Here is a 128,260-nt window from a genome sequence, read left to right as displayed (position 1 = left end):
TTATGAATTGTTTCTTACTTCCATTATTTCCATTGGTGGACAAGATAACCTCTGGATCTAGCCCCCTTTTCTCTAACTTAAACCCACACCTATTAAGGATCTGTTTTGTGCTCCCAAAACAAAAGGACAGCTATAACTATACCACAGTTTGTGCATGCGGAGAAATGAAAGAGAACACACAATCTGACATGTGATGAAAATGTTTATGTGCTTATAGAGTTCAGGTTGTACCCTGAAGATGCCCATTTGTCTCTTTCGTATTAACCCTATTAGCAGTCACACTGACAAAGCACCATGATAAGGGTTGCCAGGATATTGTTGTTATTATTGCTCTGACTCTATTTTCAGACTCAATAACTCTCTCACCCACACGCTGGAAGTAATGAAATCAGTGTTTAATGTGGGTGAAAAATAACAGCTGGGAATTAAAAGCAACAAAGTTTTTATGAATTTCAAAAATATATTCAGGTTTTTCTTTCACAATCTGTATTATTAGAAATAAATATTTGCCAAATTAAACTCTGAGGAAGCACAAACCCATTTAGTATACAGAAAGGCACATAGAAACACACTTGATAGACATTCACATTCGAGACTGACGTTATTTGGAAGATCGTCTGGAAAATAAATCCATCATCATCATCTGTATGGTGCCATACACACACAAACACACACTCCGGTATCAGCACATCAACGTCAGTCTAGCCAAACGATGCCCCGTGCTAGGCAACCATGCCATCCCGAGGCAGATGGCTGTGTATGATCATGTTTATTTTACTTTAATCTAATGCATTTAAGTCGCATTGCTTATCCATGCTCTCGTAATGACGTTACCGGGTTTATGCAAGGTGTGCATCTGTGTGTTTTAGAGAGAGAAAGCCTGTGGCTGTATCAGGAAAGACCTATTAATTTTGATTCTGTAATGGATTCAGCCTTAATGGTGAGTTTCTTCTTAAACTGTGTTCATTCTCAACTAAATAACAACTTAGATGCTAAATTAAAATAATGAAAGAAATAAATCAATCAAACAAGTATGATTCAGAGCTGGAAAGAGGCCCCTTAGCTTCCCCGTATCTTCTGACATCAGAACATCTTTCTCTGACACGCTTGTAGTTGGTGCTGAGGCTGAGTTATATCATGTACTTTTTCTTACAATTAACATTTAGATTTGACTGCAAAGGTATGACACTACTATAGTATGTAGCCTAAATGCATGTTTTGTTTCCGTACAGAACAAGACTTGTCAAACGTATGTGTTACTTTGAGTTCAACCAGGAGCAAACTGTAAATCCCTAATAAAGCTGAAAAACCACAGACTGAATACTATTTGTAAGTGTGTTGGTTATGCTCACATACTACTAATCAAATTCTCAAAATAATCAGAGAACACTTGGGAAGCTAAACTATCAATACTAAATCCGGTATTTAAATATTTCTCCTACATCAGAGACAGGCACAACGTAAGATACTTAAGTTTTACTATAAGGATAAACCAAGAAACAATTCTACTCCACTGTACCTGATCTACCTATAGACGAATCCGGCGAAACCCGGAAGTCGAGCGGGCCGCCATTACTGCGGTGGCGGCTCCGCTCCTCCGCTCCAGCCCATAGACATATATACGTATGGATCTATTACTCCGCTCCCTGCCAGGCTCTCTTAATGTATTTGTATCATCGGAACACTCCTGTCCCGTCACGTGCATTTGTTTTGATAGTGAATGAAGAAGGGATGGACTTTAAAAACTACTTTTCTGTTTCACCAAGTGAACAGACGGAACGCAAAAAAAGATGTTAAACTGCTGGAAAGGAACTGGAATTTACCTGGATACCTTAAAAAAGGAAGCCAGGGAGCGGTATATGGAGAAAATAATGATTATTAACGGTTTGGGTTCATGAAATCACTACTAAAGAATGGAGCTCCGATGAGGATTTACTGCCGCAGTTCTGCACAACCCACGTCTTACTACCTTGTTTAGTGTTGGCAGCTGCTTTGGTAAATGTTTGACTCGCCATGTGTTTCAATAAATTAGTATAATAGTACAACATACAGTACATCTTTTTTATTACTCTTACTTCTCTTTTCTTTTTTTTTATGCTGAAGAGGCGTGAGCAATATTTTTCTTTTCCTCGTGAGATTATTTTTTTCTTCTGCAGCTACAAATAGAGTTAATATTTTTTCCTCAACAAACTAGTTTTATCTGCAGATTGGGGTTATGTATGTATGTATTATGTATCATCCGGAGCTGAGATAGTTCTGCCCTTCAATTAGAGACCTGTAATTGCGTTTTTTTTCGTCATCGGACGCCAGGCGATCAATAAAATATTCTTGGATACCTAAAATTAAACAAAACATAAACAGGTAATATTTAATTGTGCAGACGTGCCTCGTAAGGAGAGGAGGTGGAGAGAGCTATATTACAGTGTTTAATCATACACTCCCTTATCTCCCTATTCCTCTATTCTTTCCTGCTTATCGCTCAAACAAATCATTATTTATAAATTAACATCAGCATTAATTTAAGATACCTTCATTATTTATGGAAGGCCACTGTCTAACATCATCAATCCAGCTATAATGATGCTGTAGCGCCAGGTTACAATAACAGCGCTGCGGTGGCAGATTGACACCTGCCACCGCAGCAATGGCGCCGCCGCAAGATGGCGGCGCACACAAACCGGTCGCCGGATTCGTGTATAGTTGTCACTACTTGCATTTGTACTGTATGTGCTTTTAAACTTGTCAAGCTACTCCAGTCATTCCTCATTCCAATGATCATATTCACTAAAATGAAAGTAGGTTTAGACAGTATTTATAAATCTTGTGCAACATAAAATATGCATGTCCATCATATTAAAAAAATAAGTCTCTCTAAAATGAGTAAACATCATTTTATTACTATTACAAGATTTACAATACTGCAGCAAATCTAATTTGTAGATTGCAATCAATCCCTGTAGCTTCTTTCTGTTTGCATCACTATTCTAAATATCATATCAGTCACCATTCCAGTAGGCAATGCTGAATACATTTATCAAATCATAAGCCTGAATCTGTTAATGAAATTGAATTTCCTTTTTTCTGTCTTGCCTAAAGAAAGGTCAATATTCTACTATTCATTCTCTAATTTCTACTATTAATTCTCTGAATGGACGGAAAAATGCTGAATGAGAGGGTGACATGTCTCCAGAGTCAACAATCAGTTATCCGATATTTAAATCAGGATATAGTTCATGCAGAATGAGTAAACAATGAGTTTACCGTGAATCTCACATAGTACTCAATGCCAGCTTGTGGTCCGTTTACACAGTGACAATTTTTCTGTGCTACACAAATTCCAGTCACAAATAATACAGAATGTCAGTACTTAAAATTGTACACATACACAGTCAAGTGAAAAAGAATGTACACCCTCTTTTGGTTCAAACGCGTTACAGATTAGGAATTAATGAAAGTCAAAAGGGCCTCACAGGTCTTATTACACAACTACAAGTACACATGATGTTACACTGGGTAATTATTTATTCATATAAATGTTTGACCCTAATTCACAGCAACTACGGTAGTTTAGCAAACCAAAGTGTTTCAAGTCTAGGTCCACACCTAAACACAACTAAAATATTGAGGGCATATAAACAAATCCCTACAAACTCAATGAATTGAAGGAACACTGTAAGTCTAGTAGAGTCTAACTTTTCTTTATTCTGCCACGGCACTGTAACTTCTTTTTTCTCCTCCTCACTCTTCATATATATATTATTTAAAGCACCATGTGGTGCCTTGTTGCTGAGAAGTGCTATACAAATAAACTTGCCTTGCCTTGTAAAAAAGAGTGGGACAACATTTCTTATAAATATTGCTGCTGAACAAGTTATTGAATCAAAGGACAAGTTATTTAATCAGTGATGTACATTCACTTCGTCTTTATATATTTTTTTAAATTATCATTATTTTAAATGAGCAGTGTAATATAGTTAAATCTAGTCGAAAAAAGGCCTTATTTTAAGCAAAAAATCTTTGAATTTGGGGTAAAAAAAATGTTCTTGACTGTAACTCTTAAAATAGCAATATACATATATATATACATATCTATATATATATACAGTATATATATATATATATATATATATATATATATATATATATATATATACACACAGTATATATATATATATATATATATATATATACACATACATACATACATATATATGTACACACACACGCACACACACACACACAAAGTGGGGCAAAAAAGTATGTAGTCAGACACCAGTTGTGCAAGTTCTCCCACTTAAAAAGATAAGAGAGGCCTGAAATTTTCATCACACCAAGCTGCTTACCTAGATCCAGTCTTCCCAGTCTGGTGCAGGTCTACAATTTTGTTTCTCACGTCCTTTGACAGCTCTTTGGTCTTGGCCACAGTGGAGTTTGGAGTGTGACTGTTTGAGGTTGTGGACAGGTGTCTTTTATACTGATAAAGAGTACCGAGTAAGGTAACAAGTGGAGGACAAATGAGCCTCTTAAAAAAGAAGTTACAGGTTTGTGAAAGCAAGAAATCTTGCTTGTTTGTAGGTGACCAAATACTTATTTTACCGAGGAATTTACCAATTCATTCAGTAAAAATCCTAGAATGTGATTTCCTGGATTCTTTCCCCCATTCTGTCTCTCATAGTTGAAGTTACCTATGATGAAAATTACAGGCCTCTCTCATCTTTTTAAGTGCAGAACTTGCACAATTGGTGGCTGACTAGATACTTTTTTGCCCCACTGTGTGTATATATGTATATATATATATATATATATATATATATATATATATATTTCTCTTCATTGTTGTTATTTTCTGGCTGGGGTTATGGGTTTTCTTGAGGCATTGATTCTTTAAGGACCATAAAACTTGAGTTTAATTGAATGAAGGTCAACTTACTTTTTATCAGGAAAATCACTTGTGTGGATGTTTACACACAAATAACTTTTAAAATCAAAAGTTACCAATCAGTAAACTTCACAAAATACCAAAAAGACAAAAATAAAATACAAATTTGCCTTTAGAACAACACTCACAAGTTTTCAAGGTACTTATAAGATAAACTGCTCTAAGAATTTAGGAGAACTCGCCATAGTTCTTTTTGTGGATTTTGACTGTTTCAGGTGTTTGTATTCCTGTATTTAACCCCATTCTGACATGAAAACATTTTCATAAAACCCCTGCAGAAGCCATACAATCTGGTAAGTTTGCTTGATGTTGGTCATGATAGCAATTGTTTTATATTTTTTATGGGTTGTTTTCATGATTTAGAATGAATTGGGAGCTTATGAGGTGATTGCCTTATTGTACTTTGTAATCGGCGGTATTTCAAACACCTACATTTCCTTTAAACCTTTGTCAAGTACTAACACATGAATGTACTACACAAAAACAAATGGCTAATTTGCCTTTTTTTATACATAATTTGAAAGCCTTGAATCCTTGGTTTGCCCCTGGTTTTGGTCAGTCAGCGTCTTCAAAGTTGAGCCTTTTACATCCCCGTCCCTTTTTAGCATATCTGCAAGTAAGCTATAGTCATACACCATGTTTTAATGATATGGTTTCCCAACTGTTGGTCTGTCTGCTGCGGCAAGCTGTAAGGCTTTAGACTCGTCATCCTCCTGCAGAGTCTTTATCCCAGCAGGCTTAGCGGCATAGACCCACACAGATGCCGCAAGGCTGGATGGGCAAGGGATAAATTGCTCTTTCTCAAAAGAATAATGAAGGCAAACACAAGCAAAAACATTCAGAGACAGATATTTACCACACCTGCAAATCCAACTGATCCTAACTGGTCTGGAAGGACAAACTTTTTTTCGAGGCATGGAATGCTTCAGGTTTGGTCGAAACCCATGCCTTGTTTGGGTTGTGCACTGAAAAAACTTGTCTTGTTGGTTGCTTACTTTTATAGAAGAGAATGAGAAACTTAAGTGAGTAAAAAGCCTGATGCCACTAATCTCAAAAGTAAAATTCCACATGTTTGTCTCCTCACTCTCCCTAATAAAAGGTTGTATCCACCAAGAGATAATAGGGCTGGACACACACAGTCCACATAGATTCACATCCATATCAAAGTGCAGTTATGTTGAGCTTGATAGTCACAGCATTGTGTGCTCAGCTGTTTCTATCACCTAAAAGGCAACTATTGACAAGTGGCTGTGGCGTTGCATGAGTGGCCCTGAGGCTGTGAACAGGACGAGACAGCCACAGAACATTATTGACACAGGTCATAAGACATAAGTGACGGCTGTTTGTTTCTGATTTGTCTTCTTTCACATTCAGCCCCTTCTTTAACAGGATCTTTTGCACATCTCTGGAGCATCTGCATTCTCTTAGTCCTTTACTTCACTCATGGATCACTTTTGAGCAACCTTTCCCTCGCCCGCACTGTCCCAGTTTGTTATGTAACCTCAGTGTCCGTGTCATTTGGGCCCTCATATTGACAGTTTAGTTCTTTACTGTCTTTCTCCAGCCAGGGCTGTTGGGCAACGCACACCAAGCAGCTGGGAAGCATGAAATAAACATACATACTTAAAAAGAACGATTCCATAGAGAGCAAGTATACCCACAATACTGTAGTGAAACTTTGTACTTGACATTTGATCTGACCAAATCATTAGCATGACTCTCATTTGGCAACTACCAGGTTTAAGTTATATAATGTGGTGTGTGTGGGTTCAAAACAGTCTTGTCAGCTGATGTTATGTGACCAGTGTTGACAACAAACCAGAAAAGACTAGAACTCTGAGATGTAATACATGCTTAGCCCTATTCTGACAAACAGCATACAATTCCTCACTGACCTGATTTTTCTTATCTTGTCACGATAAGATGGGATTATGATACCTGGTCGCCTGATGAGAACCAAAAAATCTCATATGACCTGTGATAAAAACATCCACTTCTGAACCGATACAGCTGTACTGGCAGGATTTTTCGTTCAGGCAATTTATTACCAACACATATATTAACTCCTAAAAACACAAAAAAAAACATATCTGTTGTATGTGGTACATTTTTGAATTGTTTTGGTAAGTACAGTACTTTCTGAAATACTAAAGGTTAGACTATTTATTTTGAGGAAAGTCTTTCCTTTCCTTCTTTTCCACTGTCTTTTGTTGAAAAGAGTAAGAAAAACAAAACACAAAACAAAAAATATAAATCCGCAACAAATTAAAGAAACTAAGCTAATGACAGGATGCTTTTTTTTTTGTAAAATGTATCAGAATAAAAATCAAATGGTGAAATATGTTCCATCTGTGGGCAGTTGGATGGAAAGGGACAGTAACATGTGCCCATGTAAAAACTGAAACAATACATTGAAAAGAACAAGAACGACCTTCCTCTTTGCAGTGCCAGTATTTACACGCTTAAATACTGCTTACATACAAGCTTGGATGCGGGTCCAAGTTTCCCTGTATTCAGTATATAAATATTTTAGATATCGCCACCCTGAACTTAAGTGAACTCTGTTTGGTCTATACTTAAACTGACCTCCTAAAAACACTTCACCCACAGTCCCATCTACTGGTGCATCAGTGAAGTGCACACTTAAAACCAAGACACATTCATCCTTATAAAACCTTTACTGGTGAAGTTTTTTGTTAAACAATAAATTACATCTGACAAAATAACGTTTTAAAGATACATCCACCTAAATTTGCACACAAAAATATTTACAAAAAGTCAAATACTGTGCTTTACATTGTTCTCCTAATATCTGTAGAAATAAGGACAGAAATGCTATGAAGCATTTCTCCTCAGTATAAAAATCTATCCCAAATTAGTCTTAACAACAGCAAAGACCTATGATTGAACATAACGGATAATCTCACTGAGGTCATACCCAGTCACAGCAAAGGCATAACCATCGCCATCACAGAACTTGGCGCCACAAATTTGTGTGTCCGTCACACATTCATTATGCAAATGGGCAATCTAAGAGAAAGTGAGAAAAACAGAGATTCTAGTTATTGGAAGATATTGTGTAGAAATATAACTTTACTTATAAAAAAAACCCCAACAAACTTTGTATTTGGAGTGGCTACAGTAGTTACCTCCACGCTATTCGTGTCTGGTGTCACAGTCAGGAGCCAAACCCTGACCAAAGAGTCCTCAGCAGCAGACAGGAGCTAAAGCAAACAATAAGATAGTATGTCATTAAGTGGTTTAAATGTTACAAACATTTAATTATATTTAAGAATGGTTTGAACAATTTAGTTTTAAGGTAATATGGAAATTATACCAATTGTCGATGATTACAAAATGTGTTGGTAATTTAATTTAATTTTTTTTTTTATAAATACAATTGCATTCATCAGATTTTTAAACATGTCCAAAAAATAACTTGAATTAATTGCTCCCTTCAAGTCTTTTAACAGAATTTGTGACAAAGTCCAAAAGTTCCGTCTTCTTTAAACGTTCATGCTTCAGAATAATTTGTCCCCTTGCAGTATGGCTCCCTTTTTCTTTAAATTCAGATCAGAGACAGAAGTCTTGGCATTTTCATTTGCTCATATAATCTAGAACTCATCAAAACCTGAGCAAACTATGACAATGCTGCAACAATGTTTCCAAAGCCACAAAGGCTCTTACAATAGGATGCTATATTTTCCTATAAAGACAAAATATTGCCATTTAAACCACAAACTTCTATTTTCTTGTATTCTGCCAATAAAACGTTTTTCAGTGTGATCTTTCCCAAATTGCAGGCAAGCAACAGTGTTGTTGTTATGTTTCAGCTTTCAGCTACAACTACAGTCACTCTATTGTACATTTTTCTACAACTACAGTCACTCTATTGTACTTTTGTTTTTGACATTCTTATATTTATATATATTTTTTTGTACATAACGAGACATGCCCCATTTATCTGTTTTATTTAATTCTATTTTACTTCTTATTCTATTTGATATTTTCAACGTCTTGCTGCTCAGTTGTCTTGCAATTGCCCCTCGGGGATAAATAAAGTTTTCTGAATCTGAATCTGAATCTGATTCTTCTAATAATGGACATGCATTCAAATTAGCTAAATTCAGAGAGGGGGCGTTAGTTCGTTAGAAGTGAGTCTGAACTCTTTTGTGACCATGACATGCCATCCTCTGAGTGGTCAGACACTACTGAGTGATGACAAAAGTAACTCCATCGTTTCTACATTGTGTGTTACTGTCGGTTGTTGGAGTACTGACTTTTTTGGATATGGTATTCCTGTTTCCCCATCTAATGAACATCAAAACCCCTCACTGAAAACACAGTATTTGAATGAGTTTCAAAAACATTTTCCACTAACATTAATTAAATTGACTTTAATCTTCATAAATCCCCAAAGTGAAATTGTGGAAACATATACTTATGAATTATTTTCCACTATAAATGCCAAAATAAAACATGATTTCTTTACTTCTGATGGTTAGGGTCTTTGTCTATTTATAAGGATTTATGTGAAAATCTTATGACGATCTGGAATATTTTTAAACTGAATTCTGAAAGGTCAAACTTTCAAATGGATCTTAATATTGTTAACTGTATACTGTTTGTGCCTTCACTTGCAAAATAGCAATATATAAAAATAGGAGCAAAGAAAATGACTTCTTTCCTTTCCATACATTTTGTTTATACAACTCACCAGTCCAGAAAAGGGAGCAATGTCCAACGAGTATATCCAGCGAGCGTGAGCATTGACTTCAGCATGCAGAATTCCTGTCACTGCTTCATAGAGACGGATCTGGCCCGTACCATAACCTGCCACCACTGTACCTTTCCACAACTTGACAGATGAGCAACTCATGCTGATAGCAAGTGGAAATATGAAAGAACAATGACATCCAGGAAGAACAGAGAAAAGACATTGGATATTAGATTATGGAAGCAAAGGAAATGAAGAATAATCAAAGCATAGCGGAAAAGACTATCAATTACAGATGGTAAGAGCCACAATGTACAAAGCCAGAGACAAAAGAGGAAAGAGAGTTAATAATAGGTTGCTTTGTAACTACTAATCCCCTCATATTAAATACCTTCAAGTTTAGTTTTACTATATACTCTGACCACAAAACTACAAGATATTAAACATCCTACTCAAAACCAGAGATCTTGTTGAGAAGCTGAAATTCCTCCCCAGACTTCCACACACACAGTCCGCCCCCATCATCTGCAGTGACCATGTTGGCTATACACTCCTGAAGGAACAGATACAGGAAGAGAGGGTATGGGAATATGTAAGTAATAGAATGCCTGTTCTTCCTTTGAGATATTATACACAGTAATAACATCAAAAATCCTCTATTGTTCAAGGCAGATGCCCTGTATTAACAAATGTCCACACACACACACACACCATACCTGGCTACCAGAACACTCTGATGCCATATCAGTGATGGACTCCTTGTGCTCCTCCAGGACCTCAGACAGTGTGATGTTACTTCCTTTACTGGGGACATCAAACACTAGAACTTGACCTGATGAAACACCTGGAGCAAAAGATGGGTAGACTGTAAAATGTTCCCGTATAGAAAAGAAAATATATTTAACTCAGTACTTACCCACACATATATAATTTTCAGACACTGCTGATATCCCACGAGCAAACACTGCCTGTCCTGGGGTAGAAATTACTTCTATGAGTAACATGAAACTCTGGATAAAACATTTTTATCACAGATACAAATGTGCAAATGTACAAACATGCAATTAAGAACAAATGCTAAAATCAATACAAAAGAAACTTCGTGAAAATTTGTCTTAGCAAAATTGTATTCAGTATGTTAAAATTGAATGTGTGTGTTCCCTCTTGTCATTTTGATTTTAATTGAAGAAAATGTGTGTTCTGTGGATGGATCAGCAGCTATTTGAATGTGAGTTTTAATGCTAATGACATATGTCTTCATATGAATGAGTGCATACTTTATTGTGTCTCAGTAAGGTTACCTATAGGGGCTTCAGGTGTATCCAGTGCATGCCAGTATACCATGATAGAGCCATCTGATTCATACATCTGCAAATTCATACAACAGTTTTACATAAAAGTAAACTTCTACAAAGGCATTTCAGTGAGTACTACAAACAATGCAGGAACTCTCTGTGACATCAGAGAACAGATAACTCACTTGGATACCCTTCTGTGAGGCCACAACCAGCAGATCACGAGAGGGCAGAACACAAAATGCAGCCTGTCAATGGGAAAACTGTATATTAGTACACAGTTTTGGGGGAAATGCACAGATGCAATGCTCGTTTATGCATATATTTGCATATTACACCGGTCATGAAATCACTACACTGGCTTCCAGTGAGTCAAAGGATAGAGTTTAAAATCTTACTGCTGGTCTACAAAGACCTGAATGGTCTTGGACCAAAATACATGCTTGATCTGTTAGTTCCTATGAAGCTCCCAGACCCCTTAGGTTCATCTGGATCTGGTTTGATGTTTGTCCCAAGAACAAGAACCAAGCAAGGTGAGGCAGTGTTCAGTTATTCTGCTCCTTATCGGTGGAACAAACTTCCTGTAGACCAGTGGTTCTCCAATGGGGGTACGTGTACCCCTGGGGGTACGTGAAGGCACTCCAGGGGGTACGTGAGATTTTAAAATATACATATATTTAAAAAGTAGCTTCCATGCAAAAATCCTTTAAAAATAAATATTTCATAAATAATTGAGGAAAATATAAGTCTAAATTCATAAAATTAATTTTATCTTCAGGAGTAGGCTATTCAACTTATTATCCTAAAACTGCAGAGTATCCCCCACACCAGGATGGTTCCACCTAACCTGTCAAATGCCACCTGGCTTCACCTGTCAATCACTTGGACCAACGATGGAGTCGTGGTTGAAGCGTAGCAGCAATATTTTTATGTTTAATAAATCAGTTACTGATGGCACAGTGCTCTGTTTTAGGTTTTTTTTTTTACAACCAAAAGTGCTTTGTGCTGGTTAGGAGGTACTTGGCTGAAAAAATATTTCACAGGGGGTACATCACTGAAAAAAAGTTGAGGACCACTGCTGTAGACCTGAGGTCTGCTCCAACTGTCAGCTCCTTTAAATCTGGGCTAAAAACATTACTGTTTACTCAAGCGTACTCCTAAATTAAATACTTACCTGCTGTACTCTACTGCCCTTATTTTTAACAACTTGTGCTTTTTATTATTTTACCTCTTTTCTTATCATTTTATTTCTTTTATTTGTTATTTAAGCGTACTCTTAAATCAGCAGCTTGTGCTTTTTATTATTTTACCTTCTTTTCTCATAATTTTATTTAAATTGTATTTGTTATTTACTGTCTAATTATGTCTTGCCACTTTTAATGTCGACGTAAAGCACTTTGAATTACCTTGTGTTGAATTGTGCTATATACAGGACTGTCTCAGAAAATTAGAATATTGTGATAAAGTTCTTTATTTTCTGTAATGCAATTAAAAAAACAAAAATGTCATACATTCTGGATTCATTACAAATCAACTGAAATATTGCAAGCCTTTTATTATTTTAATATTGCTGATTATGGCTTACAGTTTAAGATTAAGATTCCCAGAATATTCTAATTTTTTTAGATAGGATATTTGAGTTTTCTCAAGCTGTAAACCATGATCAGCAATATTAAAATAATAAAAGGATTGCAATATTTCAGTTGATCTGTAATGAATACAGAATGTATGACATGTTTGTTTTTGTAATTGCATTACAGAAAATCACAATATTCTAATTTTCTGAGACAGTCCTGTAAATAAACTTGCCTTGCCTGTACACAGTTTGGGGAAATGCACAGATGCAATGCTCGTTTATGCATACAGGACTGTCTCAGAAAATTAGAATATTGTGATAAAGTCCTTTATTTTCTGTAATGCAAAAATGTCATACATTCTGGATTCATTACAAATCAACTGAAATATTGCAAGCCTTTTATTATTTTAATATTGCTGATCATGGCTTACAGCTTAAGAAAACTCAAATATCCTATCTCAAAAAATTAGAGATAATATTCTGAGAATCTTAAACTGTAAACCATAATCAGCAATATTAAAATAATAAAAGGCTTGCAATATTTCAGTTGATTTGTAATGAATCCAGAATGTATGACATTTTTTTTTTTTTTTTTTAATTGCATTACAGAAAATAAAGAACTTTATCACAATATTCTAATTTTCTGAGACAGTCGAGTACATTTGAGGAGAATGAAGAAATGTGTATATTTCACCTGCCCTCACTATAAAAATACTACAAACTGGGTAAACGAAGACAATAAAAAACAATACACACAGAAAAACACGTGGTGGGGCCCAGGGCCGAAAATCCCGGGGGGGACAGGGGGGACAAGTCCCCCCCATTAGTAAAGCTGTCCCCCCTAGAATAATTTGAGACAGAATTAATAATTTTGGAACAATGCAGTAGTATTTAGTAGTGATGCACCAAAATGAAAATTTGTGGCCGAAACCGAAATCGAAAATAATAATAAACAGTAAAATCTCATTACACTTAAAACAAGACTCATCACTGGAAAAAAAACAACAATTTTCACCTGTTTCAAGTAAATTTTCACTTGAAATAAGTAGAAAAATCTGCCAGTGGAACAAGATTTATCTTCTCATTACAAGCAAAAAAATCTTGTTCCACTGGCAGATTTTTCTACTTATTTCAAGTGAAAATCTACTTGAAACAAGTGAAAATTGTTTTTTTTCCAGTGATGAGTCTTGTTTTAACTAAAAATGAGACATTTTAACTAGAAATAAGACAGATTTTGGGTTTTTGCAGTGTATTATGTCAGATGTGCTGTATTATTGCCACCTTCCACCTAATACCATTGTTTTGTATTGCTCTAAGAAAGGTCTTCTGCCTGTTTGCGAGATAGAGATGGAAATGTCAAAATGCTGTATTAAAGGAAGGCTAAAACTTTTATTCCTTGTCCCCCACTGGATTTATTCTCTAAAATGTTACTGTTTATTGTCCCCCCCAACTATGAAACAGGATTTTCGCCCCTGGTGGGGCCTGACCTGCATGATGAGAGACGTGCTGGTGGCCACGTTGGGCTCCTTGGACTGCAGCTGGCGGTGGGAGTAGTTGAGTCCGTCCCAGGCCGCGCTGATCATGCTGACCAGGTTGGCGTGCACCACGGTGAAGTAGCTGAGCCGCCGCGGCGCCACCCGCAGCACGCTCAGGTTGTTGCCCAGCGCAGACGCGCTGGTCTTCATCTGGATGCTCTTCTCTTTGTGATACATCCCGAAGCTGGCTCTGAAACGATGCAGCTTGTTGAAAACAGTATCGGTGTTAAACAAGACGATAAATGTCACCACAACTAAAAGCGCTAGTTTTATTAACAAACAAATTATAGCGAGCAGGAATTTGCACACATTCAGTATTTAGCAGGGAGCTAGATGGGTTACTAGCAGAAGGCAGCTGCAGTTGTTAGCAATGAAAGGTGAAATTTGGAGTGGACATACCTGTGATTTTGGGCAACACAATAGTTGTTTCAGCCGCCACTGGCCCAAATATGATGGATTAAAGTTTAAGTGAACGACCCACTATGAGGAGAGCAACAGGGATAAGCCTGAATTATGGGTCCGCGGTAAATCGACGCAGAGCCTACGGCGTATGATCTGCGTTGGTGTAACGCGGGACCATAAATCAGCCGTTAGCAATATGCGTCCTCCGCAGCCATAGAGACGACGTACCTCTACGTGTTACGTCATCGTTGCGTACTCGGTTGCTCAGCAACCGGAGACAAAAAAAAAAAAAAAAAAAAAAAAGGCAACTGGAGACGTTACGAGGGAGAGGAAACACACAAAATTTGACTTTAACTCCAAGGAACATGGCAGTGATTACTATCGGTAGTATATTATATTTTTATTTTTGAACATGTAAAAAACATGTAAAAAAAAAAAAACACAAACAAAACAACACTTCATGAGAAGTTTAAGAAAACAAAACAAAAAACAACAAAAAAACAACAAAGAATTTCATCCTTTAAAACTTGTTATCTTGATTTACATGTGTCAAAAAAGGAGTAGGAAGAAGTGTAAACTTATTTAGTCCTACCCCCATTCACTGATCATTTAACCTGTATTTATAAATATTCCCACACTGTAGCCTACTGTATTACGAGCTACGTTATTTTCTTTTCCAATCGTGGCATGAGTAGCACTTACAATTGTGAACAGTCTACGTTACATTGGTGTTACAACATTGAGTCAAACGGCTGATGGGTCGTTATGGAGAGAGCAACCTGTGTTATAGTAACAATAAATAATATATTACTTTTTCAGTTATTAGTAGTGGGCTTCAAATTTCCATAATCACATTCTCAATTTCTGGAAGATGCTGTTCAAACATAATTTTTCACCCCTTAGATAAACTCTTTGGAATAAGGGATAATGGGCATTATCCTGCAAGTCACTTACCAAAAAACATCAATATTAAATCAGTTATTCATGCTTTTCAGTTGTAATCATTAGTTTTATAACAAGCCACAGCTGAGCGGCTGAGCGGACTATTTAATCTTTCGTCTGCAGCCGTTGTAACCTGTAAGATTTTTTAACAAGCCATAACTCGGTTTCCTTGGTAACACCGACCTGAAACAATCACTACCGTCCCATAATGTCCTTATGCAATGGACACAGTGTTGACTTCTCCAAGACGGACCTTATATGACTTATTCTAGTTCACTCAGCTCCGCTCGCCTATGCTACAGTAACAAACACTAATAAATATAAAAAAATATTTGTTTCAAAGTCCATAGATATAGTTTCCTAAATCGTTTTATTAAGCTACATTTATGATCAACCATTCAAACAAATAAACGATGGATGAGTCATATGTTTTGATGTATCTCGTTGTACTATTGGGTTTTGTGATTATAATATTCATTCCACAGTTTCAAATGTCAACCGTTGTCTCTGATGTTTAATATAAGATAAACTTCAAACTTCAAACTTTATTTATTTATATAGCACCAAATCATGCAATATAAATGCAACACATGGTGCTTTACATACAAAATAAAATAACAATCAAAAATACAATTTAAAACATCCCATACGACCCCACCCCCCACCCCCCAGGCGTACACACACCCTCACTCACACTCATACACGTGTACATACACTCACACGCCCACACACACACACACAAACACAGTAAGTGGACTGGTGATAAGTCCAAAGCTGCATGAAACCTGGTAAATACACCATAATGTTCCTTGTTCGCTGCATTGGAATTGTTTAAACATTTAATACATAAAGCTTTTCATCACAAACATTGGTCTTAGAATGTCTATTTTTTTGTTTTTATTTTATCATATGTATTTCACATTTTACAGAAGCCTCTCGAGCCGAGATGTGGACTAATATGCTGATCCAGGAGGATGCGGATAAAACAGTGGCAGAGATAATGGATGAACTGCTAACTACAGTCATGGATAAATTGGACATTGAAAGACAGGTAAAACTGAAATGTTGTATAAGGTTTTTCTTTTAAATTTCAGCTAATTTTGTATATATTATTGACTGAAACTCATGAACAAACTTGTATAATAATAAAATATTTCTTAACGCATTTTATCCTTACATAATTTTGTACTAATACTGTTAGTTCCACTTTCCATTTTCTTTATTAAGATTATTCCCTTCACACCACTCCGGATCAAGAGCTACCTCACACACACAGTAGAGCAGCAGATGTTGTTTCTGGATGAAGGAGATGAAGAGGGAGAATTAGCTAAAACAGAAAACTCAGAGCCTATGTCAGCAACTCCAGATTCCTGGGCTCAAGGATGTGTGCCTCTTGTGCATGCATCGCATCAAGCTGAGCAAATTTCACTGCAAGTATTCTCCTCTGCAAATTTTATTTTCTTATTTCTATTCTAATCTTAATTGGTGAGGACTGCAGGAAGAGTGTGCCCACACTTTCAAATCACCCCGTATGATTCTCAAATAGGCAATGTAGAGACCTTCTGCTTCCTGGACTCCATCATCACCCAGGACTTGGGGTGACAGCTGGACATCGGCTCCCTCATAAAGAAGGAACAAAAGAGGGTGTAACCTACAACCTGGGGCAATTGAGGAAATTTAAACCGCCAAAGACAATGTTGATTCACTTCTACACTGCCACTGCTGAGTCCATCCTCACCACCAACATCCTTGTTTGGTAAGCTACTGTGCTGCAAATGCAGAGATAAGTGCAGACTGCAGAATATCATTATTTCTGCAGAGAGGGTGATTGCCTCAGTCCCTTTTTCCCCTCCAACACCTGTACTCCTCAAATACCTTGAGGAAGGCAAGACAGATTCCTGAAGTCCCTTTTACACGTATGACAAACTAAATAAATGCCAGATAACAATAGTAATGAAGATTAAATATTTGTTCACCAAAAAAAAAAAAAAGATTGTAATCTTCAAAAAGAGACTTAAACATTATCTATTTGGTTTGATGGTGATCAAATGGACATTTTGACAAATTTTCCCAGACAGGTGTTTGAGCATGTTCAGTGACCTTCAACACATTATTAAGATCAGGATCTTCATAAACGGGTGCACACCACTCTGATTGATTGATTGATTGAAGAATTTATTAGGAGAGTTGCATAGGATCAGGTACAGTTTCATGACAGTACAGATTTGCTGATACAAAGTCAACTAAAAGGCATTATTCCAAGAAAGCATTACACTTGTTTACATTGGAGACCTTTTTTAAACTCATATAACATTAAATGACATACAGGTAAGAAGCAGTACTTTGTAGGGAAGATTGTAAAAAAGAAAAGAAAAGGGGGGAATTTACTGTTATTTTGCCCCGAGAGAGACTAAAAAGGTGATGAGACAAATAGAATAAGCTAGGTAATACAAAACAAAAGCAGAAAACAAAACAAAAAAACAAAAACAAGAAACAATAATCAGAAGGAACAGCGGGATGTGCAGTAGAGGCTTTGATTATTCCCAGTTATGAGTAGCAGCCTCCTGTAGGTGGCTTTTTAGGGCAGACTTGAAGGAGATTAGGGATTTGCTCTCTTTTCTGGCTGTCGGTAAGGAATTCCACATGTTGGTAGAATAGGATGCAAACGAATTTGAACCTTTCTTGGAGTTAACCCTGGGCTGAAAGTGATGTGTGGAGCTGTGTCTGATGATTCTGAACTACGGATTAAACGTTCTATTATGTTCTCTGCTATGAAGAAAAACCCTGGGAAGATGGATTTTACACTAAATATATTTATTATTTTATTATTTATTTTTAATTTATACAAAACCCTGCCGGGTTATTTGCAGGCGTTGTAGTAACACAGACAGAACACAAGATGCCCCTATTTCTTAAGTAGGATCTGAAGATATTGTAGTCTATGCTTCCATGCTCTTAACAACATGGACATCAACCAAACCAACTCACCAAAGCATTTATCACATTGAAGATGGAACGTATGCTTGTGTGCATTGGTTTTTATTCCAGTTTATAACGCGAGAGAGCTCTAATCATTTATGATATTATACACCGACTGTATCTCCAATGCACAGACTGCTCATGCAACCTACCTTGCTCAAACAGGAAGCGCTGACAGAGAGGAGTAAACCAATCAGCATCCAGCTCTCCCGCTCCTGGACCAATGAGAGAGATATTTTTCTTGTCGTGGTAACATGCTTGGATTCCCCTTAGCACATGTGAGCCCGTAAGCAAGAGAAGAAGTGTAGTTATACTCATTCACTCATATAATTCTTTCAAAATTGTAGGTACCTTTGCTAACATTTTCAACATGAAAAAGAAGCGCACCGTTGCAGAGGAATCAGTGGAGGTAAGACTGTGGATTTTTCTAGCTATGTGACTTTTCTTGCAAATTGCCGTAAAGCAAACAGGAGAATTTCTGATTTTCTCTCAGAAGTACGTGGACGTACTTACATGCTTTATTTGACTGTTATTTCGCACTTGTAACATTGGTAAAACTTGCTAAAAGTGTATGGCTTATGAAAACGACATATTTAAGGATATAACTGGCATTTGTGTTGCATTCACAAGACAGGCAGTGGAATGGATCTATATACCTAATCCTTATTTATGATCATTTACGTTACCTTGTGTAGTAAGATCAAGGTTACCTCTATTATGCTGTCTTTATACAAGTAATTTATGTGGATACTTCCAAAAGTGATTTATTTCTGCTGTTGGTGTTTTGCAGATACCTCTCTTGGATTCATCCAATGATGATGATGATGATCAGGAGGAGAAAGATGAGGCTCCGGTAAAAGCCAAAAGAACCAAATCTGAGGGCAATGGAGAGCAGGAAGCGATCCATCCAGTGAAACTCTCACGAAATGATTTGTACAGACCTCCTTCTGCAGAGGAGCTGAACCAGCTGAAAGAGGCTGAGACCCTTTTTCATTGCAGCCTTCTCAAAATGCAGGTGAGACTGCTGGCATGTTCACAAGAAGAATGAGAAGGAATCTACTCATTGCTTTTGTGCCTTTCAATTCATGTAAAGAGTGACTGGAAAAACACCCCAAAGACTCTGAATAAAAACAATCTTTCACCCGTAACAGATGGAAGAACTCCTGAAAGAGGTTGCCCTGAGTGAGCGTAGGAAACAGCAAATTGATTCCTTCATTCAAACGGTCACCAAGTTGATTCAGACTGTGCCAGAGTCACCAGTAGTTGAGGTATGTAGTATTTTTACTAGTACCGTATTTTCGCGACCATTCGGCGCACCGTGTGGAAAGGCGCACCCTCATTTTTGTGTGTCATTTTTAGATTTAAAACATACATATGGCGCACCGACCCAAAAGGCGCAGTCTACAGAGCAGAGCTGCACACACGCGTGCCGCAAAACACGCCGGCCGGAAAACACACACACCCGCTGCAGAACGCACACACATGCAGAACGCACACACAAGCACACAAGCGCTTATTTAAAAAATAGAGCGGGAGCAAAACCTCTGTTTCTGCATTAAAGAGCTCCGCTAATTCAGCTGCGCCAGTCCGAATTTCCTCGGTGTCAGTCACTTTCTGCACAACAGTAAATAAACTTTTCATACCCCGTTGTGCGGATCCTCCACCGCGCAGAGCCCGTCTCTCCCCAGCGGGGTGGAGCAGCGCGCGTCACAGCGGCTTTAACCGGGAATGTGACCTGTTCGGACCGGCTGGGACCGAAGCCATCCACCTGTATGGGAGCAGGGGCTCCCGGGGAAAGACCAGCGGCATTTCGGCCGGATCTGCCCCGGGGATGGTGCGCCCTGGCCCGGCAAACCCGCGGCGGGAGCCTGGCGGCTCCTGAGCGCATCCTCTGCATCTTGGTTACCGGAGATCAAACCGACAGATTTGCCTGAAAATCTCGCAGGTTGAAGTTGATCCGACCTGGGACAGACCCCTGAAATCCCTGCTCCTAAAGCGGGTGGGAACCAGGAGAATTTGATCTGATCCAGCTTCGGGAACCTGGAAGTCGGGTTGCAGCAGCGCGCGTCACAGCGGCTTTAACCGGGAATGTGACCTGTTCGGACCGGCCGACACCGAAGCCATCCACCTGTATGGGAGCAGGGGCTCCCGGGGAAAGACCAGCGGCATTTCGGCCGGATCTGCCCCGGGGATGGTGCGCCCTGGCCCGGCAAACCCGCGGCGGGAGCCTGGCGGCTCCTGAGCGCATCCTCTGCATCTTGGTTACTGGAGATCAAACCGACAGATTTGCCTGAAAATCTCGCAGGTTGAAGTTGATCCGACCTGGGACAGACACCTGAAATCTCTGCTCGCAAAGCGGCCGGGAACCAGGTCATCGGACCCCGCTTGGGGAACCAGGAAGTCGGCTGCAGCAGCGCCGATCACCGCGCTGCTCCAGCCGCTGCTTTAACCGGGGAACGTGGACGGTTCCGACCAGCCGGGACCGGAGGAGCCCGCCTGCACTGTTGTAGGGGCTCCCGGGGAAAGAGCACTGGAATTTCAGCCGGATCTGCCCCGGGGAACCGGCGATCGGACCCGCAAACCCACGGCAGGTGCTTCCTCGGTTCCCGACATGCAAAACACACGCGCGCTGCAGAACAAGTGTGCTTATTTAAATAGAGCGGAAGCAAAACTTAGTTTGATTGTATTTTATTTCACTTTACACATCAAGCAAATCCTTAAACGTTTTCATCATCTGTTTCGCATTAATCAGCTCAGTGGAGTCTCATTCACGTCGCAACTCACCGGGGCTTCCCCCGCCCCCTTCTCTTTTTACCATTCACATGGTGGCCGGCCTTACATTACCGTAATTCAGGTAATAGACACGGCGCACCGTTTCTTAAGGCGCCCGGCACATTTAAAAAAAAAAAAAAAAAAAAAAAGTTGCGCCTTATGGTCGCGAAAATACGGTACATAATTAGTTTGGGGATTGATAAACTATTTTGGGATCTGAATCTGAATAAGCATTCATGTTTTGGCACAAATGCGTAACTCTGTTCAACCCCCTGCATGTCTGTAACCATGGCTGTTGTGTTTAGGTTAATGACCTGTCTTGGCTGTCTGGAGCTGTTAAGGTTCCTTTTCTCTTGGTGCCCAAAGCAACAAAGGGTAAATTCCACATGGCACCTCCAGCTTCTGTCAACCTGATAGGGAGCTACCCACTGGACACTTGCATCACACCACACATTGTGGTGGACTTGGCAGCCACAATCCCAGGTGTAAGTAATAATTTGAAGCCTTGAGAGTGGGGTGATGCTCTCATTCTGCATGGTGAAATAAAGACTAATTGCCTTACTATTACTAGGATGTCCTCCACCCAAAAGATGTTTTGAATCAGAGGTTTCCGAGGAAAAGGGCTCTGTACCTTGCAGGCCTTGCCCAGCATCTCAAATCCTCCTCTGACATTGGGACCATGCGTTATTCCTGTCTCCATGGAAATCGGCTCCGACCTGTACTGCTGTTGACCCCTCCAGGTATTTAAATGGCTATTAGCTGCATAACACACAAATGTATCAACTTTATTTGCACGCATTTTATCAGACATCTTGTTTTTATTTTTATATATATACAAAGTATATGTGTGTCTGTGTGTTCTGCAATTCTGAGAGGATGTCTGTTTTGCCATTCCCTTTTCTTAGGTAAAAGCTCCTCTAGTTTCACTGTCTGTGTTCATGTCTTGCCACCTCCTGGATTCTTCAAGCCCAGCCGTTTCCACCCCGAGAGGAATAACATCCGGACAGAGTGGTACACAGGACAGCAGACTTCCCTCACTGGTAAGAAATTTAAGTTGTATAACTAGTCCTTCCTTTACTCTCCATCCATTTTTGATCACCAGTTGTTTATATATAAAAAAAAAAGATTAAATACATAATTTTGTACATGTCTGTATGTGTGCCACATGTGTGTGTATTGGTATGCTTGTGTGGATCCTATGGCTCTCCTGCCTCCTTCCATCAGACACTCCTCAAGCCTCACTATGCCCTAGTGGCATTTACTTTTACTCTTGTTGCTATTACTGCATTATATGCAGTGTTTACCTATGTTCTTCAGGTGTGGTAGGTCTTGGGGACTGGTGTGTGGGCAGGTTTGTGTGTGAGAGCCTTATGTATTATGTATGTTGTATGTAACTGTTTTGTATTGTGTTGTATGTTTTTTGTTGGACCCCCTCGAAAATGAGATGATTCATCTCAAGGGGCTATCCATTCATAAATTTACATTATTATTTTAGCAAATTTAGATTTTCTTCAAACATATTTATTGTTAATTTTTTTTTCTACATTTTGAGTTAAAACAACAGTGAAGCATTTGACTCTTGCTGTGGCAAGTACAAATGTCTCACAATTACAGTGAAGATAAGATCTGGAAGACAACTTCCAAATAAATGATGTGTCTCCGCTGGCTAGAAATGCAAAGCCAATCCCCAGTTTAATAGCTCTTGAAGAATCTTGCTTCCAACAAATCCAAGCTGCAACTTGCAGTGAGTAAGTGATCACAGGCCACATCAAAAAATAATAAGTTCTTCCCTTTCCAATACTCCCACACCAAACTTAACAAGAAATTGTCTTGGTAGTTTTGTGTAATCATGCAGGCAAATAGCAAATCTCAGAATTGAAGATTACTGAACTGGACCAGCAGTTCAGCTGACACAGACGTGTTTGTAAACCCTTTCACTCGGCAATACTGATGTGCAAACAGATATTGATGATTTTTTTTTCCTTTTTTTTTTTTTTTTTTATAGACCATTTGAAGTTTTAGCACAGAGTGACCTTCAACCAGCTAATATATAAACGATGGAAAAAAAGACAATCTCCAAGAAATCCTCCTCAAAGCAGTCATGCATTGAAGATACACTCTAGATTATATAAACAGGCTGCTATTTCTGCCTCGACCCCTTCATGGAGACATTTGGGCAGTGCTACCACTGTTAGCCATAATGCTCTGAACTGAATTACTTTATTTAGTTTGAAGATTAAGATTCTTATATGTTCTGTTACTCCTTCACCCTGATGGTGGACCGGTCTTTAATATTCTCGGATTGAGTGAACTGTAAAACTATTGGTGTGTCTAGGAAAAAATATTCTGGGACATTTTGAAGATTTATTTGATTATTTTTTTTGGTGACTTCAATAAATATGTTTCCAAAGCCAATGAGTAATCATTTTAAATGATCGGGCAGCCTTAGTTCAAGTACACCTAAACTCTTGCTAAAGTGTTTGCTCCAACCCAGGGTTTATTAGCAATAATTAAATTCAGATGTACCTTTTCATTTAAATCTACTTGTTTCATTTCAGAGAGCAGCGAACCTCCGACGCCACACTACAACAGCTCTGTTCTGGGGGATTTACTCCCCCGAGCTCACCTCCAGTTTCTGTCTGCTGTCAGATCCCAGTGCTCAGCTTTTTCTGATGGGGTGGCTTTGCTCAAAGTGTGGCTTCATCAAAGAGAGCTTGACCAGGTCGGAGGCTTGTAAAGAGTCACCCACTGACATCCCTTTTTATTATGAATGACATAGTGGGTATATCCACTTTAGACCTCACACTTTAACTGCTCATTCATTGTCTTATAGGGCACTGGTTGTTTTAATGGTTTTCTGGCTTCAATGCTGTTGGCGTATCTACTGATGACTCACAGAATCAGTAACACCATGACAGCTTATCAGCTACTCCGTAACAGTTTGAACTTCCTTGGTAAGGAGAAAAAACAAGTCTAATTTATGGATTTTGCATAGAATTGCATAGTTTAGAATATCTTAAAGCCTACTTTTCTTCTTGTCTTACCTGCAGTATCTACTGACCTGACGGTGAATGGAATAAGTCTAGCTAAGGATCCAGACTCTACAGCTGTGAGTGCTCCAACTCATATGTAAAACAACGAGTCTGTATATGTTTGTCTTTAACAATCTCAAAAATACGTTTTTTTATTTTTTATTTTTTTTTATTTTTTCCCCCCTGAAGGCGTCTCTGGCTGAATTCCACAAGGCTTTCCCGGTTGTGTTTGTTGACCCCTCAGGCCATCTGAACTTGTGTGCTGACATGACTGCCTGTACCTACAAACAGGTAATCACTGCTAACAACACTGGGGTGTAGCAGCAAGATTATTAAGCAACTTGTTTTGACTTTTTTTTTTTTTCCCCTCAGCTTCAGCATGAGGCTTCTGTGTCAATGGAGTTCTGGGACAACCCCTCAGTCGATGGGTTCCACTGCCTCCTCATGACTCCCAAACCTGTGATAAGGACAAGTGACCACATCTTTCAGTGCGTTTGCCTAGTAATTTAACATAACTTATCCACATACAGACAGATTAATTTTATTGTCATTGAGTCAGCGGCCCGACACAGCGAAGTTTGTTCCAGAACCAAAGCCCATCTTGTGTGCTAAACATATATTTCACATTTCGGTCTCAACATTCACAACTTTCCACTGGCTGGCGCTAAGGGGCTAATAATCCGTCTGGCTATTCTCACCATAAACCCAACCCTTTACGCAGAGTTTGTCGAGTTGTTTTTATACACTCAATGGTTGACACGCTGACCCTTTCTTTATAGATTCTGACAGTTGCCATTAAAGACACTCTGCTTATGCACATGGTCAGAGTTTATAATAAGCATTATTAATCACAATGGGAAGAAGAAAACAGAAAAACACTGCATTTCGATGGAATCCTCCTTCATTCCCAAACAAAGGAAATGTGTGAAACATGGACAAGAAGATATCTTTGCCATTGAAATTACACACAATTCAATCTTCTGAGCTCATTTGTTCTGTGCATTTCATCTCCCACTCAGGTTGTGTGACCTGGTGAAGCTTCAGTCCAGCTGTAAGAAACAGAACCTTCTCAGTGAACTAATGGACCACAGTGGAAATTATGTCCAAACAGCACTGCCTTTTATTCTGTTGTTGCTCCAACAAGGACTTGGCCAAAGGATTCACCTCCTCACTCATTCCCTCTCGCCCGATCCTGAGGTTGTAAAGAATTATCTTTGAAGGTTACACTCTTCCAAGTTTGAATAACTGCATGCTGAATCATCTGTGCCTGACAACATAAATTCTCTCCAAGTTATGTCAAGAGAGTCTGGATACAATAGCCAGTAATGGCACATCTTTGTTCTATTTTGTTTTCTGGTTTTAAAACGGTAATCTTCATAGCACAGTTGTAAACTATGTTCCAAACTTTATTTTATTTATTTTTCTCTTGCAGTGGTCTGTGGAGAGTGAAGCTCCAAAATACAAAAGTCAACCTCCCCTCTCCTTTGGTTTGCTCTTTCAACCAGAGCAGGCAGTCTCTGTCCTTGAACGAGGCCCACAAGCAGACAGCCCCAAGGTAAAATCTGTTTTTGCTCACTTATGTGAGATTTATTAGCCTAGATATGTAGACGTACCCTGAGCAAATTTAAATTTGCTTTGCAGGTACATCTAGCTACCATATGTTGGAGCTCATTAAATATACCCAAAAGTCATGGGGAGTCAGTGAAATGAGTCTCTTGGTGGTCTTAACATGATGGCAAAGCGGCAACGTAATCTGGATGTAAACAGTGTAGAGGACCACAGTTGATTATCAGCCGTTTGAATCGACTTTAGCACTGAAAGTTAAAGATTCTGACTTTTTCTTCAAAAATTTAACAAACAAGGGCACCCTAAATCATTCCTTTGAAAGGTAATGTTTTTGCTGAGAGGCTGCAACAAAAATGTAATTTTCTTTTCTACACCCACACTCTCACTCTCATTGACTCGTTTCCGTCGCTCTTAATACACCCCTTTGTTCGTTGCTTTGCTTGGTTGTAGCTCTAACCAACTGCGTAAAAAGGCATTTTGATAAGCAATCGTTGATGCCGCTCCTTGGATGGATTGTTTGATTTATTTCTATCGTTTGTGCGTTACCGTGCTTGCAGATTGATAAGTGTTTTTCTGCTAGGCGGCTGAGTTTCGTGAGATGTGGGGTCCTCGCTCTGAGCTGCGTCGCTTCCAGGATGGTGCCATCACCGAGGCTGTGCTATGGGACGGAGAGAGCATGTACCAAAAGCGGCTGGTCTCCAAACAGATCGTCACACACTTACTACAACTGTATGTATTCACCTCTACAGAACTTATTGAGAGATATGTCAGAAAATGACAGTCTGGTTTTTGATTTTGATGTTATTGATCATACAGATGCTAAGTATGCTATTATAGTAATGGTAACAAACCAGTCTGTTTTCCCTCAGATTTATCAAAACTCGTGCAGCTAAAATTATAGTCTGATCCAATATTGTATATTCTAATAATGATGTCCTTCACTAGTCCTTTAGCAGTCCATGTCACTAATCTACATAATTATAAATGCTGTAATTCAAGTTCATTGTTATAAACAAAATATTATTGCAAAATTAGCTGACATTCTACATTAGAGTGAGTGAAGTTTGCTGAATTGTTAAGACCTTTCATTGGAGGTATTTTGTTTGGCAAACATAAAGAATAAACAGGCTTAACTTGTCACATGTGAGGGGAAACACCAGACGCTGAAAAGACAGTGTTTGAACCGGGTGCATGTGAACACCAACACAGACCCAATAGAGCACGGCTTAAGTTAAAGAGTAAGGAGAACATTTGAATTACACATTACAGTTGCATTAAAAAAAGAAAGCATTCAGCTTCTGCTCCAGTATTCTTGATCTGTCCTTCTTAAATTTAAGAAGCAGCTGCAGACAGTCTTGTTTTATTTTTTGATAGCATGGATCTTTCTCTGTGCAGTGCTTGCACTTTAATGTAAAACACTTGCTTTGAAAACCTTATGAAGAGTTTCCGTAGAAACATGCTGAAACACAGTTTAGATAAATTAGTTCAAAGGTATTTACTTTTAATTGACTTTATTTTTTTTGGTATGTGAATACAAAGTGATGCACAGTTCACTACAGTCTTGTAACCTTGCACAATGCCTAACTAATTGTACTAATAATAACCATAATGCACATGCTGAAGATCTTTCTTTCTCAAATTTAAGTACGTGGAAGAAAAAAAAATAGCTTTCAGTGTTTTATAACTGCCACTTTTCAAGCTGTACCATTTTCAGAACATGTCTGTGTAAACATAAATGACAATGAAATACTGCTACTTCATAGTTTGAAATTTGGTGATTAATGCTGAAGACTGAACTAACTTTACCTACCCACTGTTTTTAGAAGTGTGAACTGTGTTAAGTGAGGTGATGAAACTGATTAGAGTATGATTACTCAGCCTACAGTCTAAAATTGTAGTTTACAGCACTGTTAACTACAACAAATGCAGTGTTTACAGTGGGAGAGTACCTGTTCTAGTAATACTGACATTGAGCTGTTGTCCCTGACTTCATGTGTCCACCGGCTGTTGTTGTCATCTACCCTACAGCAATTTTACAGAAGAGAACATGTTAAATCTACAAAGTTAAGCATTTCGGTTCACAAAAATCATCATATTTACATGCTCTGGACTCAATCTTGTGCGCATTGTTGCAAAGGTTTGCCCCGAGTCCGACAATAAAGATGGCAGCGATACACCAGGCACACACAAATAGTGTCTCGCCAGAGTGGCCAGTTTAGGAAACCGTGGTCCATTTAGCCTCCACCAGTCCAAAGGGTTTATGTCCAGCGAGGGAGCAATGTCTCTCAAGTAGTAATCCACCTGAGCCTCGGAGTCTGTCGCATAGGAGGAACTGTAGTTGTCTCCTAGAAGCAACGCCATGGTGTTTTTGGTGTCACTTCTCACTTTTGAGGGCATAGCCACCTGGTTAATGTCAGGTGTGATGGGAGTCTCCTGCTGTTCATCTTTTGTACTTACAGTAGCAGTAAGTGCATCTAATTTTGAGACTAATTCATGTAGTTTAACTTTTGCAGCTAGTCTTCCCGTTGGCGTGAGGAAGCTGAGATGTTTGTGACGAGGATCCAACATAGAGGCAATCAGAGCTGGTTTGGAAGCTAATTCGCTGGAGTCGACCTGCAGACAGTAAACGAAATAAAAAGTTATGTAAATAGTGGGCTTCGTAATAAACATATTCAAAATAGGAATTAGTTTATACATACCTCCATCTGATTTCTAAGCAACGCTTGCACTTTCAGCTTGAATTCTGAGACTTGTTCAACATCATTCTCCTTCGGTACAAGATGTGTCTGAATGAGGCTGAATGTTATTGGATAGATGTTGGAAATGGAAACCTCCGTGTCGGCCGAGATGACTGTCGTCGCCCATTTTAGCGTTGCTAGCACGGGTGTGAAATTTTCAATTATTTGCCAGCAGTCATCTTCAATTTCAAGAGCCTGGGCTTCCCGTCTGGTCGTAACCGTGCGATCTGAGAGAACAGCTTTAATTGCCCATCGCTGCTCAAGTAAGCGCTCAAACATGTCGCAGATGGTGTCCCATCTAGCTTTGTTTGACTTGATGAGCTTGTGCTGTGGAAGACACATCTGCACTTGCTTCTGCTCCAAGGCTTCACTTGCCAGCAAGTTGTGACTGAAGTGGTGGACGAGTTTTCCTGCAGCAGCGATAATGCGGACAAGATCTCCACTCAACCCATCAGCGACTGCGAGCTGTAGTATTGTGGCGTAGCAGGTAGCATAATCCCAGGTGACAGGGGCACATGCCTGCTTTGGCAAAACGTTCTCTGTGTTGTTATGAACACATGCAGTAACTTTCCCTGCGATGCCCCAGCCCTGGACAGTGCTGAGAAGCTTCTCTGTGACATCCTCTGTAATACTGAGTCCCCCTGAAGACAGCTTGTGTGTCTGCAGCACAGCTGACCGCCCCTGCCAGTCCTCTGTTATGAATGAACAGGAAATTGTAATGTACCTCTGCAAAGGAGAGGCGCTCCAGAAATCAGCAGTGACAGCTACCTTTTCCACTTTTCCCAGTTGGAGCACAAGCTCCTCCACCTTCTCATGGAAGTGCCCTTCAATAAGGCGTGTGATGTCACCAACAGAGGGCATTTTAAAATTCTGCACAGTGTGTCCCAGCAGCTCCCGAAAGCCTTCACCACAAACCACGCTGATGGAAAGCATGTCCTTTTCAATCATTTTGCAGATGAGTTCAGTCACCTCTGTGTTGGTCGCCAGCGAGACGCCATCATTAGGCACCGGGTCCGTGTGCTTATTTCTGATGTGGTACATCATGCTGGTAGTGCTGCTCCTGTACTTCAGTTTAGTGTCACACATGGTGCAATGAACCTCGTCGTCCACTTTGACGAATACGTCCCAAACAGAGCTCCGCTTCAGGCGTTTCTTCTCTCCGTAGTCTCGCTCGGACGGGCTCATAGTGGTGTTTCTGTTGGGCGACATTGATTTTGAGTTTTTTATTTCGGTCCATTTGGATACAACATAAAAAAAAAAGGTCCATGTGTAGTGGCCACTCATGAGCAGGACACTGTTTAACTGTTCAGGTTAGAATTCACAAGAATCTAGCCGTTATTAATGATGACTGTGTTTTTTGTTGGTGTTCTGTTACCGTTGGTAACAGTCAGTTAGTAACGAGAGACGGGATTAAACAACAAGTTTTTTCTTCGTCCACAAAAAGCGTTTCTCTGCTGTTTTGTTTCCAAACTCCTACATTGGTGACCCCGACAGTGTCCTGCTCGTGAGTGGCCACTACACAATATTATTAATATTAAATGGCACCGAAAAGGTATAGGCTGAAGCCAAGGCTTAAGATGCCTACCCTTTTATGAACCTCGACTCAGGAGGTTTTATACAAAACAAAACTAATAATTTGGGTTCAAACATTGAAAAAGAATGGATATATTGGACAAGTAACAAGCAAAGACAAAAAAAACAAAGATGAAAACAAAACAAGAAACATACTATAAATTGCAAGGAGTGATAAATTAAGTGGTTCTTGGCAAGAGACTACAGCGCGGAGAGCAGAGGTTAAGAGCAGTGGCGTCAATTCAGTGGAAGCTAAGGTATGGCAAGGTTACGAGTCACAGAACTTAACTAGAGTATCAATCAACACGTCCAGCAAATATTCATCACAGAAGTCTGCTATGTAGCTTATCTGTGTGGTCAAGAAAATTGGAACTTTTTCAAATGCAGTCTCGCGCACTGCAAAAAAAAAAAAAAAAAGGAATATTTGTCTTATTTCTAGTTAAAATGTCTAATTTTTAGTCAAAAAATCTCATTACACTTAAAACAAGAGTCATCACCAGAAAAAAATAACTAATTTGACAATTTTCACCTGTTTCAAGTAAATTTTCACTTGAAATAAGTAGAAAAATCTGCCAGTGGGACAAGATTTATCTTCTTATTACAAGCAAAATATGTTCCACTGGCAGATCTTTCTACTTATTTTAAGTGAAAATCTACTTGAAACAGTTGAAAATGGTTGTTTTTGAGTCTTGTCTTAAATGTAATGGGTTTTTTTTAACTAAAAATTAGACATTTTAACTAGAAATAAGATAAATATTCTTGTTAAGATTTTCAGTTTTTGCAGTGATTTGCATTTGTAGTTATTCTATATGTATTGAGTAATAGAATAATCAATACAAATAGACAGAGTAATTCCATAAATGTATTTAAAAAACAAACATTTACATTTTCCCTTGAAGCCAAGGTGTGGCGGCTGCCATACCTTGCCATACCCAATTGACGCCCCTGGTTAAGAGTAGGGTGTGTGTTTTAACATACATGACGGTAACATTCGCGCTGCTGGGGGTCCAGTCCTCGTCCCCGCACTGCACGCTGCAAATGGCGGGCTTCACGTCCTCGTCGTCCAGCGGGGTCATGAGATGGTGTCTGGTCATGTGTGCCATCATGGAGCTGGTGGCTCCGCCGCAGTACTTTAACGTAGCGTCACACTTCGTGCAGCGGACTATGTTAGACGAGCCCACCTGCTCGAAGCAGTCCCACACGGAGCTGCGTCTCCTCCCGGCGCGCTTCATCTGTCTGCCCCGAGTGTCTGATCCAGGTTATTGATCGAAGAGGGCTGGGGGTTGTTTTTCTCTTTACCCCGGCATATCCTCCCGCGGAGCCAATAAAAATTAGGAATTGACTAAATTGATTTATGCTGAAATTTAATTGCACGGGTGAATGATGTGTGTATAAAAATGTTACTAATCCATCAGACACGCGGACATCCCCGAGTCCTGCCTGCGATACATGGGGGCGGCTGTGGATGACGTCATCAAAACAGGAAGTGAGGTAATCTCTGCGACCGAGCAGTTGTTTTTTTTTTTTTTTTTTTTTAATTGAACAGAATTTTTGTAAACAAGAAAAACACACTTTATACAAAACTACTAGTAGAGGAAATATAAGAAAAGAACATCCAGGAGGTTTTATGAACAAGAGACATAAACAAAAATAAGAGACAAGTAAAGTCAATACAAAGGAACTGTAAGGCATTTCAAAGCAAATAGCATCGACATTTCGGAAAGAGACTTAAAATAAAAGATACTTTGATATATCGGTTACTAATTTTTTTGCAGAGTTATTTGACTTAATATTTTTTAAAGAAAGAAAAAAACTTTTGAAATAATTTATAAAAAAATGGAAAGAGGGCTTCATTTTTCTCCACTTACAACAATGTATGTGGTATTTAGCCAGTAAGAGAATGACATTAACTAAGAAGGACAGTGATTTGTCAATAGTATCTATATAGAAAATAATGTTAACGATTTCCAAATTTGGAATGTCATTCATTTTTAAAGATAGCCAATTTCTAATTTCTTGCCAAAAAATTTTTGAGACAGGACACAATAAAAACATGTGATCAAGTGATTCTTCCGATTCATTGCAAAAAACACAGGGGTCGACTTCAAATTTAAATCTATGTCTCAAGAATTCAGCGGTTGGATAAATTTTATTAATTAATTTAAAATGAGTTTCCTTGACTTTGGCGAGCAGTTGTTTTCACAGATGCACAAATTAACTTTTACATTTATTACTAAATATGAATATATCAAAACTCAGCTCTTTCTATGGTTTTATTTTGGGGAGTATTTTGTATTCTTCTAGGAAAATAAGAATAATTCAGATGTTTTTTTGTTCCCTGGATGCCATTTGTTTTAAAGAAGTTTCCTTATATTAATAAAGAAATAATATGAACACCTACTTATTTGCATATTTCACTTGGTGCTTAATGCTACTTTATATCTTATTCGTGTCAGAGATAAGCCATCTGTTTTAATCACTTTTAAGTTGAAAATATTACACATTGTTATATGATAAAACCACATGTACCTACTGTCCCGCTGTACATATTTACACATAAATTAGTTTCAAGTAACCCCACTCAGACAACATGCTGTTTACAAACTGATGTCTTACATTTATTATTATTTTTATGTGTAAAAGTATTTCAGCGATTAGGGAGACTGCAGGGCAGGTGGCTAAACCAGTAGTGATTGCCTGTTTGTTTTTTCTTTTTATCTGGTAGCAACATTTGCTGTCAGTCCGTATGTGTGGAATTTCTTTTTTTTCATGGCTGTATTAGTCATTTCTAATATGAATATTTATTTTACTACTGCTAAATTTTATTATCATTACTATTGTTATGAGTATTAGTAGTGGTAGTAACTTAAAAAAATATATAAAAGTGTGCTTCTCTTAAGCAAATGCTTTCTTTTGTTATATTATACTGTAGATTTCAGTGATGCTTGCTTAACAGATATTGGATTTGCAGTTAAGGTGTGTGGATAATGGAAATTTAAATTATTTTTATTTGTATTAAAATCAGAGTATGGGCTTCTATTATGTTACAGGAGAAAAATGATCCCTGTAATTGTAGCCAAAAAGCTTACAGAAATGAAACAGCCTCACATAAATCTACCAGTATGACACAGCACAAATCAAGCAGCTCTGGTGCTGCTTGATTTGATACAAATCTGATATTGTCTTGTAATTCATTAGATCACATGTTATACTCAATAGGTGCCTGGTACTGGAGAGGAGGACAGTTTAGTGGTGGTTCAGTCTTACGATGACCTGAGTAGAAAATTGTGGAGACTGGAAGGTTTGCCGCTTTCTATCACAGCAGTGCAAGGAGCCCACCCTGCCCTCAGATATACACAGGTAAAGCTTCTTCTCGCTAATACTGTGAAGTAATGGAAGGTGTAAATGACATATTTTTAAATGGATAAGTGAATTTGATTTCCCCACAATTCACATTTTTTCCGTTGTGTCTTGCAGGTCTTTCCCCCTCGCCCACTGAAGCTGGACTACTCTTTTTTCGACAGAGAAAAGACTTCCAAGTCATTGATTCCAAAGAAAGGCAAACCCTGTCCAGCTTACATCGCTCCCATCACAGGTTGGTTCTCATGTACTTGTTTACTCTTCTTTAATTGGTTGAAAGCTACATCTTGTTGCTTTGTAATTTCATTAAGGCTATCATTAATAGTACATAATGTATAAATTCATACTGTACTGGAATTTACCATTACATTTTTCTTGTCTGTTGGGTTGCCACATAATTGTTGTCAATGATAAAAAAGATTTAAACATTTTTACAAGAAATATACTTTACATAATTTAACTTCACACACTTGTATATCACTGTACTGCCCAATTTGTTCTTGCAGTGATTTGCAATGTGGAGGGAAGTGGAAAGTGGCCTCATGACCGTCTTGCAATCCGCCATATCAAAGCTGCCTTCCACATTCGACTGGCAGAGTTACTGAAGATGCACCATGATTATACATGCAGGCCGTGTCCCACACATCTGGATGTCTGGAAGGTATTCTTTTAAATCCTGAGTGCATGTGATGCACAGCTTTATGGTACTTCCAGTCAAGCTGTTGGCTTTTTTTATTTCTTTCTTTTTGTTTTTTTGTTTTTTTTTAATGTTTTTTTGTTTGTTTTTAGCCCAAAGTATTGTTCATCCATGATTTCTTGTCAGCTAAGTCCTATTTTATTTGTACATTCCAGCAAATTGTATTTGAATATTTTTTTCTGAATGCAGTAAACACTGTAAGATCAGTTCTTTACAATAATCAAAAGAAAACAACTCCTGTTGCTGTGAAAACAAAGACTTGAAAACTGTACAAAACAGCTGACAGAACGAGTCTGGCCAGATGACCATTTGCCTCAATGGGGGGGAATGAGAGGACAAAGAGAACATGAAGGCCTGAGAGGGAAGTGACATGAGTTATAAAAAGAGGACAGAGAGGTGGGGGGGGGGGGACTTATTTCATGTAAGTGCTCTACAAATAACAATGAGATGGGTTAGGGACCTTAAACCAAGGCCAGACCACAGGAATTTTAATGTTGTCAGATCTTTGTATTGTATGCCCTACACAATATACTCGTCTAGTGACTAGGACTTTTGACATCATATTTAATTCGCATCGTAAAACTCATGGGTGATAAGGATTTATGCACAACAAGCTTTCCTCAGATTCAAACTCCAACTTGCCCATCTGTTCGTTATTAGTCTCTAACAGCTCTCATGTAAGCATTATGCAGACAAGATCCTCACAAGATGTTATATTGTCATCCTGGTGATTTAACTTTTTTATTTTTTTTAATTTTCTTCTCCTAAAGCCAGATATGTACATAAGGCTCTGTAGTTTCATAAGTAAACCTGTGCGTACATGCAATGGCAGAATTAGGCATACACATTCTTTTCTGTCGACAGTATAAGTCCGTCGCTTTAATGTTTAATTATTTGGGTATAAAATATATTTTGGTCACATCACAACTAAATAGAGATAGCGGTTGAAGTTTAAAAAAAAAAAGTAATATAAATAAGAGGTTTTTTTTTTCTCAAAATTCAATCAAGTTCTCCTCATGAGCCCAAGCAAGCTGTACTTTCTTCGTCATATTCTCTGTAATATTTGACATATGTTTATTTCTTGCATTCGTCTTGCAAGTTTCTGTCTTTCATTCCCCCTCACGTCATCTTTTGTGCTTTCATTGGCTGTTTCTCTAGCAGTCATCTCATTCAGAATCTCCTCCTAGTCTTGACTGCTCCTGATGTCAAGAATGACACATCTATGACACATCTGTGTTCTTCACAAATCAAGTCTTTTGAAGTATTCACACATAGAGATTATCGACTGATTAAACACCAGATTTAGGCTTTGTTGGGCTGGCTCAAAGTTTGCATATCACATGAAAATTGAGCTTTAAATATTGTAATGTGAAACTGCCAGTAGAATCAGAATTAGAATATTTTATTGGTCCCTTGAATGACAGTTTTTTTTGCAGCAACTCTGGTACAAACATGAACCAACCAGCTGTAAGGTTGATCAAACATTACTTTTTTTTTTAGGCTACTCACGGGCTACTGTGCCGTTTGTAAGAGTCAATGATATTTGATCATGAATTGCTTTTTATGGATCTCCCCTTATTCTTTTCAGGATGGGCTGGTGTTTCGGATCCAGGTGGCATATCATCGTGAGCCTCAGGTGCTGAGGGAGAGTGTGAATGCAGATGGGTTGCTGGTTGTGAGGGACAACGAAGAGGCTCAGAATCTGGAGATGGCTACCATTCACAAGCCTTTACTTACCAGCACATTACACGGGTAAATGAATGTCTGTACACGAGGAAGCAGAGCTGTGAGGTTTTTTTTGTGTTTTTTTTTTTTTTAACCATGTATGTATGTATGTATGTATGTATGTGTGTGTGTGTGTGTGTGTGTGTGTGTGTGTGTGTGTGTGTGTGTGTATATATATATATATATATATATATATATATATGTATGTATGTATGTATATATACCGTATTTTCTGGACTATAAGCCGCTACTTTTTTCATAGGTTTTCAACCATGCAGCTTATACAAAGGTGCGGCTATTCTGTGGATTTTTCTTCCACCGCTTGGGGCGCTCTAACCGGAATTAGAATCAAAACTAAGACAAAATAAATGCAAAGAAGAATACGCTACTTCTTCTTTAGCAGATAGAAGTAGGTAGAAGCAGATTTCAAACAGATAAATAGATAAATAAATAGCGGTTATTTTCTCTGGGTTCTGTCCCGTTTTAATCAGCAAAGTTGCTGCCGTGTTAAAAGACACTGTTAGGAAAGGATCTATTTAGGTACAAACATGTACATCATTTACAGTTCAAAATCCTTCTGTACATTTAGTAAATATCTAATCGAACAACAGAAATATCTGCGGCTTGCATACCTTTTTTTTTTTTAATAGAGTGGATGCGGCTTATATACAGGTGCGGCTTATAGTCCAGAAAATAAGGTAGGTATATATATATATATATATATATATATATATATATATATATATATATATATGTATGTATGTATATACTGTATATGTGTATATATGTATGTATGTATGTATCTCGTGTTTGACATGTAATCAGTTTTCTTTTAACTTTTGTGTGTCTATTTATCTTTGTTCTTAGGCTCCAGCAGCAGCACCCATGCTTTGGAGCAGTTTGCCGCCTGGCAAAACGCTGGCTTGCAGCTCAGCTCTTCAGTGACGACATCACAGAGGACACAGCAGATCTGCTGGTGGCGTCACTTTTCCTGCACCCAGCACCCTTTACCTCTCCTAGGTAACAACCAGTTGTGATTTTAAATAATGGCTTTGATTCATGGAAAGTACTTTTTCTGCTCAGTAGGTCATGTGAATGGATGTTTCTGTTTTCCTCAGTTCTCCACAGGTGGGCTTCCTTCGTTTCCTTCATCTGCTTTCCTCCTTTGACTGGAGGAACAACCCACTGATAGTCAACCTCAACAATCAGCTAACAGGCAAGTATAGTAGCACACACCCATTTTTCCTCAGTATGACACAAACAAATCCCTTTTGACCTGTTTCTATTCCCGCACGGCATACCTGGACATCCTGCTCATGTACACAGCTGTGTCTTTGCCGAGTTTAATGATTGTTCACCTCTCTGTCACGTGTAGCATCAGACTACACAGAGATCAAGAACGGCTTCATGGCGTCCCGAGAGTCTCTGCCTGTCATGTTTATAGCAACGCCTAAAGACAAAAAGCTGTCTATGTGGACCAAGCGAGCACCGAGCGTACAGGTCAGCAGACACTCAAACACAAATACACGAAGCACCACCAGCAGCACATTTAATAGCGTCACACTCAGTGTAAAACAAAATTACATTTAGTCAGTAAATATTAAATAGAACAAACCAGCATATACAAAAGCTGTGCAAAGAAGTATGTTACAAGATTTTAGTTATAGTTTTACTCTCACAGCTTATTCACAAGGCATGTAAATACAGTGAGAATCATAAACAGCGGTGTAGAAAAGAGTTGCATGTCCTTGGCAGAGAGCAGTCGCATAATTTTCCAACACGGGAGCCTTTTCTTAATGCACACTGTTCCCCTGGATCACACTGAAAAGATATAAATACCACTTTCATAAATAAACACCTAATGTCTTTGAAATAAACAACACCTTTCCCAATGGATATTTTACAGTGACTTATTAGATATAAGGTTTGTTTTAAGTGGATTGCTTACCACAGGCAGATAGCCATGTTTTTTTCTTAGAGCTGGAAAATGACTGTTCTGAAGCCTTTCCAAAACCTGGTGTAAATCATTGATCTGGAAAAGTGGAATACATACATTTGATAAACAGTTAAATGGCACAGCCTTAAATTATAAACAAGATTTTAATCACATTCCCCAATGAGCAATAATTCTTTCAACAACCTAATCTTTTTCTGATAGCAGTTGTTGTTGTTTAAGGGAGACCATCAGGTGTAGCTCACCAGCTGCTTTTCATTGTTGTCCTCTGGCGTGGCGAAATAAGTTAGATATTTTGATTTGTATTCCTCTGTTTGGACTTGACCAGAGCTGAGCAATAGTCCAGTCGCACATAGTAGTGTAAAGAAGAGAGACGCACACCAGCCTCCCATGCTGCGTAGCTGACCCAGTTAAGTTTCCTGTGCTTGCCTATCCTGATCCTTCAGCAAGTGCGACCACAGAAAATGGCAAGCCTCTCCCAGAATTCTCTTTTTATAACGGTGGCAAAGAGCAGGATATGTTTTGCTATGTGACGTCCTGACAAAGATGTCACGTGAGCTTCATTCACCATGTGCCCCAACTGACGGTATTTGAGAGTTTTTGACTGAGTATAGCAGGGATGTTAATCATCCTGAAAGGGATTTGCTGACGATACCAGGGAACAATTGGACACAGTTGCACATTTATTTTAAATTAGAAGTTGTGCTCAAACCTTTTGTTGGGACTGTAGTTATGATGTTTGATGAATATAATTTGAAGTGGGACATTGATGTTGTTGGTTTTAATTTTTGTTGCCTCTACAATTCCTCCAAGCTACCACAAGGGGGCAGATAAAGAAGGAGGCTTTCAGCTCACTGAGAAGATTTTTGTTTCAAGATCACAAATTCACATAAATAATTCAGCTTTAAATATTTTATTTATCAGTCACCATGAAAACAGCTTCACAGTAGTTCGATTGATCTTTTATTTGCATAATTTCTTCATTCATATTGACCATGTTGTATGTGTTTTTGGAAAAGTCGCTTTATATCAGTAATGGCTAATAAGTTTTAATCTATATATAATGCAACATATCAGACTGTTTCAAAATAGATGCTTCAGTGGGTTTGTCATGTTTTCAGATGCTCCAGCGTGTGATGATGGTGGCCGCAGAGAGTCTGAAGGTGCTGGAACATCAGCTGATGGACAGCAGCCAGATACAAGATATCCGGGTAGGTTAAAAGATCTTTTCACTCGCCACTCCAGTCTTCATCATTGACTATTCAAGCAAACTATCTCAGCATTTTAATGCACACGTCTCTGGTTCTTGTAAAGGTGGTCATGCGTCCTCCGCTGGAAGCCTACGATGTTTTAATTCACCTGAACCCGAAGCAGGTTCCACTGCTCAGCCAGGCAGTTGACACTCCGGCCGTCAACTTCAGTAGGGGCGTCATGACTGACGATGCAGTCCAGTCTGGAGGGGCCATGCCAGTTATCGACTTCAACCCTGTGTCCCTCTACCTCACAGAGCTAAGAGTAAGTTTTGATTGTCCAGGATAGGATTCATGTTTCAGGACGTCAGGATGTACACACAAGGACAGAAGTACATCTCATGCAACATCCAGATTTATTAAATACAAGAGAAATATGCACATCATATTTTAATATGTGTGCATTGTTGACTTGTCCTAACTGTTTTATTATTTTGTTTCTCTTAATTTCTCACACATCTGTTTAGTGAATTGTAAAACAACCTTTTTTGGCCAAAGATGAGGGGTCAAAGACAGACCATAACTGTTTTTAACAACCTTTTCAAAGGAAATAAAAATCTATTGCTACCACAATAGTTATGGCAGCCTACTTGTTTCATTTATAGTCTTAATCAAATCATTTTTATCTGCAGGAGGCATTTGGAGACCTTGCCCTCTTCTTCTGTGACCCCTATGGTGGGACAGTAATCTCAGTTTTATGGAAACCAAAGGCCTTTGTTCCAGCCCCCTTTAAGGTGAGGTCACCTGTGTTTTTCTTTAAATAACTTTAATATGGATTTAAAAAAGGAAGAAATTGAGCTATTTTTTCCTGCCTACAAATTACTCTTTGATGATGTTTGTACCATTATTTGTGTATTAGCTCCATCTTACCCATATTTACATTTCAACACTCATCATCTCTGACACGATGCTTCACATTTTCTCTCATTAGACGTCACAGATGTCTGCTCGGACCGTGGATGTCACTGGGGACGAAGCAAGTTCTGTTCCCAACGTTGAAGCTATCCTGGAGGACTTTCAGATCTTGGGAAAGGGACTGGTGAAATCAGTGGAAGCCAGAACAGAGAAATGGTCATTTTAGACAGAGACACCAGTCTTACCGGCTCCATTAACGTTGGAATACATTTTTTGTAATTTTTTTTTTTTTTTTTGCTAGAGAAAGAAATTTGAGTATCTTGTTAAAAATACTGTGTGGTAATGTTATTGTTGCTAAAGACAAGCTACATGTTTGCAGATCAGCTCAGTTGTTATTTGTTTACAGTGACGCTAAATTGATCAGTTAATTAAACACATTTTCAAAAGTAGTTTCTAAAAGGTTGTTACTATGATGTTGTTTTTTCCCCGAGTACCTTAAACATCTTACTGCAAATGGTAATGTGAAGATTTCATGTTTTTTAAATTTCTTTTTATTTTTTTGCTGTAATACCTTTTAGAATCTCACAATTTGGGCTATTTGTTCAACAAAACAATCTGAATGCATGTTTGGTCCTGAGAATGTTTTTTACATTTTTTAAATTTTCTTATATTTGACAAACTGATTAATCAAGACAGCACGTGTCAAATATTTGTAGTTTTAGCTCTATTAAACTTTAGTATGAATACAAATGATGGAGCACTTGAAACTTAAAACTTGGACATTTTAATCGCAGTCAACCTCAGAATCAAGTTTTCCTCTGATGTGATGCTTGTGGTGCTTTTTTATTTCTTTATTTTATTTACTTGAGAGTCACATTAGTGAGATGAAGACACCACGAGTGCCACTTTATTGCAGAACCTGTGCGCCCAAGCCTCTGGGGATAGTATATAGGACATCCACCAATCTACATTTAAGTATTCCACACCGATCAACAGTGCGCTTACATATCCACAAACAAAATTTCCACTGTAATGTGCCGAAAGTGGGAATGTTGACGTTTCAGTAAGTGAGAGCAGGCCTCAGCAGCCCCATGGTTGCATTCCAGCGAATATCAAGTACATGCAAGACAATTGTGGGTGTTTATTGGCAATTTCATAGACGGGCTTAACTGCATCGACATTTTTCCTAAGAACCAGGGGGAGAGAGATAAAATTACAGCCATACATTTGTTTGTGAAAGAATTATTGAGGCTCAGTTGAGTAATGCAAGTACAGCACTATAGCACTGAACGCAGCTTTCATCCTTTCCATCTGTTTCTAACTATCCAAAACAGCATAGTCCACAAACTCAAAACGATACTTAAAAAATATTTTTTTAAATACCATAAAAGCATTAAAATAATTCAAACATTTTTGACAAAAGTGCACATTTAGAAAAAATATTATATAATCATTACATCCATCCATCCATCCATTATCCAACATGGTTCTTTTTATTTAGGGTCACAGGGGTCTGCTGGAGCATGGTTCTCTTCAGGTGAAAGGCAGAGTACAAGCATAACATGTCTAAATAAAAGAGTTCACTGGAAATTCTGAGGAACTTCACCTACTAAATGAATATGTCATCTCAGAGCCTCTGGGCTATGCCTGCAAACACTGTCTCCCTTCAGAATGGCCTATAACAGACTGAAAAGGAGTGTCAGGATCAGAAAGCATGAACCTGAAAGATCTAGCAGAGAGAGGGATCATGAAAGGCTCAAAGAATAATCAGAAAGATGCATTTGAATGCACATTTAGGGCCAGAGGGAAAAGAACAAAACAGGACTGATGTTATGACATCTCTTGGTTGTAGATAAGAGCCTGGCAGCCAACTTCTGAAAGGCCTGGAGTTGATCAATATACTTTTGGATCAAGCAGGTAAAAGGGTTACTGCGGTTTTCCTGGCGTGGTGAGATTGGTTTTGTCTTTAAAGATTGCATTTTTGGAATATTTCAACAAGGATAAAAGCAGATACATGACTTTGCTTTGGGATTTCTCAAAACTTTCACAAGACTTATTATGAAAGGCTCTACATGTTGACTTTTTTATTAAATCTCTGTCCTTGGACACCAATTAAATTTGCTCTGCTCAAAGAGCTGCTCTTGCTTTCGTGAGGGAACTTGTACATCTCAACAATTATAGGCCCATCTCCAAACTGCCTGATCTTGAGCTGCAACACATTTACTGCAGTGTACCTTGAGGGATTTCAAACTTGACTGTAAAACAACACAAGTCACCAAATCATCCATCTCTAACTACTTTTCAGGGCTTTGACTTCAAGTCAGAAGGCTATATCAATACAAAGACCAACAAATCTCAACTGATTATCTTTCTGGCCTAATATCCAACTGCTGGTTAAAAAGAATAATACTAGATTTATATGTTCATTTATTATCATTGTCATTAGTCGCACGTTTTCCTACATGACAAAAAAAATTATGCTTGTCAGCTTGTGTCTGTACTGGAGTATGGCCAGTTCATTTACATACAGGTACAGTCAGACACCAGATGTGCAAGTTCTCCCCCTTAAAAAGATAAGAGGCCTGTCATTTTCCTCACAGGTATATCAACTATGAAAGTCAAAATGAAAAAAAAGAAAAAAAACAATAAAATCACATTGTCTGATTTTTAAAGAATGTATTTGCAAATTATAGTGGAAAATAAGTATTTGGTTATTAACAAAAGTTAATCTCAATACTTTGTTATATACCCTTTGGCAATGACAGAGGTCAAACGTTTTCTGTAAGTCTTCACAAGGTTTTCACACACTGTTGCTGGTATTTTGGCCCGTTCCTCCATGCAGATCTCCTCTAGAGCAGTGATGTTTGGGGGCTGTTGCTGGGCAACTTGGACTTTCAACTCCCTCCAAAGATTTCTATGGGGTTGAGATCTGGAGACTGGCTAGGCCACTCCAGGACCTTGAAATGTTTCTTACGAAGCCACTCCTTCGTTGCCCGGGCGGTGTGTTTGGATCATTATCATGCTGAAAGACCCAGCCATGTTTCATCTTCAATGCCCTTGCTGATGGAAGGAGGTTTTCACTCAAAATCTCACGATAAATGGCCCCATTCATTCTTTCCCTTACATGGATCAGTCGTCCTGGTCTCTTTGCAGAAAAACATCCCCAAAGCATGATGTTTCCACCCCCATGCTTCACAGTAGGTATGGTGTTTTTTGGATGCAACTCAGCTTTCTTTCTCCTCCAAACACGACAAACAGTTATCTTTTGGTTTAATTTGACCATATAACATTCTCCCAATCCTCTTCTGCATCATCCAAATGATCTCTAGCAAATTTCAGACGGGCCTGGACATGTACTGACTTAAGCAGGGACACGTCTGGTACTGCAGGATCTGAGTCCCTGGCGGCGTAGTGTGTTACTGATGGTAACCTGTTGCTTTGGTCCCAGCTCTCTGCAGGTCATTCACTAGGTCCCCGTGTGGTTCTGGGATTTTTACTCACCGTTCTTGTGATCATTTTTACCCCACAGGGTGAGATCTTGGTGGAGCCCCAGATGGAGGGAGATTATCAGTGGTCTTGTACGTCTTCCATTTTCTAATAATTGCTCCCACAGTTGATTTCTTCACGCCAAGCTGCTTACCTAGATTCAGTCTTCCCAGCCTGGTGCAGGTCTACAATTTTGTTTCTCATGTCCTTTGACAGCTCTTTGGTCTTGGCCATAGTGGAGTTTGGAGTGTGACTGTTTGAGGTCGTGGACAGGTGTCAAGTGGAGGACAGAGGAGCCTCTTAAAGAAGAAGTTACAGGTCTGTGAAAGCCAGACATCTTGCTTGTTTGTAGGTGACCAAATACTTATTTTACCGAGGAATTTACCAATTAATTCAGTAAAAATCCTAGAATGTGATTTCCTGGATACTTTCCCCCGATTCTGTCTCTCATAGTTGAAGTTACCTATGATGAAAATTACAGGCCTCTCTCATCTTTTTAAGTGGGAGAACGTGCACAATTGGTGGCTGACTAAATACTTTTTTGCCCCACTGTACATGCACACATTCGTAGTGCTCTTTGTACTTAACCAGAGATTACCTTTTTATGAACAAAACATTTCTTGATTTACCCCTCATCTCATCTAGATGCATCCAAACAACCTTTAGAAAAGTATGGGAAATTATTGAGGTATCCTCTTTATAGCCTGTTCTGAATTAGACAACAATAGATGATTTAAATATGCTGCACCATCTGCTTTGCACCTGAGGTACCTGAGTCTCAAAGAGCCAGGATGAATCATTTTCAACTACTTGGAGCCAGACACATCTGGCTACAGCATTACTGTCCATCAGTGTGACCATTAAAGTATGTATTATGCTTATGAATGTTTCCATAGATAATTCTTTTGTTATATTTACATGCGTCCACGCTTTTTAATTATGTGTCAGTAATGACATTATATGTGTGCTATTTTGTAAATGTTGTGTGTTTGAGTTCTTCAAAGAGGTAAAAGAGGTGATCCTATATCTCCATTAAAGGTTAAAGAGAGAAAAAAAACTGATGTTAAAAGTTGTTTTGGCTTAACACCCCCACAACCATGTGCAACAAAACAAAATAACTAAAATGTGCACAAATAGTTATAATCCATGGACAAATTTTGCAATACTGCCTGCACATTCGCAGAAACTCTTCATACAACTGTATGGCAGTTTGTGCCCCCATACATTTGCAAGGTCCACGTACGTTTGGGACTTGCAAATAAGGACGATCTCTGTGTTTTAAATGTGGCTGCCTTTCTGCAACAAATCACCAAGAAAAATGGACTGGTTAATTGGAAAAAAGGGGATTTCACAGGAAGTTGGGCATGTTTGAAATACGACTCAACAAGAATGGATATGACAATCTCTGGCTTATGTCTCTACTTGTCCCTTCCATTTACTAAGATGAGTTTGCAAGATGAAGAGATGTGAACTCTCATAACCTTTATAACAGCAGAAATGCCGGGCAAATAGCATGCTATAATATCTGCAATGGGCAGCTAAAATATAGGTAGTTTTGACAGAAAGATTTGGATTAAACCCTGGTAATGCCTTATAATGTTTCTTTAGAATTATGCAGTTTCAATTGAATTATACATTTGCACCAATATGTTGCATTGTAATGTCCAGATATTGAGGAAATCCTGCTTTTATCATGTTCTAGAATGTACGTTGCGTGACAATCTCTGGCTCACTCTAACCACGGTCCATCTAAGATTACAGTACAGCCTCTACTGACTGTTGAAAGAGATTTAATATGTTGGATGCAGCACAGGTTGTAGAGTAGAGCGGTATAAACGGAGTAGTGATGGAATGCTTGTATTTGTGTTCAGAGCACAGAGCTCCTTACTTTTTTTTTTCTGTAAAGTGCAGGAAAGTACTTCTCATCATCTTTTCAGTGTTGTGGGACTTACCGAAGTTTGCAGTAAGTCTGTTGCAACATCCCTGCAAATCACCAGCAGAGTATTTAAGCAGGCTGGTTGAAGATCTGTTGCTTATCACCATGAATTAAAACAAAATAATACAGAAAAATTCTTCACTATGAGACTCACTTATAGTAGTTCACTTAGTTGCATCAACAGATGTATGAGTTGGGATGTCTGAAGGTGTTGATGTGAAAATATGTTCCTCTGATTACAGCTTGGTATAATTATAGAGAAATTGGAGAAAATGGAAATGTACTGGAGAAAAACTTTGCCAACTATATACACTCACCAGCCACGTTTTAAGGGACACCTGGTATACCTAAGAAAGCTGTGTGTGTGTGTGTGTGTGTGTGTGTGTGTGTGTGTGTGTGTGTGTGTGTGTGTGTGTGTGTGTGTGTGTGTGTGTGTGTGTGTGTGTGTGTGTGTGTGTGTGTGTGTGTGTGTGTGTGTGTGTGTGTGTGTGTGTGTGTGTGTCACCGCTTTCTTAGGAATACACGTGCAAACGTGTAACATGATGCGTAAAATTTACAACTGTGTGGGTTAAAACAAACCATGTGCACCATGTGCACGTAGTACTGTGTTTTCGGAGGGTATTCTGTGGAAAATTATTCAAGATTTTACAAGAACCTCAATTCCGCAGTGACACAACACTACTAAATGTGCAGCAGACATGGATGTCAGACTGCGGTGCGTTAGTCAGTGACAACAAGACCTGACATGAGCTGACAAGGCAGATTTCCTTTTCATTGAGTGTTGCTGATATCATTTCATTCTTTTGCACTGCTATTGATTATAACACAGAATTGCGGGAGGCAAAGGGGTGGGCATGCTAGTAAAATTTCCAATATTGTAAAAAGCCAAGTGAGTAAAGGCATAACGGAGGGTGGGGGTCAGGCAGCCCGTGGGGGTTGGGTGGAGGTCATGGGGGGGGTGGGGGGGGGGGCATTACTCAAATATTTAGGAACCCCGAGTCATTTAGCTCTCATAAATTCTCATAAATGCTCTCCTAAAATAAATACCAAGGGCTCAAACCTTAATTACCTTATTATGGCTGTATTTTATTTGCAGTAATTGCAAAAAACTGAAAGCAATGTCAAAAAAAGCCAAAAAACAAATGATAATGCTCTTTTGTGAAAATGTTTAAAGTGAGAATGAAGAGCCACGATGGTCTGTCTAGCATAGCACAATCATCATATATATTAAGCCATGGAAGGTTATAAAACGATTAAGTGTTTTGAGATACCAGTGTTAATAGAAAAGGCCAGTTCAACGTTGGGGGTCAAGCTGAGGTCTAAATGATAAAGTAGAAGGGTTTGGTCCCAGAAAACAGGAAATGCAGAAGCACCAGGAAAGAGTAGCTCTCTCACCGCCAGGTGCATGAACAGATAAGTCATCTCCACAGAAGTAGAGATTTTCTAAGAGATAATGACCAATCTGCCCTGTGTAGATCTGTCCAGAATAACCAGGAAAAACAACCTAAAAAAGGATGATCATGTATGGATTAACAAAGTCCCTTAACCATATATTATATTTTCTCTTTTATTTATTATATAATTAAAAAAGAAAAATCCACAACAAAACAGGCTTTTTTTTCAGAGCTTCGCCATACTCCAAAACTCCCCAAATTTTGTACACCTTTCAGGTCTGGTGAAACATTTGTTATCTTAAGGTATCAAATGGGCATGAAAAAAACGCCACATTGAAAATTAAAAAAAAAACTTTTTCTTTTTACTGTACTGGATGCATTTCTGCCTCATTTTGCAAATGAGAAGGGCTGCCCTTTTTGGTCCAGCTCTTCTACTGTTGGTCAATAAACTGGAAAGATCCTGCTTCTAGTATTTTAAGGTTGTGTACTTTAACCACTTGCATTCACGGAAGTTAGTGGAGCAGCAGGAGGGACATGCCAAAATTAGGTACAGCGAATGGAAGAAAATGTATAAAAAGGTGGAAATCCATGTCAAGAAACTTGTCATCACACTCGTGTGTGTGTGTAAATGTTTGGTCATTTATACCAAAACTTCAGAGTTTTGTTCTTTTTTATGTTAATGATGAATGGGGGACTTGGATTGGAGCACCAAATGTACTTTTTGGTGATATTGTGAAAGAATGTGCTGGCAACTGGGGGCGGTGGCCATAGGTGCTAGGGTCCAAACAACTTAATGTCTTATTGTTGTTTCAATGGGAAATGGAGATGTTAAGTCTGGTCACACTACAATTTATGGACAATGTGCGTGTGGCTTCAACACTTCGTGCCAAAGCACATCGTCTCTGAGAGATAGGAATCGTTCTTCAGCCATCAGCACCTGTCTTGGAAAACAACCAGGACATTGTTACTCTGTCTAGTTACAAAAACATCTGGCAGACACACTGGGAATACAACCATTAATTATACATTTTACAGGCACTGATTACTTCCTTTTCCAAAGGGAAAAATAAGACAGACTGAAAATGCATGAACTTCAGCACTGATATCGTCCTTGTGGGTAGCTCTACCATGCCCTCCTTTTTCATTTTAGCATTTTCTTTTTTCTCCATGTGAGCCAAGCTGTTCCAGGAAAACTTGGTTGAAACCATGTGGCTCAAAAATGCAGCTCCTCTTGTCTTTTTGATGGGATTCCTACAGGAAGCTGAAAGAAATAACTTAAAACAGAAATACTTATTTTTTTCCCTTTATTTTACTTTGTATTTATGCAAATAATGATAAGATGAAACAAACCTACATACAACTATGCAAAATTGTTAGACCCACTTTCAACCATGTTTTTTTCTGAGTTTTTTTCTCTTTCTTTGACTTAATTTTGATAAATAATGCCCCCAATGAAAATGTAATGTGATTTGCCTAATACTACACACACACACACACACAGAGAGAGAGAGAGAGAGAGAGAGAGAGAGAGAGAGAGAGAGAGAGAGAGAGAGAGAGAGAGAGAGAGAGAGAGAGAGAGAGAGAGAGAGAGAGAGAGACACACACACACACACACACACACACACACACACACACAGCCAAACATAGGATTTAGAGATGGTGTTTCTAACTTTTGCACATAACTGCATAACTTAACAGAAGATGGCAGTATGACTGAGAAACTCAGTCTCAAGTAAATTATATTATTTATATCTCCTGTGCTTTCCATCAAAGTCTCTGGTCACTGAATCTGTCCAGGCATGGACTTGGTATAAAGTTGGAAAAATCTGGAGGAGGAGATCATACTGGAATGAGATGGAAAAAAAACAAACAAAAATGTATGTATATGTATATATATATGTATATGTATGTTCATACACATACATGTATATGTATATGTATGTATATGTATATGTATATGTATACACATATACATATATATGTATATGAATCCAGAACCTTTTTTGGTTTCCTTCCTTATCCAGAGGGCGCACTAAAACAGTTCTCGGTAAAAAGTTGCGTAATCTTCATGACGCATGCATCATTGACGTGTGTGACTGGCATGACTCAGAATGCCTTCAGTCAAGTAACATTGAATGACAGTTGCTGAACTATAATTTTGTGATTTATGATGCATTTTGCATGCCACAGAAATTGAATATTTTCACAAAAGGAATACATTTACTCTGTATCAGAAATGTATTTTCAAAGTGGCAGTGGATTTATAAATCTGAAGAAATTTGGGTTGCACCTAAGTCATGTGAAGGTTTTAATGTTCAGGTCTTCTAAGCAGATAATATTCTCCACTGTCTCAACAAAACAGTAAAAAAAAAAAGAATAAAAAGGAAGAATAGAGCAATGGCCCACAGATTACAGATAAGCACATGCCCGAGAGCTTTTTAAAGCAGAAATGTTCTCACAGCCCTATTGAAGGCTAACAAAGCAGGTATAGTGTGTAATGATGAGGTTTCAGAAGTGGAGAGGGCACAAAAGAATAGGTCAGAGGATATGAGGTGAGGGAAGGAAAGAAAAAAACAGAAAGTAGGTGTTTACACGGGTGGGAATAATCCAGGATCTCCTGCAAGCAGGTTTGAGTTACAGGCATGCATGCATTTTGTTCATGTTGTTAGGAGAAGTGGAGCAACACAATTGAGGACATAGTGCCTCATTTTGGAGATGCCAAATTTGGATGAAGCATATAAAGTTACAGTAAATCAATTTAGAAAAATTGAGTTTGGTTTGTTAGAGATCAGGAGTTGGATGAATTAGCTAACTTTAGTTACAAGAGGTGAATGTTTAAGGCGGCAAGGTAACCTTAAATTTGTTTTTGTAAGTACGTTTTTGAGTATGCAATTAAATACATACGTGTATTTTAATTAAAAAAATGAAAAAAAACATTGGTTTGTCCAAAATGGCATTGGGTAAATGTTATTCTCCAAGTGGCAATTCTGGGTTTACTCATACACAGAGATAGAGGTTTTGAAAAAAACTCTACTTGGTTACTACCCTGTCAAAGACACTCTAAACTAAAGAGACTAGGGCTGGGATATGGGAGGGAAACGGGATTGGGCTGACTTGCAAGTATGTAATGAAAGACCCCTTAACTAGAAAGGCACTTGGACAGTGCTACTTTCGCCAAGGCAAATGCTATACTTTACATATTTTTAGAGAGGCAGTTATGGCTCTGCTACAAAATCTGTTTCCTCCGTTGCCATGCTTCACCTCTCCAACAAGAGAAACAACACCTATACCTTTTCTTCTCACCTTGGTACAAGAATGGAGGAACGCACAAAAAAAAAGGTACATTTCAGTGTATTATAACAGAGAGGCAGAGAGAAAACCAGTCTGTGAATCATATCTAGACAAGCAGGGAGGCGTGGTGCAGAGGGTGGGTCTGGCTTTAGACTTGGCCCCAGCCCAGTTTCAAACCCATCTAGGCTATTTAAGAGAAGCTCAGTCCAACCAGTCTTATAGCAACTCTGGAAGTCATATACACCTGAAAGCGTGTGTCTGCTCATCATCTCATAAAGTCTCAACATGGGTCGCCAGAAGATATATTTGGACAAATTGTCTCGGGCTCTCCAGATCCATAACCTGCTGCTCCGTCAGTCCCTGGCAGAGTGCCTTGGCACTCTCATCCTTGTGGTAAGCCTGTGTGTTTTATTTATGTCTTAGATCAGAGAAAGTCTGTAGTAAAAGAATATAAATCCTCTAAAATGGCAGGTAGCCTCTCGATTTGTGCATATAGCAGGTATATGCAACCCACGGATCATCGCATGAAAACTTCTTAAAGTTTCTACTTGGGAATGTACATTTTGTTGATTGTAATTCAACTCTTTGTCCATCTGAGTGTTTAATTTTCTCCTAGCAACTTCTTCATTTGATAGCACTTCTACTCTATTGTCTTTGTCTTTTAAACAGTGAGAAATGATTGATAAATGCAATATATTAGGCATGCAGACTTCAAAGGGATTACAGTCATGCAGACTGGGCAAATTCTAAGTGTGTAAACTTAAATGTTGGGTTATAATGTCTGTGTACACTTACAGACTGAGTTGAGAACAAAGAGAGAAGTCACAGGTTGTTCAAGGGTGCATGTGATGTGAATAAAACAATATTTGCCTTCACATAATTAGCAATATTTGATATCAGCTGATGGAATCCAGGATCCCGGAGCCAGAACCTCATGAAAACGTCTCATCACATGAGAGGGAGCTGAGTATGATGTGCCAAAGCTGGAAAAAAGACCCAGGTTGTTCAATCAAAAGGTCACACTTCGCTCTGACTTTTATCAGCCATCCTTTTAATGTTGGTGAAGATCAGCATCATCATGAGAGGAACTATTGTTTGGAGAAAGCTCCTCTCTGGACTCTGTTGTCATAGATGATATCAACAGTTTTGTAATACCGCTTTTTAGAGGAAACTGCTCTACAAGAAGCATGTGTTTAATTGGCCCCTCAGGATACAATGGGTATACAGTTAATAATTAAAGTACTTGTACAACAGCCAGTTAAGTGAGCAGTCCTCAAGATCTTGAAATTACTTGTCTTTCACCTTGTAGCTGTGAAGCTAAGACTCACTTTAATAATCACTCAGTGATTTGCAATACACTTTTTGAATTAATTGAAGCAGCCTTAAGTTGAACAAACATTTTACTCTGATGAACAAATACATAACACGTATGTTTGTTGGAGCAAGAGATTTTTGTATGGCCACATATTTGTGATGGCAAATGTTTAAGGGTTATTATATTCTTTGACTGTTAGTCAGAGTAAAAGGTGTGTTGTGTCTATTGACAGGACAGGAAGGTGTGGCAGAGTCCTTTAATCAATTGGCAGATGTTAGGAAGAGGACTGGGAATGTCAGTAATACAATAGGTGTCACGTCAAGAGTATAATTGTACTTCCTCAGTAAGAGATTGCAGAAGTCGCACTGGGACCATTTCATTGTTGTTTAATGTTTTCCTCTGTCCTCATATAGATGCATACCATACTTTCTATTTCTGTTGTGCAATTAAGAATCTAGCCATTCATCATGCATTTTTTACTCTTACAAGAATAGTAACTTGAAGAGACAGGTAATACTGCTCAGGGTGTGTGCGGGTATGCATGCGTGCATACTACTGAATTCCTAGCTTGGTGTGACTAATTGAGTTTCTCAGTCACTAAATGGTAGATCTTTTAGCTCAGTTCAAAGAAAAAACAACTTTGGTACCTATAACAAGGCCCTTTGATCACTTCACTGTAATTGGTCTGTTAACCCATCTAAAAGTGGAATGCTTCAAACAAGGGTCTATTACTCTAAATGGAAGAATAAGTGTGGACGGGCTTGTGGTGCCCCTCATCCTGAATTTAAAGTAATTATCTAGGTACTGGTTCAGAGACTAGATTTAAAAAAAAAAACTTCTCAGTGGGCTGTCAGAATTTCCTTAACACGCCTGACTGTGCTCAAAGTTAATAGTAGTCGTATGAATAAAAACTTGACAAACTTCATCATTATTGATTTATGCCACCGGTGAATGTAAACGCCTCAGCATTAAGGCTAATAAACAGCACTCCCAAATTCAATATCAGATTTAAATAATACCTTTGTGGTGGAATGCAATCCAAGTGAGGAAGTTAAGGGTGTTGGTCCATCATCTGTAATCCAGTGCATTTGACATTAGAAATGAGAATTGCAGCCCTGTAGTGCTTCCTTCTATTTACATAAACATATCTTGTTCCATGTGTTATGGTGGCTGGGAAGCGCTTTTATAGAACAATGTGATGTCCTATTGAAGGGAACGTTTTTTTTTCATTTGGATATAAAATATCATCATCTTATTATCTTTTTAATAAAAAATAAATGTGAAGTTTTGTCATAATTAATATTTTTGACTCAAAGCTAAATACTTAATCTGTGCTTCCAAGTGATCGATTGTGCCAGATGTAAGTACATTCCTCTTTAAAAGCTCCTGAATTCATCATTGAATTTTTGAAAACATTTGACTACCAAAACCTGATTAGAAAAAATTTGTTGGGTTAAGTAATTCATAAATGTAGGACAGAAATATTTACAGCCAACTCATCAATATAATGATCTTGGTTGCTGTGGTCAGTAGTGCAAAGTAATTTGAGTTTTTGTGTTTATGTTGTCACATTTTTTTTCACATCATAACATTACATCCCCGAGAAAAGAGTGGAAAAGTTCATGCTGAGCCCAGTGATCATGAACACCCCTCAGGCGCCAGTTTGGTTCCCTCAAGCTAACCTCAGCATCTGAGTTGTGTGGTCTGCAAGAAAAGTCGCCTCAACGGGAGACTTTAGAAAATAGCAACCTAAGCATGGACCACACATACTTCCTGAACAAGCACATACAAAGAGAACACACAGTTTGCCACCTGCCTGGCAGTACTGTTGTCAAAGTCAACAGACTTGTAAAATCCTTCTTGCTAAGTTTGTACAAGAAGTACAATTGAAAATCAGCTCTTGGATTTTTGTCTTTCAAAATAAACTAGCTGGGAACCAGAAGTTACAACTCTCCAGGTCAATGTAGAGGCCTTTCGGTATATCCAGAATCCGGTGTGCTATTATGAACACAAAGAAGCTCATTTAATTCACAGTAGAGTGGTGTCAATGGGTCTTTGTTTGACTGGTTTCACAGATTACCATCATAGAACCATATTTTCATCCTTCAGCTTGAACCTGATTTGCCAACAAAGAACATAAACAAGGGTTTTTCTTTTCCTTTATTAACAGCATTAATATATGAAATATGGTTGATGTAGGCTGATGAATAGTTTGTAATGAAATCAGAAACTCCTCCAGTGAAAATACGTTTACAGTAGCAGATCAGATTAAATCAATCAATCAAAATTGACCTTGGCAGGAATCCATCTTTTTATTGTACGCAGTAAATGTCATACAAAGAAAATATTATTTGAATTAAATGACAATTCAGTTTCATTTGAGGAGAACATAACATTCATTCCTCAGTAAGAGAATCAACTAAAAACAACAATGTGCATAATTCTGTTTTCACCAAGATTAAATGTATTCTTTTATCTTCCAGATGTTTGGCTGTGGTGCCGTAGCACAACTGGTACTGAGTGGTGGTTCCCATGGCATGTTCCTCACCGTCAATTTTGCTTTTGGTTTCGCTGCCACCTTAGGCATCCTTGTCTGTGGCCAGGTATCAGGTATGCAAACTCCATCAAGCTGTTTTAATTTGTTTATTTTTTTTAAATAATTAAGTATTTCTTACTATTACTAATATTATTATTATTGAAATCACATTGTGTGCTCATATTCTGTTGTGTTTAGTAACTTCCTGTCCTCATTGCAGGTGGTCATCTGAACCCTGCAGTGACCTTTTCCCTTTGCCTGCTTGGAAGAGAGCGCTGGAGAAAGTTCCCCATGTACTTCCTCTTTCAGACCATTGGTGGATTTTTTGGGGCTGCTATTATCTTTGGCATGTACTATGGTAAGAAATGGCTCCATGGTGAGCCGATATTATCTTGTCACAGCTAGAGGAGATTTATGTCTTAGGGTGATTGTACATAATTTGAATAACTGGCAAAAACAAAAAAACAAACAAACAAACACAGTTTTGCTGTCTCTATTTTTTTCCAGATGCTTTCTGGGATTTTCCTGGAGCTTTCAATGTGACTGGACCCGGTGCCACAGCTGGAATTTTTGCTACCTACCCTGGAAAACATCTCACCATTGTCAACGGCTTCTTTGATCAGGTACCCTTCAACGTGTGGATACTCACTGAAAAATGTATAATTTACAAATGAAGATGATGAAACTAAACATTTCCCCTTAACATTCTCCTCTCTCCAACATAGATTATTGGCACAGCAGCACTGATAGTTTGTATTCTAGCTATTGTGGATCCATACAACAACCCCATTCCCCAAGGGCTAGAGGCATTCACTGTGGGGTTTGTGGTTCTGGTTATTGGACTATCTATGGGCTTTAACTCTGGCTATGCCGTCAATCCTGCCAGAGACTTGGGACCACGTCTTTTCACTGCTCTGGCTGGGTGGGGAAGCGAGGTGTTCACGTAAGTGCAAAGATTTTGAACATTTTTCTCGAACTGTTTATAAACTGGTTCTTACTTCATAGTGGGTTTGGACTGGTCTCTATTGATTTAAGGCCCTTCCCCGGTAACAACTCTTTTTCCATCTCCCCTCAGGGCTAGAAACGGCTGGTTTCTGGTGCCTATCTTTGCCCCGTTCCTTGGCGCCATCATTGGAACGATAATTTACCAGGTGATGGTTGGTTTCCATGTGGAGGGAGAAGCCCGTGATAACAGAGAAAGAGCGGAAGAGGAGAGTGTCCGACTAACCAATGTTAATTCGAACGCCAACTCTAAAGAGGGTACCAAGGAAATGCACTGAGCCTAGTAGAGATATGCAGCTCACCGCTCAAACAAGTCCATGTAAATACAGCCACGCTTTACTTTCTGCCACAGCTTTTTTTAAAGCCATTGTTGTAATATCGCTCATGATAGTTCTGTTTAATAAGTGCATCACTTTTATTTACATTTCCATGTAACTGTATTATATAGAAGAATGAATGATGTAGAAGAATGATTGTGTACAGTATAAGTAGAAAAAACCTAAAATTGTGAAGCACAGAATGCATTCTTTTAAGCAATTAATATTTGGATTAGTGTATAGCAGTCCAATTTAACAGTATTGTATGCTTAATACTATTTAGAGTGTTATAGAATTTTGTATTGTTATTGTTTTATATTATTTTTCTGAATTAACAGATGCATTTCTTTGCCAACCAATTTCTAAATAAAATACTATAAGAGAAATAAAGAAAATGAAAACCTGACAAGACTGTTAGTTCAAATCCTTTCAAAATCTCACTAAACTTAACATTGTAAGCAAAATTCAAGATGGTGATTATTTGCCCACAAACAACTTTATACATTTTACCTAAAGGAGATGAAATCCTCTTATTCTTATGATGATATATGTCCCTGAGTTTTCTTTTAAATATATGTGACTTTTGGAAGTATCCACAGCACCATTTCCAACCATGAATTTACCCCTTTTAAATCCTACAACCCTTAAACACATTATTATTGGGTGAGAGAGAAAAAGGTCAATTTCCTGTAACTCTGAAGTCCAACTAGGAACAGCCTCCCACCTGAGTTGACCAAGCTCTATTTGTAAAGTTGGAATAAACATGGACGCTCATGTGCCATGAACCTTTCCAAAAGTCCGACTGGGCATTGCCGTTGTGAATCACTGCTAGTAAAGCTAATTATAATTAATCCGTTATCTGCACCTGCTTATTCCTATTCATGATTACGAGGATCTCCTGGAGCCTTTTCTAGCTCCCTTTGCCAGAAAGGCAGGGATACACCCGGGATACCTCGCCAGTCCATCACAGGGCTGCTAATTAATGGTAATAACAGAAGAATAACAAGAAAAATGAATACACCAAAATACCCAGAGTCTTTATTTTGTTGATGTGTGCAGCATCGACAAAATAAACAACTCTGATTTTCTGAGTTGGAATTCCAATCTTAGGGGGAATTCCAGTTAAAACTGCCAACTAGGAATTTGGACATTTGGAAAACACTGATTCAAATACTTGAGAGCTCATAGAACACATTAAACTGACAAAAATATTAGATTGGCAGTTCTGTGCTTGCAGACCATGACCATCTCCTCATCCACTGGGTTGGTTAACCATTGTACCACAAACTATCTAACCACATGGATGTTGGTTGAATACATAACAATCACATGATAATTCCTTGGTCACATTTTGGCTGACACAATTCCAGCCTTCAATGTCTGTGTAAATGTTTTCACAGTTTTTTTTAGAAGCTAATGTTAAGAAATGTTGTTTATAGAGGCCTTTCAGCAATATTTTTTGTTCGTTTGTTTTAAGATGGCAGAAGCACTTCTGCTAAACTAATGGTGCATTCCACAACAAATGGGGACTTGGAATTTCTTTGTCCTTACTGGGAAAGAAAATAAAAACAGCTCAAAGGATAAGCTGGACTTCCTAGTCAGGACATGCAACATTAGGTATGGTATGAGTACAGCATTATTAGTTCATTTCTTTCTTGAATTAAGTGAACTATTTACCAGCCCATGGTAATTTGCCCATAATAGCAAAGCTAGAAACATGACCAAATGATTTTCAGCTTCTCATTTCTGAGCTAGAGCAAATGCAGCATGGTTTGATGATGAACATAGGGGTTGATATAAATGCAAGTTAATCAGGTCAGAAACCTGGGTGTAGTGATGGACTCAGACTTACATTTGGAAGTGCACATTAAGGCCATAACAAAGTCAGCCTACCATCACCTTAAGAATATATCAAGGATAAAATATCTGATGTCTCAGCAGGACCTGGAAAAACTAGTCCATGCATTCTTCTTAAGTAGGCTTGATTATTGTAACGGCGTCATTGCAAGTCTACCTAAAAAGTCAGTTAGACAACTGCAGCTCATTCAGAACTCTGCTGCTCGCGTCCTCACTAAGGCCAAAGAAGTGGACCACATCAGTCCAGCTCTGAGGTCTTTACACTGGCTGCTTGTCTGTCAGAGTATAGACTTTAAAGTTCTGATGCTGGTTTATAAAGCTCTGAATGGTCTAGGACCAGAATACCTCAGTGACCTCCTGACCCAGTAGGAACCTTCCAGATCCCTCAGCTCATCTGGATCAGGTTTTTTTAACAGTTCCCAGAGTCAGAACCAGACAAGGAGAAGCTGCGTTCAGCTTCTATGCCCCACATGTCTGGAACAAACTCCCAGAAAGCCTTAGATCAGCTGAAACACTCAGTCTATTTAAATCCAGGTTGAAGACACAACTGTTTTCAGCGGCATTTGAATAAAGCTCCAAATCTGCACTGTTACTGTAAAACACTTTGAATCACTTTGTTGAGCTGGACTATACAAATAAACTTGCCTTGCCTTGCCTTTGCCATACTCTGAGGTGGGTGTGTGACACAACAGTATCCTGCAGATCTGAACACTTCACAGTGACGCATTTTCAGCTATATGGCAGTTGCAAACAAAGTTAAAGGGTTGTATTATGTTGTACTATGTTTGAGTTGGGAAACACCTCTGACATGCAAGAACATTGTGTCGAGCACATAAAAAAAAAAACCTTTTCTTTTTTGTCCCATATATAGAAATGAATCCAAATAACTAACTTCATATTCTTTATATAGACATTGGGAACAGTTTTGTCTGGCGCTGACAGGCAGTGGTGAAGCTCCTTCCCACAACAGTCCCTGCCTTAGCATTCCTCCCTGAAAGCAGTTGTTATTCAGCTGTTGTTTATATGCACACTACACTCAAGGAAAACCAGCAATTGTTGATGCAATCATTATCATTTGTCTGATTTGAAAGTTATTTTGAGAAGGGTGGCTCTTTTAGCGCAACCAGAATAAAAGTTAATACATAAGTGAATTAATAAAAATGGTGCACTTCATTGACAGGCAACATCATATGGTCTGGCCAACTGAGTCCTGACTAAAGTAGGTATAAAGAAGACCCTTTATGCCTGAATTGCAAGGCTGAGATGGTTGAGGTGTTCATAAGAGTCTTTTGTTTCTGTGTGCGTGTTGTTTGACACTGACAGCTCTTCAGCAGTGTATTCCATCGGTCCATCATTTTCAATGCCCATTTCATCGTGTTCAATTATATGTATTTAAAAGTGCGCGAAACAGTATATATATAAAATCACTTTAATAATTTCCTTAGAACTGAACATAATACTGTTAGGAACACACTTTCAAAGATTTTTTAGATATAAAAAAAACATTCCCATTGGATGCCTTCTACTTTCCCATGGAAATATAATAGAAGCTTGCCATGAAATTACGCAGACTGCAGCTTGTTTCAGCAGGTCCTTTATGCTTTACAAGGAAAACAAAGACACGGACCTTTATATTAATCACGTAGGCGAGGCTCATAAGCTTCTAACATTACATCCTGTGGCAGGGGGCATGTCTAGACCCTATAAAAGCTTGACGTATAACCAAAAAAGAAAAAAAGAAAAGAAAAGAAAAAAAATGCATGTCTTCAGAAGGCATTTATTCTACAGCTACATAATACCTTCAATATAGCATCTCACATACCCAATATCTTTGTTCTTAAAGCACTTGGTATTGCTTGTGCCTGTAAAAGCTTCATTATATCCCTCAGGCCATGATCACTCGCACCAAAATCTCATCAAAGCATTTACACCTGGCCTGATTTCAGTGTTGCATAACTTTACTTTCACAGGACAAAACAAGCTGATGGCAACTCAGAGAAATACCCCGCATATTATACCTTAATAATACAATGTTTTGCTGAATTTCCAGAGAAGAGAAAGATGTGCAAATAGGATTGTGGTAAAAAAAATATAAGTCAAAAGAGGAAGCAATAACAGTAAACAAGCGAGGAGGAAAGTATAAGAGTTGACTTGCTTGGTAAGTTCAAACAACTTTCAACCTACGTTTTATAGAGCAATAAAATGTTTCTCATGCAGTTATATAGAGAGACTAGGATGCTAAAAGGCTGTTTGGTTATACGTATTTAGCACTTTAGGGAAGAGCCGGCACCATGTGCTGGCCATGTGTGATAACTTAGCATTTAGACTGTCCAGCTTCAGTGAATCCAAATGAGCCCAGCAACTGCAATAGCTTCAAAACCTTGGAAGATTTTGATCATCTATTTTTGTATTATTATTTTCACGCTTTTAGTTCTGTTATTGTATACCAGCATCCATATATTCTTGAAGTGTCATGCCATCAAAAGAAGGTCTGTCAGCAGCTGGGGCAATTTTCACTCCTGATTATTCAAGGAAGCAAGCATTCTTCAGCTGCCCGTAGTTACAAGTGAGTTTCCTCTTAATATTTTAGAGGAACTTTGATGACAGTGATCTGTTCTGAAATGTGCTTTATACTGTGTACAAAAATCTTTTTTGCAGTAGGGAGACACCTCCACTGGTAACTGAGCCTTCCTGTAAACACAAAAAGCACCATCTGATTCACTATTCATAGATTGTTAAAAGGAAACAATCAAGCTTAAACACAAATCCACACAAGAGCACTGAAAGATTGCAAGGTTTCCAAGGGATGCATAATACCCAACCCAGTAGACGTGAGGAGTAGCCTTCAGAGGACTAACCCCCTGCCTCACTGAGCTGCAGGCCAGGGGGCACTGTGCCCAGCTCACCAATTATCTGAGGTGCTGATGGACATTTATAAAACCTCACTCTCACAGGCATCTTTCTCCACCTGGCTGAACACTGCCACCATCATCCTTCGTCCCCAAGCACTCAACAGTGACAGGCCTTAATGACTATAGCCCGGAGCCCTCACTCCGATAGCCATAGAGTGCTTTGAGAGGCTGGTCATGGCTCAGATTAAGGACTCCATTGACATCACTGTAGACCCCCATCAGTACACCTACAGGAACAACTGCTCCACTGATGATGCCATTTCATCAATGGTCCATGCCCACCCACTGGGAGAGCAGGAATTCCTAAGTCCATCTGCTCTTCCTGGACTTCAACTCTGCCTCCAACACCATCATCCCATGGGCCCTGGTGGAGAGGGTTTCAACTGTAGGGCTGAGCCCTTCACTGGGGAACTGGGTCCTGGACTTCCTGACCGACAGACCACAGACTGGCAGGATCCACAAATTCCTGGCCATTCCATCCACAAAGTACTGGCTCCCCCCTGGGCTGTGTGCTGAGCCCCCCTACTGCTCACTTCGCTTACACATGACTGCTGTGCGAAGTTTGCGGATGACACATCACCAACAGGAATGAATCTGTATGTAGAGAGGGGGTGGAACACCTGGTGAGCTGGTACAGAGATAACAATCTCTGCATCATCGGGGGGGGGGGGTCGTCATGGAAGTCGTCTCCAACTACAGATGCTGACCTCACCTGGAGCTGCAACACTTTTTGCCTGGTTAGGAAGGCCCACCAGTGCCCGTACTTCCTCTGGAAGCTGCGGTGCACCACACTGGGGAGCTCAGTCCTGAGCAGCTTCTACTGCTTTGAGATGGAAAGCGTCCTCAGCACCTGCATCGCCGCTGCATGGCACGGCAGCTGCTCTGCTGCAAAGAGGAAGGCTCTGCAGAAGGTGGTCAAAGGTGCACAAAAGATTTGGTGGGGAGAAGCCTACCCACCACCACGGACATATACATAACCAGATGCAGGAAGAGGGCCATCATCATGAAGGACCCCATCCACCCCAACAGACTCTTTGACCTTCTCTCATCAGGCAGGCGGCTGCGGCACATCCAAACAAAGAGCACCAGGCTTAGAAACAGCTTCTTTCTGGAAGCAGTTAGACTGCTGAACCCTTTTAGGGCTTTTTTTATTTATTTTTTTTAATTATTTTCTCAACACAGGCTATGACTGGGACCTGAGTGCAAATTTCATACTATGCATGTGTAACTATAAAAACAATAAAACTCATGCAGGATTCAAATGATTCGATTCAGGATTCTACATCTGAATCGTCATTGCACACCTTTCTTTTAGTAAAAGCTTCATGCATTTCCATCTAAAAATCAGATCTATAACAAACAAATGAAACTAATCACATAAAATCCATTGGAAAAGGTCAAGTCTGTTGGTTTAACACTTACAATAAGAAAAAAATCCTTTTTGCTGGTATTTTCAAATACCATGGTGAACAAGCACATGAGCATACAAGACTGTTACATGCTTTTACCTAGAAACTGAGTAGAAAGATGCCCATTGTGTAGTGTTTGGAGGAAATAGAGTGTGCTCATAAACATGGTCTTTTGAGCACATCTGCTTTCAGTTGTCTGGGTTGCTTCCTCTTGTCTTTTCCCTCTCACCAAAGCCTCGTGGACCAAAATGTTCCCCAGACCACTTCGCTGCAGAATAACACTTTTTACTGCCTCTTCTTGGTTGATTGGTATTTGTACAATCCTAATTTTGGCTTTCAGCCTACTGGAACCTCGTTACTAACCACTTAGACTATCTTAAACAGGTTTCTTAAAAACATGACAGTGTGTTCCCTTTCACTCTTATCACCATACCACAATCAAATACAACACCTTTGGGAGTGTAGGATCTGCCAAGAAATCTGCAGCAGCAGTAATTGCATGATGTTATCACGTCAATACGGACCACAACAATGAGTGGTCTAATCATAAAGATTGTTTCCAACACCTATTTCTACTACTACTAAATTTAGCCAACGCTTTTATTCAAAGCGACTTACATCTGAGAGAAAAACACAGGCTGGAAATTACATAGGAGGGCCCTGCTTGGATAAGTGCTGGTCAGACTGCTGTGAGTCCAGTTGGACACAGACGCTGCCATGCTAATGCTAGACTTGTCTTTTTTGGTCGTTGTTCCATTCCCACCCTAAAACAGTCACTTTATTCAGCAAAACGAAATCTTAAATTCATCATTATAATATTATCTTGGAATAAATGCATGCAGCTTTTTCAGTGCTGAGTCATGCAAAGAGTTGGACAAATAATCTACTCATTCTGAAGAGCAGAGAAGTTAAATAAATGCAGAAATGCTCCTTGAAGAACTGAATCTTTAGTTTGCTCTTAAAAGAAAGTATTAGTCTACCTTTTAGAATCTATGCCACCAAGAATTAAAGCAGTTTTGAAGACAAAATGAGGTAGTAGCCAGCAAAATATATAAATGTATATCTCTATATATAAATGTATATATAGTATTTTAAGAGGCCAAAAATTGTCTTGTAACCCAAGACCAGAAAGTAGATAATTTCATTAGTTATGGAATAAGAAGAAAGGGAAAAAGGAAGAAACATGAAAATGCAGGAGACAGTACATGCAACCATACTGAGTGGTTTTTCAAACATAATGATCTGATCTGAAAAATCCTCTGCAGGAGTCTTAAACCTGATATGTGACCTGCCAGATCAAGAGTGCTGAGTCAGTTCTCTCACACACCCTCTATTCATACGGGGGTCACCACCACCCTCCCCTGCCCCTGCGAAATGACATGTCTGTGCACATTCAGTGCAGCCTGTATTTGGAGAGTGACACATATTCTGTTATTTTGTTTGCAGACTCATGCACTTTTTGATTAGAAATTGCACAATGACAATCCGGTGAAAGTCCTCACATTTTTGGCTTGTGTTTGAAAGAGTACATATGATTTATACTGGATTAATGCTGCATGGTTCAGTGGAGTGGCAGACTAGGGATTTTCTTACAGCATGTGTATTGTCGGGGGAACTCTGGCAGCTCTACAAACAACGAGCAAAAAAAAAAAGAAAATTAACTGAAGACTAAGTTACATGAATATGAACAAATTATATTAGAAGTTAAATAGTGAAGCCTGTTTTTCCACAAAGTAAAACGGAAGTGTTTTTAAATCCTGGCATGTGGTTTTAGTTTAGAGGTGTGTGGCATCCTGTGTCATTTTCAGATTGTTGTGTGTGCTGCTCAGAAATCTTAAAGCCCTCTCATTAGTCCAAACATGCCAGCGGGAACACAGGGTGCCAACAGTTTGGCTGGTGTTACTTTCTCTGGACAAAAAAAAAAAGGGGGATTAAACACAATTCCCAATTCCCAGCTTTACTTGCAAGTACCTGTTCCTGCTTCCTTGTGTTATCTGACATGTTTTTTTTCGTTTGTTTTTTTATTGTTAAAGGTTGGGAGAGCTAAAACGTACTTCAAACTGATGACCCTCCTTGCTACTTTGGAGTACTTACTGTAACCCTAATAACACTCATCTTCAACTTACTATATCATATCTGTTATCACTGCATCCCTGAAGACATTCTTATATAGCTATAATAAATAATGCCTTTGGCACTCATATCCCTTTTGCTTATTCAATATACAACACCATAGGGAAGAGGTAGCTATGCCATAAACTAAGAAATTTCCTCTTCCAATTTAGAACCACCCTGTTTGTGCGTACATGTTTGCATGCTATGGGAGGAAACCAGATGACCCGGGGAACCTGTAGAATACCATCGCACACACGAGGAAACTTCCAAACTCCATGCAAATTCCTATTCTTGATTCAAACCAGGAATCTCCTAGTCTCCTGTGAGGAGATATACTCTCAATTAATCATTTTCAAGAAATGTTCAGGATAATGTTGATGGGGACCAGGTGAAATTCAAAGACCGCCCACAAACTGTGTAAGTGATTGATTTTTTAAAGCAGATGTATCTGAACCTCCATATTACGATTTATTTAAGCACTTTATTATTAATTATAATCACTTTATTTCATGTCAGTATCAAAAATAAGTTCATAGCAAAGCTCAATAGATGAAAAAAATACTTTAAGCTGTCAGTACATTCAATGTGTAAGTCTATACTGCATGTGAACAATATTATGTAGTGCAAGCTACATAATATTGCAACATCCATGATATGAAACCAGCTTCCTACCAGCAGCTTCGGACAGTTGTAATTCTCATAACACAACAAAGCTTCAAAGCAAGTATAATCACATTTTCCCCAAAACAGCCAATGACTGTTTGCTCTGAGCAGCAACACTGAGCTTTTAACATTTTAATGGAAGTTAACGTTTTCAAAACTTGCATGAAATTCTAGTATTATATAAATATGTACAAAGAGACCTGTGCTGAAATTTTAGCCCAACTGTGTCTGCAAAAGCCAAGGACCAGAACGGCAGGTTATCACAGAGTTTAAACAAATATTAGTTCTCTATGCATTTATGCGACTAAAGACTTAAGCAGTGGTAGCTTTGTTGAACCTTTAAATGGTGCTTAAAGCAGCACTACAAACAACAGCTGAAAGCTTGAGATTTAAGTTTTCAGTCCTTTTATCCTACAAGCATTCCTTCAAATCCTCACAAGAAGTTATGGCCCAGTTTCTTTGAAAACTTATCGCACCGTTCACACTTGGCTGTTCCTATCTTGACAGCTACACAATAGCTTTTATCTTAAAAAAACATTGGATAGTGCCTTAAATACAGTCCCGTACAATCTATAAACTTTCACCTTTATGGAAAAGTCTAAAGTACACTAATAGTTTACCAAAAAAAGAAAACCTGCCTTTGTTTTGATGGCTGGCTCACTACTTTTGCTACTTTCAGAGGATAACATGCCTGTCCTTGCACAATATTTCAGTGTAAGCTACCGAGAAAAAGAAATACACACATCTAAATTTCTATCAACACCACGGGCCTTCAGGCCTCATACAGTGGAGTAACAGAGCCATCTTTCCACTCAATAAGGATCTCTCCTCGCTGTAAAGTTGGGGACGAGTGTGGGAGGCGCATTGCGTGCTCCGCCAGCGGGGCCCTCTCGCTGAGCACCGGGGAGCCAGGAAGGCTCATTTCAGGCCTCGGAGTGAAAGACTTCAAAACACAAACCACTTTCTTCCGTCTGGCACAAGAAGACAGAAAAATACAGATAACATATGTGAAGAGTTGCAACATTTTCTATTTACAGTGTGTTGAAACCTGTAAATGCCATGATTTCTAACACTTCTTTTCCATAATGACGTTTTTTTTTGATAGAAACTGATTAGGCTACTACAGGTTGGAAATTTTCACTTTTCTTTCAAATTATTAATTTGTGAGCAAACCAGTGAATGAACCTACATATCTCAGAGTAGTCCTTACCTATTAGAGTACACGTTGAGGATGAGAATAACAGCCCCCAGGACCAATGCCAAAGAGCTTAACACAAGCATGGTTATCTTCCATCCCATCCCTATAGATATTTACATATGCATATTTTGAGACCACAAGATACCTCACTCATTTTACACAACCGGACACACATTTCCTTTCTGAGCTAAGATTCATGTTCACATAATTGCTTCATTTAAATCAACACAGAATCTGTTAATAAGAGTCACCATCGTTCTGTAAAAGCATCAATGATAAAATCCTTACAACTTGTTCGGCTGTTTGACTTTAGCCCTACAAGATTGATTAAATGCATATTTGAGAACTTAGGGCTGTAAATATATTATTAGTACTTCTGTTATTACTTCAATAATTCTTGTCACCTCTGTTATCATTGTGTTTAGTGTACAGGCTTTCAGATTATATTCCACAGAACCAATTATTCAAGGAGGCGCCACCCAATCACTGATTCTCATGCATCCATCTCCACCTATTGGTGGAAATAAGTAACTAAATTCACAAAAAGAAAAGAAAAATCTATGGAAGCTTCTGCATTTGAGCAAGCATTTTGACAAGTCAAATTTGACATGAATTTAGATCATAGCTTAAACTCACCATAGTCCATACTGAAAAAAATCATGGTGGGATCTGCAGGGGACTTGGTGCTCAAGGAGTAATCAGTCAAATCTATAACAGAGTATGACTCTGTCCCATCATCGGAGTCTGTTATACTGCCAGCTGGAAGTGGAGGAAAAAAGAGAAGTCAACAGTTCCTCTCAATGGAATAATCAAAGTGTTTGTCTCAGGAAGGAGTTGTCATGTTGGGTTTTGATTAAGTGAGGCTACTATTTATGTTTTCTGTGGTTTCACTTCCTCTCACTGTCCGTTTTACTGCCTTTTCTATTGTTTCATTGTGTTCACTTGAACCTCGCTCGTCTGTTGTGTATACAGCTTTCTCTTTTTCATTTAGCCTTTTTCTCTAGCATGCCCCACATTGTTTCCTAAAGTATGTTTACATTTTATGCAAGTTTTAATTACAGGCCACCTTTTTCTTTTCTTTTTTTTCAGCTGTACGCTGCATGTAGTGCATCCTACACTTGTGTCCAGTTTCTGACATCACCACCATCAACCATAAAAAAATAATGCTTGTCAACCATCAAGAGTGAGAATGAAATCTGCTCATGCAGGGCCAGTCCACTGCTAGGAAACACCATGAATCAGTATTATAGAGACTTGATGCTGTTTCACGGAGAGACTGGGTGTCTGTCTGGAAAATGCTAGGCAAACATGCACTCAACTAAATTAGATTATCTGGCTGAAAGCAAGGCTGCAGTAATCTAATCTGTGGACCACCGCAGAATGAATCGTATGGACATGATGGTTCTTTGGTATTTTTTAGAGCAAACTGAAAACAGGGACACAGTTTTAATGCACTTTGGCAAAGGTTTGCTCTAAAATTAATGGATTAAATATCTTCTAAAGTTTCTTCATGAGTGCATTCATACAAATCAAAAGATTACAGTTTAAATGATCAGTTGCTGAATTACCATTGGTTGTCTGAAAGCCTAGTTTGTCAAAGTAGTAATTCTTAGCATTCATTAATGGAAAGTTTGAAAATGGTCCCTAGTTGCAATCACAACATCTACATTCCTATCTAATCTTTTGGTGTTACACTAACAAGAATAAACAAATAATAAAAGGAACAATATATAACTTAAGTTAAATAAATGTTCCTTAAAGCCAGTCTCCAGGATTTAGACTCTGACAAAGATAAAAAAAACATACATTTAAAAACTTCTAATTTGAAAAGGGGCTACTATTTAAGTAATTACATGTTTTTAATGCACTATCACAAAGATTAGGAGCATCCTCTCGCGTTTGTACCTTCTACACTAGATCAATGTAATGTATTATTAGCAGGATGCTCAAGTAATTCTCTGACTATCCTCCAGCTGATCCAAAATGCAGCAGCACAAGTGCTGACAGGAGTCAGCAAGAGAGATGACGTCTCTCTTGTGTTAACCTCCCTCCATTGGCTCCACGTAGAACTCAGAATCCAATTCAAAATATTATTACTTGCATATAAAGTACCGTACTGTATTTTCCTAACAGAGTGCACGTTTACTTGTAGTTCTCATAGAGTATCCCAATGTAGATTTTTAGGACGGGCCTTCTACTATCAGGCACCATTACTATGGAACCATCTTTTCAGTTTGGGTTAAAGGGGACCTATTATGAAAAACAAGTTTTTTCTTGTTTTAACATATGTAAAGTGGTCTCCCCTCACCCCGACAACTCAGAGAAGATGAAAAGCAACCGAATTCTGCAGGGTCTGTACACACCGCCCGGCTGAATCTTCCAGTGTCTATGACTTCTACGAGCCGTTCAGAATCTGCGCCTATGGTGACGTCACCATAGGCGCAGAGGGTCGGCCTCCGCTGCTGAAACCACGCCCACAACCAACTCCGCCGGCCGGAGCTTCAGCCATTGTTTAGAAGCGGTAACTGCTTCCACAGCGAGGGACAGTTTTTGCATTGACATTTACGCTCATAAAAGGATCAGTAGCAACAGCACGGACCCGGCAACTGCACACGAGTCAGCGGTAAGTGACGTTAATTTTTTTACGTTATTTATATTCGTCTACAAGTATGATCTTTGCATGAGCTAAGTATTTAGCTTAGCTCCGGAGCACCAGAGCCACTCACCGTGGCCCCGGTGGCCCCGGTGGCTCCAGTGTTCCCTAACGGAGCCACTCACCCGTTAGGTCACACCGGAGCCCTATTAATAATACATTTTTCTTCTGTTTATGGTTTCAGATCTTCCAAGCACCTGAAGCTGTTCAGACACCTTCAGAAGAAATGCACGGTCCTTCCTTGAGCCAGCAATAGTGCATAAATGTTATTTATATACAACTTGTGTTTTATTTTTTTAACAATAAAGTTGCCATTTGTGAACATTCAGTGTTGTGATTTCTTTACAGTTAACATGATTCATTTGTCTTGAGAAACCTGTTTAGAATTCAATTAAATCTTCCTTTGTGAAGACGAGGTGACCCGGTCAGGGAACTAAAAACTGATTTATGGTTCCGCGTTACACCAACGCAGAGCCTGCGGCGTAGGGTATGCGTCGATTTAACGCAAAACCGTAAATCAGGCTTTAAGATCCGTTTACACCGTGTCATAACTGCATTAGAGCGTCCGACTATCGCGTTGAGCTGCGTGACATCGGACGCTCTCTGTCCACACTGAAACCGTTAAACTCGCAGCCAGTTAGGACAGTCCAATAGAAAATAAAGCAATGGAATTTATTTTGTTGCCGGAGCTCCCTCGCATGGGACACGCTTTGTGTACGCAGCCGGCTCTTCAGCCCGGAGCGAGGCTTTGTTCCCTCCCATGCTACACGTCATTCAGACAGCCAATCAGCACAGAGCCTCATTATCATAGCCCCGCCCCTCAGGATCACTCACAGAAAAGAAGTTAGAAGCGGTAAAACTAGAGACATGGCCCACAGGCTGAATTTCTGTTTTATGTAGAAAAAACAAGCTTTAGATTGTTTGTAAGACATTCAAGGCCTGTTTAAAATATACATTAAATGCCATAATAGGTCCCCTTTAAGGAGGCTGACACCACCTCCACCTTTAAAACCAATCTTAAAACGTTTCTGTTTAGTAAAGCCTATAGTTAGTGTGAACTATGGTGTGTTAGGGTCAGTAGTCATAGCTGCAGCTATAGGACAAGAATAAAACAGTTCGTCTCAAACATAGCCTCATTGTAGATATGATGCTATAGGCCTACACTTCTTCTCTCTTCTTCTCTTTCCTTTCTTCAGATCAACCCTCTGTTATTAATTGGAAGTAATATATATCTCATCAACGTAATTGTTCTCCATTGTTCTTGTAGTTTGTTGTGCTGGTCCGCCCCCTCCTTTTCTCTTCTGTGCATGTTTACAGGCCAGAGCCTCAGGAGCTGCATGCTGACCTTGCAGTCCCACTCCCTGACCGACATACTGCTTGCTTCCACCTGTCTGTATGGATGTCTCTGTTGCATATGTGCCGACATCCTGACCTGCAGCCCCACCCTGTGACCACCTCAGTGTCGGCTGTCTACGCCTGTTTATATAGTCATCCCTGTAGTGCACCAACTAACAATTGTGTCTGTGTCTCCCCTCTCTCTGTTCTCCATCCCCTCTTTCTGATCTCCCATTTCCTGCTCATCCCAGCTGGCCTCTGGCAGGAGGGTTCCCCCTTATGATCCAGGTCCTGCTCAAGATTTCTTCCCTCCTGAAGGAGAGTTTTTCCTTCCCACGTTTTGCCTTAAAGTTTTTCTACTACTAGGGGAGTTTTTACGTGCCATTGTTTATGTAATAATTGCTTGGGGGTCATGTTCTGGTTTTCTGGAAAGCACCTATAGAGACAACTTGTGTTGTAATAGACACAATATAAATAGAATTGAATTGCATTGAATTGAATATGCATTTAGGGAGATTTTAATCACATTACAGACTTTGTGAAGAACATGGTAAGTATGTAAGTGATACATGCTTATGGCTGCTTCTTTATACCTGAGATACCACTTAGTTCCAGTTTCTCCGCATGGTGGTGAGCTTGGTTTTGGTTATGTCTGATCTCTCTACCATTACACAATGTCTGGTTGTCAAGTGTCCGCCACCTGCTGCCCTGCTTGGAGAAGGGAGAAGCCATAAGTACACCCAACCAGATAACCAAGATAGTTTAGAATTAGTATTATTCATTAAAAGTTCAGTATTCTGCAATAGGTACTTGAACTCAACTCTGATGATATATTAAAATATTACAATAGGACAGTACAACAAGAAAGCACATGGAGAAAAGCTCTCTCCTTCTCCTTTAAAATACTAGTACCTGCTTATGCTCCCTTGACAGGAAGACCAAAGTGGATTCCTGCGTAGCAGTGAGGTGTTGGCCACTCCCTGTCAAAGTGAGGTGGCCTTTCTTTGAGCATTCCCATTCCTGGCTGCTTGCTTCTCTTCCCATATTCAGCACAGCCCCTCCAGCTCCAATGATGCAGGGCTGCAAGTGGACACCTTCATACTCCCCCAATGGTGCAGTTAGACATTCTCCAGTGGGCTGGCTGCTCAGAGCATTGCTCCCTGGCAACCAACGCCATTCCTGTAAAGTTGAGTATGAGTTGCATTTTCCTAGTGAAACTCGAGTACCTTCTTCCACCTGCAAGCATTGGCCCAGCAGCTTGTTCCGTATTTGTAAGCCATATAGTTCTGTTAATGGAACATACAAAGGCGTTGTCAGAAAAACCTCTCAATTGTGTCATGTACAGTTGTATTTTAGTGTCTGTTAAAGATCATCAACTAATTTAAAATTTAGAACCAAAAAAAAAAAATGTATATATAGTATATATATATATATACATATATATATATATATATATATATATATATATATATATATATATATATAATATATGTGATATATTAAAAAATATATAATATGTTTTATATAAAAATGCATATATATATACCTGTATATATATGCTTTAGATTCTTACCAACATGGTATTAACCATTAATATGTATGCAGACAAGACAAAATAAAATAAAATAAAATTTAGAACAAGGAAGTTATTTGTCTACTGACAAATATGACCCAGTACTGAATATCATCATGTGGCTCCTGGAAATTTAAAGTTAATTCTTAGGTGAAAATGAATTCAGTTGTTTTCATTTAATGAAAATAAGGTTTGACTGGGAACGTAAAGAGAAAATGTTTTAAGGAGGGTTTTGAAGCGTTTGTCTTCGCAACACATAGTGGTGGAAGTATGTTGTGGTCTAACAAAAGAGATTTTCTGAGAGCTTAAACAACAGAGATGTTGATGCTCATCAGATTGGAAAAGGTTACATGGTAAGGTGTTTGTACTCAAAAGTCAAGTTGTGTACAAATGGAGGAAATCCAAGAACAGCCCAGAAATGGTCCTCCAACAGAGATGAATATGTGTTATAGTCCAAAACAAAGAAAGCCAGATTACCTTATAAATCAATTACATGCCTCTTTCACATTTCTGTATGTGTCCATCATTAAAAGAAAGCTGAATGGACACCATGTGCATGGCAGGGTTGGAAAAAACCAATGTGCAGGACTTATCAACAGGTTCTGAGATGTAGTTACTACTCCACAATGAGGAACCCCAAATACTGCAGGTACGGTTCACATCCTTTCGCCACCCACAAATATGTAGTAATGGCTCTCTTTATTCTAAATGCTCTGCAGGTCATCTTAATTTAGGACTTAAAGTGTTTAAATCTTATATTTTGAGTCAAATTCATGCAGAAATGTAAAAGATTCTGATGGATTTGTTCTGTACTATTATATCAAGTTAAACAACACATTAACCCAAAAACTTTGAGTATCACTCTAACCTGAAATCAAATAAAGGTTTACAGTATTAGCAGGCCTTGTGCACGATGTTATGAGAAGAATTAACTAAGAGGACTCTACAGATAGGCCTATAGTGAATCTATATTGTAATGTGCAACCTGTTTCAATTCTTTTTACCCTTTGGAAACAGGATAGGGGACACTCGAGCAGACATGCAGAGGGATTGAAAATAGGCTGGCGCTTAAAGGGTTAATTGGCATACAAATGAGGCAGATTCTCAACATGAAAATTCTCTTTGGGGTCCCTGCAGCTACAAAGACTACAAAAAAGAAAATTCAATCTGTTTGTTCACTAGCCACACTTATATAAGTTAAACATTCCCTTGTATTGCTTTTTTATCATGTAGCAAAAGTAACAGGTTTTACCTTGGAAAATGACAAAGACAAGCAGACAGACAGACCGGAGGCTTCTTCTTTTCATGGCGATGGCAGGCACAGACGGCCTCTGGCTCTCCCCTGACAGTGTGTTTGCATCTACTGAGTCGCAGCAACAAGTGGGAGGAACAAAGCTTCACACAGCACCCCGCGCATCCATCACATGGCTTGATAGATGAATAGAGGGGCCACATAAGCCTCTTAAGGGGGACATGCTGTTTAAGCGCTGATTTTTCACACTGTAACGCTTTGTTACTGATCAAAATGACTCGAAACAACTTAAAATCATGATAAAATATTTTTAAATGTTTCACTCTGTTCTTAGACTCCTGACGCTCTTTATTTGGCTTGAGTCACTCTTTTGACAAAAAAAGAAACATCCCACAAATAATGATTCAATTGGGCTTATTTGTTTATTATTTCTTCATGTTTTGTATATAACTCTGAACAGTCACAATGATACACATTTCATGCATGCTTTTTGTTTACCACTTTGTCAGGCAAGAACAAGTGTTCCTAGGTACTGTGCTACAAGTGCATGGACTACAAATGAGTTTTAAAGCACATAAATCTGCTACGAGACGAAAACAGATCCACGATTTGAATAAGATAGCCCCTCTTCCTATTGTGACAAATGGGTCAGCTTTCCGGGCCATGCTTGGTCATATGCTGTTTTTGTTTTTCTCTCACAATAGCTTGCTCTTGTAAAACTTTTATGTGGTGTACTACACAGAACCAAATCTGCATGTTACCACGGTGATCATGCAGAATCTTGCATTTGTTAAAAAAGAAAGATACAATTCTTTAATAAAGTTTAACTTTGTGATACAATGGCCTGTAAAAAGGATACAGATGCAGAGCAGATTTTCATTCTACAACATCCCTGAATTGGCTGAGTAATGTTATCATCATCTATGAACACATTAGTTGTGTTTAAAATGAACCTTTTTGTATCTAAACCAATCCCACATCCGTGTCATGGGAGAGGGGGAGCGGGGCCAGTCTAAGAGGGTGATCCCTGTCCCTGTTCATACTGAGGTGGAACGGCAGGGGATGGATACTGCACTGACGGCGGCATGATAACTGCATCTGTAAACCCATATTGAGTGGGATTTTGTGGACCCTGGTCGTTATAGCCATTTGTTATGTTTGTCTGCTGAGTCGGCTGTGGTGTGGGGTATGCACAAGCATCAGAGCCTGAGGGTACAGGATAAACTCCAATAGGAAAGCCAGCAGCAGGGAAGTCATTGCCACTTGGGGCCCCCATGGCATCAGTTGGATAAGTCTCCACATCTTCACAAAATCCAGGAAAGCTAGGAGGCACGATGACGAGAGGAAAAACAACCTCTGGGTCAACAGCAAAACTAATATCCAAATACACCTGGGGAGAGACAAATTGAAAGATGATATCAGTCTACATTAGTGATAAAATTAATCCAAGTGCCACATATGGATATGTCATTCAAATTAAATGTAATGTAATAATATAAAAAAATATTGTTGTTTGTTATTATACACATCGTGTTGTATTCTGATGTTGTTTTGTATAAATTCTGTTGAATTTTGAAGCTTTTAGTTGAGAAGTGGAAAAAAAGCTGTATTTTACTGCAAGTAATTTGCCGTGAGTAAAAGCAATCTATTTCTCAAGTCATGTATCATCGATATGCCATTATTACATACCTTGATTTGATATTCAACTGAGAGGATATCACAGTTATGGAGAGAGTAGATGGCCGTATCAGGAACAGTCACACTACAGGAAGCTGTTTCCTCAGTGTCTGGTTCAATAGGGTCACAAACCATTTTGAAAAGGGTTTCAAGGCCATTGTGGGTGGAGCCACCAGCACGGTACACCGTTTTCTGCTCTAAACTGAATTTTGGCTTTATTTGTTTGGAGGAAGAGTTGTTGATTTGGGCAAAAACGGATAAAGTGTCACCTATCAAAAGCAAATCATAGTATCAGTGCACAGTGAAATATATATAGTATTAATATCACCACTGACAAACAACTGGACTTTAAAAAAACAAGACAAACACAGAAGTCTATGTGTAAATGGCACTGAAGTAGCTTCCATCTCAGTCTCAAGCTGCCTTACCTGGAGAGCAAGCCTTTCTGTTAACACTAGCAGACATTTGGACTTCTCCTTTGGAGAAAACTCCTACATCTTTATTAACTGAGCCAGACTGGGGACACTGGAAAACATAAAGAATTTTGAAACCACATTTTTTATTTTATCCATGTAAATCTCTTTAAAGGTGTTTGATCATATGAGACTACGCAGCATTATAGTGTCCCACTTACCAATGCTTGATCAATGTAAGGGAATGATTTTGAAACTAAATTAAGTTCTTTTCGTGCTGTAGATGGCCACCGCCAGCTCCTGGAGACCTTTGCTTCAAGCGCATAGATAATGCTTCCATTTGCCCCTTTAAAGGACGGTGGCATATCCCTGAAAGACAGAACAAAGCAAAGGAAACAATGACACAGTTCTAATACAGGAGATGCTTGAAGCTAGAGATTTTACTTACTCATGTGGGATTCTTAGGCTGAACTTAAAATGATGTTCTCCTTCTTGAAGGTTGTTGCCTGCAGAAAAAGTAAGAATAATTAGCAGTTTTTGTAGACTTTCCAAAAGTACAGAGAAATTGTAAGGGCCTTTTGCATCTGAAAAGCTCACCCAAGGCTCTGTGTTAATTCATGTGTTTACACCAGCATTTGTATATGTGGGAGCTTGCTGTTTCTTAAACTGTTTGCCTTACTGCAGATACTGCACCTATCAGGCCATCAATCTCCTGCTCCATTCATCCCTTAATCAATAACGATACCACAATACCACAAGATACTTAAACACTTCCACTCGAGGCAGTACCTTGTTCTCTACCTGGGAAGGGCATTCTCCCTGTTTCTGACTTAGAACCTCAGATTTGTAGGTGCTGATTCTCATCCCTTACCATTTTTCACTTGCCTGTGTAACGCCCAAGGAAAGCTGAAGATCATGGTTTGATGAATGCAATAGGACAACATCATCTGCAAAAAGTAGAGATTGAATCCTTTGGCCAACAAAACAGATCCCTTCTATCCTCTGACTGCACCATTTATATTCTGTCCATTAAAGTTATGAACAGAGTTGGTGACAAAGGGATGGATTCCTATTCTCAACTGGAACTAATCCAACTTACTACCGGCAATGCAAACCGGACTCTTGCTCTGTTTGTATAGAGACTGGATAGCCCATAACAACGCAACAAGTACCCTGTGTTATTGGAGTACCATCCACAAAGAGCCATAAGGGACTCGGTTGGATGCCTTCTCCAATTCCACAAAACACATACGAACTGATTGTACAAAGTCCACATTGTTCCTCCTGAATCGAAGGTTCGACAATCGATCACACCCTCCTCTACAGCACCCCTGCATAGACCTTCCCTCTGATCCCTGTGCCTATTTAAACCCCAATTCTTTAGTCATTCATCGCCAGATCTTCCCTAGGAATTGCCTGGCAAGTATCCAGTCTGTGTATGTCACATATATAGTTTGTAGGCTGACACTCTTGAGGCTATCTTTAGTGATTTTTTGATGACTGCCTCTTTTGTTTACTCTACAGTTTTTCTCCTACCCGTTGTGCTGCGATCTGGTTGGACTGCCGGCCAGCCAACCTACTCCACTCCTTCACCCTCCGGTCACCCCAGCCTGCCTTAGATCCAGCCCGCCTGACCTCAACCGTTTTTTCCTCCCAAACCGCAATAAATGCCCTTCCGGGCTTTAAACTCCACCTCTGCCTTCCTGTGTCATGCACTTGACTTGAGTCCAACGCCTACTGAGACCTAACACCATTCACACTCAATTTCCCCCACCTCCCTCAAGATGTGGTTGAAGTGCTGCTGGAGGTGGGAGTTGAAGAAGTTTACCATCACTACATGTTCCACCCATTTACACCTGTCCAGGTATAACTGTCATTACTCATGTGAGTCTTGAAGTACCCCCAGTAGGACAATGGAGCCCCCTTTAGGAGCGCTTTCCAGCACATGAGACACCAAGAGGGCTGGGTATTCCAAACTGTTGTTTGGTGAATTGTCACAAACAACATTTAGAATCCCCTCCCTCACCCCAAAGGTGTAAGGAGGCTACCATTTCATTCACTGGAGAAAACCGCACAGTCATGGCTCCAAGTCAAGGGGCTATAAGTTCACCCACTCCAATCCGTTGCATCCCACCATTGGCAACTCCAAAGTGAAAAAAATATCTGGCTCCTATCAAGATGTTTGGTATCATATCCTGTACTGTGCTTTGAGGTGACAGCTTTTGACTGCTTTGACAGCTCAGCTGCAACCAGCACCTCTGCTGTCCATAATTAGGTCTGTTGGAACACACCTTCAGTGATGATGGCTTTATTTTTATAAATACATTTGTTGTCAGATTTAATTCAGCTAATATAGTTTTGAAGAAGATTTGTGTCACCATAAGTGCAACTTAAGAGATTCAAATCTGTTACCCCACAGGTCAGTCTGTTTGATCACATTTAGGCCTACTCATTGCAAACATTTTTATCAACATCTTCCTCTCAAATGATTACACAACTTTGTTTTCATCTGCAGTTGGTTGTAGCAGGGCGAGTGTTACGGGGGCCGACCGACAGGACAGAGAGGACACGTGCAGGAACCTTTTATTTCACCCAACACACAGGACACACGTGCTTCAGCTCCTTCACAGCCCCTTTGCTGCTGTGCAGCCACGCCTTATAAATACAGGCAGGGTGGAGAGGTTGATGGGACACACCTGTGACCCATCACCTGAGTGGCTGCTTCTCCTCCACCCTGCCACATTGGTGCTTTCCAAAGTCTTTACTGGGAAGTTAACTACATTTTAACAACTGCATTGACAAAATGTGTTCATTGTCATGCATTTCCAGGGTGGAAAAATTAACCCTGGTTCAGGATCTTTAAAATCTATCAGCTTTGTTGCCTGTGATACCCAACATACCACCTGCTTTCTGCCTCCTCCTAAATTTGTTTACAACATGAGTCAAGGTCTGGGTGTCAGACTTCAATGTATTTCCTTCTCTGAGTTTGAGAACATTTGTCTTTATAGTATTTTTTTTTAATAAAAAAGATTCAAAAAGAATATCAAGCTGAAAAGCCTGATAATTTTTTAGTCTGGGATAAAGGGATCCTGACTAAAAATCTTTGTCATCAATAGTTTAAGGATCATTTCAACCTTGTTAAATTGAAAAAGTTATTCAGGCATAAGGTCTACTGTATGAAAGTTAAATCAAGTTTATTTGATTTTTCCTCCCTTATTTCTTCCCGTATGATGTGATCAATGTCTGTATTGAGTGTAGGCTATGTTGCATTAAACCAATAAAACATATCACTTACACTGGCCGGACATCAGATTTTTCAAAAGATTAAAACAATTGTTCTGAGGTTGTAAACTTGCTTTTGAATTTGAAATGTTCTCAATTTTCTTTCCTGTAATTTACTTTCTCCACAGCTGTCTACAAGTGTTTCGTGTGCGTGCGTCGGAGTGTAGCTTATGACACCTTGTGAATAAAACTGAGATGAAACTTTGGACCCACCACTCTCTCACGACGATGTGTCAAAACTTTTGATTTCATCATTTGTACACACACACATTTTATTTAGGCCATTGCTCTGATTCTGTTTTAAAAAGCCCTAATCTACCCGTTAGCTTTCATTAGGTCTGCTGTACACGCCCATAACGCATTTTCTTTCTTTTTTTTTAATGCACAGTTTATGATAAGGAAGTCAGCGTCTGTAAATTGCAGCTTTGGATAAAACATCTGGCAGGTTTTCTTTTTGCGTCCGAGACACACACTGGCCCAGGAAGCTGATAACACAGCATGGATCTATAATAGTAACACAGACGACTTTAAAGAACGTTTTAGACGCGGAAGAGTGGATTTCCAGGATCTCGGAAGGGAAACAGGAAGTGAAAGCTCAGCACCCCTCCAAGATACATTATTTTTTGTTTTTAAAGGAAGATGCTGTTTTTTAATCAAATTCAAAAACAAAAACAAACCCTGTTATACAGTCAAAAACGACGTTAAGAGAAAATGCTATCCAATTTTTAAATGAGACAATAGTGTAAATAGGCATCTTACCTTCACCATTTTCTTCCAACAAGTATTCTTTGACCTTAAAATATCTTTTGTGCGCACTGTATGATTGTTTGTTGTCTCCAGTTCCTTCACTCCAATGAACGCGTGCATCTCCTTTGGCTTTAACAAAAAGACTCTTAAGCTTAGTGCCTTTTGTCAGAGTGAAAGTTACCGTGCCTATGATAGTGTCTCCCGCAGAAAAGGTGCCATCCTCATTCAGCACTTGATAAATTATATCCAAGTCCTTTATCGGGGACATTTCACGTGTGTCGTTCAAAAGCACTCCTGTAAACTCACTGGATGCAACAGCTGGTAACTGTAGGACTATAGCCGTGTGGGGCTCCGCCCATAGGCTATATGACATAATAAAAAAACCCATTATCGCTCAATTTCAAACAGTTAATACATTGATTGCATAATTTCAAGCAATCCACTTTTCATAAAAGAACAATGCACAGCAGACAATTCAAATTCAGTGACTGTACATGTAAATAGGCATATGATCAAATGTGAAGATCTTATAAGTTTCAGATCCATCCATTTAAATTGAGTGAGACTGTGCCTTTTACAACCAGATGTTGAATGAAAAAAAAGATCCTGAAACAAATACTGTAAAAGAACAGAATGCAATGATTTGCAAATCTCTAAAATCTATATTAAAAAACAATAACAGTGAAGTACATAACAGAATAATCTAAAAAATATACCATATTAAGACAAATACATAAGATGATTTTGAATTTGATGGTGACAAATTATTTCAGTAAAGGTGGAACAGGATTTCCAACTTTTTTGACAGCATGATACGTGATGCGGTGTACAAAGTTTTCACAAATTTATGCTCAGTAATATGTCCGCATTTGAGATTTTTTCTACATAATATTTTTAATAAAACACGGATCATTACATTTGCAAATTATTGCATTCAGTTTTTATGTCCATCTTACACAATGTCCCAACCATTTTGGAACCACAGTTGTAAAAACAGCTTTGCTGCCTTGAAAGTAATTTAAACGCACTTCATAATTCTGTAATAACATCATCTCTCACACTTAAGAAATTTCAAGTATCTTTATTCATATCTACAGATAAGGGAGAAATACTTACATTTGTTTTAAAAAAAAACTTGTTAGTGGCTTTCCAATAGGGGATTTTTGCATCTGAGTGGAAAGTGACTGACATGCACCAGGCAGCTGTTAGTTCATAAATAATGGTCAGATGTTATCATTTTACTTTGCATTTCAAAATACATCAGAATATATTTGTTTCCCTGCTAAGCAAATCTGGTATTGACACACCAGAGCATATTCACTTCCACAATTGAAGTTAGCACCCACTGTACAAAAGGCACATTGCATAACAATACACAAACATAAATGTCTGTTACTAGTTTACAGCTGAAAAGAAAAAAACACAAATGTCAAAGACAATGTTTTAGTTTTGTTGGTAATGAGAGTTAAGGAAAACAAATATGGGTTCATGCTCAAACAAAGAAGACTTTGGAGGTGAACAAGCCCTGTAACATGGAGTGGTGTGTGGAGTGCTTCCTGAGTACTGAGGTTTACAGTTACAACATTAGCAGCTGAACAAAGTGATAGTGATAATCCAGATGACTCACACACAGTGCAAAAGCACTATCTTTGCATACAGGTACCAACACACTCACAGTAAATACTACACACAATTACCATCTACATTTCACACTGTTAGATGGTCTGCTTTAATATGGTTAACCCTTGATATTTTATGTTGTTCACTGATTAAGCTTTCATGTGATTACTTAGCATCAGAGTTTTCAGGAGAAGAAGATGGGAAAAGTAATGAATATGCTGGAGGAGCTTCATCTGACAGAGAAAGGAAGTCTGTGTTCATTGCGGGTGCAGAAGGCATTAGGTTGTACATGGGAGCTGTTGGAGACAGGCGGGGAGGAGGTGGCTGGATGGGTGGGGCTGATGGAGAAGGGTGAAATGCTGGAGCAGATGGTGGGGGATGAAGCACAGAGGATGAGGAGGAAGATGAGAATGGAGATCCATATGGAGAAGGTGCCCGTGGAGAGTTATTGTAGGCCCCATACATGCGTGTTGGCTGAGGGGGGTACACACCCGGTGAACCCGCATACATCAGTGGGCTACTGGGGTAGGCAGGTGGAGGTGTTGAATTATTCTGGGCTCCTCGGTATCTGTAGCTGCCTGACTTAGGAGATGCAGGATAAGGACCCATAGACACTGTGGGGGAAGGGAAGTCGCTGTGGCTTGGACCCCCAATCGCTCCTCCGTTCAGATGGCCAGGAGCTAAGTCTGGAGGTATAATGACCAGTGGGAACACGACCTCCGGATCGAAAGCAAAGCTGATGTCCAAATACACCTGAGGAAAAATACGTCTGCTAAATTAGTATGTGAGGAATTACTTTTCAAATAAAACAAAATCATCATCTGAGAGTCACAAAAAGTGAAATATTGAATTTTCTCAATTTCAATGGGTTTTCACAAGATTAGTTTAACTTGTCCATAATATTATTGTTGCAATGTTACATACCTTTAAATGATATTCCACTGAGAGAATCTCACAGTTCTGAATTGTCATCATCTGATCTCTGGGAATCTTCATGGTGCACTTGACCTCCTTCTGTGTATAGGCTTTAACAGAGCTGTCAACCACTTTGTGGATCACGTTGTTCTCATGTCTGGTATCTCCTCTGGCACGGAATACAATATTCTGGATTATACTAAATTTTGGGATCATCTCGCTGGATGAAGAATTGTTGATTTTTGCAACAATCATTAATGTCTCACCTTGAAAAAAAACAACAAAAAAAACAAACAAAATGTTTAATGTGTTAAGCAAAGGGATGTATACAACATTCAGGCACAACCGCAGGGGAAAAAAAGTACAGAAGAAGAGAAGGGGAAACAGAAGAGGAAACAATAAACCTGAGAACAGAAGACACAAATCCATGTTTAATATTTAAAACATAGTGGGCAAAATTAATCATAACAGCTTTAAAATAAGTTTCTAAAAGAAAGAAACAACAGAATGCTAAAGACACTTAGTGTTGTCAATAGCAATTGAATATTTGTAGATCTTCAAATGCGTCTTAAATGATTCACTAATGGGGCACATTTTACTGACAACGGAAATTGTTTCAAACCCTGAGAGTGGCCACAGTAAAAGCCCTCTCTCTCACCGAGTAACCACAAGGGAGCAACAGTTAAAAGCAATTGATCCACGAGATCTGGTGGCAGAGTAACGTCAGAAAACTTTCGAAACACACACAGGAGCAGACCTGTGTAAAACTGCTCACATTTTCAGTTTCATTTTAATGTCTAATTCTATGCCTTATGAGAAACCTGTGAAGAGATACTATACCTGAAGTAATGCTCTCTAGTTTTTGATACCAGTCATACACACATACTATAGCAGCGGTCTGCATCATTTGCAGTTGAGACAACTGGTTTGGCTCATACTCAGATACAAATGGTTGCAAAAGTACATCATTAAAGATATTAAGGCTGCAGTTGTTTTCATGCCATCCAGTGAGAAGACAGTATGGACATCTGCTAACCAACATTAATTAATTAGAAAACGCAATTTTTCACCAATGTATTTATAACATTTTTGATATGAATATATCTGACAACATGTGCATGGAGATTTGGAGTCAAGGGCTCAAGGTGGTGCGTCAACACAAAAAAGCAACCACCTGTCATTTGCCTTGGCTAGTCCGTGGGCTAGAAAGGTGCTATATGTCACGGTGTGTGTTGGTTGAGGACCCAAATGCAGGAGAGCGGGAGGCGAGAGTTCACCAAAAAACAGGATTTATTGACCAAAAACCAAAGGCGCTGCTTGGCAGGATAAAAAAGAACCAGGATCATGAATGACAAAACTGACGAGGAGAACATGGAGGGAGCAAACAGTACGGACCGACAGGGAGCAGGGAAAGACAAGACCAAATATACACAGGGGACAACAAGACACAGGTGCAAACAATCAGGGCAGATGGAAAACAGGCGGGGCAGAACAGAAAACAGAAATGTCAAACCCTGACACTATAGAAGTAAATTGTTGCTGTTGTAGTTAGCAAATTGTTTGCCAATGAGGATTTCACCTCAAAAGGCAGTGAAATATGTGCACTCCTCACTCAAAAGCATTTATCTGTAACTGCCCACATGTCAGTTTAATGTTCTTATTTATTTATATAATTTTTGGTTCCTACCTGCCCATATTGTGCGGACGTATGGTTTATATTTTTGTTTCTAGACGGTACCACCTTTAGCAACACCAACTGGCAAAGCATGGTAAGGGAGAAAACGGATGGTTGTTTCCTCAAGCGACAAATTTAATGTTAGTAACAAAATGAAATATTCACAAAGAAGACAAAGAAAGAAGAAAGGACAAGATTCAGCCCTTTTGGTAGTGTGCAGCCTACGAGGTGTGTTAATTGTGTGTCTGTGTAATTATGTTAAGCTACAAGCCTTTGCACGTGTATTTACATGATTGCTTGTTCATTTTTATTTTCTTTAGTTCTCACGGGTCGGTCCGTGACCGGGAATAAACCCTGTCTTTTAAAACAAGCTCGGGTCTCATACTTTCTACTGGGAGGAGCCACAATATCATTGATGTACTTGTGGAAAATGGCACCTAAATGAAACATATTTAGTACTATGACGATTGGCCAAAAATGGACCTCAAGTGTACTTCATAAGAAATTTGGGCTTTGGACAAAAAAAAAGGGAACAAGACAATTATCTCTCCATAAAACAGGATTTAGAAAGCAATTCACTTGAGAGCAGCCCTCTGAATACCAACATAGTTCCTGAGACAGTTTAAAAGAATATAGCAATTAATTGTATCAAAAGATGCACTAAGGTTTAAGAGAGACAACGGCACATTTACTTTCTGTTGTGTAAAGACCACAGAAAGCTGTCTGAAACTTTAAGCAGGACTGCTTATGTACTCCTGAGGTCTGAGTCCTGAGGTCTGATGTTCTCATCTAAGAAGGAATGAAAGTGAGCCTAATTTATTTTTCATAACTGATTAGTAATGGGAGCTCAGAGCTTGGTCTTTTTAAGGAGGGTGGACAGTTCCATTTATGAGACGGCTATTTCTGATAAAAGTAATAAACAGTGCTACTCATTACAAAACTTTTAAAAAAATTGTGTGAGTGATGAGCAGAGAACCATAGCTTGATTTAGAATGAGTAACTGAGTTAACAGTGGGAGACAGAGACATGGGGTCAAGAAATTATTAACATTTGCAGCACAAGGAGCCCCCTGAAGATGTGGGTTATAGATGATATGTGATCTATCTTGTAGAGAATGGTTTTTAAAGTTTTTGCAAATGGCTGTAAATGGCTCTAGACAGAAATCAATGACTGTTGAGGAGTTCATCAATTGTATGGAACAGACTTCTTTAATGATAGGACTTCACAGTTAAATACAGAGTATTGTGTAGCACATCTGCCTATGATCACAGCTGTTTAGCCAAGATTACGTTCTGGGTTTTCTCAGTTTAACAGGTGCCACTGAGTCTAGGAAATCACAGGTAGAATAAACTTAAAAATCAACAAGTAAAAGTCTAGCTGAAAGGTGTGGTAATTTTTGAAGGGATATTGCGTAATTTAGGTTGTTAGCTCATGTGCGGTCAAGCTAACTGTCTAACTATCTATTAACTTCTGCTTGTGTTGCAGGGACAGCAGCCTAAGCAGATAGGGCCAGACCTTTCTCTCTCTGGCCAACTCCTTCAGCATTTATGGGGAATGCCAAAGTGTTTCCAGGCCAGCTGTGTCGCAGTGTGTCCTGGGTTTGTCCCAATGTCTCCCCCTGGAAATGTCTGAAACACCTCTTGAGCAATTTAATCCAATTACATTTTATTAACATAGTATGTATAACAATACAAATTGTCCCTGCACGATTTTCAGAGACCTAGAACATGACCTTTGAGCAAATATTAAAGTAACAATGGCAAGTAAAAAAACTCCCCTAGCAGGAGAGAAACCTTCAAACGGTGGCAAGGAAAAAGTCCCCTTAAAGAGGGAAGAAACCTTGAGTTGAACCTGGCTCATAAGGGGGTACCCTCCTGCTGCCCAGAGCCCAGATGGGTAGAAACAGAAAAGAGGAGGGAAATAGAACAGAAAGGATAGAGAACAGAGGGAGGAGAGGCACAAATATATTAGTACCGTATTTTCGCGACCATATGGCGCACTGTGTGGAAAGGCGCACCCTCAGTTTTGTGTGTCATTTTTGGTTTTAAAACACACATAAGGCGCACCGACCCAAAAGGCGCCGTCTACGGACAAGGACGGATTATCATGACCACGGGCCCTGGACACAAACTCGCTATGGGCCCCTACCCACAATAATATCCTACGTGCACGGTGCATGCCCTCCCCAATCACTCAGTTTGGTCACACAATGGCGCAGAGAATCCACAATCACACCGTGTGATTGTGGATGGCGGAGTGGCAGAGCGCGGGTCTCAGTACAGAGGGGGCGGAGCATTCTCCATGGGCCCTTATGATAGTCATTTTAACGTTCAACAACACCTCATCCTGCCCATCAAACAACATTTATTCTCACTTTTATTGAGCCAAGCCTATAGGCCTATGCTGCAGAAAGCAGAGTAAAGTCACAAACCTGTTCAGAAGAACGAACGCACGCACACACACACACACACACACACACTGACCGCACAATGCACATTTTATCATAATTATAGCCTACAATTTACGATTATATATGAACGTATCACACAAAACGGGGCCCTATGAGCTTGTAAATGTATTTATTATTTATTTTTATTATTAATTTACACATAAAAAAAAAAAAAATGTTTGAAAGCCGAGGGCCCCCATTGGCTCCAGGGCCCTGGGCACATGCCCACTTTGCCCATGCGGTAATCCGTCTATGTCTACGGAGACGGAGCTGCACACACACGCGCTGCAAAACACACACGTGCTAAAAATACAGCGGAAGCAAAACTTAGTTTGATATTTTATTTCACTTTTCACATCAATCAAACCCTTCAAAGGTTCATATTCTGTTTCTGCATTAAAGAATTTAAAAAAACCACCGGGTTGCTGCACATAAACCTGTCTCAGCCACCCGATCATCTCCTCATCCATCCAGCCCTTCATTTCACTCTGGCTGGAAAAGTCTGTTTAGGCAACGCTTTTCTTTTAAAAATCACCATAGCCGGCAGTTTCTGTCCAGCGTGGCAGCCAAGCACAAGACTAAATAAACTTTTCATACCCCGTTGTGCTGCGGATCCCGACCGCGGCGGTCCCGGGTCCCGCTCCCCGTCTGCTCCCTCGCGCTGGACCGGGTCCGCTCCCCGTCTGCTCCCCCGCGCTGGACCGGGTCCCGGGTCCCGGGTCCCGGGTCCCGGTCCGCCCCCCCCCCGCGGCGGTCCCGGGTCCCGGGACCCTCGCGCTGGACCCGCTCACACACACGCGCTGTCGGGGAGCCGGTACCGGGTTGTATGCGACAGGAGCTCCGTTAATTCAGCTGCGCCAGTCCGAATGTCCAGACCTGTCTCAGCTTCTTGATCATCATCCCTTCATCCAGCCCCCTCTTTTCATTGGCCCTTATAATGACTCCGGCTGGAAACGTCTTATGCAAAGTTTTTCTTTTAAAAATCCCCATACAGTTTCTGTCCATCAGCTGCGCCAGGCAAGCACCACATAAACCAGTAAGTGTGTGTGTCGCGCCGCGAACACACCCGCGCATGTCGGGATCCGGTACCGGGTTTGTAACCGACAGATTTGGCTGCAAATCTCAGAGTGTGAAGCTGATCCGACCTGAGACAGACCCCAGAAATCTCTGCTCCCAAAGCGGCCGGGAACCAGGTCATCGGACCGCTTGGGGAACCAGGAAGTCGGGCTGCAGCAGCGCCCATCACCGCGGCTTTAACCGGGGAAAGTCACCGGTTCCGACCGGCCGGGACCGGAGCAGCCCACATGGACTGGTAGTAGGGGCTCCCGGGGAAAGAGCACCGGCATTTCAGCCGGATCTGCAGCGGGGAACCGGCGATCGGACCCCGCAACCCCACGGCAGGTGCTTCCTCGGTTCCGACATGCAAAACACACGTGCGCTGCAGAACACACACACACAAGTGTGCTTATTTAAATAGAGCGGAGCAAAACTTAGTTTGATTGTATTTTATTTCACTTTACACATCAAGCAAATCCTTAAAAGTCTTCATCATCTGTTTCGCATTAAACAGCTCAGTGGAGTCTCATTCACGTCGCAGCTCACGGGGGCTTCACTCGCCCCCTTCTCCCTTTACCGTTCTCATGGCCTTACATTACCGTAATTCAGGTAATAGACACGGCGCACCGTTTCTTAAGGCGCCCGGCACATTAAAAAAAAAAAAAAAAAAAAAAGTTGCGCCTTATGGTCGCGAAAATACGGTAGTCATTATCCGTTAGTGGACCAAAGGCCCAAATGTATGTGGACCAAACTCTTGCTCTGTCTGTATACTGAATGACCAGAGGCAACGAACCCAGAACCTTGTACTCTCAAAGCACTCCCCACAGTGTACCCTGAGGGTCATGGCTGAATGCCCTCCTCAAGTCCACAAAGCATGTGAACAGGTTTGACCCGCTACAGGATCTTAGTAAGGGTAAATAGCTGGAGCAATGTTCCCTGACTGGAAGGAAACTCACCCTGCTCCCCCTGAATCTGAGGTTCGACAATCGATTGGACTTGCTTACCAAAAAGGCAGAGGAGTGTGATTCCCCTACAACAACCAGTCTTGAAAAACTTGGGGATTGAATATCACTAAACCTCAGAAACCTGCTGCTACCTCAGCATCCTCAGTGTAGCAATTCTATAAGAAGATACATACAATAAACTGTATTCTCATTTTAGCATAGTGCCACTACCTGGCATATCACCACCTTAACCTTGTTGCTACTCCTACAAAGAGTGTGACTAACCAGTGATCAGCAGCCAATGCGATAGCCAACTATGGTTGACTTTAGTGATGCACCAAAATGAAAATTTGTGTCTGAAACCGAAAAAAATAAACACCTGACTGAATACCGAATAACATACCGAACAATGGTTCTTCACAGTTTTTCATTTATTTTGCCAATTTTTTCACCATTGCATAAATCAAAAATCACAATCCCTTTCCCATACAAGTAGTCTGCCTAATTATTTATATTATTGTATCATATCTCCATTTCTCTTATGCACTCTTCAGTGCTTGTATTTGTTTTATTGCTTTTATGTTAAATACAGCTTATTATTAATATTATTATTATTATTATTATTATTATTATTACCTGCGTGCCATCTGTGCCAAGTCAGGAAAGTGGCCTTGATTAGTCCCCCCATATGCGAGAGGGTTATCGCTCCTGGGGATGGGGACTAACCATCTAACTGTTGAGCGGTTGCGCTTGTCGTCTGCCTGGCATCTGGGTTATTTTCTTGGAGGGTCTCGTCAAACATATCAGACAGTGAGGGTTCGTGCACCGCATCTGTAGTCTCCTGCGCTGTGCGTCACGTGACCGTCTGCATCACCAAGCGGCTTTCCCAAATCCAACTCAGCCTGGATCATTTCTCGTGTCCTCTGCTTTTCCCCCACTGTTACGTCCCCATAGGCATAAGGGCGTGAGGGGAGTAACACAGGTGGGACCCGAAGGATAAAATAGGAGGAGACCAATGCTTCAACAGAGCCGTGGCGCATTTATTAAGAACAAACAAAACATAAAGCGGGCTCCCCCCCACTAGGAGAGCCGATCAACTGGTCTGCCGGACTTCAACCACAGCAGACTGGAGAAACCTGCCACACACACGGCTTCGTCACACACAAAGGCCCACACAGAGCCCCGAACTGCAGCTCTCCCCAGGTATTTGTAGCTGGCCACGCCCAATCATGGCTGCTTGGCTGCAGGTGTGATCAATGAGTGGGAAGGCAGGGGGCGGGACCTGGGAAGAGGCAGAGCAACCACACACACAAAGAGACACAGAGGCCACAGGGCCGTAACACCCCCCCCCCATAAAAACAAACCCCTCCGGGTTTGTTATTGGGCAATAATGTCTCACCCACGGGATAGCGCGTCAGCCACGATGTTGTCTTCAGCTTGGAGGGTTTGAATGCGTAGGCCTTGGTGCCATAAACAATGTTTCTGAGCTGACCTTCCAGCTTGGTGATCTTTGCTGCCCTCACATCCAGCAGCTGAGCCTGCTGTTCCAGCTGCTGTTCATTCTCAGCTTTGTCCCTGCTCATCTTTTGGAGTGTAGGTTCCAGCTCCACCTTGTAGTCTTTGCTGATCTGGCTCTCCATGTTCAGCAGGTTTCTGGTCTTCTCCAGCTCTTGGATGGTTTCAGCGTGAGCAGCTTGCAGCTCTCTGACAGAGCTCTCCTGACTGCTGCTCACCTCTATCTCTGCCATGAACCCCAGGTCTCCATTCTCCTGGGATTTACGCTTTTTAACAAGCAGCAGGGCATCCGTGAGTTCAGCCGCACTGTCATCACTCTCTCTCCTGAATAACTTCAGGCGGTTGTTCAGCTCCTCCAGTTGCTGCTTCTGTTCCAGCTCAGCAATCCGCTCCTGCAACTGCTCCACCTGGATCTTGGTGATGTTGGTGCTGTGCAACTGCTTCTTCAGCTCCAAACTTTTCAGCCGCTCATCTTTCAACTGAGCCGACAGCTCATCCCTCTTTTCAATTGCTACATCATGACTGACCCTCAATGTTTGCTGAGCCTCTTGTAGCTCCTCCACATGGTTCTGCTGGGACTCGATTACATTCTCTAGGTCGCAGATCTTGGCTCTGGCTTCCTCCAGGAGGCTGTGTCCATATCGAGGCAGCTGGCCAGCTGGAGGTCTCCCTCCTCCATCCAAACTCTTGCTTCTGGGTCGTGCTAGACAGTGAGATAAGGTGTCACCTCTGAGCTTTGCCAGCCCAGAGTTGACCCGTGACTGCACCTGTCCATATGGCATGGGCCTCCGGCTCTGAGAGCTGAGGAGTTGCTGCTCGCGTTTCAAAGCTAAGCACTCTGCTACCAGGTGGCCAGGTTTGTGGCAGAAGAAACACAGCCTATTTGTCCTCACCCTCAACCGGGAGGCTGGGACATGAGGGACCTGCTTATCAGTGGCCCTCTCAGACAACTCACGGGGGAAGACTTACGTTTAGTGAGCACTGCCTTGTGTGTGAGGGTGAACTCGTCAGCCAAGGAGGCTGCCTGCTGTAGAGTTGCTACCCTCTGTTCATTGAGATAGACCATTGTACGCTCTGGAACACAGGCCTTAAACTCCTCCAACAGCATGAGCTCACGCACAGACACATAGTCATCAGCCTTACAGGAAGCACACCAACAGTCAAAAAGAATCCCTTTCTCCCTAGCAAAGTCAGAGTATGTCTGACCGGAGGTCTTTCTAAGGTTGCGGAACCGCTGTCGGTAGGCTTCTGGGACTAGCTCGTACACACGCAGTATAGCGCCTTTCACCTTCTCATACAAAAGGCTGTCTTCCACAGAGAGGGAAGCACACGCCTTCTGAGCTTTTCCAGTCAACTTACACTGCAGCAGGATGGCCCACACGTCAGCTGGACAGTGTAAGGCAGTAGCTATGCGCTCAAACGCACCAAAGTATGGCTCTACTTCATACTCTCGGAAGGCAGGAACTAGAGAAATATGCCTACTGATGTCAAAGACGGGAGGGTGGTATGCAGGAGACTGTGTACCTACAGCAGGAGCACTGACAGGGGTCTCACTGCCCTGCAGCTCCAGCTGACGCATCCTAACCGCAGTCTCTGCTTCCAACTTCTTCACCTGTAGCCTAAGCTCACGTTCCTCTTTCCGTTCCTGAGCCTCACGCTCCTCTTTCCTGTCCTGAGCCTCTACCTGGAGACGAGCAATACGCAGCTTCACCCGGGCATCTAGCCTAGAGCCAGGAGTAGACCCAGCAGAGAGGGGGTCAAAGCGTGGCATCGTGTACGGCTTCTCTTCCCCCTCACCATCACTGCTGTTCCCCTGTTCACTGGGAGCGGAGCGCCCCTCCTCAGCCCCTTCCCCACCCTGAGAAACAGAGCAGCTCGCACCCGAGGGCTCTGCCACAACAGATGCCCCTTCCCCTTGGTCCCCAATAGCCACTGGAGGCAGGTGAACACCCTTGTCAACCAACCCCTTTACAACAGCATCCCTAAGCTCTCCCTTACGGAGCGCAGTGGAGACAGGAATGCCATAATGTTTAGCAATAGCATGCAGGTCCTCCCTTCGACATGCTTCTAGCAAGCTCAGAGTGGGGTTAGCCACAAACACAACCAGGTCGAAGGCGGCCATGCTCGCCACAACACCAAACACACAACACAATTACACACTATACACCACCATCCTCAATGGACCAGCCACACAAGGCTACCACACCACAGGCTACTGACTAGCCTGTTGAGCACTAACACAACAGCCCTGAGCTAATCAAGTGAACAGCAAAGCCACTGCTAGGCTGAAACAACTGGCTTAGCACTCAACACACCTGTGAGTCACCCACCAGTGATGAACAGAATGCACATAGATGCCCGCAAACACACACAGGCCAACCTGACCAGAAACAAACTTCCCCAGAACCTACCTAACCAAAACTATTCCTGGCTTAGCTGTCTTCTGGAGCGTGCCAGGCTCGGGGCCACTTGAAAGGCCACAGACCAGCGGCCAAATGCCTACCCCCACCAGGGAATTGAATCCCCACCCAGGATTTGCTCCGAAAACAAAAAAGACAAAATAATAAACGAGTGCCCGCAGGAAGGACGACTGAGTCAGCCCAGCTCAATCATCTACTTCTGGGGAGGCAGTTCACACAATGGCCAGGCAAGACAAAATCAGCAGACATCAAACACACCTGCCCAACACCAGCAACAACTCACCACCACGAAAAACAATCAAACATTGACTCACTCGTTATCCTTCGTATTCCCGGACGAGCCCCCAAATATGTTACGTCCCCATAGGCATAAGGGCGTGAGGGGAGTAACACAGGTGGGACCCAAAGGATAAAATAGGAGGAGACCAATGCTTCAACAGAGCCGTGGCGCATTTATTAAGAACAAACAAAACATAAAGCGGGCTCCCCCCCACTAGGAGAGCCGATCAACTGGTCTGCCGGACTTCAACCACAGCAGACTGGAGAAACCTGCCACACACACGGCTTCGTCACACACAAAGGCCCACACAGAGCCCCGAACTGCAGCTCTCCCCAGGTATTTGTAGCTGGCCACGCCCAATCATGGCTGCTTGGCTGCAGGTGTGATCAACGAGTGGGAAGGCAGGGGGCGGGACCTGGGAAGAGGCAGAGCAACCACACACACAAAGAGACACAGAGGCCACAGGGCCGTAACACCCACATTCAAGTAATGATCTGACATGCTGACATGTTTGCTGCATTTAACACCACACGCCCTTCACTCCACGCTGTACACTGTTTGATTGCGTCATCTCAACCCGCCGTTATTAATTTTTCGTTTTTTTCGCCACTTATTCCACCGAACACCGAAAGTGTTTTTTTTGCTATTTTCGGCAGAACAATTTCAGTTACCGACCATTCGGTGCATCACTAGTTGACTTTGTTGACTTTGTTTGCACACTGACATTTAATGATGATGATTGCTTGGGCCAAAGGATCCAGAGCCATAGCTTTTCATCTCCAAATACACAAAAAAGAACTACAGATTTTGGAAGATAATCTATCTAGCTGATAGATTTAATTGATTTCTCAAACTCTGATTGTAAACCACCTGGCAACAGTGCTGGTACGAGCAATCACTGTGCCTGTTGTGATGCTTCGCCAAAATATCCTTATCTGTACCTGTTGACAAGATCATGGCATCTCATTTGACATTGTTATTTCTGCGCAAAGTCACAACATATAAATGAGAATATATTCAATAAAGTGTATTCTTTCACTTAGGATATGTGCAGCAATCCACTCCTAGCAGTTATTCTAAACTAGGTTAGCAGGGGCTTTGTCAAAGAGCGCCATTTATTTTCTTAGCAAACTCTGTGGTTGACAACAATTGAGCTAATTTCCACAATGTTGCTGTATCCCTTTAACACTGCTAAAGGGAGGAGGCTATACAGACATCAGAGAAATCATTTATGGTCAAAGCATTTACAGTGCGGGCGTAACTAACTAATAATTGATGAGGAATGGGAACAGAATGAAGCAAAGTGGAAAGCTTAGGAGACTGGTACTGGTACTATAACATACTCAAATCCTCGACATCTGAAGAGGCGAAGGGTAGACCAGATATATGCAGTATTCTAGATGCAAAGTGTGGCCATGGTTGTGCGTTGAGCAATGACATTGAAATAGACAATAAAAATTACAAAAGGTTTAGCAACCTTGGATAGGTTGTTTATATCTCTGCATTATTTAATTTATAATCTGTATATACTGTATTTACTATAATACTTTCTGTTGCACTTCTGATTGGATGCCAAACTGCATTTCGTTGCTCTGTACTTGTGTACATGTGTAATGACAATAAAGTTGAATCTAATCTAATCTAAAAGATTAAAATTTTGATCAAATTTAAAACACTTGATGAATATACAGTTACTCAGGCATTCAACCAGTGACAAACAAAAAAATCGCAGTGCAACAGTGGGATTTAAGAAAAAAAAAGTGCAATAGCCCGACCACAACTATTTTGCCAAGGTGAATTAAAAAGCTTCATGTGTTTTGGGCATAATGTTAACAGTTTGCTATATTCCCCAAGCTTCAGCCAAGTTTCAGTAAGGAACAGGGAATCAAGTGGATGAAATAAACTAATTTAGAACAAAAGAACCAGTTTAAGCAGAGTCAAGTAAAGGGACATTAGACATTTTGTATAAGGAAGATTATTTCTGCTTCCCTGTTTATGGAATCATAAAGACGCCTGGTATAACCCATGTGATTTGTATTTTTGTTTTTTCATGTGGCTTCATTTTTTTTCACATAAAAAAACAATAATTTGCACAAGACTGTAGAACATATGAAGAAATGCATTAATACCTGGAGCATATGCCTTCTTATTAGTGACGACATCCATGTGTACTTGTCCTTTTGAGAAAAGCCCCATCTCCTTTTTTGTTGAACCAATTTGCTGTGTCTACAATGAAAGAAAAATCCTGTTGATACACTTCTTTCATAGATACAATTCAAAGTCGCTACTGTGATTACTAATACCGTACACAAACAATTTAACAGAAAACCACAGCAACAACTATGGTAAAACATGGGTGATATAGCTCAAAGTGATGGGCCTGTGAAGACTTGTTATGAGAATTTCAGTTGTTTAGAAGTCACCTCTGCTACTTTAGTGTTTTGATTCATTGTCACCACTATTACAAGGTTGTATTACTGTAGCTACATGTAAAACTCTGTGATTGGCTGGGAAGCACTGTGCAGCATGTCATAATTAAACGGTCATACTTTCTCATTAATCAGGAAAGTAAACATAATTCACACCAGTTTTTGACTCTAAAAATGTTGAAACGTCTGCTATGAAAAGAGTTTATGTTCTCCAATATAATAAGTCAGTAAGATCACAGGCTTCAGAGTTGGATATCTCAGCTCTCAAACAGATACAAACAAAACTGTTTGCGTGTCTGAAAAGGACAAGAAATTAATGTGAATGTCTCTTACCATGGAGCGGTGTTGCATCTGAGACAACTATTGACATAAACTATGACATTAAAATTTCATTACCTTGTGCAAGAATATAAGGGTGATGGGTAATATATCAGATTTGCAAATGTATAGTTAGACATATTAAATACCATTAGAGAGTGAAGATTTGTTAAAGACTTGGAGACAAAACGTATCTCCTTTTCTGCTGTGGAATCGATTCTCCAACTCCTGGACAACTTGGCCTCCAGTTTGTAAACTATTTTTCCATGAGTTCCCCTGAAGGATGATGGTATGCTTCTGTAAATGGGAAGGTAGAGCTGAATTAAGTAACAAAAGGTGTATTAACATCAATTTAGAGTGTTCAAAGGAGAATTGTTATGCTCACGTTTGTTAGAATTATGTCACTGTGTCAGCATGATGTTTTGGTTAAATATCTTGGAGGTCAGATACTTACCCTGTTGGTATCTTAAAGTTGAATTTGTACACATGGATCCCTTCAGACAATGCAGTTTCTGTAAAGGAAAATTCGTTTTTTTACTCTTCTTAAATATTATAATATATGATACTGAAATCCTCTAACAGATGAAACAGATGAAAGATAAACACATGTATAGAAAGTGCTGTAAAACAAGTGAGAAGATGGATTTCAGATAGAAATTCCATTTCAATGCTTCTCATCCATACTTTATTCCAGTTCGGTGCATTTCATTTATTACATAAACCCAACTTCGTGGCACTGTACTAAAAATCCAGCAACAATGTTCGAGAAGTTACAGTCAAACATGTTTAAATACATAGCTTGTTCCTTTTTAATCATTTTTACATTGTTTTCTAACTGTGGTGATATTTGACATTTTTTAAAAAGTGAATATTTAAACATCACAAAATCCGTGACGGGGAGCTTGTGAGTTTGAACGGAATGTATTTAGACATGCATCACCTACAAGACGTGTACTGCCTACCATCTGCGTCCTCTGGGAGTAAAAACTGCTTTAGTTTGAAGTATCTGCGGTGCGCATAGTATGTATATGTACGGTCGCCTCGCTTTCTCGTCCAACGCACGTCGGCGTCCCCTTTGGCCTTAATATACAGGCTCTGAACTTTGGTCTCCTTTTGTAAGGCCACAGTTACATTTCCCGTGATAATGTCTCCCTCTGAAAACGTTCCGTTCTCATTCAGCAGGTCGTATGTAATCGTGAAGCATTTAACTGCAGGCATTGTCGCAAGGAGCGAAATCTCAGCGCAAATATGGAAACGCAGACCGCGTATCGCAGTGTTCTCGTTTTGTTAGCCTGTCTACAAATATTTTCACTCCGGGCGTTTTCTTGATAGGGGAAGGCAGGACGTATGGACCGTTAAGGACACGCCTTTGTGAGGAAAAAAGTTTTTTGCAAAGATCTCTGCTGCCATCCACAGTAAGGACAAGAGATTGTGTCTTTACCTCCATTGGATCCTGCTGTTGTTGGTCAGATATGTTTCTCCTCTAAAAAGAGCAGATTCATCGTTTTTATCCTTGCAAAGTATTTTTACAAAGATACAAAAAGGACATTATGTGGTCTGCTCATTTTGTAAACTGTCTGCAGAAGACTTATGTCATTTATTTTGGTCTTGTCCCATCTCGTGTATTTTTTGGCAAGATATCTGCTCACTAATTTCACATCATATTGACTCTGATTTCTCCCTCTCATATGAAAATGTATTGTTTGGATTCTTTTCTTATACCTCTAGCAAAGCAAATAAATACTACATCATCAATTTAATTCTGTTACTTGCAAAATTTCATATTCACAAATCAAAATTCTCTAATCACATACCATCTTTCCCGGCCTTTAAAAATTAATTCAAACAATACATTTCAACAATCCAATATTCTAAAAATAGAAAAGCCATCCGAACCTTATTTGTTGAGTTATGTACTAGGTATAAAATATTTTTGAACTGATCTATAATTTCTGTCTGTGACTGTTCCCCTGGCATCAAATATTTCTATGTATGTTTTGTTTGTTTTATAATGTTTTGTTGACAATTTGAAATAAAGAAGTGAAAAAAAAGGACAAGAGATTGAAGTTTACAGGAGGCAAGAAAGAGGTTCATTGTGTACACAAGCGCATTGGTTCATTTGTCATGGAGAGCCCCCTGCTGGTCATTCACGGTTATAGGTTTTCGGCTGATGGAAACCCCCAAATTTTTGTTTTTGAACATTTTACGCACCCCTATGAAAGACTAGGGGAACTATTTTCGATTTAAAAGGTACTTTTTCGTCTGACTGTGGATGTACATAAAAAGGAGAAAAAAGAAAATCGCATTTAATTAATATGTTCTGAAATTGTCCCTGTTGTAGGTGGTCTTACATCTAACTAGGTATCAGTGTGGCCTCAAGTACCAATTTGCAATTAATTCAAAAAAAGGGAGAAGTAAAACATGAAATATTCAATTCTAAAGACTTTCTTTTATTTTTATTTTCAATCAATCAATCATTTTATTTATTTCAAACCAACAAAACCACAACTCTCGTACTACAAAACAAGAACAGAAAGTTACAGGACACCATTGAACAGAACAAACAACAATACCAACAGCAGACACTATAACAAAACAAAACAAACACTGTTTGAAAAGGGGATGGCAGAAGCAAAGCTTATTAATTTCCATCCCCCGCCAACGCACATATAACAAAGACAACCATAACACAAAGTTACTCCCTTAAACCCCTCTTCCCCTCAATCATTTCATTTCTTTACATCAGTTTATCTCTCCTTCCCTTTTATACATTACAAAGACTGCTTTTCTGTACTTACTTTTAAATTGACCGACACTTTGACTAAGTTTAATTCCATCATCTAAACTGTTCCACAGAATAACCCCTCCAACAGAAACACACATACTTTTAAGAGTTGAACTTACACTTTGTTGTTGCAATTTAAGTTTTCCTCTTAAGTCATACCTTTTACAACCTTCCCTGTCATGAAATAATTTTTGAATTAAACTTGGAAGAAGATAGTTTTTAGCTTTATACATAATTAGTGCAGTTTTCAATTTTAACAAATCAAAAGATTTTAACGCAAAGGCCTTAAGAAAAAGTAAATTAGTGTGATCATTGAACCTGACATTGAAAACGGTACGTATGGCTCTTTTTTGCAATATGTAAAGAGGCAACAGGTTGGTTTTATATGCATTTTTATTTTTAATTTTTTTTTATTTTTGAAAATTAAGAGTTTGCACCTAACTGTGCACCAACAGAGTAGTAGAAAGTCTGCTCTAAAAAAAAACCCAGCTAAATCCTGCCATTCAGCTAATGTTTGAATAAATATGTTGTCTATTTATTCTAAAGGTTTCTTAAGTTGGTATGTAGCTGCATGAGATAAAATTGATAATAATTCTGTAACAGTTTTCCTTAGTGGTTCTGTTAGTCAGTCTACACCCAGAAGTTACCACCTCAGAAGAATGCTCCAAGTACCACCTTAGGCTATAATTGACATTAAAATACAATAAAGGAGACTTCTTCTTTTCAGTCTTTCTAAAAAAAATAAATTGTCCCAACAAAAACCAAATGAAGGTGTGTAATAGCCTACTATCTCACAAAGTCTTTCAGCAGCTCATGACATGACATTTATTATCCAGTCGACATTGGGATGTATTTTTTCTTAATGCATTTATGCCACTACATAACTGGAAGCTAGTTACAGTGGTTACGTTACCAGAATGCTCTGCAATTGCCAATTGCATTATGGGATACAGTATGCCAGGTTGAGTGGTAACTGCAGGTTTTTAGAGGATAACTTGCTGGGATATCAACTCCTGGGGAGAGTGGTGATTGTACAGCATAATTTCAGCATATGAATAATCTTTGTTACATTATAGTGATTGCCTCAAAATTAGTGGCCTCAGTGATCGCAAGCAACAGTTGCCCATATCATTCTTGCTCAGCATGGTGTTCACACACATTTGAAGGCTTCATGCCAGCAAACAGTCAAAACCTCTGCTGTTATAGTGGTGCTCACACCTGCTGATCATCAGTTAATCAAGGGTATCTAATTAGCAGCACCTGGCTGCTTCTTACCTTGAGCGTACTTGTTTTTTTTTCAAACGCTCCCTCTGCATTTTGGCTTGGTTTTGAAAAATAAACAACGACTCATTTGAGGTGGCATCTACCTAAGACTAGGTAAGGACCAGATTAGTTTTGTAAATATGCCTTGGTATGTAAAACCTTAGAATTAAAAGAGGATGGACTTTTTTCTGCAAGACTTTCTAGGAGCTAATTTAACAGTAACCGTAAGCACAAGGTCAAACCTAGAGATTACAAATGACCTACTGGTATTTAGTTTACTGAAACCAGATTTGGGCCAGCTTGCAACTAGCATACTAAGTGTTTATTAAAGTGATAAAAAATGGCTGGTTTCCCCAGTTCCCAGATACAAAGAACTGGGAATGTTCCACGGTGGTGCTGCATATTTTTTGAGACATAATGTCGCTGTCAAATTCAAAATATCTTTATTTTCTTAAGTCGGTGCATTTCTGCAGTTTAAACATTTGAATATGTTTTTCTATGTTCTGCTTTTGATATAACTTTTATTATTATTATTACTGTAGTAATAACTGTAGTAATAATAATAATAATAATAATAATAATAATAATAATAATAATAATAATAATAATAATAATAATAACAGTAATAATAATATTTGCAAATCACTGCATTCTGTTCAATTTTTTTAAATTGGGGTTGTGTTTTTTGCCTTAGGAGTTGCTTGGTATGTAGAGTTACTAATCCAAACTGGATTTTACTGCATTTTGAGATTAATGTTTTTCGTGTAACCACATAAAACTAATCAGTCACAATGGTCAACCTGACAACCATTTTCCTCCCATTCTTTCATTTATTGAACAATTTATTAAAGCAAAAAAAGTTTTTTTCTAAATCATCAGTTTTTTTGTATGTGGAAGCCCTTATAAGTGGGCATACATTTAACAAATTAAGTTAACAATTTACTGGCAATTGGTCGTGACATGTTTTAAGAAGTCTAGCAGGAATATGAGAGCAAATCAAATCTTAATCAGGGCTGTATTTCAAATAAAGGCATGTGTAATGATGATGATTTTTTTTTTTTTTTTCTTAAACTGATCAACAAAATTGATCTGGTTGTTGGCCAGGTCCTGATAATATTTATCCATGATGTGCCACAGAGCACCATTTGTATGACATAAAAACCTCACTGCATTCCTTGTTAGTTAGAAATTACTCAAATGTTTGCAGCAACTTTGCAGGTTATGTGAATTTTGAAATATTGTGCACTCTTGGTACAGTAAACGTAATCACTTTTATGAAATACTTGCTCTTGTAAAATTGATCTGTTAATGGCAAAGACTTAAATCACGTCCATCAGTAGAAGCTCATCAATCTATGAGGAGGCTTGTGCTCTTGGTTGCACATACTGTAGGCTGCATCCTTGCATTGGGAGAAAGCATGGCTTGGTCAAGTCCAGTCTTTATTAAGATTAATGAACAGCTTGACATTTTTAGTCCTCTGTCTGAATCGATAATTTTAATACTCATGAGGGCCAATGGGGATCTTAGCTTGTGGAACACACTTTGTGGCCATAGGGCACATGTTAAATGTCCAAATGGTAATCAATGCAAAGAAATTAGCTATTGATTTCTTATAGCTTTGTAATAGGTTATCTATTGGTTTGCTCTTTCAGAAAATTCCAATATCTCCGTTGGATGGAAATGTGCTGCTAATATTGCTTCAGGGAGCGTGCTTGTATGTGTTTGCATACACAAACCCAACTTCAGTGTGTCTGCTCGTGTGTCCAGGGACAGACTGTAAATAAACATGTTGAGTTGCACCATCGGTAATACACAGTTCATTGCAAATAGGGCTCAGAATGATTGGTTTTATGCAATCTCGATGCTGACTAGAAGACCAGTGTCTTTATAAACTCTATTTTTCCCCACTATATGTCAACATAATGTGTTTCCTTTTTTGTACTGATGGAAATAGATCATTACTCTGATATTACATATCTGACTAAAAATAATTGACTAAGCCATATTTTTCTGAAGTTTTTCCAAACAAAACAACTGAAAACAATATTTTATTTAGTTTTTTCTGTTTTTAAACTTGACTTAAGCCATTATTTGAAGAGCGTGACCACATGGAATATATCTTACAATCTTTCATCATCAACTTTAAATTGTTCAGGTCCAAAAGTCTAGTTTTAAAGGGTATTTCTCATTTCAGGAATATTATTCTTGCCGATGGAAAAATAAAGCTGTAAATGAGAAGTGAAAGTTGAGCTTAACTGGAACTTTCCCTTGGTGCTCATATCTAAGATATACAGTGTGTGTTGGATACACATCTGCTTTGCTTCAGTGAGTAACGAGTTTGAACAGAAAGGACACAGCAGGCTACGTGACATAAGTTCGGCGGAAGCTCCTTTTTAAGAGTTTGCAACGGCAGTGTGGAGTTGCTGGCATGTGTAACCTGACACTCTACAGGTGCATTTCTCAGTCTACTTGCATGATAGTTTCTCTACATTCACACTACCAGGCTAAAGTGACCGATATCTGCAAGTTTCAGCAGGCCCACTAAACCATGCATAACACTGACAAATATCTATCAGCAGCTATGGAGGAAAGTGACAGTAGTGAGTGGCTCGATGTTATCAATGACATCTACAATCACTTCTATTCTATCTGTGTCAAATTTCCTGCCTCAGTGTGGTCTAGGGTTGCCACTTTTCAGAAATAGAAATAAGGGACGCCCCGATTTCAGCAGCGCAGGCGCCAAAAAAAGGGGACATCCCCAAAACCTCTAAACTGCATAGACATGTATTTATTTTATATGAAAAAACAAAATGCTTGGATTTAAAGTTTAAAGTGCCTTAATAGCATTGAATTTGCATGACTGTCATCCAGTCATCCAGTGTCATTAACCCATAAAAACACAGACCCATTTGAATAAAAAACGTGGGGTGCATTATACAGACAAAGTGGACCATATATAGATATATATTATATAACAGGTGTACCTCAATGGTATCTTGCAGGGGAGAATTAATACTTTGGTACACAGTCAGCTGGAATGACAGATGAAACCTAACGGCATGGTTTCATGTTACTGAACAAAGAAATGGTGTTGCGCACATATATAAGTTGGTTTTGTTGAGTGAAATAAGTGAAGTCTGTGGTCTTTCTGTAGGTTATTTAGACAGACTACTATAAACAATCTTTTACTGGAAACCCTTGTTATGTACTGAGGCTTTAGTCATGTTTACAGAACAATTAATGTAGAGACATTAAATCAATGGATGAGTAAACAACTTAACTGACAGAATGCATCATCCATAAATTAGTCATGCATGTCTGCCTGGCATTGGATGAACATGTTTGCACAAGCTTCTTTGCTGTACCGTGATTGACGGGAAGTGTGTATAAAAATTCTGATAGCCAGTTTATCTGATGGCAAGGTGAGGGAATATTCTTAATAGGCAGTTGTAGATTTACACACTACATGAAGTGTCTCCCCTCCCTTTGCCCATGAGGTAATACTGGCCTACTTATTTGCCAATTTGATAGAAACCCTGATGACAGGAGGAGAGGAGGCTCCTGAGTACATTAGCTGGCAGTACTCATAAATCAGCAGCCTAGATAAGTCTTATAGATCTCCCCAACGCAACGATCCTATACCTCTACCATCATTACAGAGAAAAATGTGACATTTTTGATTGATTAAAGTGGTGGAGGCTAGCTTAGGCTAAATCATGTTAAGTGATGTGACATTGCAGTTTCACATATCATATTTCTGTCAAGACAATGATGGTGGAAGGCATTGTCAAGGCATGATATCTGACAACAGCAGACATCTGGAGGGACCGAGGGAGATTTATGGGAAGGTTTTAGTGGTCTAAGGGAGATGAGAGAGAGTAAAAAGTGATGCTTTTTTTGTGCATTGTCACTTCCACAGTGACTGTAAATTTTACCTCAGTGCTGTTGGGAATCAGAGACATTTACACATCCTGACAAATTGCCTGTTGTAAAAGTATTTATTGGTCTTGTCCTCTCTTTATTCTTGCCAAACTCACAAACGCATACCTCCCTCACAGACAAAGAAATATTTATCCACAGCAAATTTATTTGACACGCGTTTATGCGGTGTGGCTGAGCTAGGGCCCAAGTTATGTCATAATAGTGTCATGGTGATAATGCAGGTCTTCTGTTAATGTTTTAAGAGGAGCTCTTGAGTTTCTCATAATTGTTTTATCAACTACATTTTCTCCAACTTCTGGCCATTTGGTCCATTCAGCTCCCTGAAGGTCTCGTTAATGGAAAACATATCTTGAAAGAAAAATCCTGAATATGCATCTAAGGGCAAAGAGCAACTGGTGTTGCCTGTATACACATTTACACAATATTTTACTGTAAGATGAGCAGTTAAATGATAGAGGATGTCGCCTTAGTAACTATCATCGACTGACTGCAATCTGCTGTGAAAACGGTTGGCTTTGACTCATTGAACGTGATTAGTTATATGGTGTGGTTCATTCTATATTTGATTAGATTAATCATGTGATAATGATTGATTTGTGTTTTTGACACATTTTCAAGGTACATTTAGGCTTGTTTGGAAATTCCTTCCTTGTTGAATCATTGCATGTATTGTAACATTTTATATAGACTTATATTACAGCACACAAATCTAATCTTTGCATAAGGCTTATCCCTTTTTAGTAAACTTTGGCTCTTGACATTATTTGACCATGTTTTTATCGCTTCACATTTTAGAAAAAAGGTTTTGTGTATATATTTTTGCCACTGGGTGGCACTGTTAGACTACCAATAAGAAAACTGTGGTAGACGGGAGTAGGTGGGGGTACTTTGGAAAAGGGAGGCTTACACTTACCTCACGTTCAGACAGAGCTATAATTTACTAATAGTGTGGGAGCCGCCATTGCTGTTATCTTTTAATAGATTTGTACGGGGAAAGCAGGTGTCTGTTGTTAATGCGTCCAATTGCCCAAGTTGCCTACAGAATTTAGGGCATCCATCACTGTCGACGGCGGTGACACCCTGTCGTTCTACTTCACGCGGCGGGCCGGCCGGGCTGGGCTGGTAACAGATGAGGCTTCTCTCTGCTCCAGACGCCCACAGTCACACAGGCACAACCACCATACGTACTTGCACATGCATACACACACAAAAACACACATCTGTACCTGACAGAGGGCAAACTGAACTCGTACTTAGAACTAAATGTGTAGGCCGTGTATTTAACGCACATGTGGACCACATATGTATAGAAGAGATTATAAGTCTATTATTATGCATCCTTTAAAACTAAGTTTTTATTAAGTGAATTAATTTTCACTATAGATCAATTTTATTAAGTCAAATGTGGCTATTTTTCGCATTGGACCCCCTTCCCCCAAGTGGCCATTTTATTTCACACGCGCACTAATAAGAGTGACCCAGTCATTACCAGTATGTAGGTTCTGCACACTAGCTGATCAATGTTTTCATATTGATTACGGTCCCTGAATTGGCTGTTTTCTAACCTCTCTGACAGGTAGGTGAAGAACAGGCATGTCAAATCAGAGTATTGGGTGATGGCAGACTTGACCGAGCCCCGTGCAGCCCGTAAACTATATCTAAAGAAGAGCAACACATCTCTGTCCTGAGCAGCATGAGTCGCGTGGTTTGAGGATAATGGCCTAAGCTGCATCACAAGTAGAGCCGCAATAAAAAAGGTAAGCCACTCGAAGCCAGACAGTTCCACCATCATTTTACTGTCCGCAAATATTTTGAGAGTTTTGTTTTGCTGAAACAAGTCTCCTGTAGTTTTATATTAGTAACACACCTCCGCCAGGTGTCTTGTCCTGCAATGATTTGTTTGGAAATCAACTTACTTTGAACAAGTGGCATCATGTTAAATACGATTAATTACTGATTTAATTTATGGAAGTTAAAAAAAAGAGTGATTATTTGTTTCATCTAGTTAGTATATATTCCTATTAATGAACATATTTAAAAATTTCCAATGCTCAAATGTTTGACCTGAAGCAGGAACAGAAGGACATCACTCACAGCTATTTAGTTAAAGGTCATCATCTGTGTCCACAAAACCAAAGCAAAGGTCTGGAGGCTGTTTTACTGCTGTTTTTTTTTTTAGATTAATATCTGCAAACAGAGAAATTGAAAAAAGTGACATTTTAGATGATAACTACTTTTCTTAAAAAGAAAGTTAGTGTCCACATATCTAACCCCCTATTTTGCCAGCCGCTGTCATATTAAGTTTGCACCATTTCATCTTTGTTCGTGGCATTTAATGGATGTTAGTTTATTTTTTTCCCAGCCCACGGGTTGATTATGTAAAACATGCATTGCAAGTAGGTCTAATAATTGTTGAATAGTTACTGGCAAGCGTTATCGCTAACTAAATCAACTGTAATGTAATTTACATCAGGCTACAGTCAGCTCCCTTATTCATAAAATAATCTAAACAAAAAAAAGGTGACTCGTGTTTTATCATAAAACTGTGACTATATAGCTAATTTTGATAGTTTTCTAGTCAATGGCAGATTTTGTAGCCCGGTCAAATCATCTTCAAAGTGAATAAATGTGAGGCCACGTTCCAGGAAAAGCAACGGTAGCAGTAGATACTTCTGCACAAGATCGATCAGTTTGTTGAAAGCCACACAAATTAGTGTGAGGTTCCAAAAATGCTGACCGGATGATAATCAGGTCAGGTAAGTTAGTGAGGATAAGTATAGGTTGTTTCTTGCTTCTTGTAAGCTTGAATGTGACCATGCTCACCACAGGTTATGTTGTCAAAATGTTTAGTTGGGTGGTGCGGCTTTGCTCAAAAAAAGCAAGTTCTTATAAAAACTCCAATTTCTACATGCGTTGAGTGGGGGTGGCCATGACCACGGTGGAGGAGAGGTATGAGGGTCTGTTCGAAAGGGTGAATGAGAAATCTGTTGTGGAGTGCTTTTTTTTGTCTAGATAAGGTTAAAGTCCCCAAGTCTACAAGAGCTTAACATTTACCATCTTAAGTTTAGTAGCATTCAAGTTTCTCACTGTTTTTCATTGCTCACAGACCACAAACAGTGCACAAGGGCTAGGTGTTTGTTAATGATTTACATGGAAAGGATTTGAATGAAATGTTCATGCATTATCACACTCTCCAACCTTTAGTTACCCAATATTTGGAAGAATTTCTTTATAATAAAACACTGCTTGAACTTTTGGAGAGCCTCATTTGGAGATGCCCAGGCGGCTATTATACACCCCCGCGTCCTCCCATTAGGGACTGCAGGGCTAGTAACGATGCAGGTGAAATACCATGAGTGAACCTGAGCACAAAAGATGAAGGGTCTTCAAAAGTTTTGGTGCTGTGTGATGCCTCTCGCTCCTCCTTTTGTGTTTTGCGTTGTACATAATTTTAACAAAACCTTGTCTAACCTGAGATTTTATACCAATTTGTAATATTTTTAAAATGTATATTAAAGAATTTTCATGCTCTTACTGAGCAACCTGCATATGGAACAAGGTCACAAAAATAGTTTATCTTTCATCATTGTCCTATTTCAGAAAATGTAGATTTTAGCCTTTTAATGCAAAAATAGGTCTTCTCCGGTGCATAATAGAAATAAGTCCCTTACTGTCTTATTTATGTATTGGATACTTTCTATACTTGTATGTATCAAATAGATACTTCTGGTTGGGGAAAAAAACCCAGAAACTATTACATGTTAGAATTGACATTTAACTGTGTTATAAATGAACAAATGCTATTTTAAAGAAATGCCTTTAAACACGGTCTTCCTCCTTGCTTTGAAATCCTGACCCAGCTGCACCCTTGAGCTTAGCCAGGGGCACCACGTCTCTTTGCAGTTTTGCCCTCCTCTCTGGTAGACACTCTGAGCAGCTGTGTTTCTTTAGACCCAGCCTGAGAGTTGGAGGGTATACAGAGGTGCCTGCTAATTCCTTGTTAGGGCTGTTTCAGTTGCTGGGTCTTGGTGAGGTCACTGTCAGGGCTGCTTTAGTTCAAGGCGCTTGATCTGCTGCATGTTGGGTGAAGCCAAAGCCTTGTGCTGGCTGTTTATCTATGTTTTTTTGTTGTTGTTTTTTTGCTTGAGGCCACACTCTTGTGACTTCCATGGACTGTGAACTATCAGATGTCTCTTATAAAAATATTTAAAAAAAATGCTTTCATTGATTGTAAGTGTTTCGTATAGGGAAAGATGAAATAATAATCTAAATGATAGGCAATATCACCTTTTCAAGATTCAAGATTTTATGCTGTCAGAATATACTTGACAAAGTGTTATTTTTTTTTACCCCAGTAAAAAGAAAAGATAAAGGATTGAACTGGGTTCGGTCTTTCTTTGTATTTTCGTTACTTAATTTTTGTTCCGTAAGAGTTATGACCTTTGAGTTTAGGCTTTGGTGTCAGATGATAAAGAGCATATGAGGGCTGAAACAGCTTTGTAACTCTCCTTTTTCTCTCTGACATCTATTTTTACATAAAACAGAGCCCCTACTCTTACCGTAATTGTCACCACTGTATTGCTTTTCCAGCCCATGCTGTTTTGTAAACATTTTAAACATTCCTCAGATCTTCCCCTCATTGCTCACCTGATCTGGGTTTTTTTTTCTGCTTGAAGACTAATTTTTTTGTACAGTAACGACATCATGTACTTATAAAAGACTCAGTCTGAACATTTCAGAGTACATTATATTATACAATTTGTGAGTGAAAGCAAATATTGATAAGGCCTCTGTGCTTTAAGTCATCATAAAAGTCCTGCAAATCTCTGCAAACGAGGAGAGACAGAAAGCTTTCTCCATTCAGTTTAATGGCATCCATTAAAATTGAATACAGCAGAAATAGTTTGCTCTGAATGATTTGGTCCTGAAAATCCAATAAGTTTTTGAAATGATAAAACAATTTCAATTAACCGGAATGGACGTTTAACCTACTATATATCTGATTCCTATTGGCATTTGGGGCAGAGTCATGTCTGAGGTATGAAAGTAACACAGAAGGAAAGAAAGAGAGAAAAGGAGAGACTGAAACACAAGCAGTTGAAATGATGGAAAAAGCTGTACACAATTTTTTTTTCTTTGTACGGAACAGAGATGTTCTGGAAATGTGTAGTTTATCCCAACTGCCAAGACACTGTTGTTCATTTAGAGACCTATTTTCCTTCTTTTTTTATTGTCTTGCCTTTTCTCCTGTCATCTGGATGTAGGCAAACATGCCTATATCCGTTTATTTTATTGCCTTGTTTAATGTCAAAGACAAAGAATGCAATAGTCAGAGTAATTCTAGGAAAGGTATTGGCCGTCCCCTGCATGACAAGTCCAATATGTCTTCTTTGCACTGAGCACTGAGGGAAGCTTTGATAATAATTTGCCGTTTAGCTCTCATAATGTTGTTGCAGAAAAATGAGAAAAAAAGGAAGAAAAAACACAATCGTTGTCCTTTTCCATCATTTCTAGCTTTCTTGATCTGTTCTCATTTGAGCATGTAAAGATAGTTTTGCTCTCACTTGCTTTTTTTTCTTTTTCAATCTAATTGTAGAAAACAATCTATACTGCTGTAACATCAGTTAAACTCTGAGAAAAGCCTGAAGCATTTGAAATGTATAGTTGGCCATCCTGCTGCCTCCATTTTCATTCTTTCTCTCTGGCATTTGTTTTAAAAAAGACACGTTACACAGAACAAAAGACAGGGGAAAGTCTTGCCAATTAGCAGCTAATGAGACAAGCTTGTGAGGATATCCAAATCCTCAACGTGTTAACGTTTACAACCCCCCTGCCCCCCTTTACTGCTTCAACCCCTGGCTCCCCCATCTGCCCTTGCACCCAGCCTTTTGTGAGGCGGCGAGGGCACCTCTGAGGCCCTCTGTGTGATTATTCACACATGGCTGCAGCCCTGGCGCTTTGAGTGAGAAAGAAGTGCCACATGTATGGATAATGTAAAAATCCTGAACCGACACATGTCTGAGGGTATCTTATTATTATTGTTTTTAATTTTATGTCTTTTACAATATCACCCCCCCCTACACACACACACAACAACAACAACACACTCTCTCTTCCTCTTTTCTGTACAGATGAGTGTTTAGATTCAATGAAGCACTTTTCCCTTGCCATCCGTTCTCAATTGTGCTTAATATAGTAAAGCCAGACACTGGGTGGGTGGGTTGTGGTTTGGAGGTTGGTAAAGGAAACACATTTGATACATTTGATAAGTGAAAAATAATATTGCAGGAAAAAAAGCAACCATCCCAGTTGCCTTTTTCATGATTTTCAACAGAGATGTCTGTGCTGGAATTGAAAATAAAATCTGGTTTTGTAATAGAGATCTTTAGACAGCCTTGAATGAGTGCCACCAGTTTTTTCCGGACTCATTTTCTCCACAGTGCGCACTGGGAGTGTGCTTGGAATCTCAGTGGGGGAAATCAAATGTTAAGTTGGCCTGAAAGTGTTGCAGAAAACGGTGAGAAAAGCAAACACAAGCCAGATCAGGGAATATCATGCAGGGTGATGTTTGGATTGAAAAACTGAAACATGTAATGGAATAAGACAAAATCCACTCTCTTAAGGGACATCTAATGATCCTGTGCTTCATTGCTAGTTTTCACAAAGATAAATGGACATCTCAGTTTGGTATGAAAACAGAGCAACAGACAATGTTGTTGTAAATGGATACTATGGTGATTATTAAAATTTAGTTCAATGTAGTTCACAGCATTTTTGAGCCAGGTGATTGCTTTTATAGCGTTCAATTTCTTAAATTGTACCTTTTTTTTCATGAAGGTGGCAACGAGTTACAGTTTGAATACAGCCATAACCTTGGCTGAAACAATTAAATAAAGGCAGAGAATTGAAAGAGAGGTTTGGAAACAAAGTAATCCACATGATATGTTATTTGTCAGGGGCAGTACATTTGTGCATGTTAACTAACTGTGTCATTGGACTTGGCCTGCTTGTAATAGGGTTCCAGCACAAACATTTTCTCTGAGGGATTTCTATTATTAATTCTCTCTGAACACATCCATAAATGAATAATGAAATAAATAATGAAAATGTTATTACTTTTGGCAGCTGGGTCACTTCTCGTTTCCTGCTTTTTCCTCTGCTTGTTTCCTACTAATTAACTTTCCAAGGAGTTGTCCTCCTTTTTCACAAAATATATTTCATCAGCATGGTCGGCAGTCTTGTGCAAAGAAAACAACCAGAACAATAGTCCTTCACTGGTTATTGCCAAGGAGGAAAAAATGCTTACCGTGTGTGTGTGCGTGTGTATATATTATATATATATTTTCAAACATCTGATCTCTGATATAGCATCACAAACATGGAGTGAAATATGAGAAATGTGTACCTAACATTCACGTTAAGTGAAGCCTAGGATGAGATGTTGACAACAAAGTATGAAACAGGAATTGCTTGAAGCAACATCTAATTTGGCAAACCAGAGTTCTCTGCCGTCCGAGCCCCATGTCCCTCCTTTCAGATGCTTGCCCTATGGCCTGCGCGATGCAGTTAAAGGCTCGTATGCTGGGACAGAGGCTTGGCGATAAGTAGCCCTCAATTAATATGGATCTTAAAGAGGGTTGTAAAGCTAAAGCCTCAGTAAAAGTGCCTTCCTCCGATCCCTCCGGCATTGCTATATAGATTACTCTTCTCTCCCTCTCTTCATTATAGTTACTACAGCTCTTTCAAACTGCCCCTTCCATCTTTGTGCATTTTACTGTTAATTAGTTTGCTTTGTAAGGTTAGACGTGCGGACAGAGCAACTTTGGGAGTGTTTGGCTGCCATCTGTGTGCATACGGATCTAACTATGTACAGATGGTGTGTGCTTACAGACAGGTTGCTTCTGGTGGGGGGAAAAAAATGCACAAGACACGGTTTTGGTTATTTTAACAAGATTTATGGCCGTTCTCAAAGGTGACTTTTTAAGCTATAACGATAATTGTTAGTCAGCTGTCAAAAAGGGTAATTTAAGGCAAGAATGAGAAAGGGGAGGATAATGCATCTATCTTCATTTGCACTTTCTTTGTGAAGAATCACTTTTGGAAAAAATGCGTGAATATTTGGAAAATAAGCTTAGTGAAATTTTTAACAGTAAAACACAGTGAACTAATTGGGTTAGTGTGGTGCTTGAGAAAAGCTCTAAAAATTTGGCCAAGGTAAAATACTATTAGCCACTCAGTGAACCAGGTAAGTAGATAAAGAGGCAGAGATTGCTAAATAATTGCTTGACAAGGTCACAAAACATAATCAAATAAGCACCTGACGGACTCGTTTATGGTTTTGGTTCCCTGCATACGCGTCACATGTAAGTCTCCATTAAGATGCCATTGGGATTTTATGTTTTGTGTGACATAAATTAGAATATTTATTAAATGCTGATTGTTTCATGACTGGATGCATGCCTAGATTATAGTATGGCTTTTCATTGATTTTTCTGAATTTTGGGATTACATAGCCTTATTGCAATGTTCCCACTACTGACAGGAAAATTGTCCCTGACTGTTCAGTGCCAGATGCTTTCAACTGGGGACTGTGAATGACCCTGCCATAATTAAAAGAAAGGTTTGCCACGTGGCCAAGGCTTTGCAGTTGGAGGAGACTATCCATGCTTTATTTAAAAAAAAAAAAAAAGTAAAACTTTCTCTTTCAGTCCAGCTTACTTATATTGCATCATCTTTATCACGGTTGAGCAAATACAGGGAGAAGAAAATCTTGCTCTGTGTTTAAGGTAATGCAAACATTTAAGTATGTGTGACCTTTAGGTGAAAGATGTGTTTTTAAAGTACAACTAACTGCTAGTTTGAATTTTCCCTTGTTTACTATAGTTGTTAGTCACAGGTATATAATGTATGTTATTTGGCATTAAATGTGCTAAAGAAAAGTGAGAACAGTAACCAGATAGGAAAAGAGGAAAGATGAGAAAAAGATCATCTGTTTTTTTTAAACTACAATCAGATAAATCTTTATTAACAATTTAAATTTTCAATGCAAACAGGTTTGTTGATGAAATTACATGTTGTTATATCAGTGTGATGTTAACCCTTACAGTGTCAGAAAAACATTTGTCATTGTCTATAGATTAGGTTGATTGATTAGAATATCCTGTATTGATTAGAGGCTTACTGATGTGGGTTTTGCTATGGCTGATGCTGATTTTTAGAGATCCGGGCAAGCAAATTTATATTTAGTATGCCAAATAAATAAATATATATATATATATATATATATATATATATATATATATATATATATATATATATATATATATATATTTTCTCTGCACAATAGCCTATAGGGCACAATGGATTCAAATTGAAAAAATATACACATTTGGTGTACTTTATTAAACATTTTAAAAATTAAGTCTATTAAATAAAACAAGGGGCAATGTCATGTGTTTAACAACACAGGGTCGCATATGTGCCTGTTAAGTGGCTAGTCATTCTCAGGCATTGGCCGATGCTTTAAATACTGCCTATAAACTGTTTGTTTGATTACAAACAGTACACTCATCTTTGCCACTATACTATGCTTTTTTCTTTGTACATAATTGTTCAAACTATCAATTTCAGGAAGATGTATCATAAGATTAGATGATGCAGTACATTTTTACAGATATTTCTGTTTAATACTCACTTTTATGGAAGCTATAAATGCATGTCTTTTATTATAATGTATCATAAATTGAAATCTATAAAAGACTCATTAGCCACGCCTATACAGCACTATTAAATAAGTCACCTTCTTTGTTTTTTTGTTTTTTTTTAACCTCGAGATCTTCAGAGAAAGTCTGAGAAAGCCAAATTGATTGCTTTGTTCATTTCTTTCGCCTCTTTCTCTCTTTCCCACTCTCCCCAAGGTTCTACAAGGAAATAGATCCCAGGTGTTTGATAAGCCTGTAGTGGACATGACAGCAGTGCAATCAAGTGTATAAATTTAATTGCAGGCTCATTTTGTGCAGTTTATTAGCCGTTTAGGGGCACATCGCTCCACTTGAACCCTGTTATTGCCAGACAGCACAGCTGTTTGGTTCCTTTTGTGTCATTGTATAGTTTTGAGGAATGACACCCTTAAATACCAAATGTTGCCTATATACATTTATTCATTTATTTATATATATATGACATATTTAGCCAGAAAAAAAGCTAGCTAACGAATTAAATGTAAATGATCAATTTTATTCATTTTGTTTTTTATGAAATGAAATACAACAGAAGTAACTAAAAATGTGTGAAAAGTTTCAAAAAGACAATAACCATATGTTGTTTTTAATTATACATACATAGATAAATATATATGATGAAACATGTGCACACACAGTCAATAAAGCAAACAAGAGGGCTAAGACCGAGTCCATTCGTTGTCCATTTGACCCTGAGTTTTGGTTCCTGTGTCCTTTCTTTTTGCTACCGAACGTTGCCACACACCAAGAGTCCTGACGATGTACTTGCTTTTGGTGAAACCTTCTGTTGCGACACCCCATTAATAAAAAGCCTAGAAAAAGCACTGTTAATTGTAACCATGCACTCGAACTCACTGTTACTATAAATCATCCTATTAATTGCAACAAATTGTGGCCTGACATTAAGCTATGATTCCAAACCGGCAAATATTCATCAACATTGCTGCTAGCCCCATAAAACACAGAACTGAGAGGTCCCAGGCTTAACATATATTGAGCATCTAACTCCCCCCATTTTTATTTATTTCTCTTGTCCTCCACATTTAAGTGCTGCATTGTGAGCGAATGAGGAATCTTGTTTATTTATTATATCCCTGGGTAAAGATGAATTAGTGGCAGTTGTATGATCAGCCACATGCTTTGTTTATACTGTATAGACTCAAAAAAGTGTGCGTTGTATTCACTTGTCTATAAAGACTATCCTGAGCATAATATTAACTTTGAAGAATTTGTGAGAAAGGAAGTTCTGTGTTCAATTGTCAAAAATGTATCTAAATATATATTTGACATAAATTAATTGGCATGAAATTAACTGCCAAAAGGAGAAAATCTATACTAGGTCAGCTTGGTATCAATGTGTTTCCAGTATCTTTTACCAAACGCTCATTACTGTTGTGGGTACTTAGAAAGTACTTGATTTGTCGCCAAGCAGTCATATGATGGCGCATTTAACCCCCCGTGCAATGTTTATTTCATGCAGACAAAAGGCTAGTTAAATCTCTTTCTCTACGGTTTGACAGTCGCCATAACTGTCGCTGCAGATGATCTATTTCACAGCTCAATGCATTAACACGGCTAATGTTTCACTATGCTGCCAATTCACCCTGGTACTGTTCAAAACAGCAACAGTATGTGTCAAAACTCTACATAATAGGCTGTCCCCCAGGTGTGCATCAGCAGCTAAAGATGTTGGGGCTAAAGGTCAGGATCTGATTTGTTATGTAGGAGTTCATGGGGAATTTTGATGTGAATTGATCAATTCCACACCCCCAACATGCACATAAATCAATTCTGCATCTGGAGAGAAGGTATTCATTTGTGCACATGGTGTATGAGAATGTGTGTAGCTATGCACACACGCATGCACAAACAGACTCACACAGACTATAGCATAATTAATCATAAATCTCTTTTGGCATTATGTGAGCATGTTTTTATCGCCTCTTCTTCCCTTAATACATTTTCCCTCTCGTTTATCGCTCTGTTTTAAATTGCTGAGGTCCTTGCTGGCTTGATAGACCACAGTAACTGGCACTACCGTGGGGATAGTGGTGATTGGCTGAAGAAGGGAGAGCAAAAACATCCTTTCTTTTGACAATGTTAAGCATTGACAGGCTTATTACTGTGCTCTCTGATTCAGCTGGATGTGTTCAAGGATCTTCTCTGCGGTGAAAAAGGTCAGCTGCTCTTAGTTGTGCTCTGCTAGAATACTAATACTGTCCTTATTCAAATGATCTGCTCCAGCACTTATTAAATTGATGGTCCAGGCCCTCTAATTTAATAGTGTTGCAGTCCAGGAGAGGGACACAGCTGCAGTCACTGGTGAATTAGGTGCTTCTGAGGCAAAGTTCAAGCAGAAGCCCCCTTTGCTTTTGGGATGCATTTTCCCAGCAAATTAGCAGTCAGTGGCACTGCACAATTAATTAGTGCAAACCAGGAAAAGCTTGTCACTTAATAAGGTGCTTTTTCCCACTCACACATCTCCCACACAGAAATATCGCTCCCCATCTTACCATACCTTACTGCCTCCCTTAATACCTCCCTCCCTTTTTGTCGCTTTCTGTCTTGTATGTCCTCTTCTCTTCCAATCCACTTTTCATAAACAGAGGGAATTGATCCATAAAGTGGTGTGTTATTACTACCATTTAATGCATGTCTGGTTAAGTGAAAGCTGCGGTTTGGATGTGTCTGTGGTGTTAGAGTTTGAGAGCTCCCTCTGGGTTGGATGGGGAGAGTAAAGATGGAGTGCTGGCTGTTTATTTTATTCAGTCAATAACTTATGATTGGTTGATAGTTTAAATGGCAATACATAAGCTCAAGAAAACACAAGACATGCGGCAGGTTTTTTTGTGTGATGAGTAAAAGCATTCACTGTTCATGCTGTGTTATAAAAGCAAACACATATGTAAACACCATATTGTGCCATTAACCAATTTCAATTGATTAATTCAGCTTTGTTAGACTGTCTTTTCAGTTTCAGAGACTAATGTACTTTTCTCAATCCAAAATTAAGAAAGGACTTGTGGACTACTAAGTACACGGCCTTGCTGTTTTTAGTGTTTCCTGTGTTTGGCAGACAGTATGTGACATGCAAAGATGAATAAAGTCGAGATGAAGTTGGCTTCTCATTGTGATATTTTAACACCAGATTGCAGTTCTCTGGGAAAATGGAAACTACCTAACATATTTAAATAATCTTTTAAGAAGAAAACAAAGTTGATGTTAAGTAAATTCTGACAGTCTCATAACATTGTAAGTTTTCTTTTATCACAAGCAGGTTTTTTTTTCTCTCTTAAATCACATTGATTGTTACATTTTGATGGTAGGAGGGGAAGCAAAGTGACAGCTCTTTATAATATGAACCCCAGAATGCAGACGTTAATTACTGCATCACAGCAAATTCATAAAACATGTTTGTCACACTGATTTTATAATAATCAATTCCTTAAAATAGTCAATACTTAAAAAAGCAATATGTAAAAAATGGTTTTCTGGTTGTAATGATTTGTCAGAACTGCAGCTCTCATCAATGAGTAGTATTTGATTATGTTGCTGTAGTTCATTTACTACACTTTAATGGTAAAAAAGTAATCACTAAATCAAGACTCATCTAGGGTCTAATATACCTGAAAATGAGATGATTTGTCAGCACTACAACAATCAAATGGCAAAAGGTGGAGTAAGACAACCACAATGTATTTTATACAGCTTGTGCATACACCCATGCACACATTGCCACAGTCAGACCATTGTCCTCTTTACTGGCTGAAGCCTGAGTGCTGAACATGGAGTACAGTATGCCATAAATAAGGATGGTGGAGCTCTATCAGTGCTGACAGAGGTCTCTTTCCCCATATACACACACAAGTATAGAGCCTGGCCCAGTGCCCGCTCGTTTCCTCCTCAAGTAATAGACTCTAGTGAAACCAGTCAGCATTGTTGTTCTGAGATTGATGTGACCTTGATGCCATTTAGTGCAGTGATTTGTTTATTGGCACTTATTTTGATGCATGTGGAAGTGAGCCTTAAAAGCCAGACACGCACAAACCAACAAACACATACACACAGTCACACTGTGAGGAAGATAAAGATGGGAAAAAAACAGCTAAAAAGATGGAAGGGAAGAAAAAGTAAGGGAGATGGAGTCGAAGAGATATACTCCTGGGGCAGATTACATAATACATCATTCACAAGCCATTGTTGCCAATATGTCTTTTATACTCCTTAAATTGCTGTTGCGATCACAGGGCCCCCTCTGCGCTTTGACAAATGCATCACAACACACACAAACACATTGCATTCTCTCTCTGTACAGTTTGTGTACAGTTAGTGGAGTCTATCACAGGCCTCCTGGGACACTGCCGTGTGTGGAGAGAAGCTGGTGTCGAGGAGTACTGTACAGTATTGATGGAGCTATGTTTCTGTTAGGCAGTGAAAACAAAGTCTCCCTGATGCACAGTGGAGTGTAGGGGGATCAATAGACGGGGAGCACTTCATTTCCTCAGGCTTCTACTGAAGAAACACTCACTGATGTGTCAGGACTGCTGCAGTTGCTGCTTTAACATAGAGAAAATACAAACCACTAGGCTGTAGTGTTTGAGAAAAGATGTACAGACAAATTCTTTAAAAGACACACACTTGCACACAATATGATAGGGATAGGGAGAACTAAAGGTCAGAGTTCAGTATCACATTGTGCTCTTTAAATGAGAAACAGGCTTGGACTAGGAATTGTTAGGATTTTATTGTTATCAGAATCAGTACAGGTTATTGGTATCAATACATACGACGATCTTATTTATATTCCTGTTTGTAAATTAAAGAGATTAATAAATACAACACAAATTGCAAAAGTTATGAAACAGAGGAAGGTTGAATTTTCCAAGGCTTTTTCTGTAATTTTCTTTTGTAACTATCACTATATTTGGAAAAACACTCAGAGGGCAGACCTACTGAAGATATTTCATCATGTATGTACTTTTAAACCTTTTTGCTTGATACACCAACTTCGTCCCATTAATTCACTTTGTGTTCATTTATTAATGTACTGACCTCAGATCTACATTAACCACATAGCTCATGACACTATGCTGCTTGTCTATTTGTATGAGCTGATACCATTATATATTTTTTTTAATCATCCTGTGATGGATAATGGTTGGCATGTGCTTCATGCCAACACTACAGTTGCAAAATGATGTATACAGTGTGGTGGATCACATTCAAAACATTACACGTTTATTATTGCAGGCTTTTTTTTTTATGATTGTAACAAGTGTTACCATAAAGTGGCACAAAATCCTTTTTGAGCTCAGTGAGCCCCCACAACAGGCATGTAGGTTAAATCACTTTTACAACAGGAAGATTCACTCTTGCTTGGTCTCTTGGCTGATCACTCTCATTTCTTTTCAATCCACGCTTTCTTATGTCTCCTAGTCACCTCTTCCATGTTGTCAGCTGTAGCTCTGTGAACTAGTTTCATCACTGTACATTCACAACATAATGCTCTAACACTATATGCAATTGTGGCAATATATATTTGGGATAGGAGCCCTTTTGGATGTTTTTTGTTAGAAGTAATGATGGGAGACTGCAAGAGCTAGATGACGCATTCCTAAACACCATCAGAGATTCCCTCCAATGAAATTGACGTCTTAATATGAAACTCCTTTGCGCTGCTTCGACGTGATGAGGTCAGGAGGTTTGCATGTTTGCCGGCAAATCTCAAGAGCACAAGAGCCGAGAGGCTGCACTTTTGATGTAACAGAAGTAGCTGCTTTGCTGCATTCATCTTCAGAGATATAGAGCGTTTCATGTTAGCCTCTGGCAAGCACCAACATCTTATGCATTTTGCTGTGTTTAGGTTAGATTTAGTGAAGATATCTAACACTCAAGGGGGTTTGATTGGACAACAGAATGCATATATAGCCTACTATGACTAATTAAATAGGTCAAATGTATTTGATTGTCCTTGAGTTTTAATCATGGCCAAATCTTTGGTACCAAACTGTCCAGGTCTGGCACCAGTTTAGCACTGGTTCACACCCCTTCGTTGAACTAACGTAAAAGAGATTAACTGACGAAAGGGATATAAGAAGACATAAGCTTGACTGATGGGAAAGGGATTGGCCACCACACATGATGTAAATAGACATGTGACTGTGCTGCTGGGGAAGAGCATGGCTGGCGCATGGGATGACAGGGCCAAAGCCTGGGGCAGCCAGGGAGAGGGAAGAGCCCAGCTGTCACCTCAGACAGCCCCCTTCTCTGGGGGCAACTGTCAATCAGCAGGCTCTCATATCGCTCTGTCATTGAAGCTAATTGCTATTGTCAACCCCAGAGACCCAGAGGATGCTAATGCTAGCGCAGTTGCCCTTTTGGACTGAGAATACTGTTTTCAAACGAAGATAAAAAAATGCAGAACATCCGGACAAGGGAATCAAAGGTAGTTCTGGTAGAGCATTAATAAGACATTAAAAAAATCAAAAACAGACACGTAAAAAAACAACTTCGAATGGCATTCTTCCAGGTCCACAGAGTGAAGACTACAGTATTGGTATACTGTATGTGGTAGTTTGGCTGAGTGGAATTTTTCAATTGACGCATTAATACACAGTCACCCTCTCTTTTACTCGAGCACAAACATGCACATACTCACACACATAGTCCAGCTTACATATGCACACAGCAATAGACCTAATGAAAATAAGATGGATGCTCTCTAAGAAACGGTTGGCTCTGTTATTAATTGCTGTCTGTCCCCTCCTACTGATAATGATGGGCTGTATCCTGGAGAATTTGCAGGGAACAGATTTTATTTGGAAGGATTATTTATTGTCCTTCTCATTGGAGGAGTGGTGTGTTTAGGAAAGTGAGGGTTTAAATAATGGCCTGTGTGAGATAAATCCTCATGCTAATTCCTCTTATGCCTCTTCCTTCTCTGGCACCTTCTAATCCCTTCCACTCCTATTATATAGAGCTTGGCCTTCCAGACACGGAGACCTCAGATGTGCAGTTTACTTTCACTTGGGTTTTCACCTAATTATTTACCAGCAAATGTAAAAATGAGTTCACTAAGTTGTTGATGGCAGTTATAAACAGTCTCACAGACTTGTAATCGTCTACCAGCGTACAATTGATCATTTAATCCATCACAACTGAGTGCTGTTGTGCCAAGCATCAATGCCCTTTCACAAGTGGATATGGAAATTTTGCGTGTTGATTACAAAAAAATATTCTTAGTTTTGTTTGCGTTTAGTATTTGTTGGCAGAAAGTCCTGTCAAACTGCAAAAAAAAAAAACTAAACCAAAAAAAAAACCCCACCCACCTGTGTGAAAAGGAAGTGTCTGCTTTGTTTTCTTCCTCTCTCTCGCTCGCTCTCGCTCTCCCTGCGCCTTCATTTGCGGGAGCACAGAGGGACAGCATTATCATATGATAACACAGTCCCCCTCCACTCTACACCTCCAATCCCTTCGCACTCTCACAACCTATAAATCAGGATGCTGGTGTCATGGCGGCTGGAGGCGTTGTGGCTGTGGTGACATGGAGGATTCTGGTGTGGGTGTGAAATCACTTGACCCCCAGCATTAACCTTTCTGGAGTGAATGGCTGCTCCTCTCCTCAGCCGGCTGAGAACAAAAAAGACTTAGTATTGATTAAACTCTACAGAGCACGCTTTATATTAAACGCTTGCTTAGGTGACCGTGTTCCCTAAACCCTCATGCTAAACACTGCTACTACCTTAGCTCACATACACGTAGATTAAAAAAACCTCAAGATCCTTCTACCTTTTTACACTTCTGATGCTGACATACTCGAAATGGATGTAGCTGCAAGCATACACAACGCTATAGACCCCGTGTGTAAAAACTGTTAGGCTGATTATGACATTAGCTTGTGATACTAAAGGTCACAAAAAAATGATGCAGAGGGAGAGAAGGGTAGGTATTGGTCTCCAGGGTGATCAGTGTTTTGTCATCTGGAGCAGTGTTTACTTTTTCTCAACACAGGTGCTCTTCCCTTCATCTCTTCCACAGCCTCTGGATCAATACTCTGCATCCACAAAGGTCTGGAAGAAGGTACACAAACATATGAGTCAGTCAACAATTACTGAGCTAAAAGCAGTGTAGTTTGAAATCTCACAGGCTACAGCTGACGTCCTACCACGCGCTATAAACTTGATAAAATATACATTTTACAGAGATTCAAAAGTAGATTATACAAATCACTTTACAAAAGGTTCACAAAATGAAACCAAACCCAATCCTCTATTGCTGTGGCATACAATCAAAGAATATGCATTGACATTGTATATTACCACAATTTTTGATAAAAAACAGAGATGGCAGGTAATGCTAAAATGTATAAATTAAAAAAAACATTATAGAAAAAGCTCTGATCAGAAATGCTTTTAAAATGTCACTCTTCTCGGCAGGGACCTGCCAAAAGAAACTAACTTGGAGAAGATGCCCTATAGTTATAATAGTAATTACATTTGGTTTTAAATTTATCTTAGAAGATAATCTGCTTACTGAGAAGACGGGTAATTTTGCAATTCTGCGTTTGAATATAGGTTTTTTTTTTTTAATAGTAGAAATATCCACATAAAATGGATTAATTCAACACCATTTCACCTGCTAACCAAATAACAACTCTATGTTAACCTCCGTTTGAGGTAGCGAGTAGACGGCCTCAGATCTATCACATACAAGCCTGAAAGATGTCGCCCATAATGGTGGACAGAACTTGAACAATATAATGCATTCAGCTCCTCAGACAAGCTTCACTAGCCTTACAGGCGTACTCTCTAAGGCTGCCCTTTGATTATAAATGGTCCATCAGAAGGCTGTTAGTTCGTTTAGAGGCAATGGTAACTCTGCTACACACACCTTAACCTCAGAGGCAGGACAGGGTCACTTTTCACGGGGAACGCCAGCATCTGTTCCAGGAAGTGCCCGTCTCGCTCAGGCCTAATTGTCGTTCCTCCATGAGAAGGCTGGTAAGTGAGAGCAGGAGGGGGGCTGTCACGTTCCCGTCACATCCCAATGGTCCAGTAAATAGAGCGTGTGAGAGTACCCCCCACCCCCCCACCCCCAGTTACTGACGGACGAATAGCCTACCATCCCTCTCCTTCACTCCTCTATCTTCCTTTTTCCTCAATCTCCTTGTCCCCCTACGATTCCACTTTAGCGTTCTCTTCCCTTATTTATCTCTATTCTGTCATGTTCTTCACATGAGTAGAAAATAATTAATTACTGCACCCAGTGATGATTTATGATATTACTGACATAATTAATGACACGCATCAATTTTGCTGTGTAATTGAAGAGGGCTGCAGGGTGGTGCCTTAGAGCCTGTCTTGGCACTGAGAAAGGCCACTACCCTGACAACATGAAAACCCCCCTCTCATTGACCCTACCTTTTAAGTTACTCCTCTTCCTATTTCCTATGATCATCTCACTTCTCCATTGCAATGGTGTTGCAGTTTCATCCACCGGGCCTGTTTTGCAGATCATTCTAACCTCTTTCCAAAGGCTTTAAATAAGATTTAAAAAGTGGACAGCTGTTTTCACTTGCAAATATCCATGCATACATATCTTTATCTTGTCGTGTGTGTATGGATTCTATAATGGTCACTATGAGTGTGTGTAGGTATACAGTGATATATGATTCATGAAGATGCGTGTGAGGCATATGTAATTCCAACTCTCCCCTCAGGACTAGAGACAACAAGGTAGTGCATGAATATTTGATTTGCTGGGAGAAGGTATAGGATCTATGCACAGCATTTTAAATAGACAACCTCCAATATCCCTTCTAGATATCTAAACAGCCAGGTTTGCCATGCAAATTTGTTTTTGTAATTGTCTCAAACCTGCACTGTGTCAAATATAAGACGCATGTGTTTTGAAAATAGTCAGAGACATTTCTGTTAATGTCCAGTGGATTCGGGAGCTCATGTGTAACAAAACTGGATGTTTTCTAAATTTTTAATAGCGTATCAGTTTTAGTATATTGCTGTTTTGCAGGATATTTTTGTACTTGCATGTTTACCAAAAAATGTCTGTCAAGATCAGTGTTGCATTCTTTGGGAGAACAGTCACAAAAGTTAAACATCTTGAGGAAAAAACACATAAAAATGCTCCTTGTTTAAATATTTTTTTCAATTCATAACAAGTGAAGGGTAAGACAGCTTCAGTATGAAACAGTGCAAAAGAAAATCTGTATTTCAGAGTTCTGCATATATGCATGCAGACTTGGGTTAGTGTAAAAAGAAGCTAGACAGAGTGACAGAGCCCTCTTTTCGACCTTGTGTAAGTTGAACTTCATTTTAGGACTTTCCAGTAGCTCCACCAACCTCTTGCTAAATGTGTGATCAGGTAGTTTCAAAAACTGCCTGACGGTGTCAACGCAACAGAATGTGGACAGGCAGTGCTGGGGGAGTTGTGGACTAGGATTAGTCTCCATAGCAACAGCAAAGTAAGCCTGTTTGTAGACAGACAAATTTTGCTACATTTGAAAATGATTGACAGGTCTATTCCTCCACAGCTGACCCTTAAAAATTAGCTAGTAAGCGGTATAATATCCAGCGTATTGGTGGGGTCTCCATACTTTTTAAAGTCCTCTTGTAAGTGCTTCACTTTGGCATTTGCATAAGAAACATGGCATGCTTAGTGGAGGGGGTTTGGGGTTGTTGTTGGGTGCTTTCATATCTGTAGCTTGACGGCTCCTTTGTGATCAAGGGGATTGAGGAGAGAGAGGGTTGCCAGATGAGAATAACTTAATTTCCAAAGCTCATAGATGAGAGAAGAGTTAAGGGTATAAGTTCAAGATGGAGTCCCACTCAGGCAGCAGTGAAGGGAAAAACACTACAGTGTCTGTGCATTTGAAAATGGTCACAATTGTGCACATCAAAACCCTGAACTATTTGCTTAGACCGCACAGTTTTTTGGCCACGCGCTTAATGTGATATTCAAGAGGACATAAAAGGGTATATACAAAATTACAGGTTTTTTAAAACATGAAATTACAGTCAGTGACTTCAAATTCTTCTGTTAAATGTTTCCCATACTATTATGACTTTTGACATTTGAGGAACCTTGTGGACAAGTTGTATGTGTAAAATGCACAACTTGATGTCATTGGTTGTGTGACAGGTATAAGTTTATACCAATTTAAAAATGGGAGTGTTTTCCAGTAGTAGCAACGGATCTTCACAAAATATACAGGTAGAAATAGTATATGAACTCGTAGGACTATTATTTATTTACTTTGTGTTATATTGTATATAATATTTCAAATGTTCTTACTTAATCTAACTTAATGTTCATAGATGCCTTAGACTCCTTCACTAATCCAATTCTTAAAAATTTAAACTTTTTAATTTAGTTATTTTTGAAGAAAATATACATCTGTTCTCTCACGATATGCGAGTACAAGAAAAATGAAAAGGGACAAAAAAGGGGAAAAAAAGAAAAATCATGTAATCTTTGAAAAAGGTATATCCTGGCAGCAAGTATTGATTGGACACAATATTGCATTGTTGTTCCAATCAAAAGGCCATATAATTAATATAATTAACACTAGGGGGCACCAGTGATCCACACAATGTAGTATTTCCAATGTGGCAACACCATTGATAGGGAAATTGTGTTCTGATAAAATGAAGTGTTTTTTCAACACTACAGTACACTTTCAGAAGTAAGAAGAAATAAAAACTTACCTGCAAATATTTTGATTAATTTTGACAAGCATTTAAGTATAATTTAAAAGCAATCTGACATACTAAATAAAAAATAATTTGGCTGTAGATCAACTGAATTATGTTCTTTTGAGGAAAAATGACTGGTGAAGAAGCAGGTGTCAAGGTAGATGCAAAGATATGCTAATGAAAACAATCACCTGTTATCAGTCGTTATTATGATTGTTATTCTCACCAGCTGCAGAGACATGGAAAATTAATCAGGTTTAATTTTTTTTTCCATCTTTGTTGATTTAGCAGGAGACATAAATATTTGGTTTAGAGTGGTTTTTATTTTTTGTTTTTAAAATTTATTTTTTTATTTGATTATCCAAAGTATCAATCTCAGTATGTCCACAATTTTTATATGTACTTAGTTTGATATCCCCATGAGACCTTACAATTTGGCAAAAGTTTATGTATTTCTTTTCTCAAGCAATTAGTTTACCAAAATATAAAATGTCTTATTAATTATATTATAAAATTATAATTATGGAATTGTAATACTTTAACATTTGTTTTTCAATTTAAAGCGTGTACTGAATAATAGTTTTGTATATATTTTAAGAAAACACCTCTCCTTCTTGGCTTGATGTCTAAATCAATCATATCAAGAATTTCTGACTTTATAATTTAATTAAATTTTATTGTATTACCTAAATACAAGGAATTTGACTTTTGAAACAATTTATATTGTTTTTGTGAGCAGATTTCACAACTCCTAATCTTATTATACATGAATGAGTTTTTAAGTCAGTAGCTCCTTTCTGTCAGGTCATTTTGCAAGGTAAAAATACAATATTTTAAAGGTTTGTTTTTCTAAAATTAATATCACCAAAATATCTTGAATTTGATAAACTGATAAACTTATGACATGATTTACAATAAATCTGATTTTTAAATGCCATTGAAGTGTTTCAGATCATACAGAGCGAGCATGCTTCAGATAGACCATTTGAGACTGTAACAAACAACATCTTCGTACATTTAATTTTTCTATGTACGTCTGCGCACAGTTTTCAAGTAGTTCTGCAGTTAAGCTTTGACAACCGTCCAAGGGAACTTATCAGTGTTTCTGTCTTTTCATACAATACTAAATTAAAGATGCTGAAATAGAGTCTGATTGTGTTGTGCGGTATTGCTTTTAATTTAGTCTGGATTTTTTTTCATAAAAGTACCTTTTAATTTATTAGCTTGACATGTTTGATTGTATGTGTGTGTCTGTGAGAAGATAAATGTGAAAGATAAGCATTAACACTTCCAGAGACGCACATACATGCTCACACTTTAATGCCCCGACCTCCAGCTCCTTGTGTAATCAATGTTCAGTGACTCTGGTCAACATGTTGTCACCTTTATCCCATTAAGAACATTTTTGCATCAGCACACAATCACCAAATTTCTGTCCTTTGCAAGTCTCCCTTGCAATCACAGGAGTACCTTATCCTCCTCTCCATTCATCCATCCTTCCGTGCTCAGCCAGCCTTTTGCATTGCCCTTTTTGTCAATCTGTGATCTCTTCATGACCCTTTTCCTTTAACTGCTTCTTTTTTTTCCTTTGCCTTCAGTTGTAAGACCTTGTGAATCATTGCTTAACAGCATGTTTTAAAGTTATTCTGCATGTTTTTCCTTTTCCTTATCAAGAGAAAGTAGAGATGGGCTAAGAGGAGCGTCCAGCAGCAATCAAGGCTCCTTTAGGGGTTTGGGTCATGGGGCATCATAAGCCACACCCATTACTGCCTCTTCCCATCCTACTGGGTTCTGATTGGATTAACAGTGTGAGGCTATGCTAAACTCACTGTGCTTTAACGGAGGACAAAGAATAATAGTATAATGGCTAAGTAATCGGACAAAGTAATCTGACACTAACAAAAAAACTAACAATAAAGATAAAGATAAACAAAAAACCCCATTTAAATTATTTTTCTTTAAAGTAAAAGCTGTCATGAAATATATCACCAAATGGACATTGCTGTTAGTTACTCATTGTAAAACTAGTTTTCAACATTTTTTAAACTGGGAAAAAAAGTTTAGAACACACAAAGCCAAAAACTATTAAGTTAATTAGTTTTTCCCTGAATCTTTAAATAATTGAGATTTTAACATCTTATCTCAGTCAATTTAGTAATTGCTGTGTTGCTGTTGCTTTTGTATTTTTTTGTTGTTGATTATATTGGTGGTGATTGTGCTGATTTGTGCTGAGTTTCTTTTGAAACTTTCTCTCTCTCTCTCTCTCTGTCTCTCTCTCTCTCTCTCTCTCTCTCTCTCTCTCTCTCTCTCTCTCTCTCTCTCTCTCTGTCTCTCTCTCTGTCTCTCTCTCTGTCTCTCTCTCTCTGTGTGTTTGTATGTGTGTACACTTGCAAACACATATACTGACTCTATAATGTTGCAGTTCGACCATTGTGATCGTTAGTTGGGTACCCTGCCCCTATCATCTGCTTGTGACGACTGCTCTGTGGGACATGGCAGCTCCCTTAGAAATCCGGCACAGTTGCAATCATCTACATGCCATAACCTTACGGCCGTCTTTGTCCTCACCTCCGTCAAGATTCATTTGTGTCGCCCCAGCAGGTTTGACCGCTGAACAATTCCCAGGCAGAGCAGGAGGGAAATACATTTCACTGATTAAGGATATCTGGTGACTGCTCTACATGCTATCAGGACAATGTTAGTGTTCCCCCACCTTCAAAAACCCTTCCTTTCTCTCACTCTCCTTGTGTATGTCTTCTTCACTTGTATGCTTTCTGCTTCTGCTACCTGGAATCCTGCATCATTCCTGGATATTTATACTTCACAGCACAAGTCCAAATAGTTATCTTGAATTTATCAGACCATATCAATTTAAACGGACCTTTTATGTAAAAAAAAAAAAAACAACAAAACAACAAATCCCTTGTTCTTCTGGATTGATAAAATGCCTACCCACATTTTTCTGTGTAGTGCTACAGAATGGCCATGGCAGTCATGCGACAGTGTAGCCTTCTTCTTACCAGTCTATTAGTGGTTTGAGTGCCAACCCCTCCACATGGCCATGCATTCTTGAATATTGAACCCTCACATGCTCTCTGACATGCTGTTCACTGGGTGATTCTAGAGACAAAGTATGGCACACACATTCAGTGCACAAACAAAAGCATTTTAGGGACAGATACTACACCTGTAATTCTCCCTCAAGTGTGCTATTCACTTTAGTGGCTGTGGATAAAGACATCTGCTAAATAAATTACACATATGACGTTTAGAGAAAGTAACAAATCAACAGCACTTGAACAAAGAGCACATTTAGATTGAACAAATAAAGAAAAAATGTTGTACTGGTAAAGAAAAAATGACAGTGGAAGCAACCAGTCCAAGAAGGACAGGGTCCAAGAAGGACGGGGTAAAATAAGCGCTGAAGTTGGATTGGCACAGTAAAGAGAGAATGTGTGTATGCGTTATAAGTGTGTGACTCATCTCAGTGGTTGTGCGGCCTGACCTTGGTGCTTTTTGCAGTACGCTTCTCTAGTGACATGCCAGCCAGCTGTAAAATAAAATGGAGGACAGCATGCTCACAGTAAATCAGAAATAGCTGGGCCACTGTGTACTCGATGTGTTTTAAGAGTTCTACACTGTAGTAAAAGCATTATAATAGGATGAGCTTTGTAAACGAGATGGAGCATTTTTTAAATCCTTTTCCTAATTGTGATCCAATCTGAGTTGACAATTTATAAAGACATTTTCTTTCTATTTTTCAAAAAATATTTTAAAGCCATTTCTAGTTTTTTTGTTTTTGCTGTTACTCTACCCTGCATTAGATACACATAAGTCACGTTTCCATGACAGTTTCTCACCAAAGTCTCCATTGAACAGTGTTTTTCTCTTTATCACTGCAACTCTTTTAGACCAGTTCTTATTATGTGTACTTTTGTTCGTGTTCTTGCATTCTTGTGAAATGTCATCATCTGCGGCCAAAGTGCTGTTCCAATTGCAAGAACGCATCTGAACAAGAACGGATAAAATGGATGAAATCACTCCGATGCATCCTCCAAAATAAGTTCTTCCAACTCGTACTTACAAGTACGGACTATATACTTTATAGTCTATACTTTATATACGTGTGTGTGTGTGTGTGTGTGTGTGTGTGTGTGTGTGTGTGAGAATATATATATATATATATATACATATGTGTGTATATATATATATATATATATATATATATATATATAAATATATATATATATATGTGTGTATGTATATATATATATATGTGTGTGTATATATATAATATATGTGTGTATATATATATATATATATATATATATATATATATATATATATATATATATATATATATATATATATATATATATATATATATATAATGTGTGTGTGTGTGTGTATATATATATATATATATGTATATACTGCATAATGTATATACTGCATATGTTAAATGTATAGATATGTAACATATGCAATATATATATATATATATATGTATATATATATATATATATATATATATATATATATATATATATATATATATATATATATATATATATATATATATATATAACATATGCAGTAATTGTGCAGGCCAGTAGGGGACAGTATTACTTGACATGTGTAAACTGATATGCTTGAACAAATAAGAATGCCTGATTAATTAAAGAGGCAAGGTTCTTGCCTTTGTTATCAAATTTGTTGTTGACTTTGTTCACATGCAACTTTTAGCCCTTTTCATGTTATTGCTTTGACTCAAGTGGCCTGCCTCCATTGGCACAAACACACAGATTCAGAGTGGCCTATAACTTCAAATGACTCAATTGTTCTACTTTCTTCATTCTGCACTCCAGTATATGGGTCACATGTTTTGGAAGGTGGAGTTGGAAGAGATGTGGGAATTGGCACATCGTT

General features: G+C 39.2%; 7 protein-coding genes across 7 annotated transcripts; 2 read left to right on the top strand and 5 right to left on the bottom strand.

Moving 5' to 3' along the window:
• Positions 1-7,243: 7,243 nt before the first annotated feature.
• wdr54 (WD repeat domain 54) lies at positions 7,244-14,262 on the bottom strand. The gene is made up of 9 exons (XM_061729954.1): positions 14,015-14,262; positions 11,137-11,199; positions 10,958-11,024; positions 10,573-10,629; positions 10,373-10,500; positions 10,109-10,209; positions 9,657-9,819; positions 8,089-8,163; positions 7,244-7,969 (listed from the first exon to the last, which is right to left on the bottom strand). The coding sequence occupies exons 1-9, from the start codon at positions 14,237-14,239 to the stop codon at positions 7,838-7,840; spliced, it is 1,011 nt and encodes a 336-aa protein (XP_061585938.1). The 5' UTR covers positions 14,240-14,262; the 3' UTR covers positions 7,244-7,837.
• A 4,385-nt stretch (positions 14,263-18,647) lies between these two features.
• Positions 18,648-40,656, top strand: nol6 (nucleolar protein 6 (RNA-associated)). The gene is made up of 26 exons (XM_061728974.1): positions 18,648-18,794; positions 19,176-19,400; positions 19,537-19,653; positions 21,463-21,642; positions 21,729-21,897; positions 22,063-22,197; positions 23,716-23,879; positions 23,991-24,111; positions 24,208-24,266; positions 24,379-24,480; positions 24,562-24,677; positions 25,209-25,386; positions 25,622-25,744; positions 26,336-26,484; positions 31,481-31,556; positions 33,285-33,425; positions 33,543-33,660; positions 33,932-34,086; positions 35,711-35,874; positions 36,715-36,867; positions 36,966-37,063; positions 37,223-37,347; positions 38,923-39,012; positions 39,116-39,316; positions 39,684-39,785; positions 39,983-40,656. Exons 1-26 carry the CDS (start codon positions 18,756-18,758, stop codon positions 40,130-40,132), a joined length of 3,450 nt encoding a protein of 1,149 aa, XP_061584958.1. The 5' UTR covers positions 18,648-18,755; the 3' UTR covers positions 40,133-40,656.
• Positions 27,270-29,717, bottom strand: LOC133451029 (E3 SUMO-protein ligase ZBED1-like). The gene is made up of 2 exons (XM_061729953.1): positions 28,455-29,717; positions 27,270-28,368 (listed from the first exon to the last, which is right to left on the bottom strand). The coding sequence occupies exons 1-2, from the start codon at positions 29,700-29,702 to the stop codon at positions 27,820-27,822; spliced, it is 1,797 nt and encodes a 598-aa protein (XP_061585937.1). The 5' UTR covers positions 29,703-29,717; the 3' UTR covers positions 27,270-27,819.
• A 9,562-nt stretch (positions 40,657-50,218) lies between the features above and the next one.
• On the top strand, positions 50,219-55,577 carry aqp3a (aquaporin 3a). Its single transcript, XM_061728973.1, has 6 exons — positions 50,219-50,406; positions 53,812-53,938; positions 54,085-54,222; positions 54,372-54,487; positions 54,590-54,807; positions 54,940-55,577. Exons 1-6 carry the CDS (start codon positions 50,299-50,301, stop codon positions 55,142-55,144), a joined length of 912 nt encoding a protein of 303 aa, XP_061584957.1. The 5' UTR covers positions 50,219-50,298; the 3' UTR covers positions 55,145-55,577.
• Positions 55,578-63,949: 8,372 nt separating this feature from the next.
• On the bottom strand, positions 63,950-72,261 carry si:dkey-245n4.2 (uncharacterized). The gene is made up of 6 exons (XM_061729952.1): positions 72,151-72,261; positions 70,238-70,611; positions 69,919-70,033; positions 65,974-66,096; positions 65,350-65,440; positions 63,950-65,110 (listed from the first exon to the last, which is right to left on the bottom strand). The coding sequence occupies exons 1-6, from the start codon at positions 72,203-72,205 to the stop codon at positions 64,912-64,914; spliced, it is 957 nt and encodes a 318-aa protein (XP_061585936.1). The 5' UTR covers positions 72,206-72,261; the 3' UTR covers positions 63,950-64,911.
• Positions 72,262-72,553: 292 nt separating this feature from the next.
• On the bottom strand, positions 72,554-78,578 carry LOC133451027 (arrestin domain-containing protein 3-like). Its single transcript, XM_061729951.1, has 6 exons — positions 78,282-78,578; positions 74,689-74,746; positions 74,462-74,609; positions 74,256-74,352; positions 73,840-74,096; positions 72,554-73,540 (listed from the first exon to the last, which is right to left on the bottom strand). Exons 1-6 carry the CDS (start codon positions 78,535-78,537, stop codon positions 73,163-73,165), a joined length of 1,194 nt encoding a protein of 397 aa, XP_061585935.1. The 5' UTR covers positions 78,538-78,578; the 3' UTR covers positions 72,554-73,162.
• Positions 78,579-79,335: 757 nt separating this feature from the next.
• Positions 79,336-95,196, bottom strand: LOC133450391 (arrestin domain-containing protein 3-like). Its single transcript, XM_061728972.1, has 6 exons — positions 94,853-95,196; positions 94,345-94,402; positions 94,040-94,187; positions 93,273-93,369; positions 80,814-81,070; positions 79,336-80,642 (listed from the first exon to the last, which is right to left on the bottom strand). Exons 1-6 carry the CDS (start codon positions 95,106-95,108, stop codon positions 80,055-80,057), a joined length of 1,404 nt encoding a protein of 467 aa, XP_061584956.1. The 5' UTR covers positions 95,109-95,196; the 3' UTR covers positions 79,336-80,054.
• Between the last annotated feature and the right edge of the window lie 33,064 nt (positions 95,197-128,260).

The sequence above is a fragment of the Cololabis saira genome, chromosome 9 (genome assembly GCF_033807715.1).
Source record: "Cololabis saira isolate AMF1-May2022 chromosome 9, fColSai1.1, whole genome shotgun sequence".
Classification (NCBI taxonomy): domain Eukaryota; kingdom Metazoa; phylum Chordata; class Actinopteri; order Beloniformes; family Belonidae; genus Cololabis; species Cololabis saira.
The sequence above is the reverse complement of the archived record's forward strand: the minus strand, read 5'-3'. Positions and strand labels throughout refer to the sequence as shown.

Excerpts from the sequence above, each read along its gene's own strand:
- LOC133451029 (XM_061729953.1), bottom strand. The coding sequence starts at position 29,702 with ATGTCGCCCAACAGAAACACCACTATGAGCCCGTCCGAGCGAGACTAC. Across the intron at positions 28,369-28,454 it reads TGCTTAGAAATCAGATGGAG|GTCGACTCCAGCGAATTAGC; the intron begins GTATGTATAAAC and ends TACTGTCTGCAG.
- LOC133450391 (XM_061728972.1), bottom strand. The coding sequence starts at position 95,108 with ATGCCTGCAGTTAAATGCTTCACGATTACATACGACCTGCTGAATGAG. Across the intron at positions 94,188-94,344 it reads AACTTTAAGATACCAACAGG|AAGCATACCATCATCCTTCA; the intron begins GTAAGTATCTGA and ends TCCCATTTACAG. Across the intron at positions 93,370-94,039 it reads CAAATCTTCACTCTCTAATG|ACACAGCAAATTGGTTCAAC; the intron begins GTATTTAATATG and ends CTTTCATTGTAG.
- si:dkey-245n4.2 (XM_061729952.1), bottom strand. The coding sequence starts at position 72,205 with ATGAAAAGAAGAAGCCTCCGGTCTGTCTGTCTGCTTGTCTTTGTCATT. Across the intron at positions 70,612-72,150 it reads TGTCTTTGTCATTTTCCAAG|AACTATATGGCTTACAAATA; the intron begins GTAAAACCTGTT and ends TTCCATTAACAG. Across the intron at positions 66,097-69,918 it reads GGAACTAAGTGGTATCTCAG|CTGGCAGTATAACAGACTCC; the intron begins GTATAAAGAAGC and ends CTCCACTTCCAG.
- nol6 (XM_061728974.1), top strand. The coding sequence starts at position 18,756 with ATGAAAAAGAAGCGCACCGTTGCAGAGGAATCAGTGGAG. Across the intron at positions 23,880-23,990 it reads ATCAAAGAGAGCTTGACCAG|GGCACTGGTTGTTTTAATGG; the intron begins GTCGGAGGCTTG and ends ATTGTCTTATAG. Across the intron at positions 33,426-33,542 it reads CTGCCCTCAGATATACACAG|GTCTTTCCCCCTCGCCCACT; the intron begins GTAAAGCTTCTT and ends TGTGTCTTGCAG.
- LOC133451027 (XM_061729951.1), bottom strand. The coding sequence starts at position 78,537 with ATGTCCCCGATAAAGGACTTGGATATAATTTATCAAGTGCTGAATGAG. Across the intron at positions 74,747-78,281 it reads GTTGGAAGAAAATGGTGAAG|GCAACAACCTTCAAGAAGGA; the intron begins GTAAGATGCCTA and ends CTTTTTCTGCAG. Across the intron at positions 74,353-74,461 it reads CTTACATTGATCAAGCATTG|TGTCCCCAGTCTGGCTCAGT; the intron begins GTAAGTGGGACA and ends TATGTTTTCCAG.
- wdr54 (XM_061729954.1), bottom strand. The coding sequence starts at position 14,239 with ATGTATCACAAAGAGAAGAGCATCCAGATGAAGACCAGCGCGTCTGCG. Across the intron at positions 10,630-10,957 it reads TACACCTGAAGCCCCTATAG|GACAGGCAGTGTTTGCTCGT; the intron begins GTAACCTTACTG and ends TTTCTACCCCAG. Across the intron at positions 10,210-10,372 it reads CAGAGTGTTCTGGTAGCCAG|GAGTGTATAGCCAACATGGT; the intron begins GTATGGTGTGTG and ends CTGTTCCTTCAG.
- aqp3a (XM_061728973.1), top strand. The coding sequence starts at position 50,299 with ATGGGTCGCCAGAAGATATATTTGGACAAATTGTCTCGGGCTCTCCAG. Across the intron at positions 53,939-54,084 it reads TGTCTGTGGCCAGGTATCAG|GTGGTCATCTGAACCCTGCA; the intron begins GTATGCAAACTC and ends TCCTCATTGCAG. Across the intron at positions 54,223-54,371 it reads TATCTTTGGCATGTACTATG|ATGCTTTCTGGGATTTTCCT; the intron begins GTAAGAAATGGC and ends ATTTTTTTCCAG.